This window comes from Onychostruthus taczanowskii, unplaced genomic scaffold (assembly GCF_017590055.1).
Source record: "Onychostruthus taczanowskii isolate IOZ18803 unplaced genomic scaffold, ASM1759005v1 scaffold27, whole genome shotgun sequence".
NCBI lineage: Eukaryota > Metazoa > Chordata > Aves > Passeriformes > Passeridae > Onychostruthus > Onychostruthus taczanowskii.
In genome coordinates, this window is record NW_024500017.1 from 9,873,377 (window position 1) to 10,017,555 (window position 144,179).

Genomic DNA, 144,179 nt, shown 5'->3' on the forward strand with positions numbered 1-144,179 from the left:
ATAAAACAGCCCCCATGCCTGGGGACTGCTCCTCCTTGTCTTGCTTGCCCTCCCTGGTGGAAGGGCTTCCAGGCAGCATCTCCTCCTCACAGAGAGCCTGTGCTGGTGCAGGACTGTGTGTTTTGGCCACAATTACCCCCTGCAATGTTATAGGCTGGGGATGGTGTGGTTGGACAGTGCCCAGGAAGAAAGGGACCTGAAGGTACTGGTGACAACCAGCTGAACATGAGCCAGCAGTGTGCCCTGGTGGCCAAGGGCATCCTGGCCTGGACCAGGAATGGTGTGGCCAGCAGGAGCAGGGAGGTCATTCTCCCCCTCTACTCGGCACTGGTGAGGCCACACCTGGAGTGCTGTGTCCAGTTCTGGCCCCTCAGTTTGGGAAGGATGTTAAGACACTTGAGCACATCCAGGGGAGGCAACGAGGCTGGTGAGGAGCTGGGAACACAAACTCTGTGAGGAACGACTGAGGGAGCTGGGGGTGCTCAGCCTGGAGAAAAGGAGACTCAGAGGTGACCTTGTCACTCTCTACAGCTCCCTGAAAGGGGGCTCTAGTCAGGTGGGGATTGGTCTCTTTCTCCAGGCAGCAACTGGCAGAACGAGAGGTCACAGTCTCAAACTGCATCAAGGGAAATATGGGTTGGATATTTGGAAAAAGGTTTTTCATGGAAAGAGTGGTAAAGTACTGGAATGGTCTGCCCAGGGAGGTGGTGGAGTCACCATCCCTGGATGTGTTTAAAAAAAGACTGGATGTGGCACTTGGTGCCATGGTTTAGTTGAGGTGTCAAGGAACAGGTTGGACTCGATGATCTTGAAGGTCTCTTCCAACCTGGTGATTCTGTGATCTCCCTCTGGGTGCCTCCCCCGTGAGATAGAGCACTGCCAGCTGCTCTTTGGTTAGCACAGGTATTTAGAGCACATTTCACCTCACTCTGATTTATATCAGAGCCTTTTCTTACACTCCTGTGAAGATTATCCTCACTGCTCCTAAGGGAGGTTATCCGGAGCCCAGTAAAACAAGTCCTCAGAACGAGTGTTGAGTATGAACTTAATAACAAACCATCCCACCCAGGGATCCTCTGCAACCTCCAGTCAGGCTGCTGCTGCCATTTTCTGCCTTCCCCCACATGGTTACACCACAGATGAGCTCAGATGCCTGTCTGCAGCTGGATGGCACAGGAGTGAGGAGGAGAATATGCAAGTTATTTTGTAAACTGAGGGTTAGAGAGGACCAGGAGCAAACAAATGCTTGACAGAAAACCAGCATGAACTGGAAGACAGACAAAGAGAACATCTTCCTTGAGGCATCCAAGCATGAAACAGTCACACCCCAAAAGGGTCCCCACAGTGACCCAGAAATGGCAATTTTGGGAATAATGAATCAGACCATCCATTTCCCCTGTGTTTCACTGGAAGCAGTTATAAATCATCTCCAGCATTACAAGTGCACCTCAGACACAAAGGAGGTGGAAAAGGGGCTAATTTTAACCCATTAAGAATTTCCAGGCTGCCAGACTAAAGCTGTGTGTCTTTGTGAGGGTGAAATACAAAGAAGGCACCTAAGAGTACTTGAGAAAATTAAAGGCTAGCACAAGCACATCACAAATTCAAAGAAATCCTGCAGCTGGGATTTAGAAGAGCACTGGTATAAAGTAATAGCTTATAAATCCTTGATTCCCTGAAAAATACTAATGCCAGTCATCTCAAGCTTTTTACTTATTGCCTGCCTACACAGCTGCCTTTCAGTTTGAGTATTTGAGGAGAAACTTCTCTGGACAACAAAGTGTGATTAAACTTTAAAATCCAATTCATGACACAATCTTCTGTACTTCTTAAAAAGAAAAAAATAGTATTCCACTTAAAATTTAACAACAGAGCAGACCCTCTCTTGCCAGTTTGCACGACATGAGAACCTTTTTTTTTTTTTTTGGGGGGGGGGGGAGAAGAGAGAAATTACATAACTGGAAGGTCTGGCAGGGTGGGGAGAGAAAAACTTTGCTGTGTTTAGGGTTTTGTAGAGGCTTTTATAAAGGGAGAAACATCCAAAAACCTATTTTGAGGAAAAACTGTGCAGAATCTGTTCAGAACCCATTCTGTGCCACTCCAACCCTGCTCACTTATTAAAAAGAGGTGGAAGCAACCAGGCAAGAATGCTCCATCTTCTGATTAAAAAAAAGAAAAGAAGAGTGGAAGGAATTGTTATCACTGTATTTGCAGCACAGCAGGCTGACTTTTTTCTTTTCTTTTTCTCCTAACTTACTCGTACAAGTGCTCCATTAATAATTCATGCTGCTTCTAAATGGCAGGGCAGCCCTGCTGCTTTGTCACATCTCACAATGGCTGAGTGACAACTGGCTCTGACTCCAGGCCACTATCTTTGACTATCTGCCGGGAGAGACACATCACTGTCCTTCCTTTGTCATTCAATCCCTGACACGGTGGTGACAAGTGCTGGCCTGGTCTGTCATTGCCTTCGCCCTCCCACAGCAGAATCTGCCACCTTTCAATGCAGGTCTGCACTCCTGAGCCCAAAGGAGGAGATGCATGTTAATGCTGCTGCTGACTGCTGGTCTGCTTCTGCTGGCTGTTTTTCCTCTGGATACAAATTTGGATTGACCATGCTTCAAAAAGCACAGAATTTAAATGCTGCTCTGGGAACAGCACCCAGCTAAAGCCCACAGGAAAATGGTGTCCCCAGGGTGCTAGGAGGGGGGCAAAAAAAGGCTCTTTTTTTGGGAAAAGTCTCAGGTAACAATGCCAGATTTTAGGGCAGACACTAAGGGATCACACATGGAAAGAATTATGTGTTTCCTCTCTGTGCCAAGGAGCTCTTGGGCCTGAGCTGGCAGTGCACAGTGTTACTCTTCCAGAGCCCTCCCAAAACGTGTGCAGGGCAGTGCAGGCGGGACACAGCACATCCCTTCCCACGTGCTGAACAACACAAGCTGCTTCCAGAGGTTCCTGAAGAAAACAACTCTGCTCTCTTTTCCAGTCGCTTGGAAGTTGTGAGAAACTGCTCATTTTTTAAAATTTCTACAGGTTTATTAAACTTTAACAAAAAACTCAAGAAAAGGACTAAATAAGGAAAAATTGCAGTGCTGGGAGCTCCCCATGTGACTAACAGCCACGTGCCCATCTTAAAAGTGGATGCTCCACCTTTTATACTTCTAGCTCCTCCTAAAGTCTTGTCAGTTGACTCCTTCCTTGCCATCCAGTGACTTCCTTACACCTTGAGTGGAGGTCAGGTTACCATAGTAACAAGCCAACCCTCCCCCAGTGCCCTGACTACCAAGGCCATCCCAGGATAACTGTTATGAATAAAAAGTTACCTATTTTTGTTTAAGGTTACAGAGTAAGGCTGTTCACTAAGGAGGGGACCCGAAGTGTTGGACCGAAAAGTAGGAATCTGCTAATATCCTGTGAGGACGCAGTCCCCAGCTCTGCCTGCAGACCAGCGGACAGAGCTGCATCACCCTCCTCCTCCGTGCCGCTCTTGGGGACAGCGGCGGCGTGGGCGCGACTTGTCGATTTCTCCCCACCTGAGCTGCATCTCTTTAATAAAGGCATTAAAAAGGAGAAAGATCTCCTGCCCTATTCATTTCAATAACGATGCAGGGACATATTACAGTAACATAACTATACATCTACAAAAACTTAACATACATATAATGTTCACCCCTTCACTGTGAGAGCAAACCGTCTCATTACTCATCTATAACAGAAGTGGTGGGTGTGTTTTTGACAGGCACCAGAAAACCTCTTGGGGCTCCCTCTGACTCTGCCAGCAGCAGGGCAGCACACACCTGAGGTGCTCAGCCAAAATCTCTCTGTGCACTCAGTGTGCAGTACCCCTCACAGAGCAGCCAAGCACCTGTGTGAGTGGCTGATCCCAGGAAAGGGCCACGAGCCCTAAAGAGTTTCCTCATTTCCAGCTCTTTGATCTTCCCAGATCCAGGGAGGCAGACAAGTGCAGAACAAGGATTAAGTCGTAGGCAGAGCTGCCAAAGCCAGTCCTTTGTCTCCACCTCTGTGCCCTCGGAGGAGGCATTCCCAGCATTCAGCCATCACCCTCTGCAAAGGTTCACTACACACTGCTGTTACAAACCCAGGGGAAAAAATATTACCCAAACATCCTTTTCTCCATGGGGATCTGAATGCTGCTTCATTTATCCTTCCCTGCTGCAGCACTGTTACCAATTACAGCCATTAAAGAACAGCTGGCACTCGCTCGAGTAGAGAGCTCTCTCCAAAGCCCACAGAAGCTGATGAAAAAAAAAGATTTCCTTTATTCCACTGGATTTTGGATCAGGTTCAGAGAGACCTGACTGTTTAGAAAGCAGGGGGTTGTTATTTTTTTTTCCCCATTCCTATCTTACTTCTCCATCTCATGTTTGTGACTAGGGACCATTTCTTTTTCCAATCTATACAGCCAGTGACAGCAGGTTGGGACTGCTTGACCCTCTCCCCTCCATTTTTTAGAGGAGATTTTAATTAAAAAACTCCACAGCAGGGCTGAAACTACTAGAAACTAGAAAGGAGGAAAGAATGAGGGAGAACAGCAAACAGCAGCGGACTTTCAATGTCCTTTGCTCATGATGTTTTTTTGCATTTAATTCTTTCACGGCTGTTCCATGCGTTGCTCAAAGCTCAATTTGTCTTGCACACAGATTTTACTGAAAGGTAATAAGCAAGTTCCTAGCTAGAGAGTCAATTAATATGTAATCTTTGACATTTTGTATCAGCATCAGCTGCCAAATGAGTTTTTTTCTTTATACAGAATGAAATATATTGCTTATGAGTGCTTGAAATTTTGATTTATGTTACATTTTTTCCATATTCACTTAGGATGCTCTCTTCCAGTCCCACGGTGGGGAAGCGCACTGAGTTTTGCCTCTGAAATGATCAACGAAACTCTTCTTGAGCTCAGTGAGTAACAAATTAATCCAGCAATTACTGTGTTGGGCAAAATTTTATTTCCTTTCATCTTGTCCTTTTGGGGACAAATTTTCATTTTCACACCGGTAAGGCTGTGACCAGTGAAGAGGCGATGTGTTTGGATGGCCACAGCAGCTGCTGACACTGCCTTCCATTAAACTGCTCCCTCTCCTACTGTACAAACAGCTCAGCTGCTCCTGGAACAAGTCCTGAACCCACCCACGACAGCAACTTGATCTGAGATTACCTGCTGTTAGAATGCAAATCAGGAGAAGTTCAGCTGCTGTTGCTTCATGAGACAAAAACCACCAGGGGAATGTGAAAGGTTGGTCAGCAGAGGCCTGTCCTCACCTTCCTTTCCAAGTTGCCAAGACACCAGGCCTTTATTTGCAGTGCATTAACACCTGGAGCAGCTCTGGCAGAAAACACGACAGGTGAGGTGCTTTATTGAACCATGCAGGAACCTCAGAATTCAACTTGCTGACTGGTTGGACAGGGGCTGTAATTTCTCAGATAACTGTGAAAGAATCCAGCTGAGGTTTCAATGGTACAGCTACAGAAATATTTAATAATGGTAATTATATTACTATCACCGCTCTGTAATTTCATAATGTGTAATAAAATGGTGCCTGTTAGTTTAAAATATGCAGGTAACTAAATGTAGCAGCTGCAATGAGCTCCATCTTGCTCACCTGTCTGTATCACTGTTGAATCCCCACCAGTCACAACATGTCTGAGATTCCACATCAGTTCAAAAAGCTGTAATTATCTGTCTTTGAAAGACTAACAAGTAAGCAGGATTATATAAAAGGATTAAGCACACACATAAAAATAACATACTAGAAACTGTAGGTGGACTAATCTCTGAATCACCTGAGAAGGCTGAAATTTTCCTCTTTTATAGAGCTGCATGTTTTCTACATTTTGTTTAGCTCTGTGGAATTATTGAAATGAACTGCCACCTGTGCCCAGCAGAAAGACTACAAGAATATTGTCATCAGAGCTCCAGTTCTGGGCCACTTGCCTGAAACAGCCACAGCCCTGCAAGTGGCCCTGTCCATCTGAAGGTCATGCAAACATGGGTCAGTTTCACATCAAGGGATACCTTCACTATTTTCTCTTAATACTTGTGAAAATCAGAACAGATAATAGCAACACTCAGAAAGAGTGATCATCATCATTGTGTTAATGACGGTCATGGAAGAAAGGCTCCAGCTCAATGAGCTCTGGCATGGAAACAAATTTTGCAAAAAAATAACAAAATAGGAATAAATGGGAGAATCTGAAACCCAAATCCACAAGGAAGTGATTCACTGCAGTGCTGTGTGGACGGTGTAGTCCCAAAGCAGAGTGGAGTTCAAGCCTGTAAAGAGAGATTTCTGCCACTTGAATATGTTTGGTGCATCCCCAGCATGAAGGGGCTGTGCCTGCTGGACCTGCTGCCCTCCCACCAGCAGGATGGCTCCACCCCAGGTTCACTTCACAAGATGGTCAATTAAATCAAGCTGATGAAGCAGACAAATCCAGCCAAAGGACAAATTAAGCTGCACAGAATGTCTCGTTGCCAAGGCAGAAATGTAACACAGGGAACAGATGCAGAGGGGCTGCTGGACTCCCATCAGCAGGAAATGCTACCAGGAATTAATGGCAATGTGGTCTCCATGCTGAAAGGAAAGCCATGCCACGGGATGCATGATCCAGCACTGAGGCTGATTGTCTTAGGCTGCAAATGCAAGATGTGGCTGGGGGTGTGTACCCTTGCCATCTGTTAGAGGTGGGGCAGTTATCTTCTGCTAATTGGGCCACCTGCTAAAACCAGGTGGGGCAGTTTTCTTTGTCTTTTCCAGAATCCGTCCTCCCTCCTGGAAGATCTCTTCTGTTAATTGAGTCTCACTGCATGACTGATAAAATTACATCATCCCGTTGTGAAAAGCTCTGCCCGGGGGAGGAGCCAAGCATTCCTACCTGGATATAATCTGAGATTTGGAACACCACAGCAGCCTTTTCCCACTGTGCTCCCAGAGGAGCAGCTTTCTTCTCTGCTGGATTCTCAGAGGAAGACCAGGCCCATCTACACCACCACTGGACTTTCAGAGGAAAACTCCACCGTTCTCCAGGATCCCTGCTCCAACGGAACCACACCTGGGACTGCAGGAGGGCTGCAGCCACCATTTCAATTGGATTCCTACCAACACCCTGACCCACAGGGGGTCAGGTTGTATTCTGGCTCTGCATTCTGTCAGTGTTGTTTTGTATTACTGCATTTTTATTTTTCCTAATAAAGAACTGTTATTCTTATTCCCATATCTTTGCCTGAGAGCCCCTTAATTTCAAAATTATAATAATTCAGAGGAAGGGGGTTTACATTTTTTATTTTAAGAGATGCTCCTGCCTTTCTTAGCAGAAACCTGTCTTTTCAAACCAAGACACTGATAAAAGCAAAAAAAAGAGAGAGAGATTATTCAAAGAATGGTCCAGCAGGTAACAGTTTACCATCTTTTATGAAGAATGGATCAATACAAGAATGTTCCCAATGAGAGAAATTAATTCCAGTCAGTGTTGGTGGTTTCAGAGCAGAAAGGTCACCAAGGGTCTGGAGCAGGAGCTGAACAGATTGAAGTTTGTATTACACAGTGTTAGATGGAAATGCAGAATAATTACTTTTGCAAGCTTGCAAAGGATTAAACTGACTTAAATGGGATGAATCTAGCTGCAGCCCACTCCATCAGCTGTGCGACAGTAATTAATATGCAGATTAGAAAAAAAAAGCCCAAAACTCTGACATTTACTCTGCACTAAGGCAACACCCTTCTTTCAAAACTTCAGTGACATCTCTTCAGGGACATCTCTGACCACAATAGTGGCCAGACGTCTTCCAATGCACAAAGATATTAAGGTACAGATTAATTTTCCAGGCTTTTTTTTTTTGTTTGTTTGTTTTTTTGTTTTTTTTTTTTAATGCCAAACAACTTAATTTGGGACTACAAGCTGAAGTTGTAGTTTCATGCTACAAGTTTAAAAAGTATGTAGGAAAACATTATTGAATTTACTTACAGCCATACATTATAAGGTTCATAGAATCATAAATTGGTTTGGGTTTGGAAGTGACCTTAAAGATCATCCAGTTCCAATGCTCCTGCCATGGACAGGGACACCTTCCAGTATCCCAGGTTGCTCAGAGCCCCCATCCAGGCCCTGAACACATTCAGGGATGGGGCAGCCACAGCGTCGCTGGGCAGCCTGTGCCAGGGCCCACCCTCACAGGCAACAATTTTTTCCTAACATCCAGTATAAACCCTCATCTTTCAGCTCAGGGTTATTCTCTCTTGTCCTATCACCCCATAATTTTTAAAAATTCCCTCTCCAGCGTTCTTGTACCACCTTTAGGAACCTGAACATGCTATAAAGTCTCCACAGAGCCTTCTCTTTCCCAGGCTGAACAGTCCCAATTCTCTGAGCCTGTCTTCATAGAAAAGGTTCTCTATCTCATTGATCATCTCTGTGGACTTGCTCCAACAAGTCCATGAATGACAAAGGATGGCAGGAATAACTCAGTAGGATTGTGACTCCATTTGCACTCAGCAGACAATTCTGTCTTAGACGCCCTCACGAGTTTTGTGTAGCCAGATGTGAGAGAGAGCTGCAGCCAGGGAGAAATGCTTCATTAGCAGCTGTGCATTTCTGCTAGGATCAGCCACATATTACAGGTGAAAGTTTTAAACTTGTAAAAGTTTTACATCACCTAGATGTGCCTCTTTCTCTGGACTGACTTCTTCAGTGCTCCCCTCCTGCCTGCACCAGCACAACCCCAAGGGCTCTTGGCTCAGACACCACAGCAGGCTGGCACCTTTGTGGGCCTGCCCAAAGAGCTGTTGCAATGCTTTGGTTTGTGCAAACCAGAGTTGACTTTTGGATGCTGTGGATTGGTGGTGCAGCTCTTCAGCAAGTCCTGAGTAACTCTCGTGCATCTGTTTTCACAGCAGCTTCATCTCCTGTTCCAGATATTGCAAGAGTTCTCCAGCCACCATCATGTCAGGAGTGCTCCTCACCCAGCTCCCATCTCCATCCACATCCAGCTGGATGCTCATTTAGTGGCAGTGAACTCCCAGCCGTTGGCAGAGGAGAATTAGTTCTGTTGTTTGTCTGCTGATGCTTTATAATGTCTACATATGCACAGCTAAATTTGTTTTTAACCATGTTTCTCTCAATCTCAAAACCTCCTGAGAAGTGGTATAATCCCATTGGTTCCCATTTCCATGACACATGCTCCTAAGCACACTCAATTACTGCGTGCATAATTGCCAGCTCACATAGGCTCAATCATTAGTTTCCAAATCAGGTATTTAACTAACCCTTCTAAATCACTGGGAGGGTGATTTAAACCAAATTCATACACGCTTGTGGTGTCAGGCTCAGTGAAATGGTTTGGGTTTGCAGTAAATCACAGAGTATCCAAGACTTAGTGCCTTCTGTTTTACAGGTAGGATCTGGAACAAGTAAAATCCTCTAATACACAGAATCCTCTTACATTTCTGAGAATGGGGATAAGGCAAACTGCCTTGAACAGCAGTAGAAAACTGGACCAAACAAAGCATTCAGCATAACAAAGGAGCACAAAGGGATCTGAAAACAGAGTGAGAGAGGCAAGGCATTTTTCTGAACATAAGCACCAGGGAAAAAGCGTGAAAGTCCAATTCAGATGGATCTGGGCTCAACTGGGAAATATGCAATTAAATGACAGTCTGGCTTCATGTTGAGCTGTGACATGGGACATCCTGACATCCAGCCTAGAAACTTTATTGGTGCCTCACAGTACTCAGTGCCCTCAAATCTCTGTCAACGCACATAAGCATAAAGCACAGACTCTAACAGCTGGTGAACAAGGGTGTGGAAAGAGAGAAGAAAGTCAAAACCACAGTTTGTAGCCCAAGACAAAACACTTTCTCTGCTTTTAGGTGTGGCCAGGAGGAAAGAAGACCCAGTTGCTTCCCTAAAGAAAATTATAAATGTAGAATTTTGCTGATAAACACATTAATATTATTAATTCAAGACAGACTTCTAGTTTGCAACACTACCAAATAAGATTTTTCAAGAATATCCTTTGTGCATGGCTTTGAAAGCTGTGTTTATGCTTGCCCTGGTGTCACACTGGTCCCTGCCAAAGCATCTACAAAGTCTCTCATTTGGGGCTGGACTTTAGTTATATGACAAGACAGCTAAAAATCAGTGTATCTACAATTCAAAGCTGTTCCCATGCAGAATCCTATGCTGAAAATACCAAGAAAAATCATAACTGCTTGAAAAACAGCAAAAGTGAAATCATACTGCCATCACTCAGCCAATGTCTGTCCTTTTGTGCTTCTTCATCTGCCAAGGAAACACCAGTTTCTAGAATTTCTGAAACTTTTTTTTCAAGAGGAAAGACAACATGAAGCTACCCAGCTTCTCTTGGCCCTGCCACAGATTTACAGCTACCCCCTACTCTAATTCTCCATTTACACACATGAAAAAACCCTGTATTTTAAGAACTCATACCCACCTACTCAGGGACCTCAGTCCCACCTACTTGGAGGTGAGAGAGATTAACACCTTCAGGGCAAGGATTTTTGTTGAGATTTTACAGTTCCTACTACAACCACTGACTAAATTTTGAATTCTATTACATATGAATAGTAAAATAAAAAGGCCAGACATAGTGAAATATTTATTTTTTATAAATGTTTATCAGAACTTGTTACACTTGGCTTTCTTCTGTAACAGTTTTTAAAGTAATGATTAAAAAAGCCATACCAAGTTAATCAACCAACCAAAAAACCAAAACACACCAAAACCACAAAAAAACAAAGCAAACCAATGAAAAACCCCACAAAAGCTTAAACCCTTAATAAGCTTTACTCATAGTGCATTCTCCATCCTCCTTAGTATAAAATACCATGGATTGGATTCCATGCTGAGTGCCTGTTTTAAGCAAGACTACAGAAATATTAGGTTCACTCAACAGTAACAGCAACTTTACACAAAAGTCTAAGGTTTACTTTTTTTCCTCACTTCAGATGAAGCTATGGAGAGGCTCTGTAGTTAAGAGCATCACATGGAAATCTGGAAGTTCTGGTGCAGCTTCAGGTAAAGTAAAATAAAAATATCATTAGACTAATCCCAAAAAGTGGAACATAATCATTGTGGCAGTCCCTTTATTTTCTGCTAAGTTACATAGAAATTGAAATTTTCTGTCAGCTTGTTGGTTTGGTTATTCTTTTTAATTCTGACCCAGGAAAATTAAAGCATGAGAGTGGCTAAAGTACACCATCTACAGCTTTGTCCATGTTTTCAGTTTAAACACACCTTAAGAGGCAGAGAGAGGACTACAGCAGGCCACATTTCTAATGCAGATGCATTATGTTAGCAAAAACCTTTTGCCAGCAAAAAAATAATCTACTCATGCAAGAGGGAAAAGAATTTACTCTAAATAAATATATTCAAGTAGTGCAAAATTAAAACATAGAATCAGGGTAGTCCCAGCATTAGCCATACCAGTGTAAGGAGTTTTATCCTGTCACTGTTGTGCTCTTTTCCAAAGCCATAAATCCCATATTGTTGATATCAGTGTTGATATCAGTGAAGTCCCCAAAATGCTCATGACCAGCTGGCTCCTTGAGCTTGCCCAAGAGCTCTGGGAGCAGAAGGCTTGGATGAAACTCCCCAGCATGCTTCAAGGGAAGTGTAAGGGATTAAGTTAATGCTCCAGTTCCCTTGGGGTGTATTAGGAAGCTCCCACATGACCTCTGGTTCTGGTTTGACCCTGGCTGGACACCAGGTGCTCCCCAAAGCTGTTCTGTCACTTCCCTTCCTAGCTGGACAGGGGAGAGAAAATACAACACAAGGGTCACTGAGCTGAAATAAAGGTAGGGAGAGATCATTCACCACTTACTGTCACAGGTAAAGCAGACCACACTTGGGGAAATTAATTGGATTAATTACTAAGGGTAGTGAGAAGTAAAACAAAACACCTTTGCCCTCATGTCTCCCTCCTTTCTGGGCTCTATGCCCTCCCCCTCAGAGCTCAGGGGGTTGGGAATGGGGGCTGAGGGGGGAATGGGGGCGGAGGTCAGTTCATCACACCTTGTTTTGTCTCTGCTGCTGCTTCCTTCTCCAGCTCAGCTCCAGCACAGGGTCCCTCCCATGGGAAAGTCCTCCATGGATTTCTCCAGCCCGGGTCCCACCCGTGGGCTGCAGCTCTGCACAAACTGCTCCAGCCTGGGCTCCTCTCTCCACAAGGGACACAGCTCCTGCCAGGAGCCCACTGGGCAAGGGCTTCCCACAGGATCACAGCCTCCTTTGGGCATCTCCCTGCTCTGGTGTGGGCTACAGGATCTGTGTGTTCCCGTGGGCCTCCCTGGGCTGCAGGGACACAGCTGCCTCACCATGGGCTGCACCAGGGGAATCTCAGCTCTGACACCTGCAGCACCTCCTCCCCCTCCTTCTTCACTGACCTTGGTGGCTGCAGAGAGGTTTCTCTTGCATATTCTCAGTCTGCCTGCAATTCCTTCTGCACAATAGGTTCCTCTTTATTAAATATATTATCCCAGAAAAACAATTCTCTCCCCCTCGTTAAATATTTTATCCCAGAGGAGTTACAGCCTTCACTGCTGGGCTCAGCCTTGGCCAGTGGCAGGTCTGTCTTGGAGCTGGCTGGCACTGGCTCTGTCAGATGTGGGGAGATGTTTCTGGCAGCTTCTCACAGAAGCCAAATTGTCGCCCCCCTGCTACCAAAACCTGGCCAAGCAAAGCCAACACACCCATTCTGCTGGCAAAGATTTGAGTCAGCGCTGGCAAATGGAGAGAGCAGCTCCTGAGGAAGACACAGTCCTGGTGAACACTTCTAGGTTCAAAAGCAGACAACATTTCTCTAGCACTTCAGTAAGTAATTTTTGTAGCATCACATGTTCTGACCTTACAAAAGAGCACAGCTATGCCATAAGAATTGTAAGTACTACAATTGGTAGTAAAAAGCTCTTGTGCTGTGGCACTTGAACGCAGGAGTTCAAGTCAACACCCAGCACAGGGGAATGACCTGAACAGAAATGGAAAACATCTCTGAGCGAGCAGGACTACACTCTACATAGACAAGGCACGTGCAATTCATTTAAGGTTTGAAAATGCAACCTGAATAGCTAAACCCAAACTCTAAATACAATGTCACTGTCTAGACAAACTCTGGCAAGTGAAGGGTGGTGTTTCTGCTGGAGAAACTGGCCTTTGACCAAGAGATAAGAGGTATGCACAAAGCATAGAGATTTTCTGGTTTGGACCTTTTTATCATATCTTGGGTTTGAACTCTCTCATTCAATCACCATTAGATGAAAGGAATATTTGACTATCTGAACATGCATTTGAACAAGCTATCCATCCCTAAAATATTCTGTACTCTACTTTTAATACCCTGGGCCAATTCAGCTCCCAGAAAGTATTTTCACTCCAAATGGCAGTAGCAAAATAAATGCTATAAAGGCTAATCAAAAAGGGGAACCATTTCCAGAGCAAAGTGTAAAAACATTGACTGGCTCTGTAATCCACTGTGATATTTTGTCCCTTATTTCACTGCTTGCCCATAAAGAATATTACCAATGTGAGCTCCTGTGGTCTCATTCCCATATATCTTTATGTGTTCCTGTAAAACACACTTGCAGTGTGTTTCATTTGGGTACACAACACAAAATGATCCCCTATTTTCCAGAAGATAACATTCCTTGAACTGAAGAAAAACTTGAAGCAAGGCTTGCTCTATAAATTCCCATTGTTTGTTTTGATTCCAAGACAGTGAAGACTTTTTGATCGCTTTCAATTTACCGAGACTGATATTTATTTCCACTTTTCATGAAAATTTGCAACATTTCAAAAACCAGGAAGAGCTCTGTGCAACATATTGACTGTGATTTCTCTCTTTATCCCCCTTTAGCAAACCAACCTGTAAAAAATACTTTTATAGGGAATATAAAGGTCATTTATAGTGTTGTCAGAGACATTTATTTTGTTTTTCTGCTTTACTGGCAGCCACTACTCACTTCAAGCCTTGCACTGAACTTTTTATGAAGAATATGTGACCTAAGAATAAGGAAATGTAAGTGATGATTTTGCTCTTATTTAAGATCCCATCAAAGCCCATGCCATCAATTCCTTCAGAGTGAGCTCTGACAAGCATTCTTGTTAGGTGTGGTTCTGAATATAAAAAAGGTAGTTTGTCAGTTTTTTCTCTTTTGCTGTCATTAAATGCCCAGAAACCTGAGGTGTCAGAGGTCAGCTGCCCTGTTCTTCCCACCAGGCTCATTCCCAATGTGTGCTGTATTTCACTCAGTGCAAAAACAGAGCAACTCAAGATAAGCTTTAGGTATTACTTTCTAGGCTAGTAGATCTTCCCAACAGGATGTTAATTCCATTAATTGACCTAGTATTTCTTTTCCTTGATGATTTTTTTCCAAGGTTTTGTTTCAGACTGAGCTCTGCTCCTTCCCCTCTGGTGAAATCCTTAAACATTGCTGATCAGGGTTACACAGGCACTTCACAGGATCTCAGAACGGGTCAGGTTGATAAACCCCACATTGGATCACCTGGTCCAACCTCTCTGCTCCAGAAGAGTCATCCCAGAGCACAGCGCATGGAATTGGACCAGACCTGGTATCAGTCACAGACACAGCGTTTTTGTCCATCAGTGTTTATCAAGAGAGAAACATGCCAGTTTCCTTGCTCTGCTTCAACCATTTGAAGGTTGACGGGGTGGGGAACACAATGGACTTGAACAGGATTATTTTTTTGGCATATATGAGAGATCTGTAATTTGCACTGTCCTTTGAAATGTGTGTTTTTAATCACTGTTTTCAAGCACTGTTTTAATCACTTAAAGCACAATACAGGCAAGTTGAGAACAGGAACTCATAAAAGATCACCTTAATCACTTACCTGGTGGAACTATAGCAGGAATGGAAATGATACTGCATATTTACATCCTAATAGCAAGTCTGATCCTCAGGATGAGCCAAAATACATCTCTGTGACTGAGTGAACATGAAAGTATTCCCAGATTAAAGCTGCCCTCATTTCAAGGAAGAAAAAAGACAAATGGAGTAGTGCTGCTATTGATGGAAATAATGTCTGCTATGATGGGAAAGCTGGAAATGCAAATTGAGAAGCTGTCAAGCCACGTGCAGCACCACTCAGTAACCTCACTGTCATTGTATCACAAAAGGGAACAGAAATCTGCAGTTCACACAGAATCAGCATTACCTAAACAAGCCACACTTTTGTTAATGATGCCATCTGCAAATGAGCTCGTGTCACCCCCTGTTCAAACTTTCAGATACAGCTCAAACATACCTACAAATAGCAAAAATTGTGATCTGGTGTAAAGAAATCCAACCATCAACACAAACCCAAATATAACCATCCATAAACTATGACTTTGTGCACACTCATCTGTTTCACAAAGCTCTGCTCTGTGAGTGCTGATAGCAGTCATCCTTATTAACAGATCAAAAGAATTACAAAATAAAAAATTAACCTTATTTTTATTCAATACTAGTAGCAGAGTCCTCAATTGAGTCTCACTGCTCTTACATAAGTACAACTCTAGGTGTAGGCACGACAAGACAGGCTTGCAGTCTGTTAGGGCATAATATGGGTTGATAATTCTACCTCCATAAAATTTTAGGTGGGACTCAGGAAAGAAGTTCTTCCTGAGTGGTCAGTCTCAAACATTCAGTATGCTTTTGTCACAAGGGTTAGAATTTTACAAGGGCCAGAAAGGTAAAACTTCCTCACTGGGTCAATTTCCACATTTCCATTGACACTTCACTGAACCTTCTGTGATCAGACTCCTCCACAGGTGAAGAATTCAAGCAAAGTATCCTGATCCTGCAAGTCCTGATCATGCAAACACAGCTCCAAAAGATTCCCTCACACACCAGATTTTCTGCCCACTTGGATCTTAAATCATTTGAACAACTGAGTATCTTTGCAGTATGATTTTTGCTACATTCTTCCTTTCTCTACTAACTGTGCCAAGAGGACTGCTCATTCTTGAGATGCAAGAGGTTTTCTCCTGTGTTTTGGGTTTGGCTTGGGTTTTTTTAAATTTATAAAACACATGTCCATGTTGTAAGCAAATTATTGGAATGTGAAATCATTTTCCTTTATTATATTGAATGGTTGTAGTTCATATTCTATACAGTAGTGCTAAGATGCTGTGTGGACTAAGAAATTTATAACTTTAGAAGAATTAAAAATGTTAATTGTTTTGAAACTCTGAATTGTATCAATGTCAGTTCTGTAATCTTGTTGGAAAACATGCCATTAAAAGTAAAAACAATTTGTTCTGTTTAGTCATAGGAGGCAGAGTTGGGGGAAAAAAAGACCTGAATTGAAAAGTATTTTTAAGATAATAATAAAAAGGAAGCATAAAATTCACATAAGTGTTTATGATTTAGTATAGGAAAATGTGATATAACTCATCAATTCAAGCATTTAATTACATAGGTATGTATGGCTGTGATATACTGGAATTAAAACAAACTCCCAAAACTCTCTGTCCAATACAGCCACACCTCTTCCAGACAGAATTACTCAGTCAATCGGAAACAATGTACTTCAGTATTCTTGAGTGATGCATAGAAAAATATTTCTGTCCCCTTTTCAGAGAGGTTTTACACTAAGTTCACCACTGTTACCATATGTAATCAAGAGGTTCTAAAACGGTTTTAGCAACAAATGGGCTGTTTCAAGAAACTGTTTTTTTGAGACTGCTTTCTTCTCTTCTAGATAACAGCATTGTTCTTGTAAATCAACACTGAATTTCAACCAGTAATTACAAAAACACATTTTCGTATCCAGATTAATCAGACTGATACATTTGATGCATTGGTTTCTATCACATTACAAATGTTACTAAACATTTCATGGCTCGTTCTTGCCAAGTTTACTGAACATGCACAGAATCAACCCTGACACTTATGACCAGCTCTGGTCAGTGACACAAAATGGCAACAAGGTCTCCACCAGCATCCCTGGGGCTCCTGGTGCACCCTCAGGATGAAACCAGAGGAAACAAAGCTGCCACCCAAGTCAAGCAAGTCTCAGTTCTTTTCCATTAACAAATTTAAACTCCCCATTGCCACAGCTAAGGGAGAAACTGTCACTACAGGTTTGCACTCTGATTTTGCCCAGCACCAAGAGAACCCAGCAGACTCAGAAGATGCTAGCAACCAACTCACTACATTACATCCACTTAGTAAAAGCTTTTTTCCACTTTTTTATCCAGGACACCCATAAGTAAGTTAAATCACATAGAAAGGTCTGCCTGTATTTCATGGTGGCACTTGCTTGATAAGAGACTACTAACTGGAGGAATAACTTGTCAGAGTGAAGGCACATCAGCACTTTTTAATTAGCTACAAAAGGGAAACCAACACTTAAGAAATTGAAGCATTAGAAGAAAACATTAGACAATTTTTTATTTATTAATATTTTTATAGCTCAAATTTAAAAATATTAAACCCAGAAACAATTCAAGATTCATGAAGAAAAATCTGGAACTATATACATGCATAATTAAGAATATCTTGATTCTCGTCAATATTTACTTAAGATTTTTGTACAAATTTTTTCACACAGTCATATTTACAAGCACGTCTGTTTAAAGCATATGAACATACATCTCTTATAGCATTTACAAATCTTTTGAATATATTTTTTTTCTTAAAAACAAAAGAATATTTCCTTGATTTGACAGTTTTGGTTTCACCTTATATATACCAGTGGGATGGAAACAGTTATCATTATTCAAACAGCTAAATAACAGTCATCCTACTGATACCCAGAATTATCACATATGGCTTCAAATACCTCCCAAACTCAAAGGATCATCTCACAGGTATAAACTACAGTCCATCTGTGGTGTGTTTCTAATTAAAACTCAAGCCTTTGTTTGGGTTAGATCCACAACTCAGCAGACACTTTCTAAGCATGTACTCAGAGCTAAGAGGCCCTTTTAAATTATAGAAAAAACAACTTTGCTTCCAGCCAAGTCAAGAACATATGAAGCATGTATGAAATGGGAGGTATGGACTTTTCCAGACACTCCAGCTATCTTTACAGATGGTTTTTATCATGGGATACCACAGTTTTGAACAGACAATATTTGTGTGAATTTACAGGAATCAAGTGAGAGATCTTCTAAGAAGGGGAAGAATACTTTTTCCTTAAAAGCATTTTCTAGAAAAAAAACAAGTCTGAGAAGGTTTTGCACATAATACATCTAAGTTACTGATACTATCCAACCAGTTAGATCACTTCACAAATCAACTGAAAATCCATCAGCTTGCTTGCTTTTGGTTGGGATAAAAAATCCCAAACCTCTGGCTTTGGCAAATCAAGAAATCATCTCCTTTGAGCATTGTTCTCTAGAGCTCCTGCACTGATTCTTCCACAGCTTGCTCCTCCACAGGCTGCACAGCTTCCTGAACATAAACAATGAATTCTGAAGCCTCCCCTCCCTGGGTATAGACAGTGACTGTCTCGATGCCCTCCACCTCATCCGAGGACACCACCAGGTGATGCTGCTCCGACAGCTCCACCGACGCCTGCTGCAGCGTCTCCTGGATCATCAGCGTGTGGTTGGCTGACTGCTCCTCTTCCTTCACCTGAGGAGACAGTGGAGAGCTTACAGAAATTTCACCTTCCCAAGAAGTACCTGGTGTTGTGATGATTAATGGAAATACAGCACACAAATTAGCACAATCACGCAGTTTTGAAAGAAAATGTCAGTTTTGCAGAAAATGCGAGCACTTTTGATTAATGAGTGTGTAGCTAGGCAGAATACTGAAAGAACCAACACAGCATCTCAGCTCTGGGCACAGAGAGCTGCAAAGTTTCAGGAACACTGGTCTTTAGAGATAGCTTTAATCTCTCAGTAGTCACTCATTCAAAACTGCTTTTATTTAAATAAATCCGAACTCAATTCCTCCAGTAGCACTGAGTTGAGAACCCATCCAAAGCCATGTGAAAAAACACCTACTCTACCCACTTTTCCTTTTCTCCCTAGCCAATGGCTGCTCTTAGAAGTGCAAATTTCACTGTAAACCTTAACAGACTTTATTAGAAAAATGTGAAACATAAATATCACTGAAATAGGTTCCTTAAGCCTACTGTTTGTGAGGCAGCAATGTTTATATTATTGAAAGGAGAGTGACAGAAACAAGTGAAAATAAAGGTTTTTTTACTGAACATTTTGCTTCTTGTCAAAATTTAAAAAAGCAACACAATCTGGTGTTGAATTCCAAATTCATTCAATTACTGAAATACACTACATACTAGAATGCAAAACCAAATCTTAATCCTCTAGTAGACCCATATAAAATTCCTATGCAAAGTACTCCAGACAAGTATAAATAAATCAGGAAACTGTAAGTCGTATGGAAGAAATGCATTCTCTCATGTATTAGTGATAAAATAATCTACTTTTAAGGAGAGAATGGAACAGCAATTTTTCAGTATGCAGGACATATGCAAAAGCATTTGTTAGGGGAAGGTGTCCCTACCCATGGCAGGAAGGTTGGAATGAGATATCTTTACAGTCCTTTCCAATCCAAACCATTCTAGGAATCGATGGGTCTGTCTGCAGGAGCAGTGTGCTCTTGCAGCACTGAACTCTTGAGTGATCTTAGAAAGAAGATGTCAGACATGGTAGATTCTATGAAGTGTGGAATCTAAGTTACAGAAGTTAGAACAGGCTAATTTTTTTTGTTAGAAGCTGGCTCAAAAGTAAACAGCAGTAGCACAATCGAGTTCAATAATTAAGATCATTAATGCTGTTTAAGAAGAGAGTGGGAACAGAAGGGAAGAACTACAGTGGAGATTTCAAGGATTATTTGGTCCCTTAGAGACAACAAGGAGAAAAATAGGCTCTATATGTTTGTTTTCCTGATGCTCTTTCCTCATTTAATTTTTTTTTCCCTAAGCAACCATTCTCTTTGTTACACAGTGACTTTGCTTATAACTTTTATATTTCGTGTTTAAAATACCTGTCAGAAGATTTCAGAGATTCACAAGCCCCTTAGGACTTCACAGCACTCTGAACTTTCACTCAATGAATAAGGCTATAGGAAGCTTTTTCTTGAACAATAACAAGTATGTCCAGGTGTTAAATTATTCAGAGGGCCCGAAGTCAGTATGGCTGTAATATAGTAATGAAATAAATGTGGATTTTATCTGGTGAAAGATTTAACATCTAAAGGGAATCTGGCCATTGTTACTGATCTTAATGCAACAACACAGTTGTAACCACAAATGCCCACTCTGGCTTCATGCACAGGATTCTGTTTATGGGGATAAAAAATACAGGAGTGGAATGAAGTCCTTTTGACATTCTTTTATCAAACATATCCGAAAGTTGTATTTGAAATACAGTTTAAACAGCTCCTGCTGAAGTTCAAGCTCAACACAAGTAGATGATGCTGGACGTTTTCTTGACACAGTAAAATTTGCAACCAGCCTCAGAATGAACAATTTATGTTGTCTCAAAATGCAGGTATCATAGAACCAAAGAATAGAATAGACTCACAATAGTTTGGATTGACAGGGAACTTGGAGATGATCTAGTTCCAACCCCTCTGCCATGGGCAGGGACACCTCCCACTAGGCCAGTCCAGCTTGGCCTCAGACACTCCCAGGGATGGGGCATCCACAACTTCTCTGGGCAATCTGCTCCCATGCCTCACTACCCTCAGAGGAAAGAATTTCTTCCTAACATCTAATCTAAGTCTCTCCTTGTTGAGTTTATAAACAAGCCTCCTTGTCCTTTCCCTATCTGTCAAAAATCACTTGCTCTTTTTATAAGGCCCTTTCACCCCTCACTAATGGAAACTTGAGCCTCTCTTTGAAAAGGTAAACCATGAAAAAAACCTATAGAAATGTAAACTTTTGTCACTTGCTGCTCTTAATGCACCCTTTTGTATTTTTTAATTATTAAAGAAACCCTAAATTCTACTGAAAGCAACTGAGCTTTAGTGCATTCTTATACCAAACTCCCTTTTCATAACTGTCCTCTTTCCTGAGGGTACTCGCTCCACTGTCAGCTCTGTGGAAGTTAAGGACACACACAAGATCTAGTAATAAATTCTGCAACAGGCCATGAGAAGTCTAATCACCATTGAATTCAGATAGGAAGCTGCAGTTAAAAATGTTAGACAATTAGAATCTCACAGCTTGTTATGAATCAACTCACAATTACAGCCCTTGATCTAGAGATGCTCAAACACAGAAATAGGGGTGTCTAAAATGTGGCCCTATAATTATGCAATATACACTAATCCCTCTTGTTTTAGTGCACTACACGTAACCCTCTGACAACATGCCTCAGGCCAGAAAAATTACACTACATTTGCTAAGAGCTGCAAGAATGCACAACACAGTATGAGATGGATCTCACTGTTGTCACTCTAAATAAAAGCCCATAAATAATTTTAAATATAGCTCTGTGAATGTACATAAATAATGAAGAGAGGAAAATAAATAAAGCATAGTTGACACAAAAATGAAATGAAAGCAGAATCTCATTCAATTCAATAGCAGCAATCTAATACTTACTCAGTTTTATATCCTTTTTAAATGAAAATGGCCAATAAAGAAAGTTAATTTAAACTCCCTACCTGAGTTTATCGATGTGGGTTTATTACCCTTGTCATGCAGGGTAAAGAAAACTAATGTCTTTATTTCTGGTGTTTCTAGCTTCCAGTATCTTTTTTGGACAGCTATCTGTAATCCTTTTAGTTTGACAAATCACCACATTATTTGGGATACTTACATTTCAAATCAGTTCAATGTTTACATGCTTCTGCTTGGTTCCTATTAGATTGTTCCACAGGGAGTAATCTCAAAATGTTAATTTACATCCCTCAAATTGATGAAACAGTGGGACAGCTGCCATCTGAATGAACGAAGTCACCACACTCAATTCTCTTTATTGGCTTCTGAAATCTTTTGAAGAGCAGCATCCAAGACCTCTTTTCTGTTTGAGAGTCAGCTGAAAAGCATCTGTCTGCTTATCCTTCATTAAAGAATGACAGCAAGGAGCTGAAGCCACACACAGCTGGCACATTAAATCAAGTCAGTACCTGCATAAATATTCTTTATTAACTAAATCTGTCTCTCGCAAAAGCCAATGGGACTTTCACCACTATGCTTTCATAAGAAGCTCAACATCTCTAAATTCCAAATGTTCTTAATTTACACATCCAAGGACTATCCAAATACATTGAAGTAGTCATTACAAGTAGGTCTCTCTTAGAGGAATCTCTTTCTCTCAAAACAAGAAAGTATTTTTAAATTTGAAATAAATGAATTCAAGCCATTAAGGAAAACATATGTCTTCCCTTTCCTGAAAAGGAGCAAGAAAAATATTTGCAGTAAGATGCTAAAGCCTTTTCCTTACTCTAGAGCTCATTTTATGAAATACTGCAGCATCTTCAATTTTACTTGAAGTCAGCAGGACTTCCAGGTCCATTGTGCTCAAAATAGTTTTGCTGGGCCTGTCCCCAAATCCTCAGTGGAATCTCTCTCTTGATTTCAGATTGAATGCTGCTTCTCAGTTCACCATGAAGCAGAAAAGTTAATCACAGAGATCTTTCAGATTTTCAAATCCTTACACTAGGCTGCAGATGCTCCTATTTATATCATAAAACATTAGTAAGAAAATATACAAAATATCTGCAGAAAGGATTAAAATGAAAATTAAATAACCATTTTAGATCACAGAGAGCACCTGGATCTGTCATGTGTCAGCTTACATTGGTGCCTACAATCTTTGTTCAGCATCATTTGAATAATTTCAACTCTTTCCCAGTTCTGGTTTACATACAGTATATTGTGTGAAAAAGACACACAGAAAAGTCTGTAATTTGATCATTTGAATCTCTATAATGAGCTACAAAACAAAGACAATCTGGTGCATAATGGTTTTGGAATAATAAGAGGCTTGAATATGAAAGAGTTGCTTTGCATAAAATAAAAACAGCAAGGGGACAAACAAATCTTCATAATGTTGATGCAGATTTTTAGAAAAAATTTAGCAATTGGCTGGTTGAATATATCCTGACAGAGGGACTGTGGCTGGACATGGCATTCATCTGGCAAAACACCCCACCTCCTTTTGAGGCAGAATGGCAACACTGCCAGTGTTTTAGGAGCTCTAACAGGACAGGGATCTTGACTGAGATTTTATCTGTACCTTACAGAGATGAGAACTCCTCAGCCCCATCTGCCCCACTGAAAACTTTCCATTGCTGTTACTGCCACAGGAAGCATCAGACTGCGCTATGTTCTAAAGCAACTACAAAATTGACAATCAACATGTACATAACTCCCTGTGCTGGCAAATTTTCTAGATTACCACCAGCACCCATCATCACATCAGGACCAATCCAAGCAGACTGAATACAAGGTGTGCTGCCAAAGCACACCTTGTATGCTCAGCAGCCTCTGATGTGACAGCCATGCTAATAATAGGTATTTACTTTTGAAGATGTGCTTTGCTATAACATTCTTTTCTGTGATTGCTTTGAGCTGATGTATAATCTTTGCTCTGCCTTCCTACTGCTGTCACTTTGAAGAAAGTGACTTACCATGGTAGGCTTTTACTGGAGCCTGAAGAGATCACAGAATAAAAGGATGAAAGCAACTAAAATAAAGGGTGAAACACATGGAAATCCAATATTTTCTGGTTATCTTCTGATAGAGATCTGTTTAGTTATTTAATAGCTGATATACTTATTCTCCAGAACACATTATGTCTAAGTTAAAAATAGGTTACTATCCTTTTCAGAAATAGATTTAACCTTTCTCTTCAGCCTACAGAAGTAGTAAAAACGTCAGTCCTGTCTCATCTTTCTGAGTGGAAGGAAAAGAAAGAGAATTCAGCAGCCAACTCCTGCACTTTATTGTTAATATTTATGTAGTGCTTTGGATCAGGACTTGGATTGTATCAGCTATGCTACATGAAAAGAGTTCATGCCTCAAAGGCCTTATAACTTCAGTATCATTTCAGCACAAAACAAGACAAAGTAAGTAGACCTAGAAAAAGGGAGGTGAGAGAGTAAAGCACAAATGAGACAGTGGTAGTTCAGTGTGCCAGGCATTAGTGTCAATATACAACAGCCCATTCACAAATAATTGCTGCCATCATATTTTTGACAAGGAATTGTCAAATTACTTGTCAAAAATATGATGAGAAGACAATGAGGTTCAAATTGCTCCTCATTAAAAATCCACACAACTAAGCACAATATGGAAGAAGGCATTAGAAATTTGTTTGAAAAAAGTAATAAGCAACTAAATCTTCATGGACTGAGCAAAGGTAGGAGACAAAATCTTTACAGCTAATGAGAAATGGGACTCTAAGTCGGAAAGGAGTAAAAAAATTCAGGAAAGGAAAACAAGATTTTGTTTGATGTGGTATAAAAAGGAACATCAAGTAAACAGGATAAGAGAAGGCAATGACAAGAAGAGGAGAGAAAGTAATCTTTGAGGTTTCTTCTGAAAGAATACAAAAGGGACAAAACATAAACTCTGAATGTCAGAAAAAGGATTATCAGAGTTAACTGAAGCATGAAATAATGATGGCTTGGACATTGTAGCTAAAAGGTTGAAGTGCGAAACCATAGAGGAGTCATCATTCAGAACAAATTGCCACCTTTAGGTATTCACCTGCAGGCAAGGCCCCAAAATGGTCCTGAGGAGGAAATCAGCTCTCTGGCTTGAAAAATAGGAAAGACATCCCACAGAGTTGAGAAACAAAGTGGACTTCTGATGAACAACTGTGCAGAAAGGCTGATATAATCACCTTAGTGATTAATAATAATGACTAGTGATTAAAACAAACTTCTCAGCCATCTTCAGAGTGAGCTGTAAGTGATGGTTCTAGAGCACACAAACCCAGTGCAGTATCACAGGTGTAAGAAAGAAATAAATTACCAGCAAATTTGTCCATCACTATCTAAATGAGGAAAACCCTAAAAAACAGACAACATGAAACTGAATTTAACTGGTTACGACAGCGCATACCAATGTAAATCTTTGGTTTGCAATTCAAAATTCTACTGCTCTGTAGTAGTAATTTGAGGCAAAAATAACACCTCACATTTGGATAGAGAACCCTACATGCTTTCAATTCTTTGTGTCAAAGAGATCTGATAAAAGAAATAAACTGCATTTATGAAAAAATAAATGAATTAAATCAGGTACTATCTTGCTCCCTTTAAACATTCCTGCTGGAATAAACAAACACTGGAAATGGAAGAGCAACAACCAGAAGAGAAACTAGAGCTGATGGATACAGACCAAGAACAGGAAACACTTCTGATGTTCTGGTCAGTGCAGTGAAGGATTCAGGAACTAAGCTTTTAAGGATATTCTTCATATATTGTGAAACCAAGAATATGCACTTTAAATATTGTTTCCTTGGAGAGTTACTTGCAGCACTACACACTGAAAGAATCTCCTCTGCAAAAAAATAACCTGTCAGGGCTGTTCATTTCTGAGGGTAATGTTTCCTCACAAGAAACTCAGTATTTAAATCAAACAAATGTTTAACTTGGAAGAAACTTTTTATGGAACAATTAATATCCTTGTTTGATGTACATTCTAACTGACAGAAACAACTAAACATCAAGGCATTTTGTAGTGAAACACTATCTCTGTTGTGTTTAACACACAGATTTTGTGTGAAAAACAAGTCTTTGAAGACAGGCCTGCAGAGACTGTAAATCAAGGGTGTTTGTGATACTGGCCTGACTGCTTATGCTTGGCATGTAAGCCAGGAAAATAGTCCACCCCTATAAATAATGGATTGAACAGCCTCTTCTAGCAAAATAAACAAAAAACCAAATAAATCAATTTCCACCCTAAGGCACAAGGGCAAAAGTACACGTGTAATAGGACACAGAGTTGAATGTGCAGAAAGTGTCTTGTTTTACCCTTCCAGCCCCTTCACCTTCCCATGTGCTGTTACCACAAAACTCCTTTCTCCCCAGTGTCTTGCCTATATTCACCATCCAATATGAAGAGTATTTCCTGGCTTTTCTAAGCATTTATTAGCCTCTTTTCTCACTGTTCTTCAAACTTAGCACTCTTTCCTCTCTCCTTTTTCCCACCTTGCCACCTTTTTTACCTTTAAGCAGAGCAGAACAACTCAAATGTCCTGCCATGAAGAAATACATTCATCAGCTCTTTTCAGCTCTTTCACAGAGATCCAGAGTGGATCCCTAGTAACTGAGCAAGGATGGACTTCTCCTGCCACACTGTGATCAAACCTTCAAAGGGGATTTCTGCCAGTCTCAGATCATATTGGTAAAACTTCACATTACTAACTTTTTTTTTCTCAGGCATTTGATGAGATATTTATATTACACTCCTTAGCAGCTGCATATTTTCAGAGCTCATACAACTGGATTTATCCCAAATTAGAAAAATATAACTTTGATAACAGATTAGTATACTTACTCATAGGCAAAATTAAGATAAAATCATTTCAGGCTCCAGACAAAACCTTGGAATGGTCTCATACACATGACACTAACTCAGCCAACAATGATTCCTATTTACCAAACACAATCCAAGCTAAGCAGGGCTAATTTTGCATTTTGGGGTTTAAAATACTAAGATAAATCCCAGTTCTGGATGGAATTGGTTGCAACTATGATTGTCATAAGGTTGTCAAAGCCTTTTCTTTAATATAATCATTCATACAAACAAGAAATATGAAGTTTCCTAAGTCAGAATTGAAATTTTCTTCTTGGCATGCAATTCAGGAGATGTGAAGGACAATCTGATCTTTACTTCACCTCCATTATAATGTGCACTTATAATTTAGTGTACTTGCAGTAAGAATACAAGCAGAACAATAATTTAACAGAAGAACCCCTCAAACACGATATCCTTTATGTCCTGTGACCTAGTAGAAAACAATTTTAAAATTAAACCAGTTAGACCTAATTAATACACCATGTATCTTCCAAGATGCTGAAAAGGACTTAGGGATAAATACAGAGTTTGTTTCTGGAGGCAGAATTCTTGCATTAACCTGAAGCTCTACAAGCACAGCACACTGAAGGTATGTGAGCACACAGGTTAGGGAAGTGCTAAAGCACGAGCATAGCAGCCTTACTGAGAGATACAGCTGGATTTATACAGGATTTTAAGAATAAACTGTAAATGGGAATTTTATGAGTTAAAGTAAGGACAAGAACAGCTGTGGGAGAAAAAAAACCCCATCCTTTTGAAACATTCTAGTAGTTTAGAATTAGAAGAGATTTCTTGGTGCAAATAGAGAAATATGAAGCAAAGTTGTTAAAAATGAGATTTGCAAGTAAGAACTGATATAAGAAATGGGTAATGTATGTCCTTAGAGAAAAAGAAAAAATCAAACAGCATAGAAATCAGGACAACTACAATAAATGTTGTTAAGGAAAGAAAAAATGGATCCCAGCTGCTAAGCAAGGGCTCTGTGAGGCCATTAAAGAACAGGAGTGGAAATTCAGTGACAGATGATGTCGATATTGCTGACACCCTGAATGAATTCTTTGTCTCACAATCCACAAGAGAAGCTGAAGGTCACAGAAGAAAGTGTGGAATGCACTTTCCAGCAGGAAAGTGAAATATGAACATATCTAAAGGTCACTTCAAGGTTAACAATTAGGAAGCTATGATAATTAAAACCCAACCAAGTCATAGCTACAAATGAGGGGTATCCCACAGAAAGCAAGTATTGAAGAAAAAACCTGACAGTTTCTAATAGGGGAGGATTAAAGTAAAGCTAATAACACTTAAAGACCTCTTTCCCTCAGATTAAAATTGGGTGTTCCTGTAACTCTGGGGCAATTTTCTGGTGGGAAGACAAGAGCCAGAAAGTAACTACAGCTGTATAACAGACCAGACTATGATAAAAAACCCAATTTTTACAGAAAAATAAAAGAAAAAAGAGAAAAATTAAAAGAAAAAAATTAAAACTGTAAAAGATTCTAAATGGAGGGGAATGGGGGCAAAAAAAAGAAAAGTAACAAAGAGATTCTGTGCTCTGAGAATTCAATATTTCATTTAATATAGGAGTGGTGCTTATAAGAGTGTGATATCATTGAGAATCACTGATGTATACAGGGAAAAAGAAGTGAATAAGGCTTGGCAGTCTGCAAACTCAAAAGGCTAGAATATGGATTGAAAAGTGAAGAAGAAAATTAATTTGGAATATAAATATTTACTTAGCAAAAGTTACCAGTAAATTCAGAGGGTCCAACAAACAAGTTAATAGATTTTATGATGACTCAGATATTGATCAGAGTTAATACCTGTATATTTAAAGTCAATACTCAGATATCAAAACATTTTCTAGACAGCTCTCCCTCAGAAGCCACTTCCTCCTATACCTTTAGTACAACAGCCTCAAAAGATTAATTTCTTTAGGGAAGAACTAATTTCAATAATATTGACAAACACCAATTGCTAATACTGCATTCAACCCCTAAACAGGTAATCTCTATAGCACAGCATGCACGTTGGTAGTGGCTGTACTATAAAAGGTTTTTTGAAACTTGTACATAATTGGACCACACTGTCTCTTCTCTTTAATGACTGAATTTAGTTTTCAAGTTTGGGTATGTTATTCTATAAAAAAAGCTCTAAACTCTTACATAGTTTCTAGTCAAAATACCTGTTAAGTATTGCAAAGGAACATCTGAAAATGCTCTGACTTCAAATTCTGCCTTGTCTTTGCGACATTTGGGTAGCAAGCTTAGGAATTATCCAAGTATTTCACAGACCATGAACTTCACACTTCTGTGGAGCTCTCATGAACTCGCTGTTCAAAACACTACAAAAAATGCTGAACTCAAAAGTTAGTTTTAGCACTCAGAATAATCAGTTCTGGTTCATTTAAATAAAAAGAGTTAATTCAACTCTTCGGGAAGTAAAAACTTCTCATGTACTTTCTTTCCCTCACCTGTCAACCACTGAGTGCAGAGACCCCAGTGAATCAGTGGGGAAAGGGATAAGCAAAGAGCTGTGCTGAAAGAGAAGGAACAAGCAGAGTTTAAAGAACACTGAGAGGAGAACGAAAAACGGCAGTTAGCAGACACCTGTGATGAGGAAATACTGAGCAAAAGTCTTGATGTTTGAACCCAACAGGCACCTCAAATTGAAAATTATTTCCTTTTGCTCACTGCACCAAGGACCACCTGAATCTTTTAGATGACAATGGCATTGTCTGCACAAAATATAAATACGTTATTTTATAAACCCTGAAAACACCTGCCAGAAAAAAGCTGTATTTTCACACAGATACCTACATACACATACAGATGTATTTATTCATTTATATTTTATATGTATACAAAACTACATGCATTTTTAGATGTATAAAGATATATGTGTATATATGCATAAACATGTACATGTGTGGGCATGTAAACACAACACCCAGTGAAAAATCAGGAAAAATTCTCTATGTGTCTTGAATGATCATTTAAAATTTGTCTCTTACAAAGTAACCCCCATTTCACAGTAAATATATGAAAATTAAATGTGGCTGGTTTAGAGAAGAAGAGAGCTCTTACCTGCTTCACCACTGTCACCGTGCCAGGTGCCATGGTAACGACAGAAGCCACTGCAGTGGCATCGTGGGACTCCGAACCCAACTCAATGATCTGCTGCAGGATGTTTACAGCTGTTGGATCCAGTCTTTCACCTTATCAAAAAGACAGCAGCCATAAGATCATCACAGGAGAACAGATCTGGGGCTATGTGAATCAAACAGCATAGCCCTGACACACAGAGCTGTTGGTACAATTCAAAAAGCTCCATAATGTGACATTTTAATAACAGATCTATGGGAAGCATTCACAAAATAAATCTGCCCAAGGATGCATGAGTCAGCAAGTGCAGCCACACCGATCATTTCTATGCCTATTTGAAAGAGATCTAAAAGAGTACACTGAATAAAGAAACAACAGCCACAAGTCATAGCAGGAATTGCCAATTAGGAAGCTGCAAGACTTTACAAATCCAAATGTGTATTTACCAGACATTCACCTTACACAGAACCTGCCTGTATACCTATAACCATAACAGCCACTTGGTGTTTTAGAAACCTGTGTTTACCCTCTGTCCAATCCTCTGCAAAACCCCTCAACCTAAATGAAGAAGTTTTATCACTAATCTGCTGAAGGAAAAGGTTAATTGTTTGGGAAAACTCATACTGATCACTTTATAAACACTGGATCAGAACATGTCTGTCCTTTTTAAAACACTCTCTGATGTGTGTAGCCCTGCCAAAGGAAAGGGATGTTTACAAAAAAACCCAAACAAAACATTTATAGTTGTATTCTCACTTCTCACAAGGCGTGAAAGACCTGAGTGCAGAAAAATGGTTTTTGTTACGCAGGAATACAAATTCCCACCAATGGCCCACCATTCCTACATGCCCAATGTCAGCAGGAGGGAGATGTCAGACAGGGAAAGAAACTGTCAGGGCCACGTAAAGCTGCCTTTTATTTGCTTTAATCATTGTCAGAGATAGAAAAAAGGTAGAAAATAAAATAAATCTAATTTCCTGAGTTAAACTCTTTTAAACTGAGGTTGATATTGTGATAGTATAGGTAGTCTAGGTTAGATAATTAAATTTCAAATAGAAAGTAGTTATATCTTGTAATTTATATAAGAAACAAGTGTATCTGAGTACTGAGAAAGGTTTGCTTGCTTTGGGGTTTTTTTAACTATAAAACTACCTTTAGACAAGATACTACTGTCTTTATGCTAAGAGGAATATGCTGGAAGAGTACCTGAAGTTGGATGCTCTAAAAAGAAGATTACTCAAAAAATTAAAGCTTCATGCTTAAAATAAAGACTGCTATGTAGAGTACATTCCGTGACAATATTTATTTTAATTTAGATATACAGAAGTTTAAGAAAAGTTCTCAAGAAGTTTTCACTTATTCAGAATCTCAACTCATTAAAGTAATATACAGAAACTGGCAATAATGTAATTTAATTGCAACATGCTTGGAAAATTCATAAAAACTGAGAGTTTTTTGACATGTATCTGTATTGTGAACGATTAAGACTACAATGGTAAACCATTGTAAAATGTTGTCTTCTCATAACCAGGGCATTTATTCATATGTATTAAAATTAAAAAAAAAAATAAATAAAACCGCATAGGAACACCTACTCTAGTCTCTGGTGTTTTAACACTCTCAGAAATCTGGGCATTTTTTTATTTTCTCCTGGTTTTTGTTATTTCCCACTTGGCAGACGTTATCTAATGCTGCTCTTTTCCTTCTCAATCTGATACAGAATTGCTCACTTAGTTTTGTGTACCACCAAATGGAGATTGTTAGTGCTGTCTTGGGAATGTGGTAAATGAGCTATTCCACCATGTCACTCCTGCAGTCTTGCTGACTAAAGCCAGAGAGAGAGAGAAAAATAATAGCCAGAGAATTGTCATTAGACACACACCATCTACTCTGCCAAGATAGCTAATTTCACAGCATATTTGATAATATAGGCAGGGAATTCCACACAGCTAATAATAAAGTGCAAAACAGGCAGTGATAAGTATTAATGACTTCAGGATATAGGAATTCATAATGAAATATAATTTCTCATTTATACTTTAAGAAAATATAACCTCCCAGAAGTAAATTCTGGATGACTTATTTCATAATTTCTAATAGGAGATTACAGGAGGTCATATATTGCCCAGTACACTCAAAAAAATTGGATATTTTGGAAGAAAAGGTGTATTTGTGTTCCAGCCTAGGTAAAAGGTAACTTACTGTTCTCAGAAGTGTATCTGAGGTTCTGTAATGCAGCCACAGCAGCTTGAGTGCCTTGGACATCTTCTCCAGCCTCTGTGATATGGAGGTACTGAGTGGATGCTTCTTCAGAAACCTCAGCAGTTAACTTGGAAACAAAACCCAGCCAAGGCATGAATAATCTCATTTCAGTGATTTAACACAATAAGGAATGAGTTTGGACAACAAATACTGTAATAAGAGCTATACTGGGTGAAACAGAATTCAAGGAAAGTATTATATGGAGACAGGATAATCATCCCACAGTGTTCTTCTAGATTCTACTTCGAAAGTTGCTTTAAGGATGCAGTTATCCTGACCTTACTTTTGTTGCAGTTATCTTAGAACCAACAACAGACTTGTACTGTACCAGGGTTTAGCAAAAACCTTTTGAGCAAAATGAATTTATAATGCAGATCTGCTAAAACACCTCAGAAGCTTGAAAAAATGGCATTTTGTTTCAGAAAAGTAATCCTTTCCATAAAGTAAGGTTTTTTTCAAGACAAGCTGTCAATATATATTCCTTCTCTGATGGGATTCTTTCCTTATAGCCAATTCAGCAACAGTCATTCTTGAACCCAGGATGCCCTCTTATTTTTCCAGCTTTGGACAGCTACAGGGAAAGTGTACAGAGAATCATTTGGAATATGGATAAAGGACTTTGAAGGGTTACATTTTAAAATGCTTGTCCTACTTCTTTGAACAAATAGAACCTACTCCAGTGTTTTTCAAAGACTTATACTTCTGTGTGTGGATACTCAATAACTGTTAGACAAGACCTGCAGGTCAGCTCTTCCAAATCAGGCATTAGATTTGTGATGGGGGCCAGACTGAAATTTAGCAGAAGAGGCTTAAAACTGTGGGGGTCAGCCAGCTGCAATTGACTCCTGACTTTTCCTCTCACTGGATATCAAAATCAGCCTCCTTGGGGAGTAAAAGACACCTCTGGCCAATCATAATAATAGAAGTGTCTAAATCTGTGGTTTTCCCATAGATTGTGCATCTCCAGGATTAAAGCTGAACATATCATAGAAGATGTACTCTGCATAACATTATCATTTTTTCAGCTGGTCAATTAAAAAGTTCAGTTTTTTAGATTCTAATCTTCTCTGGACCAAGACATAAGCTTTTTTCTGCAGTTTTGCTCATCTTACAGTTAACACCAGTGAATATTCAGCATATTACAAAATGCAGTAAATTTTTCAATTTCACGTTATTTTGCTAAAGCTTTCATCCTTTCTGCTGCAGAAGACTAGAAGCCTAAAAGGCAAAAAAAAGCATTTACAAGGTTGTTAACCCTACCATATATTAAAATTTAACAGACATAGCAAGGCATGCATTCAAGCAAAGATAAGATCCCACAACCTTCTGATCTTATATAAAGTCAGAACCACATTTTTTCACACTTCTTATTTTTATCCTTACTTTTCTCCCCAGAATTTAAAAAAATCTTAGAGTCAAAGCCATTGTTATTTTGCTTTACCTCCCATTTGGTCTCCCCATCATTCTCCACCAACTTCATTCCATGCTTGTTTTTAAGATGTCTGTTGAACTCCCATTTTGTACCGTACACAAAGCTGCAAACAGGACACTTAATGCCACCTACAAGAAAACACAAATAAATTATTAGAGTTATTTTCATATAAATTCTTTTTCAACACAGGAAAAACCTGTTTAAATTGACCCCAACTCAATCAAGCCATATAACTGTAAAATGTTTTCTTTTAGCCATTTGTCCAATATTAAATATGTTAATATTTAACATACATATCAGTGGCATATTTTAGTAATATTTTTAAATATGTCTTCTCTAACACAGCTGTTGTAGTTTTCTCAAGTTTCAAAACAAACTTTTTTTTTTTTACATTAGCAAAGTAAACTAGGAAGCATTAACAATGTAATATTCTCTTTACCCAAATATTTTGCTCTTGAGATTTATGTCAACATGCAAACTGTAAATAAAGTTTTCTGCCTACAAAATGATGCATAGCAAGAAGTTAGCACAGTGTTTCATGTGTGAGTGTGCAGCATTACAGGTAAAATCTAAGCATGATAAAATCATGAGAATCCAATTTTTTTATACAAGACTAAAGAGCTTTTACTTCTTTTGCTTATGAAAATAATTTGGTAAAAAGTCAGATCTCACTTGTAATTATGTATGTAAGTACTTCTCTTTTTTCCCCTCTATTGACTAAAGAGAACAAGAATAACCTGCATGTGACAAATTGTTGCATTAGGTGACCAGAACTCACTGTAACAAATCTAATAGCATGAACTGTGCTACCACAAGCCTGACTCCACACCATTGTGGCAAAAGATGATTCCCACCCATCACGTTCCAAGGTATCCAACAGACCCACAGAAGATGGTTATAACCCAAGACCTGGCTGCACAGTCCTTTATGAACAAGGCAATTAGGAAAAACATCCCATTTTACATTAATGGAAAGTGACCATATGGTAACCAGGTAAAAAGAAACAAAATTTTTATTTTGATAAAACAGAAAGTAACTATACCCAGTCTCTAGGGTGAGACACTTACTTTCACTGACACTGTTACTATACTAACCCTCTTCTTTGCTAAGTCTTTATCAAACATCACTGTTAGAGCAGTTGCTCAATATTCCATCTCTAAGCAAAACTGAAGTAGTTTGACTAAGGGAAACTAAAAAGTTCAGATTAGAATAGATTATATAACATTATCAGTTACAGAAAATGAAATTACACATTAATTTCACACCAATCTGTAATATTAGGAAAAACACGTTGCTGTGAAGCAGTGAACACTTTTCTGCATTACTTTGATATCAAAATTATTATAACAACACACCAGGTAAATTAAATCTGTAACATTATGACTTTAATTAAATAGTAAGTAATAGAAGCATAGAATTTAACTGGTAATATATAACTCCCTATCAGTGACTTGATATGGAGGCTCAGAAAAATTAATTTCTAGATAATTTTTTAGAATAATGGGTAACATACAGAGAGTGTCAATGAAGTATACACCTTTACTACTTTCAATAACAAACCTGATGTTTGGAACAAAATGCTGCAGGCAGATCTTACATAGCTCCACAACTTTTTTTCATCAACATGTGCTCTTTTTAATTTATTGGCCTAAAATCTCCACAAGATAACTCTCATTTTTGTACAAAGAGAGCATGTGATGAGAGCTGTAACACTGAGGCCACAAGTGGATCCTCACATATGGCCTGTACAAGCAGCTGTACAAACACACACCAAACTCTGTCTCTCAGACATGGAAACAAAATGTTTATGGATGGGAGGGAGTATTAATGAGGAGAAAAGAAACAAATTTGGGAAAAATTGTATGTGACTTGCCCAGCACAAAGCAAATAAAACTATAAAATAAGCCATCAAATGAGCACAAAGACAGGGTCTTGAAGGAAAACTAGTGGGTGATGCATAATGCTCTTGCCACCTTTGTAGAATATATCAAATTCCTATGCTGTTTGTTTTCCTTTATTACTTTATAATACTAAAATAAATGTCAGATGACTTGTACTTAAACAAAGAAACACACATATACCCTGCAAAATCCCAAGCATTTCTCTGATCCTGGGTGATGCCAATTTCTAACCAAAAGCCCAGAAATTAAATACTGCTGTCTATCGTTGGCAATGCAGTTGCTCCAATGAACACAGTCCCTCTTCTATGAATCATTCATTTATTTATAAGCTCATTCTAGGAATCTTGAGTACAGTCTAGCAGTCTACATTCATATAAATATTTCCAATTAAGTTTATTTGCAGTGCCTGCAATGCAGTCAAAAACCAACTGAGAGTAGAGGAGATGAGCAAGTGTGAGGCAATTCACTCTGGGCTCAGTAGGTAACTTAGAAAAAGCAGAATACAATACAAATAGATATAGACAGCTTTTATTAGATATTAATCTTTGTTACTTTCCCCTCTCAATTTCTTTTCAAGCCTTTTTGCTTGCTGGTACTCTCTCCTTTTCCTTGTCATCTACAGTCCCTTCATTTCAAAGGATTTGTTTAATATCAGGCCTGAAAGGTCTTTTTCCTTTATATGAATACATGAATAATTTTCCAAAATTGCTTTTCAGATCTATGAATACAATAATTGAAACTAAACAGAAGCTTGTCAGACAGCAAGGTGCAACTTCTGACCCAAGCAGCTCAGAAACCCACAGAATCATCCAAAGATTTGGGTTGGAAGGGACGTTAAAGATCATCTTGCTCTGTCTCCCTGCCAACTGGTAGGGACACCTTCCACTAGACCAGGCTGCTCAGGGCCCCATCCAACCTGGCCTTGAACACTTCCAGGCATGGGGCATCCACAAGTTATCTGGGTAATTTGTTCCAGTACCTCACAGTAAAGAATTTCTTCCTAACATCTATTACATTGTAAGGCACCCAGGTGTCATATATGACAAATATGACTTACTTGTCATACTGCATAATGTGTAATCTGTTTGTGCTGTGTGAACCAAATACAGAAAACATTCTGATTTCCAAATCAGGAAAACTTTTATTAACTTCAATAGGATTCATGTTTATCACTTCCAAATGCAAATGTCTCCCACCAGGAACAATTCTTTCCCCAGAGATACCAACACACTGAGAAAAATTGATGTTTCTATAGCATGATAAGGAATCTCTGGTCTTATTTGGAGCCCAGGTGCACGATATATCTGATGCATCACAGAACAGGAAATTGAGTTGGCAAAGGAAGCTGCATGTGGGAAAATCACACCTATTAATACAGCTCAGGGCTTCATTACAGAGCCCTGAGAAGAGACACTGACTGAATAGCTCCTACATGGATTTGATGCCTCATTACTACTCTAAAATGCCTGACTTTTCTACAGGTGAATGTGGAAAACAGGCACAGAACTACTGTCAGCACAGGAAATATAAATGCTGTGTAAGGAGAGGAAGAGAAAGAAGGATGCAAAGCCAGAGGTGGAAAGAACAGAAAAGGCTGCTTCTGTTGTGAGGGACCTACAAGGACCATACAGTCCAACTGCCTGACCAGTTCAGGGGTGACCAAAAGTTAAAGCTGTTGTTAAGAGCATTGCCCAAATGCCCCTTAAACACTGACAGCCTTCAGGCATTGATCACCTCTCTGGGAAGCCTCTTCCACTGTTTCACCACCCTCTCAGTAAAGAAATGCTTCCTAATCTCAAGAATGGTTTTGAACCATTCCAACATGTTCCACCACTGGATCCCAAGGAGAAGAGCTCAGCACCTCCCTCTCCCCTTCCCCCCTCAGGAAGCTGTCAGAGAGCAATGAGGTCGCCCCTCAGCCTCCTCCAAACCAGACAAGCCCAGAGCCCTCAGGTTCTTCTCATGGGATGTGACTTCAGCTCCATCACCATCTTTGTTACCCACTGGATACAGTCATGAACCTTCACATCCTCATCTGGTGGTCCCAGCCCTGCACTCAGGGCTCCCACCCTGAGCACAGCAGGCTCATCCTCTCTTTCTCCTGCTGCTCATGCTGTGTTTAATGCAGCCCAGGATGGGATTTGCCCTCTGGGCTGCCAGGGCTCACTGCTCGCTCCAGGAGATCCCTGTCTGCAATGCTGATCTCCTCACTTAGACTAGTGCTGCCAGGCATTGCTCTGCCCTGGGCGCAGAAGCTGACATTTGACCTTGTTGAATTTCATCCTGTCCAATGCTCCAGTGTGGAGGGAAAAGGATATCCACCACAGGAAAAAGTTAAAGTCTCTTCTCTCTCATCTCACTCCAATGTCTCCATTTTAAGGCTACTCTTGCATCTCAACAACTTTACAGTTCTTTTGTTTCAGTGGAAAAGAATTACCTTCAGAAATGCATTTATCTGGCTCCCAAAGGGGAAGGAAAGCCTAATCAGTGTAAGATTAATTTTCTTTCTTCCAAATCTTGCAAATATGATCCCTAATTTATACTAGGATAATTCATTCCTTCATATCAATTCCTAAAAGAAGCTACAGACAAATAATCCCTTGCAGTGCTCAGATATTTGGAAAGTTAAACAAAACTCCCCATAGTGAAGAGTTTTTCCTTCATCTGGGTGACTACAAAATAGAGGCTTTGAGTACTGAGCAAGCAAATATTACTTCATTAAAATAACTGCAGGCTCCCCATGGACTTGTACTGCCTGTGAAAATAATAATAAAATTATACTATATATTCCTACTCTGTTATAGATATTTACTTTTAAAATTATTTGGTTATTTGGGGTTTTTTTTTGACAAAAGGAAAATAAGAAATGTTATATAAAACCAAGACAGACTCAGATTACTTATTGTAGCTAAACATTCTCCCCTTATAGAGCAAGTTTAAAGGGAGAGTCCCCAACTGAGTTATCTTCCTCTGTGTCATGACTTCAGTATTTTAACATGGATTAATGCCTTCAATAGATAAATGTTATGTGTTAGATTAATGATTTGAAATAGCATTTAGAAATAATGTTACCTTAGAAGAATTACATTTAATTCATTATCTAATACAACAGCATTATTTTGGTCTCTATTCTTCTTCAACAAAATCAGAAACTGAAGATTCCAAAAGATGAAACTGTTGGTAGTTTCTATTAAAAAATAGGGAAAACACTTTCTAAAACTATGAATAACAAAGACAGAAACTTAATTTTACCGAGAATTAAAATATTTTCCACACAATTTAATATTTAATCTGGCTTTCTCCTCTTCTTGCTCAGTATTCCTGACACCAGGCACTAGAACTGAAGGAGCTTTGCACCCATAAATGTACCTGACTGTATCATCTTGGTTCACCTATCCAGTGTGTAACAGCAAAGCTACTTATGGGAGTCAGACTACTCCTAAATTAGACTGTTGTGATTTCTGTTATATTACTGATAAATTCTTGGCTTAGTTACACAGACAAGGTGTGCTTCCTTTGCACATAAACAACATTCTGAGCATAACAATCCCTAACCTCTTTTACCTGTACTCTCTTTTCTCCCCGGATTTTTCTAGTGGGGGGGATAATTTGCTGCCATTTACTATTCAGTCTTTTTCCTTATGTTTGCTCAACCTTACCTCGAGTTCAACCTTGCAGAATTGTCACAGAAATTTATCAGCAGAATGGTAGAAATTTATCATTCATTTCAACATGCAGTGATACTTGACTTACAAAAAGAGACAAGTGTAAATGATAAATGTATGCAATAACAAATAGCATAGTCAAGGTCAAACAAAACTTTGGTTCCCACACCCTTAAAAACCAAGAACAAAGGACAATGAATGAAGGGTAAAAGGTGGCCATTTCAAAAATTACTAAAAAGGAATTATGATTTACCACATAGCACCCAATAAACTGAAGAAGACATACTGCACAGAAGTTTAGCTTCACACCAAGTCTGCTTCAGAAAAAGAACCAAACAAATCAACAAATCTTATTTGGTGGAGATGTACCTTGTTGGATAAGAGCTTCAGCTGCAGGTTCCCCAGACCCTGCATTGACATACTCTTCATTGGGATGCTTCCTGTTGTAATGCCTCTTCAGGGAACCAGATATATTGCAGGAATAGTGGCAATGTGCACAGCGGAAGGGCTGGGAGCAAAAAGGAAAATGTTGGACTGTATTTCCTCAGGATACTGGTCTAAGCTGCAATGTTTTGATCTCAAGAAACCATGTTCATTTCTGGTTTGGGCATCTTTCAAGGAAACCCTCGAAAATTCAAAATAAATTGAAGTTGTAACTAAACATTACCTAAAGTTGGTACTTTTTATTATGTGCAAGACAACAAATATTCTCACTATATAAGATTATTATTATAAGATTATTACCCAGTTTTTGTAATTCAGTAAGTTGTGTGTTTTCATACTTGATGATAACAGGACCATGTGGAGACTCTTTACTATGAAATAACTCAGCTGCTGTGAGCTTTGGTCTGAAAAAGGGCAGCAGAACAACTAAAATAACTAAAATTACACCATGATTATACAGCCAATCTAATTTTCCTCTTTTGCTTTCCTTTCACCTCTCCCTGGCATTTGCGTTTCTCTGACCATTTGGTGAGCTGATTTTGGTAACTAAATGAATTAATTTTTTAAGAACATCTCTCTCTTCAACTGACAGAGAGAAAAACTCCTAAAGAAAAAGAAATTAGGAAAACAAACATTTGAGCCTAAAGTTAAGCTTTGGTAATAACTTTCTGACTGAGATATATCACAGCTATAGGGAGCTTGACACAACCATTAGGTCCTGTAAAAGCATGCAGATGTTGACTGAAGTCCTCAGGGAAAAGTTAAATACCTCAGAATAGGATGGAAAATGTTTCATGCACAGCAGTCCCACCTAAAGCTCCTCAGCAGAAAATGATTGGTATAAAAATGTTCATCCAGGAACTGAATTTAAAGCAGGGAAATGTCTGCAGTCAGGGTACATTGATTAGAACACTCTCCTAAGCTCATTGCTCATGATCTTCCTTCAGGTTCCACACAGCAAAAATAAGGAAGAAAAGTGATGTTCAGACTCCCTTAAACTTATGCTTCAGAGGGTACTGTAAAATTCAGCTACTCAATATTTCAGAGATGGGTACTCTCTTTCTATTGCTAAAACTGTCATTTTTTAAAGAAAATAATCCAGACAGACTGCTGTGCTCTCGCAGCACTCACTTGTGCAAGTCATGCATGTTACCTGCTATTGGATAGCAGGATTACAAATTCATGGAGCTGGGAAATATGATGGATTAAAGGATCATTAGGTCACATAAATAGTGACATTTCTCCGAGTCTGATAAGCATGAGAACAACTGTCCTAGAAAGAGGCAAACATTTCTTGAACTCCTCTAAACCAACACTGATTGATCTAATCCAGTGTTCAGTTCTCTTGACGATGTCCTGAACTGCCACACTTATGTGTAGGCAGATCCCAAGGTCAGAACCAGCTGCATTTCAAGAACTGCACTGTGAGTACATTCATCACTTTAGCCATCAAAAAGGAAAATTATATCTTTACATTTACAAAAAACAAAATCTTTTAAAAAATGTAAGTCTGGAGCAAAACCACATACTTAAGTCAGAAAAATTATTTGTTCAAAATGTATAATCTCTTTAGATGATTTCTTTTGTCTTCCAAAACTTAAACCATTGTTGAAGAGAGTGCTTGCCTTGCTGCTTTATGGTACTTGTTAAGAATGCCTGCAGTGTACTCTTTATAGAAGTAAAATGATCTGTTAGCTAATGAAAGATGTTACATATGAAAATAGTATAATGTTTTCAAAAAGAAATATGTTCACTGTTAAGACAAAGTCTCACATTAAAATGAACATTTTCTTATATAAAAAATACTGTATTTTCTGGAAAAGGAATCAGTACAATTATTATTTACTGAATATAACATTTTACAATACATTACATTAGGACCCATCATACTGAGAACCAATGTGAAATTTAGAAATGAAAACATACTACCATTTATTAAAATAAACTGTATCTCTAATCTAAATATTTCATATAAACATTAACAATTTTCAAAACTCTTTCCAATGCATGTTTCAGATAAATGTTTAAGGTAAGTGTTTTAAAATTAATTCTCTTCAATTTTCTTCAAGTATATGAACTCATCTGTAGTACAAGAGACTGGCAAATTACAGGGAAAATTTATGTGGGCAATGAACAATGATAGAGGGGATTTGCTTTCATACCTCCCTAGGACATTTTAAGGTACATATTACATTCACTCACTCAAGGGCTGACAATCAAACCAAATAAATTTGTTTCATATTGCCATATACAGATATTTTTGTCAAGTAAAAACTACTAGTTACAAATTGGTCATGAACAAAATAACCCTATTTCAAAAGGTCAAAATATAATAGAAGGTCAAAATTTCTGAATATAAGGTCAAAATTTCCAAAATATTAAAATGTTTATATACTGTTAATTGTCATCAAACAAGAAAATGTGCCAGTTTTTATACTGTTATCTAAAGTTCTGTGTATTTCCTAATAACTTTAAGCATGATTTATATGTTTTCTTACCTTGAAAGAGACATGTTGTTCCATGTGACGTAGGAGCTGTGGTTTCTGGGCAGCTGTATAGTCACATACTGTGCATTTAAACTGCTTTCCTGCAATGGGAATAGCAAATGGAATATTTTTTTTTTTCTATTTAAGTTCAGAAATCTACTGATTTTATTTCCTCATAACAATAAATTCCCAAATGCTAAGAATGAACAATGAACAATACAAGAAGTCTGGCACTTGGTCTGCAAAATTTTTGTTCAATAGAGCTAAGAGCAGAATAAGGGAGGAAAAAAGCTGAAGTGCAATCTTTAAATTATAAGCATTAAATGCTCTGGATTCTCCTGGGATAGTCATTTGGGAAAGAAGAAAAAGAATTGTTATAGTGCTCCCTAAATGGAAGAAGGAAATCCATTATTTACAACTGCAGGCACAGCTACTTTGCTATTTGTAAAGCACACTTGGAAATCCTTAAAACACGGATGTTTGATCGTGTTCACATGGGTTTAGTTATTTCTGTCCCAAGCACTGAATTGCTATGACTCAAATACATTTTCCCCTCAAAGCAGTCTCTCTCACTAATTTATTTTTCCCCTTATGATTTAAATGAACACAATTTCCTTCCTTTTATTCTCTGGGTTTCACACTCTCTTTCTCCTTATTTTGCCTCTAAGATTCTATCAGTCCTGCTACCTGCAGCCAAATTTCAAAGTGCATTAAATACTGAAGGACTTCATTTCTGAATTAAATGTGCACAGCTGGCAAATTGTATTTGATATTTAGGATATGTGCTAAAAACTATGCTAAAAACTCCAAAAGTAAAAGAACCAAAAGGTAAAGTAGAAGTAGAATAGATAATGTTCTGTATTATCACAAAGAGGGCTGGGGTTTCTTTACATTCCAGATGCTGAATAAAAAGGTAAAAGCATTTTATATCAAGTGTGAAAGTTTCTATACAGCACAGCTAAGAAGCGCCTTCTGGTATCTAAATAAAATAATGAAAATCAGGCTTTCTGGTTTACTTCTACCCACAAGCAGTAATGACCCTGGACTACAGAATTGCTTTCTATCATGTCACTCTTGAGAAGTCTGTCGTCTGGAAAAGAATAAATCAGACACAAAACTAGTTTATATTCCACGACTTAAATTGACCTTGCAGGGCTCTGATATTTGAACAAAAATTGCTTGGATTCATAAGTCAGGAAGACAAGACTCATAAACAGTGAAACAGCTTTCAAATTCACTTATTTGTGAAATAACTGAAGAACACTAGATGTGTGCTGCTAAGAATTTCTGCAGTGCTGTCACTACATGAAGGGACACTGGGCAAAGAGGAACTGTCACTCAGAAGGCTGAAAGCCCCCTGACAAACCACATTCCTGATGACAAATGTTCTCTTCTTTTTCACAAGAGTTTGAAATGCATGGGGTGGACTTAGTGAGGAAAATTACTTAAGTGATCTCACTGTACTGCCTACAGTGAGATCCTGCTTCTACTACTGGGAATTTCCTGGAACAGTTTAGGAAGTGTGAAAAGCAAGGCAAAAGAGCCTAAGTCTTGGATTTATTTGTACCAGTCAAAAATGGAGGTTTACCAAAAACGAACACAGAGTCAGGGAATGGTGTGGGTTGGAAGGGACCTTAAAGGTCATCTTGTTTCAACCCACATCACCCTGTGATGGGCTGGTGCACCTTCCATTAAAAGTCACTGGAGTTATTCCAGAAGATGATGAGTTTGAAGCCAGATAAAGAAGGCTCCTGGTAATAACAATGCCCCTAGAGCTAGGGTTTCAGCCTGACCTAGCAATAACTTATAAAAGAACACATTTCCTCACATGGATTTAAATGTTTAAAGCTAACTTCACATTTTTAAACCCAATCCAGACGTGGCTAGATCCTGCTCGACTACAGTGCTGTTTTTAACAACACTAAATTTCAAAGCAGCCTCAGATGAATTGCAGTAATGACTTACACATACATTGATTTGTTCAAGAAATCTAACTAACACACAGGTGAAAACAAATTCAACTTTCATTGCTGAATTTCCCTATTTGATTGTGCCAGATGGTGAAAACAAAACAGAAAGGTTTTGAAATGAAACCCCATGAAGTGATTTTTTTTTTTTACAGGACCATAGAAAGAGACCTTTTATTTTTCTTTATACACTGATCATTCTTTTCATTCACATACAACAGCTTGCCTCCTTCTCTTAGCAAGGAATCAGCTGAGGTTTGCTTTTGATAAGTAAAATCTTGATTCTCACATATGAAGCATATGCCAGACCTACTTGGTACTGATCAAGTTACTTCAAAATACTGGAAAGTACTTTTTGAATAACAAGTGATTTACCAACACATAGCATTTCTGCAGTAACTTTGGCAATAGAACAATAACAATAATCTTCCTCTAAGATGTAGCATATTGATGTAAAAAGGGTTGTTTCTTCCACTTGAACACACAGACATAAGCATCAAAAATATCTCCGACACAGAAACTTCAAATATATTCTAAAAATATAACAGAGCATTGTGTACTTTCTCTGAAGATGCAAGTTGGAAAAAAAAAGAATGTAATTGAAATGGTCAATAAAAAGTGGAATGAGGTTTCAGACAATTGCATGAGTAGCAAAGATCAAGCTACTAAGTCATAATGAAGGTCTGTAGAACTTATTCTGCTAAATATGATTATTACTTCAATATTATTCAATTACTTCAATATGATAATCACAGAATAATAAAGTACTGTTGTTCTCTCAACTTTGATACAAAATGTGATACTTCTCTGGATGTGCATCTTGATTTTTTCAGTTATCATCACAAAAATGATAAAATTGCAGGGCAAATGAGGTGCTGAGTGTGAGACTGTAGAGAGTAAGTGCCCAGGTTTGCCACTGGCTGACTAGGATCCTAATAATATTTTCACAGAATGAAACAGTGAGAGACTTAACTTAATAGTAAGAGACAGAACTATAAGCAATTTCAAATTTCTGTTGAAATAAACAATTCTCTGTTAGAACAAGGAAGGCATACAAAGCCAACATGAATTTCAGAGAAACCTAATATTTCAGAGACAGCTGTCTTTCACAGAAATTAATTTTGCAAAGTTTTGAATTCCCAAATGGTGTCTCTTGGGAATAAACAAAATCTGTAAATCACACTTAAGTGTTCAACTGAAAAAAGCACTTTTTAATAAGGCCTGTGGTACAGCCAATATTTATCGTCCTAAAATAGATAATAGATTTAATGCACTTACCATCAGCAGTATGAAGGAGTTTATGGCTCTTCAAAGTGCCTTTTGATTTGAACTTTTTCCCACACATATCACACAGGTGGGTTTTCTCCGTGCTGTGACGATTCATGTGAGCTTTCAGGTTGCTCTTGCTGCGAGTGGCGTACTCACAGAGGGAACATTTGAAGGGTTTGACACCTAAAAATTAAATAATATACCATGAAACAACCAGGCTGTGCCTTCCCAGGCTGGACATTTGCTTGAAAGAAATTTCAGATCATGTGAGCAACATGGACAAAGAGAAACACTTCAGAATTTGGATCTCTACAAATAAGAAATTTCATTCACAGCTTCTGTGTAAATGATGCTGAGCTCATGATAGCAACACTTAACTTGCTAAGAGAAAAGAGGAGTTCTTTCACAACTGAATATTGCCCTACTGAAGCCAGGTACTGAGTTTGGCCAGGAAAATACTGATATTTGGGCCTTGCTATGCCTACCCTCCATTTAGAAGTAAAATCCAGGTTGCCTATGTTTATGCTGAGCTGGTGTACATGTCTCCCTCTAGAAGTCTTCAGGAACTCTCATTCCCTGTTTACTACAATCAACAGTGAGGAAACCTGTTGTAAGGAGGACTGCTTCATTAGGCAGTTAACATGAAAGCAGAAGTTAAATGTGCAAGCTGTGTTTTATGGTTAATTAGTGTTAGATTTGCTAATGGTTCAGGCAGACTCAAGCACTTAAAACTTCACTTCCCGCAAATTGTCCAAAGCATACAGAGAGATACCCAGTGGGTCATCTAACAGAAGGTCTATAAGAACAAAGTAAATCCTTCAAAGAAAAGCTGAATAAATCTGAACTGGCAGAGTAGTTCAAGAGTTTCATGAGGGTCTGCATATTTTAGATCGATACTCGTGACCTTAAAACTAGATTTACAAGCATGAAGAATTACAGTCTGCTATATGCAGACTTGATTGCACACTTTGATTTGGGAAGAAATTTCTATTCACCTCTTTCTCCTGCCAGGTAGATGACATGGGTTCCCAGTTCCAGTCAGAATAAAAGAACTCTGTCTATGGAATACATAAGGAATTTCTCTAACCTACCTTCTGCTTTACCTAAACTCCTTAAAGGAGGAAAGGCCACTGGAGAGGACCCTGCTCTGCTACACAGGCAGGAAAGCTCAGAGTTAGAGCACTCACACAAATATGCTGAACTACCTACATGGGAACACTTTGGAAACAAGACACCAGTTTGAGAGCTCCAAATCCCATTATGCTCTTTATGCAGAGGGATGGCTAAAGAACCTAAAATCACAGGCAATCTGTTCCATAGATTACTAATGTGGCTAAAGAGCATGTAAGCTGTCTTCAACCTTTTATAAAAATACACAGAGGGGTAGATCCATGATTTTACTGTCTAAAGATTTTAAATTCAAGGCATTTTTTACCCATGTGTTGCCATATTACTAGAATTTCTCCCTAAAAAAAAAGTCATAAATATGATGAGTATTATCTTAGGAGATTTTGATCACTGTCTGTGTCTGTGGCAGCTAGCTGCCATGCTCTGCAGGATTTAATTAAAATATTCATTCAAATATTCAAATTTTATGTATACATCAAAGCAACGGGATTTCAATTGGTTTACCAATGGATTTCCAGACGAAGGATTTTTGGACAAATGTAAAAGGAGCAGCAGAGACTCCTAAGAAGATACAGAAATTACTTGTTTCAAAATACTGAGCATGTATTTAATTCACTCCTCCTTACTCACACAGAATACTTTATAGATGTTTATTAATGTGTTTCAGAAAAAAAATTGCTTCAGAATTTTATTAATTTTTATAAAACATTTAAACTGTCTGTTCATGCTCTGTGTGTGAAGTTCCATATGTGATCCAGAATCCATTAAACTGATTAATTAACCTCCAATGTAGCTTAAAGTTTTACATTCGAGTATAGAAATAAATTGAAATCTGGTTTTTTATGTCAGCAAAGCTTCAGAGGAATATGAGACTAATTATATGCCCAAAAACTTAAAACCAGTTTTACCTTCATGGGCCCAAATATGACGTTGAAGGTCTGATCCATTCTTCATAAAATAAAAATCACAGTGGGGACATTTCACAGCTCGTTTTCCAATAAGTCCTTTCAGCTGAACTCTTCTGCCAAGAATCTCAGAAATAGTAGTCATTGAAACCTCTGAGAGAAATGCAAAAGGTAGTAAGAACCAGAAGGACATGAGGGAATTTAATTTGTAAGTAATGTTGAAGAGCTAGATCCTGATTCAGTCCAACTTTTAAAAAGTTGTACTTCCCCTACTCCCACTCAAAACTGACTTGAGCAAAGAGCACAAGGACCTTTTTTCCTTTAGGCCTTCTAAGACGCTCTGTCCTTTCTCTCCTGATCTCTGAACTCACTGTCCTCACTGCCTGTTTAAAAAAAAAAAAAAAAAAAAAAAAAGTAATATTGAAAATATAAAAAAACTTGGTTGGGCCACTGGCACAAAAGATCATTTTATTACTGTGACCCTTCCCCATAAGCTAAATTGGCAATTTTTTCATCATTATTTTCAAAAGCTTCATTCACTATTTCACCCTAGATTTCCAGATGTCAAGGATCTGAAGACAATTCACTTCAGCCACAGCTACAATGGTCAGAATTCTGATAATCAGGCACTTTAATGGGAAAGCCAGGCTCATGGAATAAATGTGACTGGAAGGGACCTCTAAGGTCACCTACTCCAAACACAGTCAACTCTACAGTTCCATTTTCAAAGTTACATCGAGTTCTTGGGGTCATATCCAGTCCTGTCCTGAGCATATCCAAGGATGCAGATTCTATAGCCTCTCTTGGCCCGTTGCAGTGTTTAACCATCTTTACAGTCACAACTGTTTTCCTAGTTCCAGTCAGAATCTTCTTGTTTCAACTGACATCCCTTCACCGTACAGCTCCAACAAAAATCTCCCTCTGTCTTCTTTTTAATTAGCTTGCCGAAGACAGCAATTAAGATTCCTCTCCTGGTCTTTCTTATTCAAGCTAGACCCACTCAATTCTGTGTATTTCCTTCATATGAGATAATGTTTTGGTTGTCACAGTGAAAAAGTTCAAAATAATGAAGTTTAAATTAAAGTGGCCCAGACACATAATGAAAACACTGCCAGATGCTTTTAAAAATAAATCAAATTGCTCAGTGCACGTCAGATGAATGAAATGTTATCTCCTGACTTAATGAAAGTACAACACTCATGCAATCTAAACCTTAAGACACAAAAGTTGGTGACATATTATGTCCCAAATCTTATAAATTTTGAAAGTTCCTGTCTAAACTTCAATTTCTACCAAAAATCACCTTGTCTCCTGATGATCGGTCCCAGAATGGAATCACAAAAATCCAGCCTGAACTCATATGCACAGGGAAAATAACCTCAAAAGGAACTATAAAAGCCCATGAACTGAGCAGAGATAAGTTCTAAGGTACCAAAAAATGAAAAATACAGCCATAAGTCTGAACCCTCACTCTGCCTTTCATGGCTTAGATCCTTCATTCATGACTGCAGGCTAGGATGTCTGCCCAGTGGGGAGCTATGGAAGCTGATGCCTCTCATGCCTCAGAACTATTAAGAAATATTTTAAATCAGACAGTGGATGAAAGGTAGATAATTCTGAGAGCTGGGACCAGAACCCAAGACTCCCCCTTCACTGCTGAGTACAAAAATCATTGGGCAATAAAGCCAAGCTCTCTTATCTCTTTGGTTTGAAATACTGCTCTGCCAAAATCTATGGAGATTTTTGTCTCACTGCCTTCATGGGACCAAAATTCAACTCTCCTGCAAATACAGAAGAGGAAGGACTAATTTATAATTTCATATTTTATACTTGATGAAACAGAAGAGACAAGGGAGCAGGACATGCTAAGAAAGGAAGGAGAGGGGGACTCCTAGAACAGTTTAATGATAAATATGAAAGCATTTCAGTTTAAATTAATTTTTGATATGTCGTTTTAAAATTCAATTCCTCTTAAACAGTACCTGTTTTTCCTTTAATCTTCATTTATTTTAATTTATATTTTTGAAAACAACTGCACTCATGCCACTGCAGTATTTAATAGCTTATACCATCAGGCCCCTCACATTTATATGGCTTGCAATTAAGTGTGGTGTACAAATAAAGAATTTCTTCATGATTACAAGGAGAAAATTCACAGAAATGAAACAGATTTGTGCATGAATTCTGTCCCATATATTAAAAGAGAGTGGTTGCATAACTGTTGCATAGGCATATCTTAGATGTAGTATTTCTTTAGTGAAACAGAGATACATCTAATAAATCTGCTATTCTGCCTTTAAGCTTTATTCGCCCGTGATACAAGAATGAAAAATGAAAACACAAAATAATAGTGCAGATTTTCCTTTTAAACCTTACTTCTACTGTAAGAGTTTAAAAGACCCACTTGAATTAAAAAAAAATAAATTACACTGTATTTTTTTTAGAGGGATTCAGATACCAAATGATTGTTCAGGAGTATTTAAATCCATGAGTTTAGAACTTCAGGGCTCCAGAATTAACTGGTACTTCTGGACCTCAGACATAGCACACACAGATCATTCAGCAGCCAATGGACCAGTACAGGCTAATGACAACATGTAAGGTCACAGAACATCATTGTCCTGCCAGTTCTCAGGTCCTGTTATTTAGGGAAGTCTCCTATGCTCCCTGCCTGAGGCAGCACAAAGGCTTTAAAGGCACAGTTCTTGAGATTCAATTTCTATGCTTACTGGAGTTATACCTCCTGACTACAGTACAGTTCAGAAGCCTTTTCTCATCTCAATTTCCTGCATCAGACATGTCCTCTGACGTACGACAAGCCCTCCAACCACACTGCTCTGGAGTGGTCTGCAAATAAAGAGGTTTAGTAACTAAAGAGCTGAAATGGGAGTTAAGGACGAAATTAAAGTGAAGGAAATTGTTTAAAACACGGGTCTAGCACTATCTAGTGGCAGTAGGAAGATAAACTACTACTTTACCTATTATGCTATGCAAGGAAAGTTACATCATTTTAATTGGATTTTTTCCCTTAGACTCAGTCTGAGCATGACCAGTGTTTTCCTTCCTTGTATCCAATTATGTCAGGTGATAAGGAGCACTGTAGATGAATTAATGCAAGTGTCACCTCTCACTCCTCTGCAGGAGAAGCAGGGCTTTCTATCCAATGTAACACAGATCCTGAGAAGCAGGAAATTAGGGACATGTCAGTGTGGCTCTGCTGAGTTCACATCAGTGGGGTTTAAATCAGTCCCCACACCAGCATTCTGGCATTGAATTACCAAAATCGGAGAAAGGATTTTTTACTCAGGCACAGCACATTGACTCACCATATTCATGTTATCTTGTACTTGCGCTGATAAATCAGGGCACCAGAATGCAAGGTATAAACAGAATTTGGAGCAGTTTGCTGAATCCAGCCAGGTTTGCCAGCTCCATTACTACTGGCCACACCACATCCCAGCTGGTTCTAGCAGGAGCCCTGCTGCAGACTCCAGCTGGCCCTGGGGGTCCAGCCCAGCCCACGGGACCTGGGCATGCACAGGGCCAGCTCTGCATTCCCATCAGGCACCTACAGGCAAATCGTGAGCCCTGAACACATTCCCAGCAGTTCTTGTAAGACCAGTGGGAATTTTACTTCTCCTGGGCAGCTACAGGATGCCTGTATGCCTGATCCCAAACTTCCAGTGCTTAATTTGAATTCACCTTTGGCCAGATGAAGACAGATTTCTTAGCACAATTATCTGACATATTCCACAACACACATGCTCATACAGGAACACTTTTCACTCTAAATTCTAACATCTGCAAAACCAACACAATTCTAACTCTAAACCAGTTGAATTAGAAACAGACTCTTCTCTTTCTTAGAAATATTACCACATTACACTGCTCATTCTAAACCCTTATCCATTTATTGCAATAGACTGAGAAATCTTCCTTGATTTTTTTCTTACCAGGGTGATTTGTCTTGATGTGAGATTTTATAAGTCGATCTTCAGAAAATGACTTCTCACACACAGGACAGGAATAACTCTTTTTATCCTTAAGTGACAAAGAAAGAGATTGCATTTTCAGTCTACTGGTATAATCACTATAGTCATTATTCAGTAATACATGGTTCTCAACAAAGTTATAATTCAAGATTCGGTTTTTAAGGAAAAAATGAATGTATTTATAGTGAAGTAAGTGAAGGAGAAATATTAAAAGACTCTAAGCACATCATTAATCCTCATGAATACAGGGCTCCAAGTTACAGCAGATGAGAATATGCACAATAAATGTAAGCATTATCTTCTGACTGACTCTGTAGAAAATCAAAAGTCAAAAGATCAAGTCACATAACAGAAGAAAATGTATTTGATGTAAGCAGTAATATTTAGGGCTTTTTCTTCTTTTTTGTCACAAGTCCACCCTTCTGAAACCAGGATCAGATCTTACCCTTCTGTAGACAACCACCACTATGTGGATTTATAAAATGTCCTGAAATTGAGCAGCAGAGCTAACAATGACAGATGCCATTACTTATTCAGTGTCTACATTTCCAGCTATTTTATAAATGTTCAGCATTTTATGTATTACCGATAAAGTCTTATTCTAGTATTTTGATTTAAAGACTACTGTGGATTTTTTCAGTGTCACTGATGTTGTAACAGATTTAACACTATCAATCAAGTTCAACTGGAGAGTTTCGATGTTATCTCTTCCTGTATGTACTTTTAGTCTAATTGTAATTTCCCTGTTTTTACAAATCCATCTAACTCCTAAAAATGTAGGAATTTTCTCCATTACACTTTAAATTAAACCTTGACAGTCACAATATAAATTGGAAAACTGATCTTTCCAGAAGTACCTGCTGGCACTGGACACTCAATCAAATGAGTGGGTCATAGTCACCTCTGCACTGAGTAGATTAATTTATGAGTGGATTATCAAAACCACAGATGGAGGGAGTCTAGTTAGTCCTGACAGTTGGGCAGGTGCCCAGGTAACACAGTACTTGGTTGGACAGGTGCAGCTGCCCACCAACCAGAGATCTCTGAAAAGGTGAGCTGAAGGCACAGAACAGACACTTCACTACTTATTGCAGGACAGAAATACTTCCTGAAGAGTGTGGAAGGAAGATTATTGATCAAAATGGGACAGACCTTGTGTTATGAAGGAGAAATCTGGAGATCACAGGAGGCTAAGGGTGCTGGACTCTACCAGTGTCTGACCTTTGACCAAAGAGCATCTTTGAATAGCAAGAAGGACTGTACAAAGAGGTCATTATTGTCCAGATGCTGCAGTTGTACAGCTGTAAATGGACACCTCTCTTGAACAGAAAGCAAAAATTGATGGGTTTTCATGGCAGACAGGTTTTGGAATATGATGCAGCATTTGCAGTCAGTCTCATGTACCTCTGAGAAACAAATTCCTGTGTTGAAGTACCTACAAGTTAAAACCAGCAGTACCCCAGAACACTTTGGGCTGAAATAGCAATAAACACTCCCACGACTGTAGGATATGGAGCTCTCACGGCCATTAATATGGCAGTGGCAGAAGGAGAATTCTGCCTGAGCTGACAGCCATTTGCTCCTGTGAGAAAACCTGCACCAGGGGCTGGGGATGGATGGCAGCTACACAAAGATTACCGCCCTGAGGGCTGTACCTTGCTGTGATGGAGTTGGGGCTGTCATCATTTTAAGCCCTAAGAATCTTAAGGGAAAAAAAGAAACATCAGAAAATACTAGCTGAGTTTTGGAAGAGATCCAAGGAACCTACAAAGCTGACAAAACCTTGAAAAAGACCTGTTAGTTTGTGGAATCATGGTCTTTCAAATGATATAACCTAAATGGGCTACTGATGATTTTGGATTTCTACCTGAACATGTTACTCCAATAAAGGTTGGTAGATTAATTATAACAAAACTCCATAGCTATGTTTACACCTTTTCAAAGATGTAGTTGCATGATCACATTCATAATTTGGCACATATAAGAAAAACAGCACAAAATCATTTAGGGCCTCTTGAGCTGAAATGTGTTGACAGATCTCAGTCTGTTCTTCAAACTTGCTATGTATCTGATTTCAAAATATACAATAAATAAAGGAAAAAAAAATAGTATACTTTTAATGAACAGTTGGGTGTTACTGGTCTATAATGCTCGCTAAATTAAGTATTTCTCAGTTAACCAGAACATTGAGACAAATGTTAAATAAGAAAATAAAAATTCAACACTCCACTACATACACACTACTTCAGCTGAAGTGCTGTTAACTGTAACAACTTCAGATTCTTATTAATATTCTTGACGAAGGCAAGACTATAAGCCTGTATCTTAGAGGAAAAATTAAAATAATCCGTAAATGCATCAAGAACTACAGAGCAACATGAATGGATTGGTGCTGAGAACTCATCTTTCCACAAGATGATGGTAACAAAATTCTTCAATAATGAAATAATGCCAACGGCTTTTTTCAAGCTGTTAGAAAGTTATCTACACCAAGTTCTGCAGAAGTGATCTTCAAAAGGGTTATCTTCTGTAGTGCAACAGAGCATGCCTAGGAGGACTGAGTCCCTTCAAAGCGTGGCTCCAGTTTCTCACAGAGAGTGCCCAGCTGAAGCCAAACCTTTCCTTGCTGAATATCCAGGCCAGTGCCAGAGTACTGGAGCTTACGCTGTCAGCTTGGAATGCTTAAGTGTCCTTCTGTAGCTGCCCTGAGAGTTTGTGTGAGTCCTTCAGTGCAATGCCATCACTCTCAAAACAGCCTTTAAAGATCCCCTGTTGCAAATGAAGTATTTCAGAGCACACAGACCACAACACAGAGCCCCAGAGAAGCTTCCCTGCTCCGCAGCTCCAGCTCTTCAGGTGCCCTGGCTGTAGGTGATCACAGAAACCCTTTGAAGGCTGAGGTTGCAGAAATACCTGAATCACATTCTCAGCAAGTAAGTTCTCCTCTGGTAAGAATGAAAGTTATTTTTCCTATGCCTTATTGAAATACCTGCCTTTTAAATGCCTTTGAAGGTTTTTTTGAAGGGCATGAACAGAAGCAAAGCATGGAGAGAACTGCATCTACCTTTGTTAGAGACCAGCTGCAAAGTCCAATCAGCTATTTAAATTTCAAAGGCAATCACTGCCTGATATCTGCTCAACACCCCTATTAGCCAATTTGAGAAAATATAAAAAACTTAAATAATTCCTAAATAAAGGTAGTTTTTGACTGAAAGTGTTGTTTACATTCCATAAAACAGGAATTTAATTAGGTATGTAAGTATTCTTAAACATAGTGAAAATAAATTAGCCTAATACTATCACAAATTTTCTTGTTTATACTATTTCTTTATTAAATAAGGCCACTTACATAATAATCACAATGCATTTCTCTTTATATAAATGAATTAAGATCGTGCTAAGAAAGCATCAGCTATATTGCATTATCCATTTATAGTGCTCTGAAGAGAATTTTATTTCTCTGAGGCAAGTGTTTCAAGATAATTCAAGGGGTAGGTATACAAATATACAGTCACAAAAATAAAAATTAAAACCTTCTACTAAATATTGGCACCCACAGAACATTTCCAGGAAAAGTTCCCACAACTCAATTAACAGAACATTTGATTGCATACTTTTGTAGAGGAACAGAGGGCTAAAGTCTGCTCCCACATCTATCCAGATCAACAGAAATTTAATTTCTAACATCCATGGGATCAGAATTAGACCTCCAAGTTACACTTCTGAGGAGTGAAGACCTCCAGAAATCTTTACCACAGTTGTCATGATGTTCAAATAAAAATTTTCCCAAAAGATTCCTGCATTAAAATGCAACTCAGCTAAAAGGATGTGATGTGCCTAGGAGACAGCTGTGCACACATGTGAAGGAGGCTACAGAAGAATGTGCAGATGTTTAGACAGATTTTTGTGAAGTCTGGCAAGAAGCAGAACTCAGCTCACAAAATGACAAGCACTTGCATACAGTACTTAAGCATTTTTTTGTGAAATAACATTAGTAAAAAAAAAAAGCCAAGCTGACATTCATTATGGAAGTGAAGACTAAGAGCAAAAGCTGCTTTCCAACTGAGTGCCCGATCATTAGATCAGAGATGTTTTTGTAAACTGCTTCCCTTTGCAGCACCTTGCATTATTGACTGCACAGCAGCACTGCTCCAGAGACAGGGGCAAGAGAGCCAGAACAGTGAAATGTGAAAATTTACTCTCCTCAGGAAGGGCAAACAAGCAATCACAGCTTGAGCATCTCACATCCTACCAACAGCTACGCTATTGCATGAAAGGTCAACAGCATAATGGAATTTCTAAGCATCCTTCCAAAGACAAGAATTATTTACATCCCAAAATGTGCATGTAGGCACCTAATAATTTGTGGTAGTTCTGGGTCTGAACTGCAGTTTTATAGAGGTGCTGATGTTGCATTATCAATTACATACATAGACTTAAAATATGTTCAGAGACAAACCTCTCTGTGATGCTTATCTGCTCAGCAGAGTGAGCATGGTAAAAACCACTGGGGGTTGTAAAGAAACTCTGGTACCTACATCAGCATTTTTTAATTCCACACCCTGCCCTTTAATGTTACCAGGAGCTCATTCATAATACAAATTGTGCTAAAGCAATTTGAAACTGCCCAGCCCTTTCCTAGGTGCCATGACACTGAAGTGATTGGTCATGTCACAGTTTGAACTTTGGAGGAGCTCAATAAATGCCAATAAACATCAAAAATCTAAAGCCCCAGGAGCAAAAAGATGAGTACTGAAAATCAGAGAATTTATACAAAGTTTTTGTTTTGAATCAAGCCCCACCTCAATTCCCAGGCTTCAAAAGTAAAAATCTTCCCTGTAACAAGAATGTGTAGCAAACACAGAAGGCAAGAGGCAGCACATTCACACTCCCCATCATCATCTGCCAGGGAATACCCAATCCCAAATTCAGTGCAAGATTTGGGTACTGCACAGAGAGTAAAGTGGGTGGCTATAGAGTGATATACACAAGGATGAAAGGAAAGCTGCTTTTCAATACCTATCATTTATCTTCTACAAATAATGCAGCGATCCAGCTGAAATGCAGCCAGCAAGGAGGTGATGTAGGATACACACCCACACAAGGAACTTAACTGAGACTTCAATATCTTCAGTCTCCAGGGAAGTTAAATTTTAATATTTATTAAGAATTGCTTTTTCCAGTTAAAATTACAGTAATTTCCACATTTAACTGTGCATAGACAGATATTTGAAGAAGTGGTCCTTTTCACTGAGATATGCATGGAGTAAATATACCAAGCAGTGGGCACAAAGACCAATATGAGAATTGCCAAAATCTAATACATGAATTTTTTTATCCATTTAAATAAATATATTTGACAGTAAGCATCAGTAAGTATGCTTCTGAAAGATCTTGCTGTCACAATGCTTTTAATTATGAAATCCATTTTTTCACTTCTATTTAGAATTATGAAAACGATCTTCCTGGTGGGAGCTGTTGGACATTCATCACACTTGAAAACCAGGTACTTATAGAAGGATACAGCAGAGCTAATTGTAGACTCTTTTTTGTTAAGTGTTCTTAGACATCAATTACACAGATTTTTGCTATCAGGTGGGCATTGTAAACACCATAAATTCAAAAACATTCAAAGAGTGTCAATTATGTGAATTTTCTGCACCTTTCAAAACAAATTCAGATTCCATTTGAAATGTTTACAGAATGGGAGGACACAAGGGGGGAAAATTTTCCTTTTTGTGTCATCTCTTCTGTTTGGTTTTAAATTTCTTCAGAAGTAAATGCTTAAGAAGAGTAGGAGGTGAAGTGCTCTTCTGTTCCAAATATCCAAATATCTTTAAAGTAACTTCAGTTGTTGGGAATACTGAACAACAGCCTACCAAGACCTGGTTTTAGCACATGGCACTGTGAGCTGGACAGCTTTCTGAACAAGACAGGAACCTTTAAAATCCTTTTCAACAACTTAAATAACTTATGTCTGTAGTAATTAAGAAGAACATATTTTCACTTTACCCAAGTAATCTATTTATGAAGGGAATTCAGGTTTACAGAATGAAGTAATGTAATAATACTACCAACATTATTCTACTCGCTCAAAGGATCAGAAAATACTTGGAAAACTAAAGAGAGAAAATGGATACAGACATACTCCCCTGGAAACAGCTCTGAGAAGGTCCAAATATCCAGTTACTCTAAGTGAGGTATTCCCAGAAGTGTGCAGAGAACACACAGGTTAGAACCCTGAGCTATTCAAGTTCTGCTCTTCAAGTATTAGCACAGAATTACAAACGCTGAAGAAGGAACTGAATTCAGACAAACACACATTTTGTTTGCTACTCACCAGATCTGAGTGAACTTTAAGGTGTGCCTGGAGCTTGTATTTATCTGGAGTGGAGTAGTCGCAATGTTCTGTGGGACATTTCAGCAAAATATTGCTGTGTTTCTGGATGACGTGACGTTTAAGGCAGTTCTTGGTGATGGAAGAATAATTGCACTGGGAGCAGTAATATAAATGTTCTCGAGTGTGCGTACGGACATGCATGTCATAGTGCACCTGGTACCAAAACAACTTGCCTGAAAATTAAATTAAACATGAAGAAAGTAATTCCTAAACAATTGTTAGTGAAAATTTTAAAAAATAACCAATTTTCTTTCAGGACAAAACACACCATTTGAATCTTGTCCCTTTTGTCCTTAACGAAAGCTTGTCTACAGACCCTTCACTACTGAAAATATATTTACAAATCCACCTTTGCCTAACACCTATAACACCTTTGTTATATGTCCTGAAACAGCCTAACAAGAACAACTTTAGTCCATATCAATGATCTTTTTCCTAAAGAAAAAGTCCTTTACATCTGTTCTCTTATGCAAAGAATGTGAATGCAACTGTACACTAAAAGAGATGGTCAAAATATTTTTTGTTACTTTCTTTCATGTTACTCCTTAAAATCCTTTTTGGCATAATGGCACCAAAAAGTTCAGAGCAATTAATCTAAAGTACAATGTTACATGATGTCTCAGAAACTTGTTTTTTCAGAGTATGGCTCCTTCCCCTTTTTAAGAATGAAAACTACAAAACATATCCCAAATTGCTTCCTTTCCAGTTATGTAAACACAAAAATTTTCAGTTAGAATTAGTGGGAATGGTGTGTTATTCCCACTTCCATAAATTAAAAAAAAAACCAAACAATTACAATCAGGATAGTCTTGATCTGATACCATGTAATTAAAATTTTCTCTCAAAGAACCTGGTTCAAAACAAGATACAAAATTATGCCAGTATATATGTACCTATTGTACAGAATGTATATTACTATACATCCTCCTACACCATATGAAAAACCTGGATTTTTTTACTAAGCTGATAATGAAGCTCAAACATTAAAGCATGGACTGAACTAATGCTGATCACATACCTAGATCTGCTGTGCTTGGCCCCAGTGAAAGTTGTGACTTGGGGAGATGCATGTGGACAGAAATAATCAAATTATATCAAATTTCACATCAACAGAAAATTGAGCCTTGCAAGGTACTGCTTTGCTATATACTACTAGTGGGTTTTTTCTGAGGAGATTTGACTCATTTCACATTATTTTTACAGAATCCATACTGAACTACAAAATTAATGCTGCTGCAAAGATATACAATTATATCACTGTAAACTGGAGGAGCAGTAAAGCAATAACTCACTGCACAGGATTTTAAAAACCCCAAACACAATTCCACTGCTCCTTACCACAGTATTCACATTCCAGGTCTCCATAAACCTTCCTTATCCTCTCCCGCAGCTCAGTGTTCATTTGTCTCTTCTGCAAGCTGTCCAGGATCTGCATGAAGGCCACAGATCCATTCCCCCCACTGGCTGCAGCTGTGTTAGAAGAGGCTGCCTGTGGGCTGGTGGCTGCACCAGCTTCTGCTGCTGCCAAAGGGTCTGTGGGCTCTGCTGAATTTGGAATGGGTGGGTTGCTTGCGTCTGATTCACCAGGAGAAACAGACTGGATTCTCTCTTCAAGAACTGGAAGGTTCTCAGTCATTGCGTTGTTCTGAGTCACATTCAAACTTTTGTCTTCAGATAGTAAAAGATCCATTTCTTCACCTTGCTCGTTTACAGAACTGCACTGAGTAACTTCCTCTTCATTTGGAGAAGAACCTATTAACTCCTCAGGGCCAGCAGTACCATTTTTCAGGAGGAAGCAATCTGATGCTACACAGGGCTGAATGTCTGGGACTGCTACGTCTGTTGTCTGACACAATGCCTCTGCTACATTCTCCACCAGAGGATTTTCTAATTCTAAGGAAAGGACTGCATCAACTTTTTCACCACCATTATGCTGACCATCATGGTTTACATCTGCAGCTGCTGATTCACCTTTAGAAGCAGATGGCTGTGGGGTGTTAACAGCATCAGTACTCGTGACAGTCGATTCACCTGCAGTTTGTGTCTGCTGTTCACCAAGGGCTTCTGGCTGGATGTCACCTCCTGGCTCAAGCAGGCAGAAGCTTTGGTTGATGGAATTATTAAAAACAAAATCCTCCTGCATATCTGCGTGCACATCTTTGATGTGAGCACGGAGCCTCACAGAACTGACAAACTTCTTCAGGCACACAGAACACACATATACAAAAGGGTGCTTTCGAACGTGAAGCTCAAGGGCTTGGTATTTAGTGGCTCCATGCCCACAGAGCTCACAAGCAAAGGGTCTTTCATCCCCATGGACGAGCATGTGACGGTCGCGGTCCAGCTCATTTTTGAATTTGCGCTCACAAATATGGCAGTCATAGAGAAGCTGCCTTTTGCCCTCTCGTGTCATCAAGCGAAGCTCATCAAAAACATCTTTCACCTTTTTGTCTTGAAGGTCGTGAGTTTCCTTCATATGCTTGATCAAATTTTTAACATCTGAGTATTTCTTTTTGCAGAAACGACAGTGCTGCTTAATCTTCTTATGAACCCTTTCGATATGGACTTTGAGATGGCCTTTGCTGAGACAGGTGAAGGTACAATAATCACAGCTGAACTTCTCCCCGGTGTGCTTCCGCAGGTGAACGTTCAGGTTGGCTTTGATGGCACTGGCATAACTGCAGTAAGAACACTTGTAAGGTTTCTCATTTGTATGAATCCTCAGATGTGCTTGGAGGGAGTGTTTAAATTTGAACACCTTGTTACAGTATTCACATGTAAAAATTTTCAGCTGAGTGGGACCCAATCTAAAAAAAGCCAAACAAGCAGTTATATTAACAGTAGTGAACCTTCGTAACATAATGTGTCAAAATTTCCCTGGACATTCATAATGGACAGAAATGCTTAGTTTTTAAAAAAATGCATTCTCCAAAGACATTTTAAATTATACAGTATATTCATAGTTAATTTCCAGCTCTTCCTTTATTTAAAGGTCTCAGAAAAATACCCCATGAAAATGGATGGGGAAGCACTTCATTCATGTTCTGCATGAACACAAATATAAGTACTTCAAAACTACCTGCTAGTTTTCATTGCCTGTTCATATGGGGTTTGCTGAATGGCATATTCTTGATATCCTTTTCGTTGTGATGAGTCTTGGACTGCTGTGTCTGGAGTTTTGGGTTCACTTTCATGAGGAGAAGCCTCAAGAGGAACAATTTTTCTGGCTCCTAAAGGAAGAAGGAAAAGAATGCTCATTAAAAATCTCACACTAGAAATATGCATTGTCTATAATATAAAAGTGTTAACTAAACAATAAAGTCTGTAATCATTAATTTGACCATTTTTGTTTCTGTTGTTAATGATGGATACACTTCCAGAAGCCATCAGTACTTACAACACAGCTCTGCTTAAATAACTTGCCAGGACTTATAGCTCAGAGCATTATTCATAGTGCTTGATGCCTGCTACAAGGAGATCCTACATCCAAATATTTCCACCTTCAAAAGATTGTAAATCTTCTAAATAAAATTCAATTTTTTCTGTTTCTGCTTCTACCACATCCTTTGAAAAATTACACCAAGCTGTTCAATCAGTTCCACAAATAAGGCTGGGGAAAATTTAGTCTAAAAGAAAGTTTAGTCTATATTTAAAACTATGTACATATTTTCCTTAAACTCCTTATATTTTGGGGCATATTGCCATCCCTCAGAATAAAAGAACATGTTTGGAAGAGGCTTCCCAAGGCAGTGGTCACAGCTCCAAGCCTGACAGAGCCCAAAAAGTGTTTGGACAATGCTCTCAGGCACATGGTGTGATTCTTGGGGCCGTCCTGTGCTGGGCCAGGAGATGGACTCAATCTTTGTGGAGCATTTCCAACTCAGGATATTCTGATTGTGCGTTCCATGCAGACTTCTCAATCTGCACTGGGAGCAGAAGGGGCTCTACTGAATGCATTTAGCCCTGATTCCCTAAGATATTACTTACAAAATAGAGGCAGTACTAACATAAAGTCTCTGAAACCACAGTGGGGGTTACCCAAGAATAGGTGTTAAAGACTGGGTGATATTACATGGAGGAAAGAAGTGCTGTAGACAATAAAGAGAAAAAAAGAGATTCTGTGGGTCCCTCAGCACGATTTTAAGTGGGAAATTGAGATATTTTGAGAAGAGGCCATATGGGAGTACCTAAAGCTATTGAAGCTTTTCCTATCAGACTGGACATCAGGCAACTCTGTAACTAAACAGGATAACTAAACTGTAATAGTTCTGTTGCTTACTAAACAGGTTGCATCTAAAACCAGCTTTTTTGGAGTACTGGTTTTTAATAATGCTTTCAGTTCTGTACTAAATATTCTTCAGGTTCAACAGAACTGATCTTCCAAGTTTTCCCCGTAAATGCTACCAGAACATTACAACTCCTATTTTCCTGTTCCCCCCTTTCCTAAAAATGTCAGGTTGTCCACAGGATTGCATCTCCCAAACTACACTGTCCCAGTGAGATGGGACCTTGTCATTACAGCACAGGAGCCATGGCTCAGTCTGTGGGTTCAGTACAAAGGTAACAGAATAGACATCAGACACCAGAAAATTGTTCTGATACTTCAATACTTAAAATAGAAGCAAATTCCATATTTAGAGTGACTCAGTTAAAAGAAAAGAGGTCTTAAACTGCTTTATATGCATGATTGCCTCTTCCAGGCCTCCCATTCCTTGACTGTGAGACAAAGATTCTCATTAAATGCTCCACACTAACTCTCCTCTGTGCCCTTCTGCATTTCAGGATGTTTGAGCCTTTCCTAAAAGGACTGCCAAACTGTTTAATAGACTTTCATACTACCACTATAAAAATTTAATCACCTAAATTGGGTGAACTGAATATATACTCACTAAATAAATACTAACTCACCAGTATTTTGCATACTTTGAGTGGGCAGAATGCTCCAAGGTTATCCTCATGTTACTGCCTCTAAATTACCTATGCATTTCACAGACAAATGTCTTTAAAAACTTGAAGAGGGAGATTCAGATTTTCAGTCATGCTGATGAAGTACCTGCTCACAAAAGGCAATCATGTCCCCTGGTGGGAGGTTGCTACTTCCCACTCTTAGAAGACAGGGAAGCATTATGAAACATTAGATGCCTCCATCCACTTGGGATGCTGACTGAGGGTGCCAACAGACCAGCAGCCACAGCAACCACCACTAGATCACAACTAATGACTACAGCCCATGCCCAGGAAGTGAGAAAATTGGTTTCTAGGCTCTACCCAGCCTAGTCCCCACATGTCCCAAATCCCAAAAGAATGCCCTCAGTATTCAGGTTAGGCAAATGCCTAAGAACAAGGCAAACACATACAAGGTCTTATTTTTCATTAAAAACATCAAATGCCACTAAAGAAGCTAAAGGTTTTCCTGCTTCCCTAGGCAATCATTTCAAGAAGTCAAAGCATATAAATATCAGGGTAAAAAAAAAGAAGTTTACTGTACTGATAATTTCTTTCAGAAAAATCCTTCCTCCAGCACTATCATATCTCTATTTTAAAGGCAGAATCGACTTTAGTTTAGTAGACTTTATTTATGTCTTTTGCTTTCCTCTTTTCAGTCAATATCATCTAAGTAAATCTGCCTTTAGAAGAATAAGATTTGAGTTCTTCATGGCATTCTGACAGCAGCTTCTACAGATAAGCATTATCCAGTGAGCCTCATCTCTGGCTCAAACTCAGAGATGGCCTCCAGTGTCTTACAGTCTGTCCCTTAGAAAAACAGCCTGACCTTCACTACAGAGTTCTCCAATACTTATCAACAGTCTAAAAGGTAGTATAATTATTAGGAATGGATCAGAAATAAACCAGGAAAGAAAATCAACCTAATTCCTATTAATTAACTAAATTCTGCAAACGTCTTGAAGTTTCAAGTACAGATCACAAAAAAAACGATAAAGAACCAGAAAACAGTAACAAAGACAAAATCAGAAGTATTTTGTTTGGGAAAGGGATACAGAATTTGGAGACCTTCAGCTTGAAAAAGAGGTAACTGAAAGTGAAATATCAGAAAAAACTCTGTAATTAGCAATGCTGCGAAAAAAAAAGTGCGAATAATCATTATCTTGCAACCAACAAAAAACAGTTCAATGCAGACTTAAGCTAAAACAATATGCACTTTCACCCCACATGTAATTAAGTTATAGAACAATTACTGCATAATGCCACAGAGACTGCAAATATAAATGCATTCAAAATGGGACTTAGACAAATTAATTGATACATATTAAATATGATAATCTAATGCAAACACCAGCTCAACAACTGTCAGAATCCATGAGACTTTACACAGTAAGTGCCTTTTTTCTTTCCTATGGAGATGCTGCATGCTGCCTTTAGACCAGCTTCTTTTGTTTTAAAAAAGAACTTTAGCTGAAGTTAAAGTATATTAAAAAAAATCTTCATAATGTAGGTATATGTAACAGATTTTAACTGGACAGACCATAACTTTGGTCTGTACAGTTAAAATAATGTGCTATGGATATGAAGAGAATATTTGTTTCTTTCAATCTCTTTTTGAAGGAATGTGTTTTTCGGGCTTGCACAATATCCTGTGTAATGTGCTCCAAATGTGGGTGATCCATAGTAAGTAGTCTTGAAAGTCAAATAATCAGAAATCAACCCCACCCATAATCCCAAAGCTCTCCACACAAAGGTATCTCTAACCCCAAAATAAAGCTAAAAAGAAGCAAAAGGACCATTTAACATTAGGTCACCCTGAGACTGAACCCATTTCAATTTAGACAAAAATAGAAACACAGACCCATGTATGAGAGGATGAAGATTCCTCTTTTCACCAGAGCTGGACATTAGATTGGCTGAGCTAAATCAGTCTGTAAACCCACAATAACATGAACATCTGCTCACATTCAGAGAGGAAAGGTTTCATTTTCCTAACCTTGCCTAATTCAACGTTTGCTTTAAGTCAGCGTAAGAATAGCATCTTTTCTCTGGCCCTCCATGCAACTACATGTTGGTGATGCCTGAAAAGAACCAGCCCAGGAGTTCATGAATAGGGTTAGAGAGGGGATCCACCCAAAATCTACACCATATCTCTCCTTCTGCAAATACATTATTAATTTTCTAGTGTGCTTCACTACAGAAGTGCATAAACAGGCACAATGACTCAAAGGACAGAAAACTGGGGCTGGAGAACTGCACTTGCTTGTGACAGCAGTCTGTATTTAGAGACCAAGATACTCTGAAAAGAGGCAGTCCCAGTCCTGCTCCTTTCCCCAGGAGAATCATTTTGCCTGATACTAAATCCATTCAGATTTGTCATAAACCCACAACCATCATTCCATGAGCAACAGAACAGAAATTATCTTAAGCAAAAAAGACTGCTATCAGTTAAAAAGACTGCCACCAGTTAAACTAAGTCAGTCCCAAATAATAGGCAAAATTATATTCTTCCACTTCTTCCCCACTGCCCAAAAATTCCAGTGGAAGAAGGAACTAAGTGTTCATAGATTACAGGTAGAATCTTCTCACACAGTAGCACGAGAACTCAGGTGAGAACTCAGGACTTTTATGAACAGTGGAAATCAGGGAGAGAAAAGCTTTCATGGTGTTGTATTAAGAATTTGTAGTTGAAAAAAAAATCCAACTCCTTTAGAAAACAAAAAAATAATTATTCTCAAAAAACTGAATACTTCATGCTATTTTTGCATTTCTTGAAAACAAACAAACAAAAAAATAATCTACCACTGGCCATCTTGACAGGAACTTAAAACTAATCTCCTAGTAACAAGCTGAGTCTTTAAAATATTACAGAATTTACATAAAACAGTAATTTAAATGTTCACATCTCTTCTGAATCAAACTAACTGAGCATGAATAATAAATTGGTTTTTGACACCTTGATAATTTACAGAATTTAAACATGAGAAACAAAAGACATTAAAAACCCAGAAGATGGAATATTTGGACAAATTTATTCACTTGTTCTTAAAAACAGACTTAAAAAAAAAAGTGTCTGCCATTCAAAACAATTTTCAGAAGTGCATATCATTGTAGTTATTTCCTCTCTTAATTGTGATGCTTACAAAAAACTGTCCTGTGTTTGATCTGATGCCTTGGTGTGCTCAGGAACTCAGCACTCCTTCTCTTGAAGGTCTCCACATCCCTCCAGTTATAAAACCATGGAGTGGTTTGGGTAGGAAGGGACCTCAAAGGTCATCCAATTCCAACCTGCCTGCTGTGAGCAGAGCCACCTTCCCCTAGACCAGACTGCTCAAAGCCCCATCCAACCTGACCTTGAACACTTCCAGGGATGTGGCATCCACAAATTCTCTAAGCAAACTTTTCCACGCCTCACCACCCTCACAGAGAAGAAATTCTTCCTATAACCTGTAGCCATGATATTTTATGAAAAATCCTTTGCTAGGATTTTTCTCCTATTCTAGCTGAGAAGCCTCAGAAAAGAAATGTAAACAATAACTATCTGATGGCTGTGGAATGTGGTCTGGACATTGTTTACCAACAGGTGCATGTTGGTTGTTTCTAATTAATGGCCAATCACAGACAGCTGGCTTGGACTCTGAGAGTAACAAGCCTTTGTTATCATTCCATTCTTGTTCTTTCTAGCCTTCTTTTCTCTCTATTCTTTTTAGTATAGTTTTTAATATAGCATTGTAATATAACATATATCATAATACAATAAATCAGCCTTCTGAAACATGAAGTCAAGACTCGTGTCTACTCACACAAAGCATCGACCATAACAACCTAATCTAAAACTACCCTTTTTCAGTTTGAAGCTATTTTCCCTTATCCAATCACTCCATGTCCAGGGGCAGGACCCTGTGCTTGGCCTTGCCCTGCAGGAGCTTTGCCCAGGCTCACCTCTCAAGCCTGTCAAGGAACTTCAAGGCCTGCACTGAAAAAAATCTACAACTTTTATTCAAACTGTATTTACTCTGTGGGTTAATGCCAGCTTTCAGATTTCAATAGTTGTAAAGCTATTACCTTTCATATGCCTCCTGAGAAAACATTACAGAAGAGGAACACTGGGGAAAATCAAAGCTGCCCAAATGTCCTTTCTGGGAAGTTAAAAACTGACTGATCCTGTTTGTTCAAAGGGATTTTGAAAACATCCATTTAGTCATAGTCTAAATTATACAAAGCATTGTCCCAAACCTCATTAGTGTTTAGCAAAGCTACAGCAAAGTGTCAATGCAATACTTCTAAAAGAATCTTTTATTTAAGAGGAGAAAAATACAGTCTAAGTAGTTCCTTGGTACTGGGAATAAAATACAGCTAATTCTCAAGGCCTTCTCTATTTTTCTAATTGTCATTTGACATCTTCCAACAGAATTTTACTGTCATGGACACAAAAAGGGATATTTCCATGCACCCTCAAAACTAGGTAACAGGTGGGTACAGATTGTTAATGTCTGCAGAGAAAGGACTTAGTTTAGATAGTGTTTATGGAACTTTAAACTTTATTTTCAACTTAACTTTACAGATGGTCTAGCACAAAGAAAGCAGAAGAGAAGGGAGAACTATTTTATCTATTTATATTCTTCAACAGCAGTCTACAACAGTAGATCTCTTCAGCACAAGAAAAATCTCCAGAAAATTGACTAAGAAAAAGGCTGTGAAAGATCTTTATTAAAAACTCCAGACATTTAAGTATTACTGAGCAAGGGAAACTGTCTAAGAATTGCTAGTGACATTAAGATATAGTTAGATTGTGGAAATTAATGGGAAAAAAATAGAAGGAAAATCAATGAAAAATAAATTATACAATAATTCCATTAAATATTTTTTTTCTTTTGAGTCTTTAATCACTTATATAGTTTCTTCTAGAATTTCCAAATTCTGAAAAGTTGCATGACAATTCATAACTTTTTGAAGAGCACTGACTTTTTATCACACATAATTTAGCTGGGAACTTGAATGTAATAAGGTTATTAATTGTCAGTCAAAGAGATGAGAGGACCTTCAAAAACTGCTGTAGCTTCATACTTGACCATAAATCCCTTTGGTTCATTAAAGCCTTCTGAATGTTTGATGTACTATGCCCGAGTGCCTCCAAAGTTTGATTTATTTTACTATTTTGAGTACCTCAAAAAGCTTTTTGGTTTTGGGCAAGAAAGCCCAAAATTTTGGTGTTCCAAGAAAAATTTTTCTAGGTAGTAATTAAGGCAACGACATCCACTAGATTTACATTCCTCTTCTGCATCACATGCTTCTACATTTCCTTCATTATCTGTATTTACTAGTATTCCATTTGCCTTTTTAAGGCAGTTTTGTGAGGAAATGGATCTTTGATTGCATTATCCACCACGTCTTTCCTTCCCCTCTTGGAAATTCTTCTAGTCCTAGTCTAGAAATGCAAAGGTCTAAGATAAAAACTCTTATAAAGTGCATAAAATTTAGGACCAGGAGAGAAGATTCTCAAGTTATGGCTCTTTCCAAAAGCCCTGAGGAAGGGAGGTTTGTCTATATCCATAAATTAACACCTAAAGGTGCTAATTTACTTACACCTCCATGAGTCCCTGAATCAGCATATCACAGATCTCAATATCAAAAGATATTAACAACACAGAGAATCCTGCTAGCTTCCAACCCACAACAACAAAATGAAGACCTTAAAGTTCTTCTGATAGTTATAAGCAAAACAAATACTCAGAAATGTCAGCAATAACGAAAAGGAGAACAAAACTGCAAAGCTGAAAATAATGCACAAAACTATAAAAAAGGGATTCTGACAGTCAGTCAGAATGGTTAATGGTTTATAACCAGTAAATGATTTATATAAACAGTCAAACGCAAATCTAGGTTTAATTAAATTGTTTGAATCCTCTAATCATTTTGTAGAACTTGATTTTCAAATATATATGCACTTTTCTTTCTCTGGTCAGTGTTTCAGCATTTTCTTTAAAACTATTCAAGACTAAACATAACTAATGTTAATGCAGTAACTGAGGTTAACTACAGCCAGGTCCAGCGTTTCTTGTACCTATGTAGAAATGTGACTGAAGTTCTACAATTATGCAGCTGCCAGATGTGGACACTCTATCAAGATAATCAAACAATGCTAAATATTTTTCATACACTAAATATTCTAAGCAATTTTGTTTTAGACCACTGAATGTTTTATACAGTAACAGCATAATTTAAAAATATATAAAATTATATAATTGGTGATTCTGATTACCTGGAATCGTTTCATGGGCTGTCAAAACCACACTTATAATAGGATTTTTAGCTCCTGAAACCTGCTCAGTCTCCTTAGTTGATGCTGTTTTCTCTGTTTTCTGAGCTCTGGGCCTCTTGGGAGTTTTTTCTCGCTCATCTTCCTTCCTGTCAAGGTCAACGTCAGAATCATTACCTAAAGAGCAAACATCAAAAAGAAGGTAACTATGTACAAAAGCAATGCAGGTAACACAGTTACTAACACTGCAAGAACAAATGGGGAGAAAATTTAGGCTCCAGTAGAAAGAAAGATGTTATCAAAACAAGATGTGCTGCATGATCCCTTAAAGGGGAACTTTTTTCCCCTCTATTTAATAAAACTAGTATGATACTTTTACAAACAAAGAAAATAAGAGAGAAAAAATTTCAAAATTAAAAAAATGAACTCTCAGAAATGTGTGTCTAAATTCATTCACATTACTGTGGTTTTCTGTGAAAATGCTATGAACTTCGTTGAAGTTCTCATGATTTTGCAATTAATGAACAATTTTTTTTATATTTTCCATATTTAATTGTTCTGACAACCTTAGGATTATTTCTTCTAGTACTGGCTTAATTATTCATACTATTTAAGGGAAAGTCTTTTGACAATCTCTTTGGTTTAGACTTTCTTTCGCTCCTGTTATTGTAAATCAACAGCCAGAAACATAATTTTCTTTTTAGTGTTAATTCAAGAATAATTAGGGTTCAAAATAGTTCTTTGGCTCAACCTAACTCTCGACATGTAACTCCTCATTTTGAAGGCCTGCACTTCCAAATCATTCCCTGCTGCTGTTCAGAATGTCTTCAACCTCTTAAATAGGATAAGTTTTCAACCTGTTAACTAGAAAGCCACAAAACAGTTGTACACAAAACATTCTTCTGAGGTAACAATGAACAGCCAGTAATCAGCTGATTTCTTTTTTACAGCAAATTATTAATTCCTTTACTGAAATTCTAAATAATAAAAATAAATGTTAAAAAAAAAAAAACAAAAAAAAAAAAAAAAAAAACCAAAAAAACCCCCACAGTATCATTATAGAAAAATAATTAGCAGAATAGATGAAAAAACAGAGAACTCTTAAGCTTTTACAAATAAAATTTCTTATATTAGATGAAGTGGTAGAAGATGCAGACGAGAAAAAAACAAAGCTGGCAAATTAAGGCATTATACAAATGTTCCAGAGGTAATGAACAAGGAAAGAAGAAACTAATGGAAGAAAATTATAAATAAACCCAGCGAATTTTTCTTTTTTTTTTCCCTCTCTCAATCTACATCAGTTGATTCAATCGCCAGAGTGAGTAATTCCATGTATATATAAAATATGCTGTAGCTGCCATAATGAGATAGGAAAACAAAATATAAATAAAAAACCAGCAAGAGCAAAGCTGTAGTGTGTCCAAACTTGTTTCTGTCATGCAAACAGCAGGAGTGAAAAAATATACAACGTGGAAGCAGCTGTTTTAATTCCAGTAACATTTTGTAAATACTCAGCTGAGATTGAAACAAAGACTCTCTCTGTGGCCTGACTCTAATGGAACAAAGGTTTGAAGTGTCCTGGCTGTTCCTTACAAAAAAGAAGGTCACAAGCAGAAGCTGAAGCAGCATGGGTAAAACTGATCACATAACTTGTATAAACCAAATTTCTTTACTAGACAAAGAACCAGGAGGAAACAAGGTGTGCAGGAAGAAGTTTAGCTTTCTCAGGAATCCTGAGACAGAAGTGATTTAATACTAAACTGTAAGCCTGAAATTAGTATTTAGAGTCTCCAAAATGAGGAACAACAAAAAAGCAAACAATTCAAACACAGGCTGCCATGATTGTGCCCAGCTTCCAGCTCCTCTGCCCAGAGAGCCCCCAGCTTTTCAACACCTACTAATGATTTTTCCTATTTCATTACAAAAATTCCTTGATCTATGCCTCTTCTCAACTAGGCTCTTCTCTGTGGACTTCTATGATTTTGGAAAATATTGCTGCTTTATAGGTATAAAGAGTTCAATAATGTCCCCATTTAACTCCTTAATATAGTTGTAAATTATTCATTTATACTAAAAGCACACAGTTCTAACATTGATATTTTTCTGCAATACTTGAAAGGGATATTTGAAGATAAAGACAAATCCCCTTCAAACAGAACCTGCTTGTGCAGTGGTTTCTTTTGGTGTGCTGAGCAGGGGTGGAAGAAAACAGCTGGACTCTATCTTACAGTTCTTTTCCAACCTTAGTGATTCTATGAAACAAACACATATTTTCACATTTTCTTCATTAAACAGCCTCTGTTAGTTTATTAGCAAGAATAAAATGAATCATCACAAATGTCTCAGCAGGACCAGGTTACCAACACAAGAAAGTTTTCTCACAAAGAATCAGCATACACAGAATCACAGAGTAAACTCAGTTGGAAGGGACCCACAAGGATCATGGAGTCCAACTCCTGGCCCTGCACAGGACTGTCCCCAAGAGCCACACCATGTGCCTGAGAATGTAATCTGCTTATTGAATTGTTTCCCTGACGGTACTTCACATACTGGCTTAACTAATTAATTAATTAATTAATTACTCTGCTTTTGTTCAGTGGACAGTTAGCAAAACTGAAAAGCATTAGAAAAAAAGCCCCAAAAGATTTTACATGCCTATGGACAAAACATGCTTTAGCTAACAGAAATCCAGAACCATATATTGGAATGAAAGCTCTGATGAGGGGAATGGAATTTTCTCCACTTTGCTGGGATCATGTAATTCCTAGCAGTTACATGAATAGAATCCAAGCACCTTACTTCTAAACTCTCCTTTCTAACCATTAGAAAGATTCTAACCATTAATCAGGTTAATGATGAAGTGGCTGAAGACAAATAACAAAACCATTTATTACCTTTTCATGGTAATATGCAACTTTATTAAATTTTGAGTACTGGAATTCTACTAAAAAAATGAGAACCACAGATTTGTTTGTGATCCATATTAGTGAACAATTATGATCCATATTAGTGAACAATTATGACAGTAGCCAACAAATGTTTCACTTTTTTTTCTTTCCTGACTTGCCTCTGTCAGGCAGATCAGTCTGGCAGTTCTTTCAGTTCAACCCAGGGCCAAGTTCAAGAGATACATTACAATAAACACTGCTGACTGTCTCCCTGCTTTCAAAACAGACCACAAATACTATTTTAAAAGACTTAAAAACAACATACAGAATTGCAATATCAAAATATTTATTTGTTAAAACAGAGCTTTTTCATACATGTAGAATATCTGTGCATGTAGGCTAAGCACTAAAAATTATGGCCATACAAAAAAATTTTCCTACAAAACCCAAAGCTGGTAAGTACTTCAAACAAAGAACTCAATCTCAACTGCCTATATGACACAAAATACCTCAACTTGCTCAATATGAGCTGAAAACACCCATCCCCTAATAGGAGGACTACATTCAGTAGGAGCAAAGGCGGGAGGAAGCTACTGAGTGTCGTGCAATCTCAGTTAACACAAAAAAAGTCCACACAGAGATTGGTAAGAAATAGCAGTGAGTAAACTCCACTGATTTCCTGATCATACATCTGCTGCTAGTGCTGGGGATCTGTAAGAACATTCTCACCCTCACATGATACCTGATTTAAAAAAAAAATAAAAAATCCTTTCTACAGTGATCTAGTTCTGATACTTAAACATTTAAATTTGTTCACTAATTTGATGCCTGTTGATGGCAGTAGTCCCATCCTACCTGTCTGAGAGAAAGAAACATCTTCCAGAAACAATTTGCTGATAAGGAGCTGGGGTGTACACATTTACAACACTTTTTGCTACAAAGAGAACTATTTCATGGTCTGTGTGTAACCTGAGACTTAAAAATCCTTCAAACCAACACTCCCTATCAAATCACCAAATGAACAAACACCTTAAGTCTCAGTGACAGCTGCTTTGTTTCTGAACTCCGTACACCAGAAAAAACCCTGAAAGTGTGCTTTAGGAAAGGATTGAAAGGGACACAAAATTATGTTTTAATGAAAAAGAGCTTCAACTTTGACCACAGGGCTCAAACAGCCTTTCTATAGTATGTGGCCATGTCACCAGTATTTAGCTGCCCTCATGGAAAAAATTCCTTCACTGTTAGGGTCATGGATTAGAGTGTCAAATAAATGCTTTGTCCATCTCAACTAGGAGAGTTCTGCTGTATAATAACTACCAAGGGTTATAAAGGAACACCCTTGGATGATTTTAAGATGATTTATGAGAAAATGGAGTATATGCCACTTGAATAGCTAAGTTTCCCCAGGCAGTAAGAGCCTTTGCTTACTCCTGAACAGGTTTGTTTAGACAAACTGTCTCACTGTGCACCTCTCTTGCTGAGCAGCCAGCTCAGCACTCTGTCAGCTGGCACCTGGATCCAACAGACAGATGGATGGGTGGACAGAACACCCTCCTCTCCCCTGTGCCAGGCGTTCAAACACTGCTCATGTCTGTGCAAGGAATGCAACACTGAGTGCCTCAAACATGATCCAGGAATGGTCAGGGCTGCTGATCAGCAGAGCTACTGCCAGCTCTGAATTCATCAGAGCTTCCAGAGTCCCATCAAACTGCATCTTTCATCTGTCCCAGGATTCTGCTGGAGTCATTAATTGAAGGGATTGCTCCCAGCATTTGTAATTGGATGTACGACATTTCACAGGCATAGCTACACAGCCTTAACTGGCATGTTTTTAAACTACTCTTGATTCAAATTACTATTTTTTAGCCTCTAAGAAGTGACATTTTACAGCAGCAGGAAAGCAGCGTGGAAAAAAGAAAGTGAACTGGCCATTTGAAATTAACACAGGCATTTGTTTCTCCTGCGGAGAATGACATTCTACTAGCAGGAAGAATTAATTTAAATTAGAATCCAGCTGATGGCAAAACCATTTCAAACTAAGGCCAAAAGTGACATCTTTAAGATTATATGAAGGCTCCCACTTCAGGAGGATTGAATGGTTCACTCCAGAGAAGGGACTGCAATTTGTCTTCCACCCAAATGCCATTCCCCAGCCATCAAATGTCCTCTCTTGTGTCTTGCCAGCCAGATCCAAATCATTAGTCAGAATTGTTAATTTTGCTTAAAACAGAAATAGGTGTACACACAGTCTGGCTTACAAAACAGCAACTTGCTCAGGCACGTAAAAAATATATTTATTAAGCATGTACAAGGGGAAATTGGAAATACAGTGGACATTTTTTAATCCTGTGCTGTATTGGCTTTTTGTGGCCATATTTTGGTAGTAGGGGGGATACAGTTTGGCTTCTCTGATGGAGATTTGGGTTTATTCCTCATTATCCTCCTCTCGTTTGATTGGTAATAAGTTAATTTCCCCAGGTTGTGTCTGTTTTTCCTGTGATGGTAACTGGCGAGTGATCTCTCCCCACAAGCCTTTTGTTGTATTTTCCCTTTCCAGTCCAGCTGAAGAGCTGCTTCCTGGGCACCCTGGAGTCCAGGTAGGGTCAACCCTTCAGATTTGAAAAAAAGACACCTTCTTTTTTTAGGTTTTTTAAATTATTTTTTTTTTCTGTTTTAGTGAATGGGCCCACAAGGTGAAGGCAATCATTATGCTTTAAAGGATCAAATTAGAGGCACAGAGGGTAACCAGGAGGGCCTGGGACTCCGGAAAGAGCAGGAGAACTACCAGCGAGTCACTGATCTCAGAGATCAGTGCAGATCACTAATTACAGAAGCAAGGAACAGCAGAAGCCCACTGCATCACCAGCTATTCCTCTGAACAATACATGTGCAGTTTCAATGAAGTTTCAAGTCTAGTTTCAACTAGAGTTTTCTAGTGATTTATTTGTTTTAAATGCTGGTCCTGTTAGGGATTTTTTGGACTTTTCTTGTCGACCTATAAAAGACAGCAAAACATTTTATTACTTGGAAACCTCTATGAATACTTGAGCTCCAGCTCAAAACATGTATTAGATTTCTTTGAGTAGAGAATATCACACAGAATAATATATATATATCTTTTCAATATTTTCATGCTTAGCATATTTTAGCAATAGCCAAAACATTATTTTAGTCAAAAATATAAAACACTGCATCACACAAGCTACTATGAAGAAATTAACTCCATTGCAGCCAGACACAGTGCAAAGTGAAAACATCTGACTATTAACCAGATGTCCACAGAGTGCTAAGCTTTGCAAGAAATTAAAAACATGAGAAAGTGGTATAAACTTTAAAACTATAGAAATATCTCAGAAGCATTAAAAAAAGAGATAAGTAATTTCAAGTTGGAAAATACACGGATAAAAGGAAAACAAAACCCTAACCTGTATGTACTAGGTAAAATGTCAAACACTAAGTGAGAAGAATCTGCAGCCAAAGCTTCTTGTGAATTTTAGCCATCTATTTTGAACTGTCTCTGACATGCAGAAGCAGGTATTACATTTCTGGAAGATTCAAAGACCTTCAATAAAATCTTCCATCCAGCTCTAGGAAAATTGGCAACAGTGGATTCAAGAAAAAAAATTACTGGTAAAATGATGGGCTCTAAATTGACTCTTAGAGTACAAGAAAGATCTGTCTGTATTTCTAAATACTTCCCTGAAAACCTAAGTTTAATAGTAAACAGGAGTCAGAAAAATCAACCATAATATAAAGGAAACATTAAGAAAAGAGCAGAACAAAAAAAAAGAAACACCTCATGCCATGGTATGAAGCAGGAGGGCTCTGCAGAGGGATCTGGACAGGCTGGATCAATGGACTGAGGCCAGTTGTGTGAGGTCACATAAGGCAAAGTGCCAGGTCCTGCCCTTGGGTCACAACTGCTCCATGCTGTGCTCCAGGCTGGGGGCAGAGGGGCTGGAAAACTGCCCGGCAGAAAGGGACCTGGAGCTGTGGGTCAACAGTTGCTGAACATGAACCAGAATGTGCCCAGGTGGACAAGAAGGCAAATGTCACCTTGGCACCTTGACACATTATTAAAATTAATGTGGCCAGCAGGACCAGGGCAGGGACTGTCCCCCTGTACTCAGTACTGGTGAGGTCACACCTCAAATCCTGTGCTCAGTTTTGGGCTCTTCACTACAAGAAGGCCATTAAGAGACTGGAGCAGGTCCAGAGAAGGGCAATGGAGCTGGGGAAGGGTCTGGAGCACAAGTCTGGTGAGGAGCAGCTGAGGGAGCTGGGGGTGCTCACCCTGGAGCAGAGGATCCAGGGGACCCTTATCACTCTCTACAGCTGCCTGAGAGGAGGCTGTAGCCAGGTGGAGTTTGCCTCTTCTCCCAGGTAACAACAAGACAGGATGAGAGGAAATGGCTTCAAGTTGTGCCAGAGGAGGTTTACATTGGATATTAGGAAAATTTCTTCACTGAAAAGGTGATCAACCATCAGAACAGGCTGTGCAAGGAAGCAGTGGACTCAGCATCCCTGGAAGTGTTCACAGGGTCTGTGGATGTGACACTTGGGGACATGGTTTAGTGGTGAACATGGTCATGCTGAGTTAACAGCTGGACTCAATGACCTTGGATGTCTTTTTCAAACTTAGTGATTCTGTGATTATGCAAAAGGTTATGGTGAATATTATAGAGACTGTTATAGAGAACCCTAGGCAGAGAACACACTGTTCTTGCCCATTCCAAGTTCCCATTTCCAGCTACTGACTCTATTCACACTTTCTTAGAGGAAAATTGCAATGCACATGCTACTTTCATCTACATATTCAGAAACTGAAAAGTTGTCTCAAACCAGTTCAAACCAGTAAAGCCAGAAGTGAAAAATTTTCCTGTGATGGGACAGTAATCAGTAGACAGTTGAGGACTGAGTTTCACAGATGTATGCCAAGGAAGAATTATGTTTTCAAGATAAAATCAGCATCCAACATCTTCACAGTCAAGATAGCTTCCAAAAATTGGAACCCCTTGTTTTGGTGACCCCAAGTGACTTGTTGTTTGACTGACTTTACTTGACCATTTTGCTTTTACCAGAGAATAAACAAAAAATGTTTCATCTGCCCAAAACTGAGGCTATTTTCTTTATGAGGAAGGAAAAGGATGAGCAATTTAGTTTGGAAAATTTGCAGTCTATTTTGTAGAGAAACCAAAGAAGATAAGATTTAGGAGCTCTAATGAGCGAACAGGTCAAGAAGAGGTAATTTGAGTTTATACTTTGGCCTGAGAGTTTATTTTAAAAGGACATTAGAAAAGGTGACATTTCTAAAATAATGCAAATATTAACACTGGACCTAGCACATACAAACAGCAGAGGGCATGGACACTTGGGATGTCAGAGGTGAGACAGCTGGAGTAATTGTCATTTTGCAAAATTCTGCCACTGATGACAGTAAAATAGAGCCAGGTACATTACGAAAGCAAGAGTTGCTCTGCCCTATCAACATATTTTAAGCTTATTTTAATTAAGCTTTGCCACAGAAGTTAAATTCTACATATATGTGAAAGTAAAACAGTGATACTAGTTGAATATAATCACAACAGACTGGAAAGAGTAACAGAAAACTGCAAAAAAAATCAGTGGCAAATTTTGTCTACAAGCAGAATCCACAATAACATACTGAGCAACTGTAACAAAAGCAAAACCCGAATTTTACCAATAACACAAAACTCACATAAAGTTAAGGTAATTTGGATTAAGTCATTGCTTTGTATGTGTGTGACATTGACCTTAGGGAAAAGTTAAATAGGCAGGTAGAGGAGATATTAGTGTACATCCCTTCAACTACTCTATTCTGAACGAATATTCACTGTTGTCTTTTTAAGCAGATTGGGGTTCAATGCCCCAGGCCAATGAGTGTTTAAGAAACCATTTGGACAATGCCCTTAGCAGCAGCTTTTACTGCTGCTCAGCCCTGAATTGGTCAGGCAGTTGGATGAGATGGTCATTGTAGGTCCCTTACAACTGAAAATAACTCCATTCTGCTCTGTTCTATGCTAAAAATTTGAGAGGTTGAATATATCCAAATCAATCTCAAAGCTAAATTTAAACACTGGACTCTCTTGTGCTAATCATTCACATAAAGCTTTGTTTGAGTTGTACATTATTTTTTATACAGTGAAAGAAGCCATTCAGAAAAGCAAACTCTATCAAAAGAAGAGACCAGAACTCAGGTTTCTGAAGACATGGGATAGAAGCCCCTGCACAGGATCATCCTTCCTCACCTATGTCTGATACTCACCTGCAGGGCCTATACCTCTTCTCACTCAAAAACTACACTCCACTTTGTGAGAAACAGAATAGTTGCTATGAAGAACAAACATTTCAGGTAGTTGGAAGACAATCATTACTGTAATAAACATTTTGACCATTTTGAAAGAAGTTTAAACACCTCGTCTAAGTTCAATTTTGCTTTTTTGTGTTACAAGGAACAGACAACTCCACTCCATTTAAAGCCAGCACTGGGGATTCCAAGCCCATGTGGTCCCATGGTGGGAACACACTGTCCCACAACATGCTTCAGATATTTCTGCTGGATGTTTTCTTACCTCCATCTCCTTCTTCTTCTCCTTCATTTAGAACAATAATGCAGATGTGTTTAGTCAGCTGACGTGTGTTGGAGAATTTCCGATTGCATTTCCTGCACTCCAGGCTGCCTGGTGAGACTTCAGATGGTTCTGCGCCTTCTTCTGTCCCAGCTGGAGTCTCTTTGCTTGGAACAGGGTTATTTTCTGCCACATCTTCATCCACACAAAACTTCTTAGTGGATCCTTTTGGTCTGCCCCTTTTCCTCTTTGCTACAAGAAACTCTAGAAAAGAAAATTAAAGTTAAAAGTAAAGTACAATTAAATTCCACGGCTAATTATCTAATATCCCTCTGATCTTTGAAAAATAGGTGCCTTAAATGAAGTTTGAGGGGAGGTATCCCAAAAGCTTAAAAAGGGCTAGCATCACAAAAACTTATTTCAAGCAGTGGTATTTGCTGACATTTCTGGTAGCTGCAAAGCAATAACATTTGTGTTACTGAGATCAGCAGATGTCAAAGTGCCACAGTTTTACTTAATTACACTGCAAGCACTGTATCAGCACGTGTACTCTACAAAATTGCTCTACTCTGTTTCAACACTACAAAACGCCTTTTAATTTAAATAATTTTCAAATACATTATCCAGGTATTGAGATGTAATCAGAAAAAACAATATATGTTTAAGAACCAAAATCTCATTGTCCTTTTAACAGAGTGAACAATTATTCCCTAATATTTTCTGTGGTTCTTGATTGTCAGCATTTCCTAGCCAAAAGCTGGCATAAAAAAATTGTTGGTAACAAATTAATTCCAGAAGTCATGCAAAAAAATTTTTCCTGAATTAAAACTGGAAGTCATCCACAGCTTCTAATAAATACAATATAATTTTATATTTCCTTATTTCTGTAGAGGAAATACTGATGAAATCTATGACATGCAGTGCACAGAAATGCATGTCAATTATATTTCCTGCTCAAGATTCCTCTCATCACTGCTGTACTGATAAATTGAGTTTGACAATGTAGAAGTCTGAAAAACCACGAAAAGAGAGAATATTAAAAAAAAAAGCCGAGCCACAAAAATTTTACAAGCACAGGTGCTGAAAGACCTTATTGAATTGGTAGGAGAACAGAAGAAGGTAGCATCATGTTATTTATAACCTAGTCAGCATTCCCCTAAAACATACCAGGCAAACAAAACCCCACACTCAGAGAGCACAGCTTTGAGTTAACCATGTAATTACTATCAGATGAAAAAAGAAAGCATTCTGTCTTCTTACAGGAGTGACTGAATACCTGTCTGCTTAAATACAAGTACTAAAACTGCCAAAAAACCTTACTGTGAGAATAGATAAAATATGAGAATAGTTTCCCATAACTTTTTGCAGATCTCCATCAGTGTCCTGTACTTTCATGCTACTCTAAGAAAAGTAGTTTTGTCAATTTCAGCCAAAAAGGAAGGGGTGATTTCAGTGCTCTCAAAACTTCTTTGTTACCATTCATGTTATTTTCATATCCATCCAATACAGCCATCAGTACTTAAATTGAAGAAATTAGCAAACAATTAAAACAAACCCAACAACAATGATCAAAGATCAACGAACAATGATCATCAACCCATCAAAAGGCCACAGTTTGCTAACTGGCCAACATGAGGAATACCCATGTGGATGCTGGTCAGACTACTACAAAATAGTTAAATCCAGGGCTTGGAAGAATGCAACCACCATATTCTCTGTGTATTATATTCTTTTCATTCCTTTACAATGCAATCATCAGGTTTCCTAACAAAAAGAAATTAAGAAAAACCAGGTCAAAGAGATGCCTCTTTCTGACTGTTTTAGTGAAAATTTAATGAAAAACAGAACAGCACTTTCACATTAAGACAGAAGTTGAAACAAAATCTTGCATGCAAGTAGAAATATGAAAATGCTCCTTTAGATGGCTGTTCAGAGACCCTCTGCTATGGCTTACAAAATTGCAGTTCTCATCACTGCGATTACTAATGGTGTGGCAAATAAACAAAGAATGTGCAAATATTAGAAATGTTTGCAAATGTGTCCAGCAGCAGAAGAATTACCTCAGTTCTCTACCATGTAAAAGGTTTGGTGGCAAGAGGGAGGCAGCAACAACATAGAACAGGAGGACTCATGTGAGCAACTGAAACATGACCAGAACTTCTGAGGTTTATCACAGTCATTTCTTTTCCTTGCTCCTTGGTTTCCTTTTTCCAAAACAGAACTTATCTCAAGCTACTTTGAGTTAATCACGTCAGAACTAATTTTTTAATGATGCACATAACCACAAATTCCAGCTGTCTCTCTACCCAGCTTGCCCCCATTGCAGTATACAAATTCCAGCTCAAACCACATGAGATCAACAGCACACATTAATTTAATAGCAGAACATTGTCATTCATCTGCCAGTTCATAACCAAGTTAATAAAATATTGCTTGTTAGAAAAAAGAATTTATTTAACTGCTAAAAATAAAGTATTATCTTAAATAAATAATAAACCCCCCCCAACATTTATTTCAAGGATGCTTAGTCATAAATAGAAGTTTTAAATTGGTCATTAAAAAGATTTTGAATTAAGATCCTGTTCCCTCAAGAACAACTTAGCTGTTTCTGGGGATTTTGCACTCATTATAGACTGACTGGAAACAATCTTTATGCTCACTGCTATTGGATGAGGAAGGGCAATATCCAGGGAAGACATTATGTGCTATGCTGTATAATTATGTACTCAAAGGCATAAAAAGACACTTTAAAAAGAGAGTAATGAAATAAACTGCGTGTCTATTTTTATACTGTTTCTTCATAGGAATTGTTCACATAAGCTTGTCCAAATAAACCTATTTAATACAAAAAGTTTGTCATAAGTCACAAAATGCTTGTTGAAACGTCACTTAAACCTTCTGACCATATTTTAACAGACATTATGCAACATGAATCCTTCCTCAAATGTCAGCATAAAAATCTTACACTTCATCAGCTACAACAACACATGGCCATATTCAGACTCTTCTGCACACAGTGTCACAGAAATGCACCCATATAAATCTCACCCCCAGCCTTATTTTATTAGAGTTCTGTGTTTGTATCACCTGCAACATCTCCTGTCCCCCAGGTGTGAATGCAGCTCTGGCTGCACCCTATGGTGAGGCAAGGATGAGGCTGATGCACACACTAAGTGCCCTTAATGCTGCACTCCCTGGAGGAAATGGTGATACTCAGCCTGTACCTTTCTTTGAGGTTTCATAACAGACAGAGACATACATCCCATAATCCAGATACAGCCCAAGCCAAACAACATTCCATCAGGTAATAACAGTATGAATAGATGCTGTCCCACGAATCCTCACCAGTCTGACTAAGCAGAAGCAAAAGAAAGCTGAGTTTTGACAAGAACTGTGATGGAAATGGAGATCATTGTGAAGAATTACAAAAAACCCTAGGCTAAACTGGAGTATGAATGACTACAACTACCAGAAATAAATACCAGTCATTTCCCAAAACAAAGATGCCACATTCCAGTGCTGGACAAAATGGGACCTGTGCATAGATGTATAACAGCAACATCTCCCTGGTATCCTTGGTCCCACTTGATAAAAAAAAATTTAACATCATTGTGCCAAAATATTTAGAACAAATCAACTCTAAACAGATCATGGCTTAATGATGGGAAAGTGGTGTGACAAAACAAAATTCAGCAGAGAGCACTGTAAATAAAATAACACCAGAGTAATAAACACATATGCCTAGCACTTTACTTGTCCCCAGTACTTATCATTAATTCATTACTCAGGCAGAACAAAGAGCTCCATTAGCAACTCAGCATTTGCTCTTCTATGCCAATTGTGGGGTAGCTACAGTATTTACCAATAATTGGACAAGAAATTACACTTTCAAAGGACAAAAAGATGTTCATCTATTAGTCACCAAGTACTAAAAGTTGTAATTTCTAAGACTGTCATTCACCAATTACTTCTCCTTTCAGTGACAATAATGAATTACTACAAAGACTGTTTTACTGAGAAATAATTGTATACTACAAACTTTCTAAGTTTTATTTGCTGCAGATTCCAGAGCAGGAGGGAATAATTGATGCTTTGAAAGAAGAACTCTTTCTAAATCCTATGTTCAACTGTAGAATACTGTATCTTTTTAAACAAAACACAAAATATTTCAATGGGACTTCAGAACTCTCTTCTCCAATCAATGTGTCTGATGGGAAAGGAGAAATGCTAAAGAATGCCTAGAACATGACTTGAAAACTATAGAAAAGTAATTTACCTTGACATTCTTACTGACAGCAGATGGCAAAGAGTTGGGCTACGTAACCTGAAAAAGGTGGCACCATATGAGCCCATCAGATGAATAAAGCTACTCACCAAGACTAAGAAAGGTAAAGTATGAATATGTAACTTAAGAATGTTGTATTTTACATAAGATTTGCAGAGTTCTTTTCTTAAAAGCTAATTATGTCTAATTTCTGTTGCTGCAGATCATAATGGTAATTACAAACTATCCTCATAAATGTACAATGCATGCTGAACACATACAATACAGAAAGTGCTCCTGACAAAAATGCAAAGAGAAGTTTACAGAAGAGCCTTTTTACTAAAATTAATAAGAATATGTTACAAGGTACCAGTCTCACTGTGCTCAGAAACATACGTAGTGGAGGGATAACAGGAAACAAAGACTTGAGAAAGGAAAATCCATTCTGCATGCCCAAGGAATTAATTCTGAGCTACAAAAATAAAGTTAGAATGACATTTTGAAAACTGATTTGAAATTTATTCATCATCTTCTGATACACTGGTAATTTTGGGCATTATATGAAATAATACTCTGGTTATATTTTTCCTCAACAGCCACCTGAGGGGGCAGCAGCTCTAGTGAAATACTCAGTGACCATTATTAGAAATATCTTCTTACATTGAGGAAGTTAATATAACTGCTGGTAAATAAGCAAAGAAACATCACATACATATGTTAACAACAAAAAAATTCTTGAACGTATGGTATTAGAGGGTGGTTGATTTGTAAGTACATAGGTTTTAAAATCCAGAAATTATAATGACTGAAAAATCCTAGTATTTGTGTTAAATAAGAGGTTTGCCAGTAATATAAATCTATTACTCAGTAAGGACATAAAAGAAGATAAAAGTTTTGAACCCATTGCTAATATTCCAAAGGATGGAAATTACAATCAGTTAAAAATGGAATGGAATGAATGTAACTTCTTCCATTGCACAATAAAACTTTTATGTGTAACTAATTCAACCTCTGATTGCTTTATTTACCAGCATCTCTATCAAAACACAGTTATAAATTATGAATTGTGCAACTTCCTTTTTGGAATAGAACTATTAACATTACCTGAATCACAACAAACAAGTTAGACAACTCAAAAAGGACACCTAAGCCTCAAGACACACCTTCATCCATGGTGTCCTGATTGCTGTTCACTGCTGCTAGACAATCTTCCCACTGCTACTACAGAGCTCACATTAAAGCTGTAGGAAGCAAACTTTGCTATAGTTGACATTGAAAATTCATGAACCAATGCCATCATTCCCTAAGACACGTTGAGTTTATCCGTATCTGCCATGAGACCTATTCCGTGCTGAAGGAAATTTGGGGTGACAGTTGCACAGTGCTTATTATAAAAACCAACTATGGAAACCATTCTATACACAATGAAGAGTCATCAAACCAGAGGTTTTATTAAAAAAATATGTAACACTGAAAATTACATTTCTCTCAATTTCTGAATGTACCTTCTCCATCTTTGCTTGTGTTTGTGGGTACTGTTAGAGGCTGGAGAGGAATAATGATGTCATCCACACCGGTCCCTTCTTCTGCATGTTTCTCGGAGACATGAGACAACAGCTCGGACTTATTTGGTGAAAATAAGTTACAAAGCTTACACATGAAGATGGAATTGAGCTCTGAAAAAACAAGTTTAAAAACAAGGAATTAGCATTTTCAAATGTAACTTATTTATGTTACCATGAGTTACTGGGATTTCAGTTACTTAACACATATAACAGGCAGCAATGAGGCGAAATTATGAATGTTTTACCACTAAATGAACACATCCATAATATATCCCCAAATTAATTAATTTAAAAACTGGGTAAACTCCTAGCTAGATCCTCACAGGGCAAAAAATTTCTTCTGGCTAAAAGCTTAGAAATGTTTTAACATGACACAAAAGGAAGAAGAACAATTGAAGACCTTTTTCCCCTTCCAGCCTGAAACATCATTATAATTTTATATATTTTCAAACATATGGTAAAAATTATATGTAAGACATGACATCCTCATGAAGTTCCATGAAAAATTCCTGTTGATTTAAGAAAAAACAAACAAACAAAAACAAACTAAAAACTTTCAAAGCAGCAGGAGCAAATGAAGTATGTCATTAAAACACCCCCTGGTCAATGCTTTAAACAGAAATTTGACACAACTTTTTAGGCAAAGCTTTATGGTTTTTTTTTTTTTTTTAATTCACAGGTACTTGAAGTATGATGTGAAAGCAAAGTGTCAAGAAAGTAAATAACAATAAAGAAGGATTAATATAATCCCAGATTTTAAAAAGCCAGAGATTTTAACCAGAGAAATTCAGAGGATTTCTCTTTTCTAACACTGCAGTCTTTTGGTTTAATGGTTGATTTTTGAAGAGTCCCTACTTCCTTCAGGTTCCAATGAAACAGAAAAAACAACCAAGAACCAACTTGAACAGCACACTTGTTCTCCAGCTACATGTATGAAGCTCTGGTCCAGAGACTGGTTTCAATTGCTACTCTCCCTCCACCTCCCTATGGAAAATAAGGAACATAAACCCACTGAAACCAAACTGGAACAAGCAGCACTTTTGAGGTACAAGTCAAACCAGAGATCACTGAGTAAGTAAAGAAATAAAGTGATAGTTTGTGAATTTTGGGATGAATCTGGTGGTAAGAGAAGAGGGAAGCTGTATTTTGGGACCTATTTTTAAAACAAACCTAAGCATTCCCCAGCTGAACCTTATTCTACCTCTTTCATGACACACTAATTATATAATTCATCCCACTAAAAAAAAAAAAAAAAAAAAAAAAAAATCTGTATTTAAGGTGTCCTGAAAGTTAAGAGCAGCAGAGGTGTCTCTTTTACAGGTATTTGCCCTTTAAACATAACAAAAGCACAGCTCAAAACTAACAGGCAGGCTGTGCCTTCATCTTTTCCAAAACATCTCTGAAAAAACAACTCCAATACTGCTCCTGTTCCTCAAAATATCCTGTTATTACACACAAGCAGCTATGTAAGTGTATGGTACAATCAACGTGTTCTTGGGAGCTCAGCTGGGCTCCTTCTCAGGCATTCTGCTGTCTTGAGCACACAGATATTTCTGTTTTGATTGTAGTTTGTTGAAATGTTCCTTTGAACTAGTTCTGCCCTAATTAGCATTATTGTTTTGTTGTTGGTTTGTTTTTTTTTTTAAAGGCTTGAAGCCTGTTACTGACCCAGCAGATAACAACTCTTCTCTTTAAATGCAAATGCAAATAAAACCTATAAACATTTATCTAAACATTTAACCAATTCAAATTGCACGACTTAGCTGACATTTCTGTTTTGAGGTTTTATTTGTCACTGTTTCTGCTTCCTGACCTGCTGGCTGTTTTCCCTAGAAGTTTAGGCTCAGTGTTTTCTCTCTTGTCTCTCCATTCAACAGCTGCAGTCAGTACTCACACACCACTTTATCTCTCACTCCTCCCAGTGAGGACCTGGGGAGGGGCAGAAGAGCAAGGAGGGTGCCCAGAAGCCTCTGTGGGTGTTTAAGGCGTTTGATTAGCAAGGCCAGCCAAAGCCAGGAGCGCACAGCCCGGGCGGCAGAGCACAGTGAGTGCACTGAAGGTGCAGGAAGCACCAGGAGAACACACAGAAGATGCACGAGCTTTACTCAGAGGTGAGATGGAAACCAGAGTAAAGAAATAATTATTTTAGGAAGAATGTCTGCAAAAGCAGGTCAGAGAGCAGAGGATAAACTCTGCTGATCACCAGACTAAGCAAGTATGGAATAAGCAAACAATAATTGATTATGCAGTTGCTAATTAGGCAGTGTAGCGATAAAGCAATGAATTATAGTCAATTAAGTATAAAAAAATAAGGAGTAAGTTAATTAACTATGCATGGAATCAATGACTAATTAGTGAATAATTAATTACGTAGGAAATCAACTGAGCAATTAATTAGGCAGCAATTAAATACTCAGAGAAAGAAAAGAACAGTAATCAAGTATGCAGGTACACAAACATCAGGAAATTCAGCCAAAATCAATCTGGGACATTCTGTTCACTAAACATGTTTGTGGTAATTCATTATCTTCAGTTTCCCCCTATAAACTGTGCTAAATATACACTGAAATAAATAATACCAATAATTTTCTCCTTAACTGACTATGTGGAAAATTGAGCTATAATGTAAGCAAAGCCTTTTTTTTCTAATTCTTCCAAAACCCTCAGCATATTGCTTAATTAGTAGGGTTTTTTTCTTCACACTAAGCGTATCTACAGCAAAGGGAGTTTAAAAAATGGATTACTAAAAACAAAGAGCAAGATGCAGACTAGGGAGCAGATTCCCTGATTCCCAATCCCCTTCACAAAGCATAAAACAATATCTGCCCTATTTTGCTTTAAAGCTGGAGTGGGGGAAGGGGAAAGTGGCAAGAAAGAAGCACTTATCTTGGAAAGATCATTGAAATTAACAGTACTTAAGGGAATCAAGGAATATATTATTGTCATATGTACTTTTAACCAGTGTATGACAAAAGCTAGTGCAAAATGAATTTTACCTAACCAAAAAATTTAATTTTGCATAAAAAGAAGTCTCAGCATTGCGTATTAGTAACTACTTTTACAAGAGACACAGGGCAAATATGAATCTGTATTTATGTACCCTAAATTATCCTAATGGATCCAAAACTTTTCACCTTTCATTTCAAAGCAGGCAAGAGTTAAAAACTTCTTTAAGTGCCTTTAAAGTTCAGGAGCTGTTAAAAGGAATTAGAACTCCACAATTAAATACAAAAACTAAAAATCACTGGGTGTTTGTTGGCCTGTGTAAAAAGTTGATAGGATCAATAATTTTGCATCTGGTCAACCTCCCTAAAATACACAGCAAGTTCTAAATATGAATAATTACTTATTTCTTTCTAAACTTACTACAGAGCTGAAACAAACTTTGTTGCCGCATCACCATCAAATTCTTAACAGGAACTTTTTGCAATTAAAAAATCATATTAAACAGACTAAGACTTCATCTTGTTGGGCTTTTTGTTTGGGTTTTTTTTCCCCCTCTTTCTGCTGTTTCTGTACAGATATCAAGTACAATAAAAAGTGGAAAAAGTGGGCACAGCTACTCTAATCAAATTATTTGTTTTGTAAAAGAACTTTTTGCACACAAATGTTGAGCATGCAAGACATTAATTGCCTAAGAACAATAAACAAGACTTCTTCTGTTTAGGTAGAAGCAATGAAATGTGAAGCAATGAAATGTAAAAAGCCAATAACTTTTGTTTAAGACAAGCAACACTATTTCTTAGTAATAAAACGTTTCAACTGAACAAAAAGTATGGGCAAATACAGGAGAAGAAATTATGATATCCTGTACTACTGTCAAATACTTCAAAAATATTTTACTTATCAGATCTTACTCCTCTGAGCATGTTAGAGGCTTTTCACTTTCAAACCCATTTCAAACATCCAAAATTTTCACAAACATGTTACAGTGTATCTCTGATTTTTATTGCTTCACCTCCAGGATACTTGTTTGTTGGTTTTGTGATCTTTTTGTAGGATTTCTTTTGCTGCCGTTGTTGTTTTACTTAAAATACACTTTCTATAGACCACATAATATTTTAATCATTATTATCACAAAGATGCTGGTATGAACTAATTTTATTTCTTAAAGAAAAAACTACATAAATCAGTGCTGGTTTCTGGCTATTTTCTCTAATTTGATTCATCAAGAAATTAATACCCAGTATTACAGCACATCTCTGAATCAAAAGCATTGTCCTTGGTAAATGTTAAAGAAAAAATAATATATAAAGTCTATAAAACAAACTACTTTCTACCATTAGAAGACTTTCTACCCTGTGCTCAAAACTAACAAATCAACCATACTAAAAGTGTCAGCTACCGCACCACACAAACCCTGTGCTCAAAACTAACAAATCAACCATACTAAAAGTGTCAGCTGGAGAATCAAAAGCTATTTTAGGGCTTCCTTAATCCAAATTTGGGCAATTCTAAACAGTAAGCAAGAGTTTTTACTTCACCAGCACAAAATGACCGGTGAGACAAAACCAGCCATGCAGAAAGCATCCAATCAAACAAGAGGAGCCCCTGACTATGACTGTTCTCGCTCTCAGCTGCTAACTAAAATCAGGGCAATTTAATTATCATTAGTTAAGTGCCACAAACTTTATTTTAATATTAAGGACGATTGCTACAGCAATGTCAATACAGGATGCATTCCTGCAAACACTAAAAAATGATGGCTAAAATCAATCTCATTTAATATGGTTTTAGGAAAACCTAGTCATTCACATTCACCGTATTTCCTAGCCAGGCTGTAAATGAGGTTTACTCAATAACCTACAACTGTAGGGGCTCTCAGATACTGCAAACAAGACTAAATTACACTGAAGCTTGTGAATGTTTATGATTAAGAAATAATATATTTTAAAATCTCCACCATTCCTGTGAGGGTGGTGAGGCACTGGCACAGGCTGCCCAGAGAAGCTGTGGACGCCCAATCCCTGGAAGTTCAAGGCCAGGCTGGATGGGACCCTGAGCAATTTGGTCTGGTGGAAAGTGTCCCCGACCATGGCAGGGTGGTGGACTTGAGTGATGTTTAAGGTCCCTTCCAACCCAAACCATTCTGTAATTCTATGATCTATACAGTACAAATATACTAGGACTGAAAAACAAAAGCACACTAGTCAAGGTGCCTGGGGTATGAATTCAACACGGTTCCATTGTGAGCAAAACTAAGCTGGCAGCTTTGTATCCAACCAAGAGAAAATTCAAAGTTGAGAAATAAAAATGGAGGAGCATCAGGTGTATCCAAGCAAAAATTTAAGGAAGTACAAAAATGGTTTTAAATTAAGACTGAAGGGTAGGTAACAGGTGCAAAAGACTACAAAGACGAAGGTGATTTAGTTTGCAGCAGTAAAAATTAGAGACTACTTACAAATGAAGGACAACATAGAAATTAGTACATTTTTACAGGAAATAACAAAACAATGTCTTAGGTTTGTTTTTGTAGTTGCTTTGTAATAAATAAACCTAACTTTGCTGTAAACAAAGATTACTGATATCCATGCACTCAAACAGGTTTCTGATACCCATTGTTGTAATACCAGTGGGTTACTACCATTACCAAAATATTGAGGACAAAGTAGGATGCATTATTTTTAAAAATAAGGCCTTTTAGAAGCAGCTTAGGGTCAAATCTGATCAACAGGCTATTTTAACAAGTAGCAAAATTCCTGAGGAATTTAAATACAGTGCACAGAAAAATACAGTGTAAGGACTACACAGAAACAACAACCTTGACCACAGGGGTACCAATGACTGTAGCACACTGGAGGGGATAAAAGAGGTTACAAAGCCAGAAACAATATATTGTAGGCTTTAATTAGCCTTATGCAGAGTGGCTAAATGTCAGGTCAGGACAGGATGCCAAGATTAAATGTTTGGACACCATTAATGACTGTTTCACCCAGCAAGCAGACAGGGAAACCACATGAGGAGAAACAGTTCTTGACTTTATCAGAAGTAAAACACAGGACCCTTTTCAAAGTGACATTATTTGAGAGTTACTCTATAACCATGATTAAAGTACTACTCAAAAGCCCTCTTAAAAGAGTGATAAAGAACCAAATGTTTATGCTTCACTTCAACAATGCAAACTGTATAAAGATAAAAAGCATCTTTAACAAAACAAACCACAAAAAGGACTAAAATGTTCCAAGACAAGTTAAATCCTTGAAAGCAGCATGAAGGCTACTTAAAAGCATCATATTTGATGCTAATCATCAAAGAAGGTTTTAGAAATGGGAAGGAAAAATCTAGCACAGCTAAACAGCAGTGAAATGAACTTTCATTAGAAGAAAACATCTTCATGGGAGTTTCATAAAATGAGGAAAGCAAAATATTTAAATCGTGTCCAATTTAAGGTAAAAAAAAAAAACAGTGAGGCAGGTCATTAAGGGTAATTTTAGCAACTTAAAAATAAAAAGCAGAATGCAGCAACATTTTAAAAACATCTCAACAGTAACAGGCCTGCCCAAGAGTCTGTGCAATAAAAAGAAATCTGTATAGGGACAAGACCCTTCAAAAGAAGGTGAGTCCATAGAAAAATAAGTTTTTTAATTTGCTGTCATTTTTTAATGGTTTGGAGAGGTTTCCTGTGAAAGATCTCTCAATTACAGCAAACACTTTAAAGACAAGGCTAGTAACTGCACTCCTCAGAAACAAAACCTTAGAGCTAAAACAGACAGACCTAAAAAAGAGATGGTCATATAATACAAAGGCCTATTAAAAAATAGAAAAGGTCCACATTGGGCTTACATCTTTGGATATTGTTCCTCTGCTGAAATAATAATAATCAATATCCTTAAAAGGTACAGAAATAAGGAAGAACAATAACAAACACAGCATGGTTCCACACATGAGCAGTTAAATAAATCAGATTTTTTTTTTTTTTTTGGCCTGGAAGGATGTAACTGAAGACTGGAGAGAAGGCAAAGTGTAAAACGAAGAAAAAAGCAGGTGTGATGAAGGACATGACCCCTCTGAAACTACTGCCTGCCTTGCAGCTCATCTCTTCCTGCTGCTGCAGCTCCAAGGTGGGCACACATCCACTTGGTGTCCAGAATTCTTAGAAGCTGACCAGGAAGCACCAGGCTGACAGAGACTGGCTGGGGCTCAGCACAGCCCATAAGAAGGTCTAAGTCCATATTCTGGACGAGTATCACCGTGTGCCTGCCCTGTTCTTACTCTTCTCTGTTTAAACATCCATTGCGTGCTGTTAGGCACATGAAATGTCAGGAGTGAAACAAAATTAAGATCCAAATCATTCAGTACTTTCTGACATCATATTTTGCACATCACAAAAAGAACACTGCATAATGTAGGCTGTAATGCAGCTCAGTTGTTCCAGCATTCAAAGAGCTTCCTTCCCCTGCCTGGGGTCCCAGAGGTGGGCACAGCCCTGCAGGTGGGCAGAGCAGCCAGGCAGAATCCCCTCCCTCACCTGCTCAGGACATGTTTGGTTTCTGGGCTGCCAGAGCACGTTGCTGGGTCATGTCCAGCCTCTCACTCACCAGCACCCCAAGTCCTCCCCAGGGCTGCTCCATCCCTTCCCTGCCCAGTCTGGGTTGTGCTTAGGATTGCCTCAGCCCCGGTGCAGGACCTGGAGCCTGGCCCTGCTGAGCTCCCCAGGTTTCACCCAGGCCACCTCTGGCACTCTCACCTAAACCAAACACATTGTATTTAACCAGTCTGATACTGTACTTGTGAAAAGAAACTTGCATTTGAAACTCCTGGAGTTTAACTGAAGATGGCAAATAAAAGCACGTGTATTTTTTTCTGTTTTACACACACCATCTTCACAAATGCTCCTAGAAAAAAAGTTAAATAAAGCTCTTTTAAAGAAGACAACTGTCTCCGCAGATTTCTGTTGGCTAAAATATATAAAATTCATAACTTGAATATAACATGGATTTAATAGGATATTCAAATAACTAGGAAATTATTTTCAGTTTAGAATAATCACTTTACCAAACACAGAAACAGGATAGCCTTTCTATCATTAAGGAAAAAAAAAAGCCATAGTAGATACGTTTATAGCAAGACATTTTTATTTTCATGTTCTAAGATCTCCCTCATGTGGCTAAACACAACACTGCTTAAGGTTCCACTGAAATACACTAATGCACAATATCAAAATGTGTAAGGTGCACTACCAGACACCACAATCACCCAGATCCCCTCAAAGCAGAAGCACAAACTATGTGATCAGTCAGCAACTTCAGGATGCACCATATGAAACACTCTGAACCAGATTTTTGGAAGCAGCCATAACAGAAAAGCATCTGAGGTCAGATACACCTCAGCAGCAGCAAAATCAAAAAATACTCAACACTCACGACAGCTCTGGGTTCAACCACACTCAGAACACTTTTTATTAAGACAAATGTGCTTGAATAAATACAAATTTATTAGTAGCACTAGTAGTAAGAGAATTATTTCTCACTGAAAGTTGGATCCCAGGATAGAAAGCAGTCCTGAAATGTTTTAACAGTAGTCCATAATTACCACAGCACCTGTCAGCTATTCTGCTACTCAGTTATCCTCCTGATAGTGCAATTCTCCTTTGCATGAAATCCTATTTCACAGAATCACAGAATAGATGGGGTTGGAAGGGTCCTCTGGAGATCATCTAGTCCAACCCTTCCATCAAAGCTGGATCACCTAGAGCAGGTGACACAGGAATGCATACAGGTGGGTTTTGAATGACTCCAGAAAAGGAGACTCCACAACTTCCCTGGGCAACCTGTTCCAGCACCATCCTCAACATAAAGAGGTTCTTCTTCAAGTTGCAGTTGAACTTTCTGAATTTTAGAGTATGGCTGCTACCCCTTAGTGGTGGTCTGAGCTGTAAAATATCCAGCAATTCACAGGCCAGGTAGAAATAACTCAGGATTCTAAAAATTAAGAACTCAACTTGTGGAATGACAATCAGAAAACAAATTTGAGTATACAGGGTAATTAACAGGCATTAAATTATTGCAACATCACTTCACAAACTCGTACTGCAACAGCCCATAGGGATTGTGAAAGGCAGAAGGCACATGCACAGCACTCCCAGGGCTGCCACCTCTGAGTAACTTTGTTCACTGCTCCAGTGAAAGCCAGGCCAGTACAAGGCACACAAAGACCCGAGACTACAGTGCAGTGGAAACATCTTTAACACATCTTAAACATCTGCCTTCTGCAGCTGACTGTGGGGACCTTGAGCTGTAAACACTATTTAGAGCGGCTGCCAGAGGAGCTCACGAGTGTTTCAAACCCAGGTGAGCACAGAATCATGGAATCAGAGCGTGGAAAGGGGTTGAACACACCTTAAAGATCATCCAGTCCCAACCTCCCTGCCATGGCCAAGGACACTTCGCCTCACACCAGGTTGCTCAAGGCTTTATCCCGCCTGGCTTTGAACACCGCCAGGCTTGGGGCAGCCACAACTTTCCTTGTCACCCTCTTCCGGTGTCTCACTACCGTCACAGTAAAGAATTTCTTCCTAATATCCAGACTAAAATTCCCCTCTTTCAGTTCGTACCCATTACTCCCTGTCCTATCACTACAGTCCCTGATGAAGAGTCCCTCTCCGCCTTCCCGGCAGGCCCCTTCACATGCTCTGAGCTTGCTGTGGGGTCTCCACGCTTCCATTCGGCACCAGCAGCTGCTCCTTCCCAGCTGCTCCCGACCCGCTGCTAAGAGGCGGACTCAGGACGGGCAGCGGGGCACAGCAGGACTCCCAGGCCCGGGCTGCCCGAGCCCTCCTGCGGCTCCTGGAGCCCCCCACAGCCCCCCAGGCCGCCGGGCAGCGCGGGGCGATGGACGCTGGGACGGCCGCCACCGAGGGAACTACTTGTCGTGCGGAAGGAGCGTTTGCACAGCTCCGCCGGAACTACTTCACTCCGCCCGCCGCGCGGGGATCCGTGCGCGCTCCCCCGCCCGCCCGGCCCCGCTCACCTGCAGCCGCCGCCTCCATCGCCGCGGGGGCTCAGCGGGACAGCGCTCCGGGGGCCGAGCGCGGCCCGCTTGGAAAACAGAGCGAGGGAAAAGGGAATGGAAAAAAAAAAAAAAAACCAACACCGAAAACCGGGTTCGCGTGCGGCGCTTTATGGCGAATCTGCCGCGGCCGACACGGCAGTGGCGGCTCGGCTCGGCTCCGCGGGGCGGGGCGGCGCCTGCGCAGTGGCGGCCGCGCGGGGCCGCGTCCCCTGAGGCGCCGCCCGCGGGCTCAGGGAGCGGCGGGAGGAGGATCGGGGGCAGGGGGACACCGTGACAGGAGACACTCAGGACAGCCGGGACACCCCGCCCTCATCTCCCTGTGCCCCTCTGAGCACCCGCCGCCCGTCCCAGGACCTCCGAAGGCCGGGGCTGCACAACTCAGGCTGACACAGCCTCGGGATGCCGAAGGTGTTTTAATTCACCACCTGTGGGTAAAATGTGTTTTAATGAGCCTGGCACCTTAGCACATACGAGGTGGCCATAGAATGGACTGAGTGGAAGGGTCTCTAAAGACCATCTCGTTCAAACCCCTTTGCCATGGGCAGGGAGACCTTTCTCCAAACCAGATTGTTCTGAGCCCCATCCCACTTGAACACTTCCAGTAATGGGACATCCACAGCTTCCCTGTGAATCTTGAGTCTAGTTGACTCAAGAATCTGCAGCCTTGCCGGCTCTCACGGTAAAGGATTTCTTCCTAATTAAACCTACCCTCTGAGGTAAGAGCTGATCGTGGGGAACCAGGCTGTGCATCCTTTGTACTCTGTGTCACCACAGGTAACTCTGGCAGGACTGTCTGAACAAACACCCTTGGTGCTTATGGGCGTGAAAAGGCACATGTGAGGAAGCAGGCTCATTTGTGTGTAAAAGTCACCTCTCCTCGCTGGTGTCACAACTTCTACCAGCTTTACATGGAGCTTTGCTCGATCACTTTACCCATCAATGCTTCTCTTACTCAGAATGACTTACATGAGACAACTCTTACAAAAACGTGTTCTTTAGAATTTATGTCAGAGACCCAAGTAGAAGGCAAAAGGGAAAGACCAGATCTTTCCAGAGGCTGTGGTTGCTCCTCTGCAAATTTTTTTTGTCTCCTCTGACCAAATGCAAATAACAGAGCAACATTATAGCAGAGTCATCACTGGGTGTTCTGAACTCATGAGAAGCAACACTGGGAACCCGTCTTTAGCCTGCTGCCTTGACCTGCCCTCTTTACCTTCTGGACTCCTTGTGCCCATTTCTGCTCCTCTTCCCACCCCATGCAAATATCTTCTGGAGAACATTTTATACTTCTAGGAGCAATAAAGATGAAAGCACAGTTGTGCTCTGGCAAATACTGCCCATGAAAGGAAAGGACTGTGCTCTTTTTTGGACGTGAATAATATTCATCCTTACCTTGGCATTGAAAGAACATTCTCTGGTCTTTGAGTCACTGAGCCTCACTACAGCAAGTGGGGTGGATTGTCCTGCCAAGAAAAGCATTTGTCTTCACGTAGAACCATTGTTTGAGCATCCACGTGCCATGTGCTTTATTTTTTACATACACACAGTGCATACAGTTCTGCTTTGCAGAATCACAAGCCTGATTAATAGGCTACATTAATAAAGCCTTGTTCTTTACCTAAGACGACAAATCAGAGTTGGAATCACTGAGATTTGCTGCCTGGCCCAGTCAAAATGTTTGGGGGGGTCTGTCTGTTGGATGTCAGAAAAGAAAGAAAAGCTGTCACTGTTGAGGTGCCTGGCCAGGTCACAGAGCCACATTAAGCAAAGTTTTTGCAGCTCTGAATCAACAATTTCACAGCTTAAATAAAAATACCCTCAAGTTCTTCCAAGTGGCATCATGTCAAAAGCCACATAACTCGTCACCAGCAGAGTTCAGCTTCACCTCACACAACACAGATCCAGGCACTGGAATCGCCAGCATTGGTTGTGAGGCGCTCTTGACACAGAGGGCAGTGATTCCTGGGGCTGTCCTGTGCAGGACCTGGACTTCAGTGATCCGTGATGGTCCCTTCCAACTCAGAGTATTCTGTGATTCCATTAACTGATCCCATCTAAAGCAGGAGCCTGATCCCAGTCTGTTCATCTCATTCTGTCACAGTTTCCTTATTGACAAAACTCAAGGCTCACACCATCCGTGCTTTCCCTGTCCCTCCTGCACATCCCCTTGGCTGACCTCTTTTGTTGTTTTTCAGGTCCCAGTGCCAGTTTTCATTCACAGGAATATCTTTCCTGTTTTTCTCAAGTGCTCTTTCCAGATACTTTCTGCGCTTTCTCTCTCACCCCTGGCATCTCTCTAGCCACTTACAGATAAGCTCCTGCACACACAAGTGTTTATCAAATACAGCTCCCATTTCCTTCTCTTCAGCTCACTGATTAGCTCCTTCTCATAGCCTCCATGCCTGGCTGGTATGAATTGGCTTCTCCTGAACCAACTCTTGTATAGTAATAATAATAAAACAACAATAATCTCTACCAAGTGCTAGAGAATGCAAAGTTCAAATATAGAGCAAGTTCAGTATTGCACAGGGCTTCAGCCTGCATCTGGAGCTGGAATCCATGAACAGAGTGTGGATGCCCTTATTGAGGGCACAGCACTTCTCCTTTTCCCAGTTATATGGTTTTATTCACAAATGGGAAAAGCATTTCACTGAAGATGTGTATTCCCAAGTGTGAAATGAGAGTGCAGCTTGCCTGGCTGTTTCATTAGAGCAGCCCCACAGAATTAAGGTGATAAAATCAATCAAAAGTTAGAATTAGTACTGCTTTGTACAATTTTCATTTCCATTTGCATAAGCTATTTCTGGGAATCTTTCACATCCCACAGTCATACACTGCATTTGTTCAGAATCTCTGACTCATTCAGCGTTGCTGACGTACCTGACCTAGATATGAATGAGGGCTGCACAGCACAGGGGCTCATCTGTAACACAAGACTCTGCTTGGTTTGTTACAGAAGCTGGAAAATGTTGAGAGGTAAACACGAGGTTTGTAAAGGGAGATTCGGGACAGATTTTTCTCTTGAGTTCATTTATGATATAAAAACAGCATTCATTAATTGCGTCTTCCTCCTTTTCTGCTTCCTCATTGTGGCATTTGCAATGTGCTTTGAAAAGCTTTATGTGTTTCTATAGTTGAAAATTATAGCATCTGTGATTAAATGTGATAATTACTTTTAAACCCCCTTATCATAGATGTCATATATTGAATATATCCAGTTAGGGAAGCTTTACCTAAACTTCAGTGTGTCACTTTCTTTTTTTTTTTCCCCATGAGCATTTCAGAAAATAAAGTAATTTCTGTTGAAATAGCAAATCAATAAATGTCCCATAAGCACCCAAAACAAAATGAGGCAAAGCTCTGTAGAGGGAAGATAAAATAACTGGCTAAATGAGGCAGTTGTCCAGTGAGAGAAAGCAGTAAATTATGTGATTGTGACCTAAGGTTCTGCAACAAAAAATACCAACAGAGGATAAAAACAGACGTATGTCAACAGCCTTGATTTAGACACTTAATAACCCTCCAATGCTTGAATTTCCGACCTGACTGATTTTTATTATAATACCAATATGTTAAGACAAAAATTCTTTAGCATTTTCCAAAGTAGAGTGCATAAAGCATTCTAACAAGAGAGCAGAACTCAGGTATACCTAACAAGCTAAGTATTGTAAGAAACGGTGTAAAATAAAAATCTCCAACTTTGTGTGCACTTGCTATAGAATGGAAAAAGCCCAAAACATGTGTCTGGGTTTTTTTAATAATTATACAATACACATACATTCTACTGCATTTGAGTTTCCCGTGCTTGCTTGCAAACAATTCCCTGGGCAGTTCCAATGCGGGACAACCCTTTCTGTGAATATAAAATAATATCAGACCTAAACTTTCCCTGGTGCAACTTGAGGCCTTTACCTCCTATCACTTGTTACTTGGGAGAAGAAGCCAACTCCCATCTTCCTTTCAGGTGGCTGAAGAGAGCAATTCTGTGCCCCCAAGCCTCCCAGGCTGAGCACCCCCAGCTCCATCTGCTGCTCCTCATCAGATTTGTGCTCCAGACCCTTCCCCAGCTCCACTGCTCTTATCTGGGCACGCTCCTGCACCTCAATCTCTTTCTTGTAGTAAGGGACACGGAACTGGATACAGCATTTGAGGTGTGTCCTCACCTGTGCCAAGTACAGTGGGACAGCCAGTGCCTGGTCCTGCTGGCCACACTATTGCTGACACAGAAGGCCAGGAGGCCACTGCTCATGTTCGGCTGCTGTTGGTCAGCACCCCTATGGCCTTTCCTGCTGGGCAATTGTCCAGCCATTCTGTCCCCAGCCTGGAGCACTGCAGGGCTTTGTTGGGACACAAGGGCAGGACCCGGCACTTGTCCTTCTTGAATGTCATACAACTGGTCTGGGTCTGTCAATCCTGCCTGTCTAGATCACTCTGCAGAACCTTCCTACCCTCCAGCAGACTGGCACTCCCTCTCATTTTGGTGTCCTTAATGTCCTTTGGTGTACCTTAATGAAAGTACATTTAATCCCCTCATCCAGGTCATCAATAAAGATCTTAATCAGGGCTGGACCGAGTACTGAGCCTTGGGAAACACCACTAGTGACCGGCCACCAACTGGATGTGTCACCACTCACCACCACTCTGGGCTCGGACATTCAGCCAGGTTTTTAGCCAGCAAAGAGTGCACCTGCCCAAGCTGTGGGAAGCCAGTTTCTCCAGGAGAATGTGGGAAGAGGTGTCAAAAGCTTTGCTGAAGTCTGGGCAGACAACATGCACAGTCTTTCCCTCTCCCACTACATCATCACCTGGTCATAGAAGGTCAGGCTGGTCAAGCAGCACCTGCCTTGCATGACCCCATGCTGGCTGGGACTGATCCCCTGATTGTTCTTTATGTGGTGACACACACAAGGATTTGCACCATGACTTCCCCTGGCTCCACGCTCAGGCTGTAATTGCCCACATCCTCCTGCCAGCCCTTCACGTAGGTGGGTGTTGCATTTGCCAGCCTCAAGTCATCTGAGACCTCCCCACTTAGCCAGGACTGCTGCTAAATGATGGAGAGTGCCAGGGCAGCTCTTCCTCCATTCCATCACTGCCCTGGGGTGGATCCCATCCGGCCCCATGGACGTGTTGCATTATTTTTAAAAGAAAAGGGACCATTGTTTAGTGGGAGCAAGGATTAAACTTTGTAAAGTAATTAAGCAGTTCTTCCTGGATTTTGTAAACTGTTTTTCCACTAAGGGAAAACTTGAGCTATATTTACAGCTGTGGAGGTAATCAGCAGTATCCATTTAATATAGATTCTGGGGGAGGACACAAAAGAGAGCATTCTCAAAAGCTACACAGGTTTAAGAAATTTTTTAAAGCTAATTAGCACATATATTTTTATCGGATTTTTATTTTCTCATTGATTTCAAAGGGAAAACAATTTGAGCTTATGCTCTGCACTTTTGGAAGTTCTACTTGAAAACACAAAGATGAATGCTCAGAAATTATAGGGGGTTGTTTGGCAACCAGCTTTATGCTTAAGGAAGAAAAGTTACCATTGCCTTCCTGTAAATGCTACATTATTTTTTTCCACATTATCTGTCTGCAGTAACTGTATCTGCTTGTTATTTTTATCTGCCATGTTTAATGTTGAGTTCTTGTTTAGGACGCATAATAGCTGTTTTCTTGTTACAGAACATTAACTTTATGCTTCCAGTAACAACTTTATAATGAAAATGCTAATAAAAATGGGGCAGTGCAAACTACACAGTTACAAATCTCTCCAGAGCTTAGTATGAGACTTATCATAATTCTTGACATCTCAGGATTGTATAGTCTACTGATGCTGATTACACTGCACAGTTAATTTAAAAATTATCTCCTGCAGGTCTGAGAGAAAAGCAACAATTATAAATAACTTCAGAAAAAAATATATACATACTGAAAATGCTTGTAATAAACATTCTGGTTTTCTCAGTGTAGCAATATAGTCACTGCAGGACTCAGAAATACCCTGTATTAATCACATTTCTGCTTGCAGGTTTATACTGTTTAATCCTATTACAACTGTACAGCATGTTTTTCCTTTGGTAGGTGGTGTCAGACTAGCTGGAGACAGCAGCACAGGATGGAACACTGTGCAGGTTTAAATGGCAGTTTTCCTTGCTCTTTTAAGTACTTTTGGATTGGGGGTTGTTTTCTTACACAGGGACCTCTAAGACAAGAAATTATATTAGAAAAATGAAAGTTAAGAAATGCTATTATGTGCTTCTCCTTCAGTCTAGTACAAAATGAATACTGTGCAGCTGGACAGAGATAGAAATGCGTGTGAGAAAGCAAACTTTGCCTTAAGCTTTTCAAAATGTAGGACTGTCAAAACAGAAGATTATTTATATTTATGATTATGTATAAAAAGTGCAGCACAATATCCAAACAGCACCTTGATTTCATTCTTTTCAACTTTACTGTAATTCAGGGCAAAAGGAAATATATATACACACCAAATAAAAAAGTAAATTCATAGTACAAATAGAATATTCTCTACACCACTACATGGTACTGAAAAAGGCACAAAGAGAGGTGTAGAGGATAGACATCTTTGTTATCGTATTTCTGCTGGGAAAGTTGCCACTGCTCTCATGGAACAGGGAGCTATTTATAGGATAGTGGAACAGAGAGGAGAAACAGCACCAGTCATGCTGGGTTTGATTTATTAGCTCTACAGGAGGAATTTGACAAGCATGATATGCCCAAATGATACAAATCTGACAGCTCCTCCATGATTTGTATGATGGTAATTTGATTAGACATTGCATCATATGGTTGACTTCAGCAGATTGCTGTACAATTCTCAATCTTCATCAATTTTCTGCAAGATTATCATGTCATTAAGTACTTCATACCTTAAGTTCCCTCCCAGGAAAATGAGAGCCACCACCACTACCTACTGACATCATGTACCTGGACTTATGGAAATGGAAAAGCATTGGAGACTGTCCCACACAACATCCTTGTCTCCAAATTGGAGACGTGGATTGGATGGATGGATGGATAGATGGATGGATGGATGGATGGATGGATTAGATTAAAGCAGGAGGCTTGGAACCATGTGACCTTTAAGGTCCCTTCTGACCCAAACCCTTCTGTGATGCCATGATCTAGGTCTGTCTGCCTAAAACTTCTGGAGGCTCAGAAGCATCCAGAATTCCCCAGTGACTACAGAAGGAGGTTGATGGGACCACTGTGACCATATAACCAAGACTCTAAAGGAGCACATTCCTACTTATGAAAAAAAAACCAAAAAAAACCTAAGGGATTTGTGTCATATCTATAGCATTGATTTGCTCATTAATCTTTGCATCTTCCACATAATCACAATCCTCTTTGACATAATTAATAGTGCTGATAGAATGAAAATCCATTAACAGGAAAAAACTGTAAATACATCCTTTTTCAGAGTAATATTGCTTGACTGACAAAACGTCCAGTCATCACCTATTCATTCTTTGCTCCTTACAAGGTGGAAAACACATGCAGTGCACAGTGTTTGTGGGCATTTTAACCAACCCCTCCTGCCCCTCTCTCTTACAGAGGAATTTTGAAAGTAATATAAAGACTACACCACAAAATGTTGTAAGGAACATTTACAGTTTTACAGTTTTCCTAAAAATCACTAATACTGCTTATCTTTTGAATACTGCAGCTACTGAAATGTGATAACAACTCTGAATTGTGTAGTCTACAGGCAGTCTGTGTAAGAGAAGGTGACTTCACTTCTCTGAATACCATTTACTAAGGCTGACAGAGACTCCAGTTATACTCCTTAATTGGAATAAGTTGTTTGAATTTCTTTTTTTATTACTCCTCCAGTATAAGCTCTCATCTTCAGGTTTCATTGGGCAGTATCTCAAACCAAAGCAATTCTGTATTCTGTCTGGCTTTGTTCTCTTGGCCATGCTGCAAGGTTTTTTCCTCATTCAAGAATGATTTATTATTCCTTTTCCTTTCCTCCTTGATAAAAACATGTTGAGGGTGCTTAATTTGTAACTCCGCTGCTCTAATGAGATAATTGTTCAAATTGGAGGGTAAAAGCTAATAAATTTTGTAGCTTGCACACCTGAATACTCTCAATTTTTGGAGCTTTCTTCAGTTATTTTCTGTGTTAACAATGAGTGGAAGATTAAGCAGTAAAGGTTTAGCTAGACTTCTTTCTGCTTCACTTCTCTTTCTCTGGAAGAACAGCACAGTTGCATAACACGTGAAGTGCAGTCCCTAAAAACCATCTGCTCAGTCTCTTTTCATTAGCACACCATGGCAAGGGTTTGGGTTTGGTTATTTTTGTAACACAGACACCACTACTTAAACATCCAATAAAACTGTAAGAGTTCTGGTTTTATGTTCGTACAAGGAAACTCTGCTGAGAAATTACTCATCCCTGTTATAGCTCAGCCATCAATTTTGCAAAACTCGTTTATGATTAAACCCATGCATGTATTGTGGACACTTCACGTGCTTTATGACAGTTTACATTTGCTCATATCTATTATTGCCTGATATATTCTGAACCATAACTGAAGCCTGATTATAATCTCATTCATATGAATGAGAGCCAGAAAAAAAAACAACCTTAGAAATCAGTGAAGTCACTCAGATGTTATGGAATTTTATGGAGTCAGAATCTGGCTTTCAGTCACAACAATTTTAGATAGATTACACGGTCCCACATCAGCAGCAGTATTCTGCCATAAAAACAACCATCAAATGTAATTAACAGATGTGAGCTGTCATTGAGATCAAGCCTTTGGAAGTTGTTACTTTAGTGTGACCTTACTTACCTATTTTTCTAGCAGAAATTCAGCTCAAACAAAAATTCAGGGAAGTTTGGTATTCTGGGATTTCTTAATATCCCATCTGGACACACTGGAGGACATCCAGCCAGGGACCAGCAGAACCTTGACATCCCTTGTGGTTGCCATGCATGCAGGCCTTGTCTGCAAGAGCTCCAGAACCAGAGCTGCCAGTGAATGGGCAGAGCCTGGCACAGTGCAATCCTCCCCATGGTCACTGTCACACAGCAGCACACGTTGATGTTTAATGAAAATGGCATCTACATCAAAAGGGTGTTTTGGATGGAAGGAATTGCTGCCTTCGTTCTGCATCCGACAATATTAACTATTGCCTTATCAGCTGAAGTATTGATAAGCAAACATTCTTATTACCATTGCCCTGGGAAAAACTTCACTAGATCTTGATTGTTCTTGCACTAATATATATATTTGTGTGTGTGTGTGTGTGTGTGTGTGTGTGTGTGTGTGTGTGTGTATGCGTGTGTGTATGCACAGTTTTAATGGTAAATCTGAACTTTAAGCATAAATAAATAGAAAAAAAAACAGATTAAAGATGAGCATCTGTATGGAAACTATTTCTGATTGTTCAACATGCAATTGCTTTTTCTACTATTAAAAAAAAAAAAAAAAAAAAAGAAAAACTATATCAAAACCTTTACTTTTACCATGATAGACCATCCAAGATTATTTAATTATTTATTTTCTCTACTAAGCATGTGAAGTGGCTAAATTTTCCATTTCCTGAATTCACTGATTCCAAATAGGAAAAAAAACTTTATATAGCAACAAGCTCAGAAAGGAGAAATCTGGGAAATTTGTGCTTCAAAGACCTACAAAACAACTATCGATTTAGTTGACCAAGAAGCATCACAGCATAAAGAACATAGACAGAAGAGATTCCTCACAACTTCTTAACTTAGTTTTCACTAAGTTTTTGGATGTGTGGATGCCTGAGCTAAACGCAGATATAAATACATTTACTAGTGGGAGATGTAACATCACTGTTGAAATTCCTGCAGACAGACAGAACCACCATACACACTAGTGCTTCTCATCTGAAGACTCTACAAAATTACCTTCCCTCTCCTTTTCCCCTCAAAGATTCCATTTTTTGATAAGACAGAGTTTGCTTCTTGCTTTCCTGTCTCTATCCTATAACACCAGCTTTTTTCTAAGACAAATTTAAGCATGAAGGGGTCGGAGCATTTCTTTGTTTCGTAGCAGAAGCCAGATTTCATTAACACATCTCTGAAGGTACAAAGTTTGTGTCTCCAGCTGACAGAGACAGACCAATGTCAACCCCTTGGTGTGGGATGCATCCACGAAGTGCCTCTGCCTGGAGAACCAGAGCAGCTGTGGCAGTGGAAAGCCTGGGTGTGTCAGGTCTCCATTACAGGCAGAAGCAGCCCACAGCAGCTATGGCAGCCAGTGCATGGGATGAACAAGACTTCGTGTCTAGTGGGACATCACACACAGTTAAAAAGCTTCTGGGGACTGCCAACACTGGACTGTGATCCGGGTTAGAGATTTGCTATCATATAAATTCCTTAGAATAAGTGTGAAACATATCAAGAAGAAGAGATAGTTAATAGATCTCATTTTCCACTAGATGGTCGTTAGTCAATTCAACTAATTTAATAATATGTGGGGAAATGTGTTTATTAAAAAAATGCATTAAGCTATGCACTTAATGTATATGCTTTCAGCATGTTTTCCATAGCCTTAAGTAAACAGAGCTCAGTTCACAAAGCAGCTTTCATCCCTGCCGCTTCCCTTTTTCCTGTCAGACAAAGATAAGGCTTCTGTGAAGCTTGGAAAAATAATTTTTCACTTTATTAAAATAGCAGATTTTTCAGATAAAGCCATATTGTTTACAGGAAATGATTTCCCTGCTGAGACAGTGATGTTATCAGACAACAAACAATTCTGACTGACATAAACTGCGTTTCCTTCATTCTGCTTCCAGGGCCCATGTACTGTTCCATGGATCAGGCTTTCCTTGGCTGCAAAAGTGAGGGATCTGCTGCTCCTTAACAGAAAGAGAAAACCCAGTGCCAGAGATAAGACCCTCACTACTCATACTCACCTACTATAAAATCATATTTTAAGTTCAAGTTTTAAGCAGTTTTACCTTTGTCTGTACTCTCCCCAGACACAGAACCTCTATAAAATATGAATTAAGCTGGTCAGAACTGGCACAGCTGGTTAAAAGGAAGTGAGCTGAATTTTGGAAGAGTCTTAGTAAACACAAGAGATAAGTAAAGCAAATATCAATAAACATCTGTTGAAACACTTCTATTTTTAGCAGAAGACAAATCCAGGAAGAATAAAACATATGAATAAATGTATGTTCAAAATTGCTGTGAAAAAAAAAAAATCCACATTAACTATGCCTCTGTGTTTTTCAAGAGAAATTTAATTTTTAAGTGACTTACCATTGATGTCATATCTATAAAAAACTTCCAGACAATCTTATAAATCATTCACACTCTATCTCTGCCCAAGATATTTATCCCATTTTGGTTTAGGCCATCACTGGCACCATGGAATTATCAATGTTTACCTAAAAAGCATCAACAGAATGGAAGAAAAAAGTGAACTACACTATTTAAAACAGTGTCAAATTCTGCAGGGTTATTTTATGCTTGGAATCCTTGAACACATATTCTAGAATTTTAGTTTTAGTTTAGCACAAACCAGAATGCCAAACATTACCTCAACAAGGAGGAACAGTACCAAAATCAGTGTCTGATTCTCAGATAAAGATTTTCACAAAAAACAAGTCAGCACTCACAACACTCACAGTGCAGCCAAGCCCATGGACAGGCACAGTACTCATTCTCCTATCAAATCCTCCCTTAAAAAACCTAAAACCAAACAACCCCTTCTTTCCCCCACCAAATACTGGTCCTGACACTCTTCAGTGAGTGTGTTTGCTCCCTTAGGAGAAGCCAAATTATTTGAAATCATTTGATACAGTATCATTATAACCTACTCTACTGCCTATGTAACCAAGGAGTAGCTAAACAAAATCCACAAACTGGGAACCACAAAGAACTCAAACTCTTGAAAAACCCAACTATTCAAATAATTACATTAATGAAAGCTGCAAAAGTCTCATTGGTTTACAATATTTACATTTTACTCCTAAAGAGTTTTCAAGCGCTGCATCAGAAGCAGTCAGAACTGTTCTTTAATATAACAACAGTTGGATCATACTTGATTTTCTGCAATATGAATTCTAGATTTCAAATGCATTAAAAAAAACCCAAAAAACCTGCTGAAATACCAAATATGCCTCCACATTTGATGTGCTCAGATATACTCACTGTCCATGCTACCAAGGAAATTAGCTCCACACAGAGGCACTGGCTGAAAAGATAAATCTCAGACATTTTAGTTGGCACTAACTGTTGATTTGAGAATTCCTTCTTGCCATCAAACTTTTTTTTTTTTTTTTTTTTTGTCACTGCACTATTGTGTGGCTCCATGAGCTTGTGGTGCACACAGTACACCAAGCGAGGACACGGATCAGTCTGAGGAATGCGAGAGCTCCCCGGGACACCAGAGAGCTGCGCTGGTTACAGAGTGTGCTCCTTCCTGAGAGCAAGGGCAGAAATCACAGTGGGATGGGTCAGGAGTGTGTGTCAGCACTCACCACCACATAACAAGTGACAGCAAAGCTGCAAGACGTCACAGCCTCACAGGGAAATCCTTTTGTCTTGGCATTTTCCTCCTGCTTCAGCACAGCTGTCAAAACCCGGCATTCCCAGATCTGGCATGGCAACCCATAGCAGGATGGACGAAACAGAACTTGAGGAAAGTTCTCTCAAGCAGAGTCAGGGACACCAAGAGGCACCTGATTCTGGGAAATGGAATAGAATAGACAGACATGCAGATTCTTTCTGGAGATAAGCTTGTTTTTAATTACATCATCTCTCCTGAGGAGGAGAGCTTGCATCCCTCATTCTTCCCTAGTTCATCCCAGCTGGAGATATGTTTTGTTAAGCAGATGCCCTGAATAAAAATATAGAACAGTTTTGTACATGCAGAAGTGCACACACAGCAAATACATGGTTGCACTGCAGTGTTCACACAGGTGATCTTCAGATACAGGATTGGATGTTATCTCTTCCATGCAATATCCTCCAGTGCCATATATTGCAAAACACCTGCCCACAAGGACTTCTACATATTAAAAAGACCTCTTCAGTTTATAAGCAAAAATAGAAGCATAACAATAAGTTCAATTATAGCAAAATGGGGCTCATGTGTGTGAATTTCAATGAGGACAAATCCTCTTACTGACTTTTACAATGTATTTGACCTCATAAGTAAAAAGTATTAGATTTTAGAGTTGGAGCTTTTCAAATATTAACAAGGACACCAGACTGTAAAAGTGATCCACAAGAAGCTGTTTATGAAGATGAGGAATTCCATGTACCTCATTCTTCCATTTGAATAAAAATATTTAAGTTCTTTCTGTAAGTTTTTTGGCACCTAAGAATGCCCAAATGCTGAAGCCATACTTCATTTAATAACACATCAATCAGCAGAATCATCAGTGATTCTAAGAAATGATAGAAGAAGAGCTACTAGAAAAACAAGAGATGCTTGTCTTCTTTTTTCTCTTATGCAGATTTCCCCTATCAAAGATATTTATCATTTTTTAAGATAAAAGGGCAACAGAAATTGTTAAAGCTTAGTGGTTTTACTAGTTTAATGATCTCTTGGTTTGGGAATTGATTTTACAGTACCCTGTAAATCTATTCCTCCTTTGACAATGATCAAGTAGATAATAAGCAATAAATCACTGCTGCAACTAAGAACTCAACATTCAAGATAAGGTTTTAGATTATGTCTGTCATCTGGGTATGAGACGTTGCTTTTCAAGCAAAGATATATTGTCACAGCTTATTTGCAATTAGAAAGATACAGATCCCATCAGTTAAAGACTGTTTCCCAACAAACATGTAGGCCTTTATACAGCCAGAATCATAATTTCAGTATGAACAGATTTCTAGAAATACACACTGCTTCCACAGAAATTAGTGCTTACGATACTAAATACTACTGAAAAATAGGATTCCCTGCTTGTCAATGTCACTTGGTCATTGAGGAAAGCTGCCTTTCCTAATCAGTTGAAGAAAACATCCACCCCCCAGCCCCACCACTTATTATAGCTGAGTGTAGGATGTTTACAGGATCTAAAATTTAGCTGAACTATACAAATACAGCAGTGCCTTTCAGGATATCAAAAAATAAATCTGCACAGACATACACTGGTGTATTTGCACCACTCATGCAGTACATGCAACTCTTATTAACCTTTACTAACATTATGAAGTCAATCCATGCATTTTAACATTTAATCTTCTGAATATCAGAACACAGCAATATCCATGTACAGTCCCTGATGTTGTAGAGATCCAAAAGCAAAAATGTTTCTCTCTCACAGCCCCTGTAGAAGAGCATGCTAGTGCAATTACATGCCAAGGCCCTTGACATTCAGTACAGGCACCTTCTAGAAATCACAATTTTTAAAACTGAAACTCAGTTCTAAAATACATATGGGAGACAAATGGGGTGGTACAAACTGGGAGTCTTCAAAAATGTCCATCTCAAATTCTATGCAAAAACAAGCTTTGTTTATATTTCCAGTTTCCTTAGTGTGCTAAATTTTACAGCATTTGTTGCAACACTTGTACATCTTATTTTTATGTTCTTAAAATAATTCCCATTTCTCCTTTAGAACTTTCTAAAGGCAATTCTACTGTTTCAACTATTTTCATTCTTATTTTCACCTCTGGTTTCAGCTACTCAGAAATACAAGTCATTTTAACAGCAGAAGAGCAAAACACTCCTCAGCCTCAGCATCTTAACATGTATTTTACAGGTGTGTTTAATTTGATGTCCAGTCTTGAACAAACAAGACCTTAGCAGTGCAGGAAGATAAAACTTTGAAGAAGCCAGTCAGTCAAGAGGCCAAGCCTCAGCCTTCTCCAAGTTCTTCTCTGAACAGGTGTTTGCAGCTTTACTGGGCAAAAGGAATCACAGATGCGGATTATTTCATGCATAGAGGAGGGGGGGGAAGCCCTCCAAATATTTTAACAGTTGTTCTTTGTATGAAGGAAAACACGAGCTCAAGCGATTGTGCTGAACGCAGCTGTGAGTTCCGAGCAAGGAAAGACAACGCTCGAGCAGGCCAGTGCAGAGTCACCAGGGACTTTGGGGTATTGCCCACAAGTGGTCACAAAAAGTGCTCAGAGGAACACCACAGGCAAGCCAAACGCTGGACTTCACAGACGCTCCACCTACGCAGCAAGGGGCAGCCTTGGTATTCATCACAAGCTTTTATCACCAAAGGCAGCTGTACTCGCACCTGCACATACAGAAATGCCAGCCCCCGCCAAAAGCAGCAGCTGTGTGGCCACTGTGTCACTCTGGATCCCCAGCCTGATTTTCATCCAGGTATTTCCCTCTGCTGCAAAACACCAGTGCAATAAATAGGTGTGAGTCGTGCTGATAAAATTGAAACAGTAATCAATATTGATACAGTAAGTAATATTTGGAAATAATGAAGCAGTTAAAGGTGTAATGCCAAGAAAGGGAGAGGAGGGGTTCTCCCCCCTTTCTCCTGCAGATGCTCAGGACAGGAAGAAGCAAGAGATAATGATTACTAAAATTAACAGAAAGAACGGAAAATTTGGTTGTGTCCAAGGAAAATGCTAATTATATGAAATTTATTACTTTGATGATAGAACATAATATTGGCTTACATTATATTAGCTTTGGCTTACATTATACCAGCTCGGTGTGCATGTGTAATCCAAAAGGTGAATCAAAGGACATTGAGGAAGAGGAGAGGCCTTCCTCAGGGACGACCCCCAAAGAGTGGTGCGACCACCTAAGAGTGGTGGAGCATGCGTGATGAAGGTGGTGATGAGGGCGGAGATACAAGTGTGACAAATCGAAAATAGGAGATGGTGATGACATACAGCATAAAAGGGGAATTTTGGCTTGGCAAGCTTGTACGTGGTGTGACGGGGGTCAAGCCCTGCACTCCGTACCCCACACGGTTATTTTCGCTTATGTGCTATTATCAGAACCAAATTATATTGTCAATATTTCAAGTGTATTCAATTTTATATATTTTAAGCTACTTAATTAAAATTGCTATTACACATAATTTTGTGGGTTTTTTTATGGATTAATTGGGCAAATACAACATCAGGAACTGATCCATGTCACAAAACACTGGCTTCACGTGAACAAGATGAGGTCATTTGCTTGCTGGCCATCAGGCTGATGTGTAAAATCTGCCTCTTCTGTTGCCAGATTTCACTGCTGTATTTGTGAGCCTTGTGGCAGTGTGTTTCTATGAGTTTTATAGTTATTTCAATTGCAATATTTAGTGGTTCAATGCTAGTTAAGTGAAATGGTTTGATCCTTTTACCCCTGTTTTATCCCCTCATGATGGATTCTCCAAGTTCTTTACCCCTAAGTTTTCCCACCACTTGGCTGCCACTCAGTGTGCTGGTCCCACTGCTCCTCCCTTCCCTCGTTTGGACTTGTCAATCCAAGTTGTGCTCCCCTTCCTTTGTCCATCAACCTAGATCCACCCCTTTTGTTCTCCAATGTTCGATGTCAATTACCCTGATGCTAACAGCTGGTTTGTCCCAGAGCTTCTCCCCTCCCCTGTGTTTACCTCATTGGTCTTGTTAGGCTCCTTACTCCTCCCCAAGTGTTTCCCCATTGGATATGTTATGCTCCCACCCCCTAGACAAACTGCCTTTAAAAACCCTAGCCACTGCTCCCTTGTCACTCGTCCCTGACCCATCGTCTGAATCCTTCCTTGGACTGCACGCGAGTGTCCTCTCCTTCTCTCTTCGCCTCGGGATCCTCGTGGTGTCCTGCTGCAGCGTCACCCACGCCGCTGCACCCGCTGCCACCTGACAATCCTCGGCAGAGGCTCAGGGCAGCCTCTCTGGTGTGTCCCTCCCGTCACCCAGGGAGCTGGCTACCCGGCATTCCAGTGCTCCGTGACGGCAGGAGAGCCACAGAGCCTGTCCTGCCTCATTCTGCAACAGCTGCTTCAACTCCTCCTCCCCACCAGAACTGCACAGCTGCCAGGCCAAATCCCCATCACCCCTTCCCAAAGCTCACCTGGGATCAGGGCATAAATATGCATTTGGACAACACTAAAACACCCACCTTCTTCAGCTGCAGACAACAGCCATGCTTGAGACGTGTTAAGATGTTAGGACTTGGTATTTCACGACCAGAGAAAGCAGATCCTTTCATTTCAAACACTTGGCAAAAAAAACCAAAAAAAACAAAACAAAACAAAACCTCAAACAAAAGTAGAGTGTGGACTTTTAAATTTATTTATTTATTGCAATTACAATATTCTTCAATGCACTTCAAATTATTTTCATGTGCTGACGTGAAACAGCTGTGTTTGAGTACATGGATTAGACACCAGTTCAATACGAAGGTATGCACAAGTTCAGTTCCACAAGACTGGACTGACAAACTGCACATGAACTAGGCTTGTAAAAAAACCCCAAAAACCAGCACTTTTGTGACATGTGGAATGGCTAAGACAGAACTAAACAAAATGAACACTAGATTAATTATAATACGTTTACTTTGAACTAAGAAGTTTGTTAACAAAAATAATTTCCTTTCTTCTAAGTCCAAATACTGTCTAGAACTAGGAAATGCTAAATGTTTACAGCAAAGAAAGCTTGAAAAACAACTACCAGCATTTTTTTTAAGGCATCAAGCTCTGTAGCTTATGCATTAAAGTCCTTTTTACAAATATACAGCCATGATGTATCAAACCAAATAAGACCGATGTTTTCAAAAAATCTATTTTAACTCAGGTTATGTTAGTTGTGCAAGTTGCTTTTCCTTGCAAAATCCTTGTGGAGGTGCTAGCAATGTATTAGATCAATAAATATGTTCACAACCTTCTATCACCACACGTGTCCTGTGTCACCAGGGAGGACACAGGGTAAGGAACAAAATGGTTACAGCAATGGGACCATCACAGAAAAATGGCTGTCCTTGGTTCACCGTTAGTCATTCACTGACAGCTCCAAAATCATCACCTTTCCCATGCTTATTAGTCCAGCTTTCCCAGAACTAAGAAATCCTTCTAGTTTTAATCCTGATAAGTTAAGGAGAAAATATTTTACTTTTTAAAAGTATCTGTATTTTTGGTCATAATCATCTTTTACAGAACCACTATAGTGAACCTAAACAAATAAATACCTAGGTTTGGAATACTAACATTTAAATTCAACAAAGTATTTCATTAAGTGTTAGGGAATAAAAAAAATAACATTTTGGGGGGGCTAGAACAGAGCTGGATTATTGCAAGAATATTTTTTTCTATTAGCAGCAGTTACTCTCATTAGCCATCCCTTTAAAAATAGAAGAGTAGAGTGAAACAAAGAAGGAAAGAAATCCCAGGCAAGATCCAGGCAGCAGCCTGTGCAGATCCTACTGGATGAAAGTGGAAAGCTGAAGCTTTTCTGCAGATACTGTTCCTGATGTCATGACTGTTTTAAGTTGTTCAGGAACTGAACCAGTGAAGACTTCTGAAGGAATACTTTCAAAAGCTGTTATTTCCATGAAAAGCAAACCATGGTGGGGGCAGCACAAACCACACCACAGACAAGGCCATACACTGTGGATTGGGAGAATAGCAAAAACAGACTGGGTGATATGTTTTTAACCTTTATTTTGGTCTTGGGTTATGCCTAGCTAACAATTACAAGCACAACCTTCTCACAAGGAGACTTGGAATACAGAATTCCAGAGAAAACAACAAAAAGCAAGGAGCAGCAGATATGAGGCCTGCTAAGTATTGGGCAGCACTGATAATAATTTTTCCTCACAGCCCTAAGTAACAGACCATTAATGAAGCAATGAAGGGTTCATGGGTAACTGCAGAAGTTCACCACCACTGGTCATTCCAAGGAAGCCTGATCCTGTAGTTTATAACACAAAGCAGCAAAGAGCTCAGCTTTGGATCTCCATCTCAGATCAGATTTCAGGAGACCACACCTACCAGTCAGGATAATTCACAGTGAGGCAATCCATCTCTGTCCGTAGAAACACTGCTTGACAAATATAAATGCATGTATGTATTCATGACAGTTTCTCCTTCTGCTGGTGTCCAAGCATAGCCAGGTGCAGCAAACATCTGACTGAAAGCTGGAGCAGGTACAGCTTCCAGTCGGGGATGTTTACAGCAACAGACTACGATACATCACTGCAGGGCCTTGGTGCAGAGCAGCTGGTCACCTCTAGGAGAGGGAAATAAAAGAAGAAAGGATTTAAGATTAGCTTCTGTAGCATTCCAGCCAATTACTGTGCAGCTAATATTGAAAAAAACATGTTTGTACATTCAGTAGTGAAAACAGTTTTAGATTCACACACAACTTACATTAAATTAACATTTCTACATGTAGCAACTAGATGAAAAATTCTCAATTTCAATATACATTTTGAGACATCTCTAGTTTCAAATGGATTCATTCTTATTTATATATTATTTTATATTTATTTATAAATATATATTTAATTTATACATTTAAAATAAACATAAAATAATTATTTTGAAGATACATTGACTTTACTTCCCTATAGGCTCATTTCTGGAGCTCTCAAAAACAGACGTCCACTTTGAACTTTCCCATGAATTTTGAAAATGGCTATTCTCTCATAAATATTTATGGTTTTAAATACAGCTCTATGCAAAATTAAAGACGGAAGCAAAAACAAGCCAAGTTCTTAATGAAGAAATACCAGAAACAGAAACTAGACAGAATTCTGAAAATATTTACCCTCAGGGTCAGAATCCTGCCTGATCAGTTTAAAGCTCTGTTACAACTAACTGATTAAAATAAACCCAAACCAAACCTATCCTCTTTGGGCAAGCATTAAAAGAGAGGGAAAGCAACCTCAGGACAGAACCATTTCACTCCCCATCTTCAGGCTCCTATCAGAACTCCCACAACACTTGCACTCAGTTTCTCTTTATCATATTAAAATTCAGTATTTATACTGTATATATTCAAAGAGGAAATAGTGCAACAACCAACTGGGTGAAATGCTTTTAGTAAAATACTCTGGTGTAATATACACTTTCTCCTAATGCTCTGATTTCACGCCATGGAATTGGGAGCACTCAACCACTCTGGCTTGATCATATTCACATACTACTTAGTAGCCTTAATTTTGTAGTTTATAGCAGAATGCCTTCCTCCCACTAACAGAGCTGCAAGCAGAATGATATATTCCCTATTTAGCAGTCCTTATCACTTCCAAATGAAAATAATTTTTCAAGTCACCAGTTTTTCAGTGCCAGATTATACATAAACTTCAGCAATTCAACGTTGTTTTTTCTCTGTTTAGACCTCTACAACAACTCATACAACCAGAAATTATGACAAGGAGTTTAAAACTGAAAAAAAACTACTGTAGTCAAGATTTCTTGTTACAGAAACCCAATCACATCCAGTTTTCAAAGAAAGGTTTCCCTCTGGAACACGAGAAGTTGTTACTAGTAAGTGAATTTCATTATTACAGCAGCATGCCAAGATTAACGAGGAAGCTGCATGCAGTCACTATGGATACCATGCTGACCTTCATTATTTTTCAGAATAAATAACTAAAAAGCCAGTGGTCATTTGAAACAAAGGCCTCTTCAGGCTGTTCCAAAACTAAAAATTCCTATTTTACATTGGAAAGAAATAGGCTATTTCATGCAGAGGTAGGCACATGGTATTTGACTAATTAGGCTGCTGAGCATTAAGTTGCAATGAGCCATTTCTTTGGTTGTTTTCTTCAACACTTCTTAAGGAATAATGAAGGTTACTACAATGTTACCTGCCCAAAGAGAACAAACTCCCCACAACTTCATTTTGTTTTACCATATACATCATCACAAAAATGCCAATCTACATGACAATGACATCTCTTGTTGCTTTACTGGATTCACTATCAACTATAAATACCTGCATAACATCTTACAAAGTAATTATAGTTGTAAAAAAGGACTTCAAATTTTCATTTCCAAATACGGCGTTGAAAAAGGCAGAGGCATTACAGGTGACAGTACAAGTACATGCTTGAAAGACACAAATTTCTAACTAAGTTTAGTCAAATCTCAAACCATACATTCATTAAGAAGCCTCTTCAGCTATTTTCCCAAACACTTCTGTTCAAACAAAGAAGTAGAGAGCATGCTCCAATTTTCCTTAATGGCACAGTCCTCTTGTTTTTGTAAAGACTAAAAGCTCAGGAAATAAGCAGGATTTTTTCTAATATCATCACAAGCTGAAGAACATTGGCTGTTGGTTTCTGTTAATGCCTTTAACTGTTTCTCTTGAAAACACTAACAAAAGATATCATTCTTTGAAGTGTGAAGTGCACTCCTAACTCCACATGTAGAGAACACAAGGAATGATGCAGATCTTCAGTAATACATGAAGTCCTTCTGACACCTGAAATTTACCTCTTTGTTATTAACAGCAAGGTAAGCTCACCGACCTCAGAACTGTTCTTCAGCTGTCAATACTCCAGAATAACAACAACAAAAAATTAAAATCCTTATTTAACTACCAGAAAATTAGTGAATGCTGGCTGTTGACTTCTATTGTGAAGTTCTTCCTACTGTAGTTAGACTGGTGTGCAGTTCAAGAATCCCTTTAATAGTCAGGATTTAATGTTTAATTCTCAGTTTTCTTCTGGTCAATATGCATGACTAAAAAAAACCCTCACGGGATTTACTTCATGGAAAATTCAGGATTTAGAAGAGACACCACTACAACACTGTTTGTGTTGATTTACCAGCTCCAAATCAAAGCCATGCAGATCACCAAGACTTACTGCAAATTTCCCAAGCCTCCATCAATAATTTACCAGTCACACAGAACTTCTATTGCACCTTTCATGAGAACCTTGAGCAAAAAGTCCAGCAAGACAGGAAGGAGGAGAAAGAAGAAAGGAAGAAGGTGAGGAAGCAAACAGCCCAAGAACTTCCTCCTTCTCTTCTCCCACATCTTAAGACTTCCTCACTCTACAACCACCATCACTCACCAAAGGAAGCAAACAGCCCAAGAGCTTCCTCCTTCTCTTCCACATCTTAAGACTTCCTCACTCTACAACCACCATCACTCACCACTGAAACTCATTGTATTTGGGGCCTCAGCTGCCACGTAAAAATACTGAAATGTGAATGCAGCCAAGGAGCCTGCCTGTGTGTGCATGCTCGTGTGTGTGTGTTTGGAGCCAAGATCTTGTCAGTCAAAGCAATTTAGCCTCAGATGCCTGATGCAAGCACAGAGTGATGAGAAATGACAGAGGCAGACAGATGCTCACTGTTGCCATGAGGGTTTTTTTGAAGTGATGCATATTAACCAGAAGAGAACTGAGAATTAAACATTAAAACCTTACTAGGAATTCCTAAAGGAATTCCTGAACTGCACACAAATTGAAATACAGTAGGAAGAACTTCATAGTGGAAATCAAGAGCTTCCACTGTGAACTGCAGTGAACTTCTGACACCCACACAGAGTTCACTGCAGCACTACAAGTTAACAATACCCATCATGAAGAATTACAGTGAAGTAGGAAGTGAACACAAGCAGTTTTAACACTGAATTTCCTGTGCATTTTCAGAAAAACACATTCAGCTTCTTTTGATCACTAATACTTACACAGTGCAACTAATACAAGAGGGAGAAAGACCTCTTAAAGTGGGACACGAATTCTAACACAATGTTAGATTGAATCTAACATTACCAATTATAAAGAAAGAGGAAAAAAAGTGCTTTTGTATTTTAAAAATGTCTGGGAAACCATGACAGTAGAATGTTACTAGCACACCTCAGATGGAATTTCAGTGAGGGCTGGATGCATACACCATATGAAATTATTTCAGTAAAACAACTAGAAGCCTATGTGGTAAATTAATTATTTCCATCTGACAAAAGGAGTTCCAAGGAGGACAAACAACTGAAAAAGGGTAACGGGTTCAGATTCTGATTCAAGATTGCCCCACATCTTAGTCTGAACAAAGTTCGAAAAAGTCATAAATTTAGTGTGCTCTGCCTAACAATGATGGCAGCAGTTACATACCCCCTTCTTCCCCACCAGAGTCTCATTCCTCTGGCTCAGCAACACAGCTCAGCCTAAAGAAACCATATGGTTATTTAGGGAACAGCATCTTGGCTCTCCATGGGGTGGAGTACCATACCCAAAATGTCATTCAGGCCAATTAAAGTCTTTATTTCAGGGAAGTTCTGCAGTAACTGGTAATCTCCACAGCCACCACAGGAGGTAGGAAGTGGCTAATTCAAGGTCATTTTGCTTTAAAAATGAGCTGAAAAAATTTAAAGCTCATCTACCACACTAAAAAGTTATCATAATGAATTACCCTCATAAAGTCCCAACCAGAAACTTAACCTGCAATCAAGAACAGAAAAAAGAAGAAACAGTATTACCACCCTTACTTGTATTTCTCTTCCTCAGTACACAGTCATCCAGCTGTTTATATTGCTACAGGACATACAGCAACATGTACTGTTATTTTCACTTTCTAGATTTTAAGCTTTTCCAGCAGGACAGCCTCATCCCAATTCACAAGAGAAACGTGAACAACCAGAACTACAAAATTAGAGGAGAAATATGAATACTATGAATGTATTAGGCCAGATTTCACATAAATATTCCATCCTTTCCCTCAAGTTTTCATTGAACTATTCCTTTCTCAGTGTCAGCAAGAAATTTTGATTATACAACCTAAGTAGGTTTGACATTGTACCTCATTACTGCTACCCATGGCATAGTTTTAATTTCATAGTTTCAGCTATTTGGTCCCTCTTACAGGAAAGGAACTTTTGCCTCATTCCTGGTAAAGATCTACAGGGAAACTAGATTGCTCAACGTGGGTCAGATTATTGTAGATATTTAATAATAAACTATTAAAACAAACCACAGCTCCCTCTACCTGACATATCTCCCTGTTATATTGAAGAATCTTCCAGCTCCTAATATGGGCCCATAATATGTCTTTTCTTCTTTCAAGGTAACCAATCTCACTGATCCAAGATGACAAAACTGTCTGTAAATCTGGCCTCTTTCATTTTAAAGGCATTTTTAAAGCACAAAATTCAGAAGATGCTCCAATCTGAAAAAATACCAAAAAAGTTCATACCAGTGATCTGATTAGTCTAAGAGAGTGGAAGACAGAAGTACAAGGACAAAAATAAACACTTAAACTTGATAAGAAATAGAAATGAAGAATACACCTAATAGATGTTCATTGCAGTGTCCTCTAAAAAATAACCTAAATATCAGGAATGGTAAAGACTGAATTATTTGTAGTAAGTTCACTACTGAAGTTCTCCACACCTGCCAACTCAAACATGGCTGAGCACAAATGGAAAAACCTCCCTAAAAAGACAGAAACCAAAAAAAAATCTATATAAATATGTAATTTGTTAAGTAGGTTGTTGGTTGTTTGGGGGTTCTTTTGAGTGGATATCAATTGTGTCTGGTGTCCCAGACTCCAATCAATGACACATTTAGCACACTCCTTCACTTAATGACTTTTCACTCACATTTGCAATTATAATTCTCTGGTGATATCAGCTGCCAACAATAGTTCTCTGTAACACTGTGAGGGAACAAGTAGAGAACTGCAAGCAGACATTCAAAGTCCCTTTGCTTACCTTGCTGAACAAGGGCACATTTGGACAGTCTGCAAACAGCAGGGTCCAACAGCTAAGTCTGCAGCAATTACCAAATTGCTGCAGAAGCTAGTAAGGGCCAGGCCACCAAGAGATCCACGGAGAATGTTCCCATTTTAAGGATAATCCTCTGTGAATGTATTCCAATCCTTCCAAATGAGTAGAGCTGCAGATATGACAAGTCCTGGCATCATCACACTGAATTTTGAAAGCAGTCTGGAGGCTGCTGCTGCAGCCTGTAGGTTCTGCTGAAAGTAGTGTCACAACCACCCATCTTCCCTGCTGTATACAGAGGGCTCAACTGCTCCACTGCAATTAAATAATATATACAGGATACCAGACTGAGAAGCAATCTATACACTGGTATCAATCCTAACCTTGCTCCCAGAGCATATACACTTTTTAAAATTACTTCAAAGAAAATAAGCTCAACCCAGCAAGCATGCAACTCACAAGCATCAGATAAGCGCACAGCACTTGGGTTTACAAAACATCTTTGCTCTTATGCAGAAGTTTTTGGGTTTTTTTTAAAGAAAGTCAATTACTTGTTTTGCAATAATACTCAGGAGATCCATTCTTTTAAGCATACTCGTAATCCTGCTTCCACAGAGGAAACAGTGCACGCCAGAACAGCACAGTCATGGCATCCACTTCAGAATCAACAACCTCAAAACCAAAACCATACAGCATGAAATATTACTAAACTCCTTTCAGCTACTTTCATACTGATTATCTCTATTTAAAATGCAGATTTCACCAAGTCTGCCTCAGAAAATAATTTTCAAGATTTACTGACAGTAATTGGAACCAGACACAGTGCGCTGGCCAAGCAGCTCATTTTGAAAACATTAACTCCATATTACAGAATCAATCTTACATCAGATCTGACAAATAGACTTGGAAAATTACTGCTTTCAGAGCCTCTCAAACACCATCTCCCCCAGCATCAAGCCACCTCCTTCAATAATTTATAACAAACAAGAATTAAAATAGACTTTCCTAGTTTATAAATTTTCCGGGCATATAACTGATAAATTTGAATTATGTTTCCCTACTTGGAACAACATAAGAGTTGAAATTTAGTTACTGGACTTATAATATAAGGCCTAAAACTTTCTAAAGAAGACAGAAGTAACTTTTAGTAGGATTCTTTTTTTCCTAAATAATGAAACTAATTTTTCATTTTCATACTGACTGTTAAAAATTTTCCTTACCAACTACTAAATTAGTTGGGGTTTTTTCTGTATTCTATGCAGCATTATACCAAAATTCATCAAATCATAGAATATCCTGATTTGGAAGGGACCCATCAGGATCATGAAGTCCAACACCTGGCCCTGCACAGGACACCCCATGAATCACACGAAGTGTCTTGTGAGTGTTGCCACCTACTAAAGCATCATGGCATTCATAGGAGGTTCCCACCATCCTCATGCCTGAGAACTCAGAAGTATAGAGTGCCATCAGCTTCTGGAAGTCTGGATGAAATTAATGGGGAAAAGTCTGGATGAAATTAATGTTGATAATCTTAAGGAATTCACAAGTATTTACCCAAGGCAGAGCATAGCTGACTCCTGAGGGGCTCTGATGAAAGTTGAATGGCCCAGAGAACATTCTTTGACTTCAGGACAACTTTCAGGACAGGTCTCCCACCACAGACTCACGTGGAGTCTGAGGTGCCCAGAGCTCCATGAAGAGAAAGGAAGCTGGCCAGATCTCTGGATCACACAGCTGCAACCAGCAGCTGAAAACCAGCTGCATCTTGGCCAGGTAAGACTCCAGGGGCCATCCCAGAGCCCCAAACATTCACCACGATCCAGAAAGCTGAGGCAGAGCACACCCTCAGCAAACTGGCAGAGGATTGGAAAGTGGAGAAGAGAGGGCTCACACAGGGAAGGGCAGCACTTCTACAAACACAAACATACGCGGATAAGCCCAAGGATGGGGCCAAACCAAACCTCATCAGGCCCAGGGCAGGAAAGCAAAGCTGTGCCCCAGGGCAGAAGAACCCCAGAGCCCCCAGCACAGGCTGGGGAGGGCTGGCACAGCACCAGCTCGGCAGGAAAGGGTCCAGGCACTGGGGCAGATGCCGAAGGGAACAGGAGCCAGTGGGAAGGGGGTGATCCCTGCCTGGGCAGACTCTGGCAAGGCCACTCTGCACATATCTGGTGCCCAGGTGGGGACCCCACTCCAGCAGGAGCCTGAGGAACAAAGAAGGGTCCAGCCATGGGTATCCAGGTGGTCAAGAGTCTCAGGGGCATCATCCACAGGGAGAGGCAGAGGGAGACAGGCATGTTTTCTCTGGCACACAGAAGACTGGGAGCTTCTGAGAGCTGCCTACAGCTACACCAAGACGGGAGCTGTAAAGACAACGCAAACAAACACTCTTATCAGCTATGGCAGACAGGGTAAGGAAGAGCAATGGCCACAAAAGGCACCATGGAATATTCAGGTTGGACACTAGGAGGGTGGTGAAGAGCAGGCACAGGTTTCACATGGAGGCCATGGGTTTGCTGTTCATGGAGGTTTTCACAGCTTCAGAAGTCAAAGCCATGACTTACTTCACCCACTGCTACTTCTATCCCTGCTTTGAATGAGTGGTTGGACCAGAGACCCCCAGCAGCCTCTTCTGACCATTACACCTGCAATTCCATAATCTCATTAATTCCTGTGATATGCTTCCAGCAACTATAGTCTTGTTTATATAATTGTCCTCAGACATAATGAAGTCAATATTGGATATAGAACTATCCATAGATTACATCAGTACAGTCTTTTCTATAAATAACCAGGTGTTATCAATAGATTCCACTGCCAGCCGGTCCAACAGTTCTGAAATCACAAATACTTGATGTTAACACTATTTTTATCAGCTGATGCCAAATATTTTAAAAAATAAATTACAGAGAAAGTAGAAGTTGCATACATAAGCCTACTGTACTTAAATATGTCAAACACAATCCCATGGTCACTTCTGTAGATGACTCAATGTTCTTCCAGAAAAAGAACCCTTCAAGATTATAATTTTATGCCAGTATATTAAAGAACAAGCAATATGAAAGATATTTTTACTTAGCTTGTGTGCAGGGACTCCCTCAAATTTGAAAAAGGCAGCAGAATGTTTCCTACAATACACTATTTTGAACATGAAAACTTCAAAATGTTATTCTGAAGCAGTACACAGGGATGCCTTACATTTAAGGACTACTGATCTTCAGTCTCTTATTTTTTTTCCCAGCAAATCTCACTTTTGTTTTCTGCCGGTACTGAATACAGCTTTTCAAACCATCATAAACTAAATACTGAAGGTGGACAATATGACCCAAACTATTTCTCAGTCACCCTACAAGTGCAGAGCTTCTGTACTAATCAGAATTAAACCATTTACAGTTAACAAACAGTTTAGAAGTAACTCAGGAGTAGGACTGGTTTCTAAAACTCATTCCCACGACAGTGCAGTTTAAGCAACAATTCAATGTAACCAACAAAATAGCTTGGTGAAGGGGAAACCTAGATCATGACCTGATATTAAAATCCGGGGGTTTGGGTACTTCTGGTGCAGCAACCCTGAAATTCCCACACTGTCACCAAGTTTCAAACTAACAATGAGAGCTACTCAATTTTATCAGATTAGTAGCTAAAAGGAACTCTCTTGCTTGCACTGACTGATGCTTTTCATACCTTTTGGTTAGCTAACTAAAGCAGTCTTAAAAAACACAAACCCCAACCTTCTGCCCACATTAGTGGGTAGGGTACTGCAATGGGAAGAGATCTGAGAAACCAGTTTGTGCTGAAGACAATATTTAAACTACACATACCCCAGGGCATCTCATTTCAGAACAGGCTCTAATCCTGCCTAAGGTCTAAATATCCACAAATTAAACCCATCAGTGAAGTCTGGAAGCACATGTTTCAATTCTGATTCTTCCAAAACATGACTTGCATGTTCAGCAGGATCAGCAGCAAAGAATGCCAGTACCCAGCCTACAGTGACAGGCATTCTGGGGATAACAACACACAGTTGTTCCCAAGTTAATCTTAAAGCAATTTTTATTAGCTCTGCAAAATACAGAGTAATACAAGAATATAACAACTACGTGCAGCTGAATTTTGTGTCGTACTTCAAACAGAAAACAACTGCGCAACAAGAACATCGTTTAATGCAACTTAGCGTTGCTTTATAATTATCTTAATGAGAGAGGCTGTTGCACAATGACTGTTCCAAAACCATGAAAAGAATACTCACATCACAGAGCCTGACTACTGGTACATTTTCAGGATGGTTTAAACAGAACATGTCAAAAGCACTGTGACAGAAGGGCAGTCATGTTCTCTGACTTCCAGCTGAGGCATTCCTACTTCCTCTACCACTCCAGAAATTTTTGGATTTCATGATGCAATTTACTTGGACAACCAATATATTAGCTGCAAAATAATACTGGGAAAAAAATAGAGGAAAAAAGATGACTTTTCTGCAACAGAAGGCAGATGATCTTAATCACTGGAGAGCAGTTTGATCCTCAGCACTGACAGGAAGGCACTGCATGGGCCAGGACTGCCTGTTTTGGTGGTGATGCAGTGTTAAACCAAGATAGGTGAATTGTTTAACCACAACAGAACCTTCCCTTCCCCTGGCTCCCTAAAAAGACAGAAATACTTAAGACATTTGGTATCAACATATTGAGTAGTGAACAGTACTATGAGCAAGATGTAGATCTCAGAGAAAGAGTAAACAACAAAAAATTAATTTGACTCCCTAAAAAGACAGAAATACTTAATGAGCAAGATGTAGATCTCAGAGAAAGAGTAAACAACAAAAAATTAATTTGGCAAAACCACACTTCCTTAAAGGGAGTATTAACTTTGCAACCATTAGATGCAGCTTCAATATCTCCCTGCCTTGCAAGAGGAACGTGACATTTGGAAAAAAAAAATCAGCAGAGAAACATCAAGCTTCTTTTCACTCTCCGCATTAAAGTTCATCCCCACTGCAAGTCTGAACACTGTCCTTCAGCCTCTTTTGTTAACACTGCACATTAACATGGAGCTCTTCCCACAGGCTTCTGTGCCAAACACAGCCAGCAGCTTCCCTGCCTTGCAAGAGGAATGTGACATTTGGAAAAAAAAAAAATCAGCAGAGGAACATCAAGCTTCTTTTCACTCTCCACATTGAAGTTCATCCCCACTGCAAGTCTGAACACTGTCCTTCAGCCTCTTTTGTTAACACTGCACATTAACATGGAGCTCTTCCCACAGGCTTCTGTGCCAAACATAGCCAGCAGACTCCACCTCCATGGAAATCAGCTGAGCAATTCCACAGCAAACACTTCTCCTAAATGTTGGAAGGAGTCCCAAGTCTGTTTTCTGTTCCCAATGCTCCACTTGCCAGTACTTGGTACAGGGCTGGTTAGTCCTGAAAGCACCCAGGCCTTGGGGAGGCCAAGGCAAACCAAAAGAACACAGGAAGACACAGAAACCTTTCTGAGTAGTCAGAAGCATCTTAAAGCACCTCAGGCAAAAATTCCCTTGAAGACTTTGCTGATATAAAACGTTGCTGAATACTAATATTCCCGAAAAATATCTGTGAAAACCTCCACCCAAGGATGTGGTTCTGTCCTCCTTCACTGACTGGAAATGACACACGTGCTGCTGACACATAAGCATCAGTTACTTCATTAGGTCAAGGGTACAACTGTGCAGAATTAGCATGAGTGATGCAAGCCAAGCCCAAGAACAGAGCTCCCACATAAAAATGTCATTAAATCTGGACTTTCTGCACTGCAGATTTTATTTTCTATATAAGAATCTGAAAAAAAGCTCATTAAAACTAGGCATCAACCATAATAAATCAGCTAAAAAATTAAAGCTGCCCACCTAATTTCACCATATTTGCATATGAAAAATGTTTACCAAAATAGAAAAATAAGCAAAATAAGCAAAAATATGGCTCTTCATAGGAATCCTGCCATACTCAGTTCATGAACCAGATGATGTCCCCTGAAAGAGGTTTGAAGTGCAAGGATGCAACAGTCCTTAAAACTTACTTCTCCTGTTGAAAGAGCTACTACTACATGAGCTCAACAGAAATGCTGTAGAAACATGCAAAAAGTTCATCTGAGCAATCAATTTCATGTGCAGTTTGTAACTTTCTTTCAATGTGAAGCATTCAAATATAGCTGGTGCTAGAGCAAAAAGCATCAGCAGTAGCATTTCTAGAACAAGAAGGTTTTGTGAAAATTGTTTAAAGTTAACGTGTACAATGGGACCTACAAATGCACACTTTAGGAAATGCTGCAAGCACACACTTCCAGTCATTTGTATACAATAAACTCAAGCACCAAAACTCACCACTCTTGCACAAAGCCACAGTCAGCTGCCTTAGGCTCCACTTAAATGCAGGAAACAGAGACTCATAGTTGGCAAAACCTGACAAGCTCTGTACGCAAGCGAAAGCTAATATTTAATCTTGCAAATACCAACTTAACTAAAATACTGCTTAAAAGTACAACACCTCAAGCTAATTATATTTAACAACTTAAACCAGTAGCTTCAAAGACAGGAAACACCACAGAGTTATCAATAGCCTGTACACCACAGTGCTTCAGCCTCCAACGATCTGCAAGTCCCATCTGTGCAAAGATTAACCAGACAGCTAAAATAACTTGATTCTACAGAGGGGGAATAAACGACTGAAGCAAACAGCCATAGTTCAACTTACCTGCACATTATAAACTGTCTAAACTATTAAGAAACAGATTTGTTGCATACCAGTAAACTGAGAGAAAACTAGCAGTCAACTCTTTTAAAGAAGGCATCTTAAGAAAACTTTACCCCTTCTTCCCCCCCGCCAAAAATAAATTAATGATTAAGAGTCTTTGAAAATTGCAGCAGAGATTTGGTTTTACTGGGATGCCTGATACTCTCAGGAGAAATTTAAAAGTAGTATTACACATTGCAGTGATTCAAGCTGTGCAAATAAAGGTCTTGTTTCTCAATTTCTGTATAAGCAAGAAGTCAGGTGTCATTAACTACAACAAGAAGGAACTTCACACTGAAGTTCATGTTGTGTAAGAAAGAGCAACAAACACACTAAACTTCTCCCTGATCTTGCAATATGCAGCTTCACATTATCATACAGAATCACAGCTTCCATCAGCTCATTAGAACCAAGGAATGTTTAAGTACACAGATTCATTATACTTAGATGAGATTTTACTGCTTCTAGTTAATATTTGGCATAACCTGACTCTTAACTGAAACATCAGCTTAGCAGACCCTGATCTAACTAGTGTGTTTATCAAGACAAGTCTTTCAGTTACCATATTCAAAGCAAAAAACTCACCATAAAATTTTAATTAGGTTTCTGAACTCAAAGCAGTCACGCAGGCTGAAATAAAATGAAGAATGCAAGACCAAACAATCGTGCCTAATCATATAATATCTCAGGATATCAACTACTACATTTATTTTGTAATTAATAATAATAAATCATTGGATCAGATGTGGGAACTCTTTTTTCAAGTTAGAGTAATCAAAAAAGAAAGGAAGTCAAAATGGACAGATGAGTAGTTTAAGAAAATATCACAGATTTCCTTGTTAAACAATCTGTCTTGTATCACAGCTGAGTCACGTTTGACTACTGCAAGTTCTGTTCAGCTAGAGATATGCACACCAATCATCATAAAGCCCTAGAAGTCACCTTCACCTTCCTTAGCATTTTCATTGGAATACTCCCTTGATATATTCAGAACAGATGAGAGACAGGTTGCAGAAAAACTGGCTGCCCTGATACCAGAACATTTCCAATGTTCCAGTGACCTGAAAGTACCTGATCCTGTCAGCAGACAGCTTAGTTATCCCCACTGCAAAGGGCTGTGTGAAATTTGTCCTTGACCTACAGGGAGATCCAAGAGTTATGCTCACAGAGCCACCACCAAGAAAAACATTCCTGAACATTGCCTTTGTTGCACTGGGAGAAAGTATACACCTGTCAAACTAATATTAAAAATTACTTAGCAGTAGTATTTCTTATCTTAACCTAATTTGATAGGAAAAAATGTGTTTACTTATCCTCCTGCAAGTGAAATATTGATTGTTCTTAAGTTAAAGTTTTACTGGGTAAGTTTACTGAACAGTAATTTAAGATAAGCAAAACTCCAAAAGAAGCAGACTAGGGAGAAGATGAGAAAGAATATTTATTTACAAGCATGATCTGTATATAATCAGATAATTTAGTTAAAGTTTATCAGCAGGGCTAAAAATATATCCCATGAGATCGCTATAAAATGCTCAAGATACTCCCAGAAAACACAGAGTTAACAAAACACACTACACTAATCATATGAGCATGTTGCAAGCATGTTCATTAAAGTACTGATGCATATCAAATATGGACCAGTCAGCCAGGAAAATGAATACAGATAGAATGGAAAAGCAACTCTTTCAACACAAAGGTGCCCATCTCCAGCCAGAGCCCGAGTGAGGATGAGGTAAAAGAAAGAAAGATGCGATGGAGAACTCAGCAATTTTAACTTTGAATACTTAAAGCCAACACTAACGAGAGACTGTTACTGTCTTGTCAGGCCCAAGAGCAGAGACCTGCTTTAGAACTCTAGGTAAGAACAACCAGATGTGCACCATGTATTAAACCAGAACACAATTTTCCGTCTGTTCTGCTTTTACCCTTTTGTTTCCCATTTCCATCTTATTTAATAAGTCTGCTTTCTGTTTTACTATTTTGTTTGCCTGGTACTGAGGATATGGAGAAAGGAGACAGTTTGGTGAAGGCTAAAAAACCTGCTCTGTGCCAGCAGCTCCAAGAAGTACCCTGAGAGAGGTGCTATGGAAGCTCATGCGCTGAGGAACATTTTCTGCCAAGCTGCAGAGGGTCAGCAGGGCATCTTCTGTTGCCAAAAAGCACTTTCCAGAAGCTAAAAATCTGAGCCTTTTCTGGGAGTTATCAACAGTACACAACACAGCTCCCCACTCACCCAAAACTGCAAACTCACGCTGTGATTTCTGCATGTGAAAGTCCCCATGGAAGTCAGAGCACAGCCACTTGGAGCGGTGAAGGGAGCAGTGTGGACAAGGCACAGACACCAGCTCAGTCCTCAGAACACTGGGAAACACTCTGAACATCTGCAGAATGACAGCCCTGCGTTTGGCTGAACTCTGCTGTAGCTGCAGAGAGAACAATGAAGTGCATGAATAAAGCCCTCTGAGGCTCAGCTGGCAGTTTGATTTATTATACTCACGTTAAGCCTCCAATGTTCATTCTCTGCATAGCTCGGATACAGCAAAGGATTTGATTTGGACTAACTTACTTTATTTCTATATTCTTTACATAAAAAGTCCATGTTCTTACAAATTTCACTAATACCACTTTGATATCTAACATGTTGATTCAGTGTGAAACATCAGAATTAAACAGCCTTTTAGCTTCCTCATTCCCACAGGATTCATCATGCCCTCAGACATGAAACAATCTTATCTAGGGCACTTCTTGGGAATATTTTAATCATTTTCCCTTTACTTTTCTAACCTTCACTTCTGCAGAAATACAGACCAGATTTGCTCTACCTTCTTGTGCTGTTAAACTCTTTACTGCTGTTGTTCAGACTGAGGCATGCTAAGACAGTGTATAAGGAGCAAACTGGTATTACTAAAGGATAACTGCAGGCATGCAAAATTATCTGTACTAAATAAATTTTAAACTGAAAGCTATGTTGTGATCCTTCCATTCAAATGCCAGCTCAGACAATGCCTCTTTTTTGGGAAGTAGGGCTTTCTCCAGTTAGACCAGTTCACTACTCTTCTACTCTATGGAACTTCCTGAGTAAGAAAAAAAGCAAGAACATTTTGAAACAAACACAAACAAAACCAAGTTACTATTGATCAACTGGATCTCAATACACTCTCTTCCATATGTATACCTTATTATTGTTATAAATTGATATTATAACATTTTCCAGTTAGGAATCAATAGGGAAGGAGGTTTTTTTTGTTATATTTCTGGATTTATTTTTTTCTATAATCCTTATCATTGCCCAAGCGGTTACAGGATCAATCATTCACCAGTGCAGCCATCCCTCCTGCTCTTCTTTCCATTCCACACTCCAACAGGGCAATCTGGAAACGACCACTGAGCCAGGCAATGAACACTCAGGCCAGACAGCTACCCAGAGAGTTTTCCAATAAATTAGATAAAGTAAATTACGCAAACAATTTATCACAACTAAGTCATACTACCTTCCAGACCTTTTCAGAAAAAGAAACAGATTTATCATCTCACATGTTTAGGCACTAGGATTTTGGATCATTTTAATATTATTCCATGTCATGCATGCCAAAGGTAGATCTGAATAAACTTGCAGAAGAAATCTATAACAAACTGAACAGATTTTTTTTAATGTTTTCCAGTCCTGATAGTTCTGAAAGCACTGACCTTTCCCTCATCCCAGAAGTTCCCTTCACTCTGGTGGGCATGCCTTCACCCTCATATATACCTCTAGCTTGAAGATTTTTACCTTTCTGGAGTATGGAACACTGATCACAAAATAAAAAAAACCCCAGCCTGTTCACCAAACCCAAACTGCAGCAGCATGCAACAGCATACTGACAGCCTATTCAGCTTGTTCTCAATCTGATTATTCACGTGTTCTGTACTGACTGCCATCTGCCCACTCCTCCTCCTGTCTGTATCTGACACAGACTTTGTGCCATCTCATAAGCCTTTTTTTTGGCACTTTTCTGCACACTTCCTTCAGGACACTGCTACACAGAGGGAATAAACTTCATTTTAAGATTGTTTCCTGGAGCACCCCAGGCATTACATTTCTAATCAACTCAAATTTAGAAAAGGTTTTGCCATGTAACATTCAAAAATGCCCTATATATTTATATTTTGCTTTTAAAACATGTGTGTGCATATATATATATGTAATATGCATGCAGATAAATCATACATATTAAATATACATATTAATATATTTACATACATATTTAAGACAGGATATACATTCAAAACAAAGTCAGCCACTACTCACATTCTTTTTTTCCCCATTTAAACTGCAATTTGAGCACTAATCACCAGAAGTAATAACAGAGTAAGCACACAGGTATTTTTATTTTAGGCAAACAATCCACTGCTTCATAGACTTGACAGTTGTCTCTACTAACTCCATGGCTGTTGTAGCCAAATCTTATCATGCACTGAAAAGGACGTTGGGATTAATTACGTCGCTCCAATCTGGCCCTTTTATTAGTATCAGGAATGTTCATTCCCCAAGTTGTACATGACAGTCACTGAAAACTCCATCTGGCTTTTATGACTTACACCAGGAACTTCCGTGCTAAGAGTTCATGAATGTATTAACTGCACCAAGGCTTTTGGATTTTTTCCCCTCTCTTAAATAAAGAAGCTTGCAACAAACAGCTGAAGTATGAACAAACTTCCAAGTGCCTGTTAGCACTTAGAAATTTAGGAAGAAAGAAAGAAAGATTCTCTGCTTCTTTACACAATGCTTGTTTGAAAAATGTGGAGAAAAATAAATGCAAAAGATCCTTCTCTTTACTCTCTCTGCTGCTGACCTTTAGACCTGACACCCACCGCATCCGGTGGGAAACTTTTTCCAAGAGCCTTCTTATAAATATTTTAGCAGATTTAAGCATCCAGACCGCATTTTATTCACCCACATCTACTAAAAAAGTACTGATTCACGACAACATATATGTGGACCTTTATATTTACGTAAGTATCTGTCACACAATAAAATATAATTAACAGTATCCTGAACGCGCCACGTGAAGGTACTTTTGAAGCTTGGGGTTTTTTGGGGGAGTTTGCTTTTTTTACAATATTTATTCTTACAGCTGCTACAAGGCTCTAAAATACAACTTCATTGCTGCCTATTCTCCTATATATGGTTTTAAAACAGATTTGTATATCCTCCATAAATAACAAAAGCACTAGGAAAAGTCCATGCACCCCTATCTTTGGTCAATAAACGTAATAATGATTAACTCAATTTCCTTCTCAAAATATAATTTCAAGTTTCTCTTAGATGTTTTGCCAATAAATGTCCTTAAACTTGCAAGAACAGCTTACTTAAAGGAATCTGTTCAGCTTTTCAGTGTCTAAGGACTGCACCTGTTCCTTTTTAGATAACCAGCCCCCTTGTCAAGTCTTGCATTCCTCTTGTTTCTCCACTACAACAAGAAACTGTTTTGTGCAGTACAGAGCAAGTCACTCTAGAAAGTCACAGGAAAGATTTCTGTAATTTCCACAGGGAACATCAGCACTCCTCTCCAGGTGCACTTCTCCTCCAGGTCAACCCTTCTTCCCTCTCTAGGTGGTTCCCCTAGAGAGCTACAAATTTCACAGTCTTGTAGACGGCTGTGCCAGATTAGTGCTCATAAGGAAACTTTCCAGCTGCTCTGAACATGCCGTGGAGTCAGACAAGGACAACCCCATTCACCAAGACAGGTAATCAGGAATTTGGCTCCCTTACACAGCCACAGCACTAACAAAAGAGACTGAAGTATGAAACATTAGACACTGTTCAAAGAAGGTACTGTTTACTTAGAACTAGATTATGCACATTGCTTTACTGCAGGATTTTATGCCAGCAAAGTTCAGCTAGATTTAGCAAGCAAGAAAAACAGAAGAAATGTTTGGGTTTAGTGCTTATAATGGAGGGTTTGTTTCAATTTCACCCATCAAGTTTTACTACACATGATTAAATGCTAACTGCAAGGACAAGTTTGAAGGATCAGTATCTGAAGACACAATTCCTCCCAAAGGCCGTGTTACAAGAAGTGTGCAGTGTAATAAAAGCCTTTATTTTCCAGTCTTAGCATTATCGAGGCTTCTGTTGACACTGAAGTCCTTTGGGTTTTACGGCTGTTTTGTCACCAGCCATCAAAACTGCATTAGTGGCCCATCTACATATGATACAGATCAAGGCTTCAGTCCAGCAAAACCTCTGTCACATGGCTTCAGAGTGGTCACAGCTCTGTTACCAAAAGGAGCAGGGGACAAGCTGTGTCTCACTCCAAGTTATTCCTCAGATGTCTCCTAGGACACTGTTATGCTCCTGGCTCATAGGAAACTTGCATGCAGACATTTGAGACAAGCAGCAGCTCTCAACCCCTCCCGTAAGATAACGCCAGTGAATTATCATGCATGAGAACAGCAGGACAGGATGTACAGTGTGAGCTTACATAAGACACAAGGCACTGCTGGGAACCAGCACAAGTGAACAGCATAAATGGCTCAGAAAATGCTGATGTCACTCGTGTACGTTCGGCTTGCGCTGGCCAAGTTTCTCTGAACCCAATACTGGCCCGGCTGTTTGTAAAACCTCGCAGTCTGCTCTGCTAGAGCCACATCTTGAAAAGGAACTTGTTTTCAAAAACCTGTGTTTCTTTCTAATGAGAGCTTTCTTTAAGATGAGCAAGAATCTAAAGAAAAACAGAAAATGTAATGGAGAATTGGAAACAGCGTGTAATTGTGTAAACAAACACTTGCTCCTAATACTTACTGAGAAAACAGTTCAAGCACAACTTACCCATTTTAAAACATGACCTCTGCAAACCTACTAAGGTCAACGAGACTTACAGTAGTTACTCAGTAAGCCCTGCTTGCATAAATTAAAGATGCCTAAGGGTAGCTATGAAACCAGGTATTTGATTTTTCCAGGGCACCTACATATTAAGAATTAACGATGATTTGCCATTCTACCAGAGCAGCTTTCAGGTTCATTAAAAAAAAGAAAAAACACAAAACCCAAACCAAGCCCAGCTGGGTTGTGCTTACCTCCTCTTCAACACAAAAGCTTTCCTACTTACTGTTAATCTGATTATGGAAGTTTCATATTAAATTGAGTAGGTAAGTGAGACACTATATATCAAATTACTTTCAAAAAATGCCCAATGTATGAGGCAAGAATTGCTTCTTCCTGGTGTATCTTTATACAATATATTTTTAAAAAACAGAAAAAACCATGACTAATCTAGCTGCAAAAATCAGGATTAAGCGAAACTGTAAAGAGAGAAAACTTATTTCACTCAGGTCAGGATTTGCAGCAGCAATTCCCAGCTCTGTGCTTGGCTGCTTCCATTTGTTATTGCAGTGGCTGCACTTCAGAGCAGTGTGTGAACCACAACAGTCAAGTCCTTCAGCTTCAGAACTCCTGTATTTAGGTTTTTACCTATTAAATACTGAAGTATTCTCGTCTTCCACACAGAGCATCCTATAAGGTGAGGGGAAAAATACCGTTCCTAAAACTAACATTGCCTTTTATTACAGGTATAATGAACTTATTGTCACTGCCTTCACTCCCTTAGTATTTCCTTTCAAAAGCACCCTGTAGTTCAGAGATGTTAACTATCAGGGATGATCTGCTACATCAGAAATTCACAGGGTTTCCTTAGCAGTGGAAAAGGACACCACACAGGTTTGTTCCAAACAGAAATGGAAAAAAAAGCCATCCATAAAGTATTTGCAGTGTGGAATAGCAGCTCTTTGAAAGCACACACTACATCAAAATATGAAATACAAGATGACCACCGTGCAAATCATACAATATCGCAGGTTATTAAATGTCTTTTTAAGCAAGCTCTTACTTCCATCAAAGTGTGGCTACTACAGTTCACATCCTGCCTAGAGCCTTTCTACTTCTGTGATAGAAATAGCATCACTATCTACCCTTTATTACTACAGCAGATAAGCATTTCACAGTCATTAGTATGTTTATTCACAGAACGTTTTTGGAAAGCACCGCTATTCCCAATTCACAAGCAAACAGAGGACTGGCTGGTGCAGAAAGACTGATCCAAGGTCACAGAGTAAGTCTGCGGTAAAGTAAGAAACTTCACCTGGTTTTGCCTTCCTGCAACTAATACTTTCTATTAATGAGTCACTGCTGCTCCTCTAAATTATTCTTTCAGCAGGAAGAGACAACAGACTGCCTGTGGCATTCAAACTCTACATGCTAATAGCGGCTCTGCTCCAGGGTTTGCTAAAAAAAAAAATCACACCCAAGGGCCTTGTTCTGTTCTGTCACAGAATCCTGCTTGTACACTGGGCTGCTGTGGGGGAAAAAAGGAATATACATATACATATATATATATATATATATATATATATATATAAAATTAGATAGCCTGTCTCGTTTGTAACCCAGCTCTTTCCCTAGAGAAACAAAACCCAGTCCTTGAATAGTTTTACTCCCCCACGCCACAGACCACCGGGCAAGGGCAAAGTGCAGGAAGGGACAGGCAACTGGGAGACAAGTTATGCAAAGCTGGGGGCCGGGGCGGGGAGCAGCGCTCCCTAAGGCCCACAGGGAAAAAAACCCACAAAAACCAAAAAACCCATCTTCTGTTGGCGGGTCACGGGGGTCGCATGCCGGGGTCACAGCCCCGGGGGCTCCGCGGGGGAAAGACCCCGGCACGGGGGGAACACCGGGAGGGTGCGGGGCTCCCGTCCGACCCCGCACAGCGCAGGGAGCCCCCTCCCAGCTCCCCCACCGCCGGGGACGGCCGGCCGCGACCCCACACGCCGGGGTCTTCCAACAGGCGGTCACCGACCCAGCCCCGGCACCCTCCTCGCCGCCTGTCCCCTGCCCCAAGCTCGGCCCCGGAGCGCCGCTCCTGCCGTACCTGTGCGGGGAGGCGGCGGGGACCGAGGGGCTGCGTCGCCCGGCCGGCGGGTGCTGCGGAGCTTCCCGGAGCGGCCGTGCCCGGCCGTACCCCACTGCTGGTGCCGCCACCGCGGCCCCACCGCGCTCGCTGCCCTCGCCTCCCGTTTGACCTTTCCGTGTCTCCGCCGCCCGTCCCCGGCACCCTCTGACGTCACCGCCATGGCAACCAATCCCCGCCCTCTCCTGGCCCCGCCCTCCAACCCCGCGCGCTCACGCGCACGCGCCCACCGGAGGGAGGGGCGGGGCCGCGCGCCCCTCGCGGCCAATGAGCGCGCGCCGGAGGCGGCCTGGCCCCGCCCCCCGGAGTCACCCACAGGGCACGGAACCGATAATAAATATATAATATTGATAGCACATATTTATATTATATATTTATGTGTATATATATGTGTTTGTATTTATGTGTATATATATGTGTTTGTGTATACACATGTGTATGTATATGTATATCCTTTTTGCCCCCCACAGCAGCCTAGTGCACAAACAGGATTTTGAGACAGTTACAGAACAAGGCCCTTGGGGGTATATATATATATATTTTTTTTTTTTTACTTTTTTTTTTAGCAAACCCTGGAGCAGAGCTGCTGTCGGCTGCAGGGTTTGAATGCCGGGGACAGCCTGGTGTCCCTGTGGGCAGGTGTGCCCAGGGAACGCGGGATGTGGGAGCGTGAGCACTCAGTCCTTCATGGAGTCAGTGCTTCCCTCCTCCCTGTGGGGAGAGAGGCAATGCGGGGTCCTGGTCGGTGGCAAGTTGAACATGAGTGCCCTGGCAGCCAGGAGGGACATCCGTGTCCTGGGGTACCAGGGACAGCATGGCCAGCCAGGCGAGGGGATTGTCCCGCTCTGCTCTGTGCTGGGGCGGCCTCACCTCGAGAGCTGGGGGCGGTCTTGGGTGCCACAATATAAAGACATTAAGCCATTAGAAAGTGTCCATAGGAGAGCCATGAGAGTGGTGAAGGGTCTGGAGGAGAACCATATGAGATGTGGCCGAGGTTATTTGCTCTGTTCAGCCTGGAGGATACCGAGAGGAGACCTCATTGTGCAGCTTCCTCACAAGGAGCAGCACCAATCTCCCCTCTCAGGTGACCAGCAACAGGACCCAAGGGAATGGCCTGAAGCTGTGTCAGTGCAGGTTTAGTTTGGATATCAGGAAAAGGTTCTTCACCCAGGGGGTGGTTGGGCACTAGAACAGGCTCACCAGGAAAATTCTCACAGCACCAAGCCTGAGAGAGTTCAAGAAGAGTTTGGACAAAGCTCTCAGGCAGATGCTGGTACTCTTGGGGATTGTGCTGTGCAGGGCCAGGAGTTGGACTCCGTAGTCCTTGGTGTTCCCTTCCAACTCAGGATGTTCTCTTTGATTCTATCTGGTTCTGTTCTGTGAATTTAAATGCTGCCTTTTCTATGCACACATTTATACAAACCCCGCTCGTGCCATCACAGTTTGCCTGCTCCTTCCCATCTCTAGTGTTCTTCCACATCCCATGGCATTTAAGTATTCCCTGGGGATCAAGCTGCCTCTCCAGTGCCACAACTTACAGCACGTTCCCATTGTTTAGAGAACATATGGGTAATTGCTTTTTCTTTTCCCAAAATACTTGGCGTAGAAATCATATATGTAATATGTATAACATATGGAAGGCTGCATATTTCAATGCCTCAGTGCACAATGTGTGCATAAATGTTTTATGTGTAAATGCTTTGCTTCAAACACTTGTCAGCTGTGAGCACGTGCAGCTTGCAACGTGTGGAAGGTCAGTGTTTGACTCTGGGTTTGTACTTTGTTTTATGAAAGGTGTGTGCATTATCAGCATGTTACATATTTCAGGCTTTAAGTCAAGATAAGTACACAGGCATGATATTTAAATACGCTATCAATTAGCAATTACACTGCCTTTCATCTGCCCGACATGCAGAACACACTGCATACTTTATGTGTGCCACTTGCTGTCGTTTTTGGAGCTGTGACAAATTTCAAATTATTTTAACCAGAATATTCATTCAGAAATACAGTCCTATATTCATCAAAAATACAAGCTGAGATATGTTCATCAAACCTTTCCTGAAGGTGGATAAAAGGGCACGGATACAGTTTTCCTGCCTTTGAAATGCACAATGCCTTTCTTCCAGAGTATTAAAAAAACAGTTTAAATCCTATCACGGCATGACCAGGATCTGCAGTGTGAATTCATGCATGATCTGGGTCTTGCTCATTTAAAGGCAGGGTTTCAATAAGGAAATAATTTTAGAGTGACATTTTTAACTATCACTGAATTTGTGACATGGCTTATTTCTTATCAGCCCAAGTAGATTTAGTGTTGTATTACTGATTGGTAATGCTGTGGTTGTGGGTTTAATACCTGTACAGGCCATTCACTTAAGAGTTGGACTTAGTGATCCTTGTGGGTCCCTTACAACTCAGAATATTCTGTGATTCTGTGAAACCACTGCAACTGGTTGCTGTTCAGAGCGGGATTGTTTGGGTGGAAGGCAACTCTTGTGTGGTGGGCAGTGAGGGTGACTCCAGCCTGTTCCAGGAGGCCGTATGTCCATCTGCTGGCTTTGCAGCGGTTCTGGTAGGTGCCACCTCTGCTGGAATTTGCCTTTTCGTGGGTTCCTTTAATTCCAGTCTCCAAGCCATGAGCCTGACTGTGGCCAGCTTGCAGGGCTGTGAAGGGGATGAGTTTGGCCAGCCAGGAGCAGCCAGGAGTGACCTTATTCTAAGGTATCAGACAGTCATCCAGGCTGGATGTGCCTGTCAGCCAGGATGAACTGCGTATCCACCAGCACTTGCACCTTCATAACTTTAATGCTGAAAAGTGCAGTGGCCAGTGTCTGATGCCCAAATCAGGAGGAAGACATCAGAAAGCAAACTTTTAGGAAGGGCATAAATAAATGGGCGAGCAGGGATACATCAGTTTGACCTCAGTGTTTCCTTTCTGCACTTCTCCTGTTGCTCCCCAGTTCAGCAAGGAAAGCCCTTTCTTTTCTCCCTGGGGGTCAAGCGGTGTAATCAGTGTTTGTGGGAGACATAAATACAGTCCTCAGCATGAGTAAATTCAAAACAAATACATTTCTTTGGCATTTTTATCCATGAAATTTAAAAAAAAAGCCAAGATAAGCCCATAATGACTAATTGGATGTGACGAAAGGAGATGGCACAACAATGTAGGTGAGGGAGGAGATGGAGAAATCAGTCCTGAGGAAAGATCTGGCACCCACAAGGCGTGAGAGAGCCAGAGCTCATCGGTTCAAATATAATCTTCCAGAAAGGGAGGGGGCAAAAAAACCAACCCACCAACGTCTCTCATTCTTGTACAGAAAATGCCAGGCTCCCTCACCTGATTTCCATGAGAAAGGCCACTTCTGGCATTGACATTCTGCTGCTTCCAGTCCCTGCCACAGAGCTCCTCCTCCATGCAGGGCTGAAAGAGGAGGGGAGGAATGAACTCTGCTTTCCGAAAGGGCTGGAGCTGCCAAAGAGGCCCATGGAAAGCCACTTGTGCAATGAGGGAAAACAGGGAGGGAGGATCCCTGCTCATAGACACAGTGAAACGCCTGTCGAAAATAAGTGGGAGAAGGGCTAAGAGGCATTTTGGTGCATTGATACAGATGTCGAGTGAGCACTGGTTTAAAGCAAAGTTGTTGACGAGGACACGGATCTGGGGTTGATTTTGAATGCTGAGGCTGTTGCACTCAGGCCTTCCCTTCATATGCATAGCATCCATAAGTGCTGCTGATTTCAAATCCTGGTTCTCAGGGAGGTTTTTAAGCACTTCTTATTTGTAGATCCTGGAGCTCTTTACAAAGACAGAGCTATAAATAAGATGGATGGGAAAGTGAGGGATTGAGAGGGGCTTTTAAAGGGCAATGGATTGTTTCTTCAAGGGTTTCTGTGGATAAGAACTAGATAAGGACTGTCATTTTAGTGAATATAAAATATTTTGCAATGGCGTACCATGTCAAATTACTTGTGTATAGATATTTATGTTATTAAGGAGAAGTTTTGTCATCCTGTGTCCAAATTGTCTCTAGCTAAGCTTTTGGAAAGTACAAAAAGAAAAGCACTTAATGTTAGATTTTAACATAGTGCCTGGATGTTTTAGGGACTTTTAAACTGAATAGATGAAAAGCTTTTATTCCTAAATGCCAGAAATCCAGTGATATTTATGTAACTATGTAATTTGACCTGTCTGTTTTACATGTTCCCAAATGTTTATTATAGGCAGCTTTCAAATTAAGTGGGCCGGAACATTTGATATTCTCTTCCCTGCTTCTCAAAGGCTGTACAGAGCCCATACCGTGTGAGTGACACTGCTGTTAAAGGGGTAGCATTTTGATTTTATCACTAGGTATGCAGAGAGGGAAAGGAGAGCATCCTGGTCCTGATTCCACCTCTATGCTCCAAGCAGCCATTTAATTTCTGCCTTCTTTGTCTTCCCCCTCCAAGGAGCTGGGCACAATAGTTCCTTATTCTCCAAAGTGGCAAGAAGCTTAATTAACCTTGAGAAAAGGAAGGGGTAAATTGCCAGCAACAGGGAGAGAGTGAGAAACCCCCCAGCACTGTGAGCATCTCTGTGTTCATACTCACCTGTGTGGGACTATTTTACCAGTGATGTTCCACGGGACCACAAACTTGGCAATTTTGGGAAAGCCTTAAACACTTTAAGTGCATTTGAAATAACATTATTATGTAACCAGGAGCTAGCCACAGACTGATGGCTCAGCAATGTTTTATGTAGCAATCCTTTCACCCAAAGGTCACCTTGTAACTGAATAATCAAAGCCATATTCTACTCACAATTGCACCTGTACTGCCACTATTTACATTGCAATAGCACGTGAAGGCCCCGTTGTATAAGGCCCAGCAAGCCTGCTGCCATTTGGTAGAGACTGGAAGTGGGAGGGGAAGCAGAAACAGAGCAAAGTATTTGTTTCAAGGTAATATATCAGAAAAGCAGCTCTAGCAGGAGAAAAGAGCAGGTCTTCAAAGTGCTACGCCCCACGAACAAGAGATTTTAGGGATAAAAGGACATATTTACTTCTGGGATTATAAATATAAAATGCTGGAAGATCACAATGTCTGCAGCAGGATTTGTTCTCTGTTTAGTCTTCTTGTTGGCTGTAGAAGTGCTTGTTTGGTAATTTGGGAGTTTGGCTTTTTTTCTTAGACACTTTAATATTTAGGCAAATATTAAATTGCAATTTAATTATCAATGCCGTTATGAGAAATATGATATTATCTGAAGTACATTATTATTTTCCTATTAACAGTCCTGAAAGATCAACAGTTTTATTTCAGATTTTTTTTTTTTTTATGGAAAAGTTAATTGTTCCTGAAGTGATTCTGCTTTTGTAGTGCTCTTTTATAGGGCATGAAACAATGAATCTTCAAATCACACTCCCTACTTTCTACCCACTGCATTTCTCTGTCACTATCAGCTCTGCTTTGGTTTGATCTAACCAGATGGTATCTCACAAGATGCTAGACATGAATATTTCATACGGTTTAGAAACTGTTTTTCCTCACTCTTTAGTGGTAAAATGTGTTGATTTAAGACTTTTCACAACTTGAGATACTTTCTGGCCTGGCGCCACAACTCAGGCCAAAGACAGCTGAGCATTGTTGTCATCTCACAATGTGGGAAGCAGGGGATGTTTTGGACTGCTGGAAAAATTGAGCTGAAATTTTCCATTAAAAGAAAAAGAAAGCATTGTTCAGACAGCAATCTTCCAGTCGAGCTGTACTTAAGTTACATTTTTTTGGACGTAAGTGGAAAGTCACAGGCATTAGATCAATGCAATTTTTGATCCATTGAATCAGCAGCCAAGTTAATTTCAAATCTCTGAGCCAGCAAACACTTTGCTTTCATTCAAGATTGGTTTTATTTCAGTTTAGGCCATTTCTAACACTGCTTTCTTATTTACAGTATCAAAGTCTTCAGCCACTGTATCCTGTGATATAACTCAATTAACAGTCACCTGCCTTTCCCTCAGACTTTGCTTTTGATCCTCTTTGGAGATTTGAGTGATTCCTTTTGATTTAGGTCTGTGTTGGTTTTAGTGGATAATCAATATCAAGTTGCAAGTGCTGCACTGAACCTCTAGAGCTTGCAAAACCAGTTTTTTTTGGTTTCTTCAGCTGCACATTAAAATTTTATTTTAGCTTTTCAGCCACAATCCAGCTCCAAATTAAGACACACACAATGTGATTCATTTGCCCGCACATAAAACTTCTGTGCCATTTAAGATGTCCTAGACAACTACAGCTCCTGCTTCAGAGGGTCACAAGTCCACTGCAGGTCCTGTGTAATTTCTGACAGTCCTATAAATGCATCTGAGATACCCTGGGGCATCTCCAGTGACTCTTGGCACGTGCATTTCAGCTGGTTAAATGTAACTGGGCTGTGTGCAGGCATTTCCCTCTGAGCTGGGTGTCTGCATTCCCAGCAGAGCCAACAGAGACCCAGCCAGCAGAGCCTAGAGAGCATCCAGCTGACCAGGCCTAAAGTGTCCAAGGGTATGGGGTATGGGACCATCATGCTTTTCTGATGGACATTGAGTTAACATGTTTTCTTGAGCAGAGTGTGTTTTGCTGTTTTGTGTGCATGCTCAAATCTAATTTAAAGAGTCTCTGCACACCTGAGGAGGAGCCACATAGCAGAAGCTAAGTAGCAAAGAACAGGACTTTCTTTTCAGCTAGAAGGCTAACACCTAAAAAAAAGCAGGCAAATTCCCAAGCAAAATCTTCCTTAACCCAGCTGTGGTACTTCTCTGTTCCCCAAAACAAGCCTTGCAATCTCCTGGAGTGGCGGATGGTCCATTCATACAAATGAGCAGTTGTAGTCCCTCAAGTCACACTTCATGTCAATGTACATCTGCTCTGGTTTAATTTCTGTTCTGCATCATATGATACTTCTGTTAGGCACACACTCCACATGGAATCTGTGAGGTGTAGATTCCCACGTATTATCAGTTGGAAGAAGTATCAAATATCAGCCCTTCTTCAGGAAGATGTGGGAGACAAGCAGTGGCAACGGCAGAAGAAGAGCTGGGATTTGAAATCAGAGATCCAGGATGATAGAGAAGACCAAGCAGATGTAGCACAGGGCAGAAGAAAATAAATAAAGAGGACAAAACGGATTGGAGAACATGGAGATAAAAGAGGAGGGGGACTAGCATGCTACTTGAGAGGCAGTATCAGACAATGCTGGAAAAACCAGAAGATAAAGAGTAGAAGGCGTTGGTCCTTTGGCTGGATTACGGCATCGCCCCAGGACACCAGCGGAACAAAATGTTGAGATTAACAAAAATCTGTGAAAGCAAAGCAAAACATTTAGGCTGTGTTTATCAAAGCAGTTTAAAGAACAGTGCAATTCTGCCCTGATGGCACAACAGCATGGGGGTCACAGCATCTCTGCCCTCTGACACACCAGCCCCGCAGAGCCAGAGGCAGAACTCCTGAGGCAGTGAGTCCCACTGTCTGCTATTACAAACAGCCTCATGAGCAGGCTCAAACCTGTCACATTTTGTCACAAAATTAGTTTGGATGCCCCCACTTTCAACACACTGCAGCAATTAGACCTCCCTGTTCAATTGGTTACAAATCTGCACTAATTTTTTTTTTTTTTCGAGACAATTTATACCACCTGTTTCTGCACCAGAATTGGCTTTTCACTTAAATAGTTTTCCCCAGTGTTTCCCTCCTTGTTGTATTTTTAGAAAGCAGTCATGTTCCCTTGCAGCCACTCTTCTGCCAGACTAAACAGGGCTTCTTATGAAACAGGACATTATAAAATAGGCCCTCCATTCCCATAGTCCTTCAAAAAGCCCTTCCTTTCACCTAGTCCACACTGAACCTGTCTTTTCTGAACTCATTCACTGAGATGTGGGCACAGTTTTTCAGAGAGGCTGGAGGGACAGGAGTGTTTGCTGGTGACCACAGCTGCACACCAGGGGTTTCAGAGTTCTGCTTTCAGCCTCTCCAGTCATTCCACACATACAGGATCCACAGCATGTCTCAGTCATGGTCCCTTACAAGCCATTTCTGTCCCTCTCAGTGGAGTACTTGAGGGGCTGTGGGCTTCCAGACTCAGCCATTTCCCTCAACAGGGCAGGACCATGCAGATCCTCTGGCTGGAGTTAACTTGCCTCCAGTAAGGCTGTGATTTCCCCTTCTCCTCGTTCCCAGTAGTGTGGAAACCCTTTGTCTGAGATGAGTTAGGTTCATATCTGTATGTCAGATGGTGGATGGTTTTGGGTCCTCCACCTATGTCCAAGCCCGAATGCTGGCAATGTGTGGGGGAGAGGTTCTGCCACACAGCAGAATGTGCAGCTCTGTGAGGGATCCCAGTCCCACCAGCCCTGCAGCAATTGCAGCAACACAGCAATTGTTGCCCAGCTATACTTTTCCTGCAAGGAGCATTGCCTGCTATGCTTCCCTTGAAAAGACAACACAACACTTTTTTTTTTTTTTTTTCCCTAAAAATCTGAACAAAGTAAAATAAATGTTGAAAATAAAGGACATGTTACCCTCCAGGGTCATCTATCTTTATGATCTCACCAACTTTCTTTATACCACCTTTAACTTTATTGTTTTTGCTCAGGAGGATTTAACCTTCAGACTCCTTATTCTAAGCATGGGAGTTCTTTTGCAGTGGCTGCAAATATTCTTCCTGAGTTATATTACTTTTCTTACTTTTCAAACCTAGTCCACCACATTTTTGTTTTACAGCTGTTATACTCATAGTCATTGAAGTGCTGGTCAGAAGAGACCTCTGAAGGTCTCTTTTCCAACTACTCACTCAGAGTAGGTATTGTACTAGCACCTGCTGGAATAAACCATGGTTTTGACCTTTAGAAATCCCCAGGAACAGCAAATCTACAACCTATCTGTGGAAACGCATGCCTGGACTTCATCACCTTCCAAATGGAAAAAAATGTCATTTTGTCCAGCCTGAAGGCCTGAAGTTTCCATGGAGCCTTTTGTGGCCATTGCTCTTCTTCTTATCCTGTCTGCCAGGGCTGAGAGCATTTGTTTACACTCTCTTTACAGCTCTCATCTTGCTTTAGCTGAAGACAGCTCTCAAATGGTCCCAGACTTTGCTCTGCCAGAGAAAACAGGTCCGAAAGGTTGCCCTGGGTGGAAATGGGGGTTATGGTCACAGAATCATAGAATATTTCAAGCTGAAAAGACCACATAAGGATCTTGGAGTCCAGCTCCCTTCTCCTTGCAGGACATCCTTCCACAGAATCTGATGAGTAGGGGCATCATCTGGACACCCCTGCTTGCCTGAGGGGCTCAGATGTCCCTGTGGTAAAGCCATTGGAGCCAACTGGGATCAGGTGTGTCCCACATGGGGAGCCCTGGCCTCTCCACCCTGCAGCCCCATGGCCTCCCCCTGGATGTGGCCAAACTCTGCCAAAGCACCAGGCTGACCAGGCCAGCTCCCACTGGAGTTGCTCCCTGGCTCATTGCTGAGGTTGCTGGAGCAGGATCTTGAGGTTTTCATGGACTCTCATAAGTGGAGGGCATATGGAGGTAAACTTCCTTACAAAAACTTTAATGCTGAAGTCTCTCACCCAGAACATCCAATTTTCTGTATTTTAGAAATTGATTGTTCTAATTTGTCTTCTAATAAAAGCAAACCCTTCATCATCAACTCTCTTTTAGTGGTTTGGTATGCTCACCCTGAGGACCGTTCACAAGTGGGTCAGCACTATAGCTTTGGCTCTGCTCTGGTGCCATCACAGCATGTCAAACCTGTCATCACATCTTCCCCTTGTCACACCTTTGCTGTCCTACCAGAAGGACTTTGCTGGAGATCATTATAGTCTCTGCTCACTTCTGAGTCCCCTCCACAATAGAGGGTAATTCATCTCACTGAAAACTGTGGGGAAAAAAGTTC

General features: G+C 39.5%; 1 protein-coding gene across 1 annotated transcript; it reads right to left on the minus strand.

Annotated features, from left to right (window-relative positions):
* Positions 1-17,409: 17,409 nt before the first annotated feature.
* Positions 17,410-94,078, minus strand: ZFAT (zinc finger and AT-hook domain containing). Its single transcript, XM_041407600.1, has 16 exons — positions 93,925-94,078; positions 83,896-84,066; positions 78,130-78,390; positions 68,652-68,825; positions 60,525-60,675; positions 58,784-60,252; positions 57,386-57,618; positions 51,007-51,094; positions 47,057-47,206; positions 45,030-45,203; positions 41,797-41,885; positions 39,224-39,362; positions 33,298-33,416; positions 31,797-31,923; positions 29,577-29,707; positions 17,410-18,620 (listed from the first exon to the last, which is right to left on the minus strand). Exons 1-16 carry the CDS (start codon positions 93,941-93,943, stop codon positions 18,381-18,383), a joined length of 3,735 nt encoding a protein of 1,244 aa, XP_041263534.1. The 5' UTR covers positions 93,944-94,078; the 3' UTR covers positions 17,410-18,380.
* Positions 94,079-144,179: the final 50,101 nt, after the last annotated feature.

Excerpts from the sequence above, each read along its gene's own strand:
- ZFAT (XM_041407600.1), bottom strand. Across the intron at positions 60,676-68,651 it reads AGCCCATGAAACGATTCCAG|GAGCCAGAAAAATTGTTCCT; the intron begins GTAATCAGAATC and ends TTCTTCCTTTAG. Across the intron at positions 45,204-47,056 it reads TCATATTTGGGCCCATGAAG|GTGTCAAACCCTTCAAATGT; the intron begins GTAAAACTGGTT and ends TTTAATTTTTAG.